Here is a 144,179-nt window from a genome sequence, read left to right on the forward strand (position 1 = left end):
GGGAATTAATCAATAAAAATGTCAATGACATTAGAGACTAAATTGATTCAATTCAATTATATTTATATAACGCCAGTTTACAACAACGGTCACCTCAAGGCACTTTATCATCACACCAATGGCAAATTGTTGTCAGACAGCATTGCTGTGCAAAGTCTTAATTTTGATCTTAGTTGATCTTAAATAATGTACACTACAGATCTAAGAAACAGCAGCAGGAAAGTTGGATAAAGAAATGTCTGTGGAATATTATGTCTTCTAGGTGTGTTCACCTGACACAAAAAGGAGAGCTGTTGTGCAGTTTTATAGAGAATGTTAGGAATGATTTCCTGAAGTGATTGCCTTCTGTGGTCCCCCAGTATTACTACCACATCAGACAGGGTGTTCCATAGCCATACAAACTGAAGCTTCTCTTAAAGGTAGTCAGCAATCAATGAGACCGTAGGACTGGTAGCGCCCATCCTGAGCAGCTTCTCTCGCAGCAGAAGGGTGGTATTAAACACACCCAGAAAAACAAAAAACAAAACATGATTCTCACAATGCCATCAGTATCATCCAGGTGAGCATGAACACACTGCAGGTAAATAACAGTCTCATCCACCCATTCATGAGGCTGGCAAGGAAACTGAAAAAGGGTCAAGCGCGTGTTTCATTTGTGAGCTAAACCTGATGAGAACCCTCCTTTCCACTACCTTCATGACATGTAAGGTCAAGGCAACAGGTCTGAAGTCATTAAGTGGTAAAGAGGTGATTTCTTTGTTACTGACACCAAACATGATGTCTCCCAGAGCACTGGTACCTCTTTCTGCAGCAGACTCAGGTTGAAGAGCTGCAGGATGCCAGACAGCTGGGGAACACAGGACTTCAGGACCCTGCTTTGTCGACCTCCACACTTTTTTAATGTTGTTCAGTTTGGTCTCCAGCATCTCTCTGCTTGTGTCTTTACACTTTCTCAGCCCTGCCTTCAGTTCATGCTCTATCCTCCTCAACTCATCCTTGTCTCCAGGCCTGAAGACCCTCTTCTTGTCCAATCTATTATGCAAATGAATGACAGTACTGGGATGAGGGGATTTTGGAGACTGAATCAACAATTCACTTTTATTTATGTAGCATCAAATCACATCAGTCACCTCAAGATTGTTTTTACCTTACAATATAAAAGATGCTTTATATTGTAAGGTAAAGACAATAATGCAGAGAAAACAATCAAAATGCCCCCCTATGAGCAAGCAGTGGGAAGGGAAAACTCCCTTTCAACAGGAAGAAACCTCTGGCAGAACCAGGCTCAAGGAGAGAGAGCCATCTGCTGTGACTGATGGGGGGTGGGGGGAGGGAGACAGGACAAAAGAGAAAGTGAAAGACAGTAATATATTAATATAATAACTAATGATTTAAAGCAGAGTGGTGTATAAACACAGAGGAACACCATCTTCTTTTTTGGTGTCCCTTAAACTGTTCCTGAAAAGTTTTAACAATGTAGCACGGTGCATTGTGGGGTGGCTGTAGCTCAGGAGGTAGAGCCTACTAATTGAAAGATTTGTGGTTCGATCCCTGGCTGCTCCAGTCTGTATGCCAAAGTATCCTTGGGCAAGATACTGAACCCCAAGTTCTTCTCTGATACAACTGTCAGGCACAGAAAGAAGTGCTTGTATGAATATGGGTGAATGTTGTATGTTGCTTTGAGTGCTCAGAGTAGAAAAGTGCTATATAAGAACCAGTCAAGTATTTACGTTTCTCAGTTAGAATATGAATTGTGTTTGGAAGTATCTAATATAGGGGAATTAGGCGAAGTGGAGTGTTTTTAACTGTTCAGAGGATCCCTTTGATCTGGCTGATTTGATGAAGCTCCCACTGTTGTTGTAAGATATACTTTTGTCCAGTGGAGGGCAGTGCTACGAAATAGAACATGAAGAAGAAGAAACAGCAGCGGAACCTTTACCGACGATTAAGAAGAAGAAGCGGGCGACAACAGTGTGTATCATGCTTTTCTCCTCTAAAACTCCAAGTGTTTATTCACTGATCTGTCGGCTTGTGAACACAAAGTTCAACATGGTGACACGGGAGAGAAACAAGGAGCTCTCGAACCAGGTACTGTGCTAAGTCTGTTATGAGTTGATCATACATTATGATGCTATATTGATATTATGCTAATGTTAGCTAAGACTGACACTGACAGTTAAATCCCGTATTAACTTCATTTAACATTCTAGTTCCGGAGATTGTCTGGCCTCCCGTGGGTTCGTCCATTCATTAAACATACGCTGCAACCTGTCTGTCATCCTTCAAAGCAAGTAAGGTCAGCCTTTTCTCTTTTTATTTTTATTTTTTAAATGCAAGAGCAAATATGAATCCTTGCACACACACACACCCCCACCTCAAATACTATGTAAGTTTTACGAGTAGGAGGATCTCGAAGTACATCGGGTACATCGGGGTTCGACCAAAATTTGCTGTTTGGTCATTCCACCTCAAATCATCGTGGACCTTCAACTGGACCATCTGCAATCTGACTGCAGTTTTTATTGTCCAGAGTTTCATATATAAAATTGCTGTACGCAATTAAGCGTCCTATATCGAATACTTTTCAAGATTTCTTTTGTTTTAAAAATTGTCCGTCAACCCACATCCTGCATGTTTTTTTCTAATCTTAAAATCTAAACTATATAAATAAAATTTATTCGAATCTGTTTGAACAAGAATACCTCAAAAACGATTAATGATAAAGGCCTGAAACTTTAGCTGGCATTTCTAATGTTGGACACATACAGTGTCTGCGTATTGATAGTTCTTACCATAATAATGTTTTAAAGTGACAGTAGTTTATTTATATTTATATATATATATATATATATATATATATATATATAATATATATATATATTATATATATATATGATTTTAGCTGAGATGGGCCTGAAAAGGATCGGCAGAAGAAGATGGATTATTTTAGTAATTCTTATTCCTGGTTCTTATTTAGCTCTTTGCTTTTGAATTGATGTGGTTAATAAGCCACTAGGGCTCATACGGATGCTGAAAATCCTTGGAAATGCTTGGATTTTAATATTGTGTTTTCGGTGTTTGAAAAGTGCTTGAAACTGCTTGATTTTTTTTTTTTTTTTTTTTTTTTTTAATAATAATTAAAAAAAAATCTATCTGGTTGAATAGGTCACTTATGAGATGGAGAAAGAAAATGAGTTGGAAATTCAAAAATGAAAATTTCTCGACCTCGGCCTGGCCTGCATGTCTGCATGCGACCTGTCAGTCTGTTTGTGCAAATAATGTCATTCCGCGAGCGCAGGTATTTATTCCTCGTGACCAAATTCAACGTGCGCGCACACGTGTGTCTGCTGTGCGCACGCTGCTGCAGGTTCACGTTCTCGTGAGGAAACTTTATGCACGCTGAGCTGAATTACGCCTGTGAAGAAACTTGACTTTTGCCATGCTGCCAGGGTCATGCCCTTTGGTGAAAACTTAATTTTCAAAATAATGTAACACCAAGGCCTGTAGTTTAGACCGACCAAATATGAAGTTCATCACATTAAAATCCTAGGAGTTCGAAAAAATGCGAGTGCTAAGAAATTGAGTTTCTGTTGGGTGTAGGGCATCGCTCCATGAGGATTTTTTTGTGCATGTTACATTTGTATACCAAATTTAATACATGTACATGAAACACGGTGGTGGGGCTCCTCTTTTGCAATTGAATAGGTGGGACTATAGAGCAATTTTGGAAGGCCCGTGCCCGAAACCAATAAAATATCATGAGTTTTTGAGCATGTTTAGGCCCGCAAAAAAGCAATTAATTTGCCGAAGTAATTAAAAAAAAAAAGAAATGGATACAATAGGACCTTTACAATTTCAGTGCTTGGGCCCTAATAATAAACGGAGCAGTTACAATAGGGTCATCACAGGTTTGGTGCGTGGGCCTAATTAATTAAAAAAAGTAAAGGAAATGAAAGGCTAACAACATCCCATAGAGAGTTTATAGGTCTTGCATCAGAAAAGCAAATGTGTTTGGTATAACAGTGCATTCAGATCATGATTCAGATTGCAAAATGTGTCCTACAGTACAAGTAATTTAAAAAAGAAAAATATGACTGCACACTACAAATTACTGACATTGGGCCTAAATGAAAATGTTGGTTAAACAAGTAACTTAGATTAAACAACCAGTCTGTCTGGTGCCGATTTCTGATATTTGCAATGATTATTCTTATAGTCAATTAATCGCACACATTCCTACTATAAAGAGTGCAATTTAGTACCATACAAAGTAAAAAAATACCACCATGTTATTGGGAGCATGAGTTGATGTTGTAAATTGGTCAACACACCTTAAATGTCATTATGAGCTGTTAATTTAATTCAATTTATTTCTATAGCACCAAATCACAACAGTTGCCTAAAGAACATAAAATATAATACCAAAATGCAACATTGTTGTTGCAACTATGGCAAGGCAGCAATGCTGGCAGAAAATAATCTTGTAAATTTATAAGTTAACATGTTTTATAGCTTGGTAGTGCTGTTCTTTTCAAATGTGACAGTTACACATTTGAGCTCTGAAACTTTAACTAAATATTAAAGCTTACCTGATATATTTAGTTCTGACACTGTCTCATAATCTAATGAAGGAGGCGTGGAAATCTGATGTAAGATCAAAGTGAAATTAATTTTACTGACTGAATATTCTTGTGATGAATGTAATCTATTACACACTTAAAGGATAATGAAGAATCAAGTGAAATGTGAAGTTTACAACCAATTTTAAACCAAACTTCTGAACATAACCTGATTTATGTGTCAGCATTAGTTGCCATCATGATCTGGGCAGGTTAAAAGAGCCACCTTTATGACACTGACAATTCTGACTTTAGATTGTGGCATCAGAATCATACACTCCCAACTGTGGACCGATGAGACAAAAGTTGAACCTTTTTTGAACGGTTTGCATGATGTAACATCTGGTGTACAGGTAACAGCATTTCACAAAAAAGAACATCAGCAGCTTTGCTGCTTCAGGACAACTTGCGATAATTGATGGAAGCATGAATTTTGCTATTTGCAAGAAAATCCTGAAGGAAACTGTCTTATCATCAGTTTGTGCCTTGAAGTTCAAACACACAAGACTAGCAAGTCTTTAGCAAAAAAAAAAAAATGCTGTTATATTACTGGTGTCATAACTGTTCTTGTGTTGTGTAGGTATCCTCCTGAGACCTGGCCCTTTGACTTTTGTAGTGTATATTACATTTTTATGCACATCTTTTGAGTTTTTCAAGAAACTCAATTAAATCCTGTTGTACTCTAAAGAAGACATCCTGGGCTTTCTGGGAATATGTCATGTGACAGGTTGGCATGTTGGGAACTTTATTTTGTTTTCAATCCAAAATGGCTGGCATTGCAGGAAGCACATTTTATGGAAAGAGGAAAAGTAACTTAAATCTTTTTACTTTTTTGTTGTTTCATCATGGTTATCAGATATGATTTTGTTTGTAAAGGTTCCAGGAAGTGTTTCCCATTTTAAAAGCAGTTAAATAATTTGTTTTGAAATAATGGTCTTTGAATAAATATCAATTGTAATGGATGTCAGGACCATCTTTATGTACTTTGATACTAAATCTTTGTAGGCAACAGGACTGAGACAGAAAGGATTCTCTACAAGATAGTACAAAAGTGCTATGCACCATCCACTAGGGCTGCCTGCTCATACTGCAGGGGACTGTTTGCCTCCTGGTGTACAGTCCATCAGATTGACCCCTATGAGGCAACAGCAAGACCATCCTGGCAATTTCTGAAGTCCCAGCTGGAGGCGGGCAAATCTGCAGTTACCCTGTGTCATATGGTGGCAGTGATTCAGTTAACGTTGGTCACTCAGTAGAGATGAATCATCTCTGATCTCCCAGTTTCTTAAAGGTGTCTGGAGCCTTACAGTTCTCAAGTGTGGAACCTCACAGGCCTTGATGCTCTTCTCTATTTCCCCTTTGATGCTGATTTTAAATCGCTTTCCCTCAAAACAGCTTTTCTGGCGTAACATCTGCCAGGAGCATTAGCACGCACTTGTCAGTTCACAGGGATTGCTGCATGTTTTTGATGGAATGATCGCAGGTTATCCTTCAGCCTAACTCTGCATTTCTGCTGCCTATCCCAGCTGTCATAGAGCAAGAGGCAGGGTACACCCTGTACAGGTCGCCAGCCTGTCACAGGGCTAACAGAGGGATAGACAGCCATTCACACTCACACTTAAACTTATGGGCAATTTAGAATCACCAGTTAACTTAACCCCACGGTTAGCCTTTTGGATGAGAGGTGAAACATCTTCAAGAAACAAAAGTCCAGTTGCCCTGTTTTTAAGCTCCAGAGACTTTTAATGACCTGAGTGACTGAGAACCTACACAGACATACTACACAGACAAGATGCATGTCAGGAAGAATATAAAGGATCCAAAGTGGACATGATACATAATTTAATGTACTTAATTTTATTCCAAACTTTTCTTCTTTCAGTTGTTTTGGGAGCAGAATTAATGGTGGTAGGTGGAGCAAAAACATCTACCTGACATCAACAAATCAGGAAAAAGACACCCTTGTACAGATAAGGTAACCAAAGTTGTTGTTTTTTTATGCATTAGTTAAGCTGTGAATACTTTAACTCATTTGTAACTTTCTGTCATTCTTTAAAAGTGAGTTGTCTGAAGCAGCATACGAGAGGCTGGCTGATGAGACTTTGGATGCTCTGGCTGATTACTTTGAAGACCTGACAGATGAAGCTTTCACTGGAGTAGACTATGATGTCGTCTTCTCTGTAAGTCAAACTATGGATGTGATGACAAGTTTTACTTGGGAAGGTTGCTAACTAAGGCAAGTGAACTGGAAGTGGTAGCAATAATAAGCAATCGCTGAATTATCTAAATGCTAAAAAAAATGCTTCACTGACTTCTTTATTATCTCATTTACCGTAACACCCTGTAACTGACTTTTTATATATATATAAAAACTCAGCTGTATTCCTTGATGTTGAAATGTGTTATGCTTGTTTTAACAGCTTATTTTGAATTAAAGACTTAACATTAAACCACAAAAAGGAGAAAAAGTTCGTTCTCCGTTTAACCAGCTGCTTTTTCACAGCTGTGCGTCACACTCATGCTTGCTGGCGACGTGAGCTACAGAGGTGAGGGCAGGCGACGCTGATATAAAGGCTAGCCGCTCACTTCCAATCTTTGCGCTCTTCGTGGGCTGCGAAGGACCCGGTCTATGTGGGCCGGGTCCTTCAAAGAATGTGGCCCCTGAATTTGGACATTGTGCGTCGATATAATCTGTATGCCTGGAACTCGTGCAATGAGAAACGTTCCACAGTGCGATTAAAATGCATTAACATTTTTAATTAGTTAATTTCCCCGTAATTAATCGAATATATACTGAGCTATAAATAAAAAGTTTCATACAATAATCTCATATGCTTTGGTAGACATGTTAGTTAAACCCGCAGGTGAATTATGAACGTATTGCAGCTGGAATAAAGTAAGTGTGTGTGTGTGTGCGTGTGTGTTTTTAAGAAATAAAGTAAAAATTTCCCACCCACCCTGCAGCCACTCTTAGAAGTAGCCAGAGGGTCCTGCACAGTATCTTAGCTGGACTAGACCTTGGATGTTGTTCCTGGTAACTGGTGGAACTACTCTCCCAGTCTGGGGGTCACTGTCTGCTGTATTTAGTTGGTTATCCATCACTAGTTTGTCTGTTTCCGGAGGTGCCACAGGTTCTTAGCTCTGTCATTCTCAACCACCCTTGAGGGTGTATCACATTTTGACCTCGGGACTTCAGGCCATACTCTGCACAGATGTTCCTGTATATGGAATGTAATTAGCTCCTTTAGCCAGTAGGTGTGGCTCATGTCAGGCCCTGGTGTTGTCCAGCTCTTCATATTTGAGACTCTTTGTTGGATGTCTACCACTGTGATGGTTACTGGATCCTGTTCTGTGAGCCTGCTGTGGTCTGCGCTTAGATCCACTAGACACTGAGCATGGTTTTTGTGTGAGTGGAGTGGTTATGTGTGAAGGATGTGGGAGAAGATGTTGAGGGAGACCTGCACAGGTGAGCTGACAGTAGATCACTGCATGACACACCAGTGTCTCCTGAAAATGGGACTGTAACACAGATGGTGAACTTTATAAGAGGCAAAGGTTTTAATCACCAGCAGTTTCAGTCTGTTCTGGAGGAAATACCTTCTGAATTTGGTGACATGTTTTATCACACAGAGGTGCGATGGGCTGCCTGAGGAAATTTATCAGTTCATGGAATAAGAGAGAAACTAAATAGCTTGTTGTTTCTAGTTTCTGGCCATTTTGCTGATATCACCTCATAGTTTTTATCTAGGAAAAACATGCAAATTTTCATCAGGTTGAAATATTCTCATTTTTCCTGATGCTATTTTTGAAGAAAAATATAGTTTTATATTATTTTTAATATGTTGAGGAAAAAGTTGCTGTATTCCTGCCCTTCAAATTCATATTGCTGATTAAAATATTTTAAATTTTAGACTGTTCAATAAATGTTAATCCAGTTTGGCCCGCAACTTAGACTATTTTCAATTTTGGCCTGTTCTGTGATTGAGTTTGACACCCCTGCTGTAGATCCTAGTAGTGTAGATAGTAAATCAATGTCTCGTTCACTTCTGCCATACAGCTATGTCATCCATGTAGAGGAGGTGGCTGATGTTGCTCCATTCCATAGTTGGTATCCGTGGCCAGTCTTGTTAATGAACTTGCTGAGGGAGTTCGGGCCTATGCAGAACAGCAGTGGGGGCAGAGCAGCTCCTTGGTCGGTACCACAGTTGATTGTGACTTGTGCAACTGGCTTGAAGTTGGCCTCTAGTGTTGTTCTCCACATCCCCATTGAATTTCTGTTGAAGTCTCTTAGGTTCCTGGTGATCCTGTATAGTTCTAGGCATTCCAGGATCTGTGTGTGTGTATATATATATAAATAGAAATAAATAAAGATCCCAGCTTGCCCTGGTGGCATTCTTTGTCGTCCAAACTTGGTTCCTCTATCAGAGACCTGGGTGCTTGAAGGTCCTGTGCAATATCTTAGCTGTTCCCAGGACTGCACTCTTCTTGACAGAGATCTCGGATGTCGTTGCTGGAATATGCTGGAGCCATTCTCCCAGTTTGTGCATCACTGCACCGAGGTTCCGATTACCGATTTTTTTTTTTTTTTTTTTGCATGTTGGCCACAGCGGCTTTTTGTGACAGTGGAGAGAGACAGGAAATGGGGGAAAGATACAGGGGAAGACATGTGAGCAAATTGGCGACGGGCCGGGACGCGAACCCGGGCTGCCCGCCATGCAACGCAGCATGTGTATGTGGTCGCCGGCTTCACCACTAAGCCACCCCGGTGCCCCCACTTTTTTTTTTTCCCACTTAATTTTTATTTGTAGTTTTTATTTGAACTACAAATAAAAATTTTATAAAAAATTTTTATAATGGGCCAGACAACCCATACTTCCACAGCGCCTCCCACACGATATTCCGAGGGATGCAATTGAAAGCGTAAAAGTGAAGCTGTCAATTTAGAATAGAATAGAATAGCTTTTATTGTCACTGAGAAAACAATGTTAAGAACAATGTTAAAACAGTGAAATGCAGTTTAGTATCCTCACTAGTAAACTGTTAAAAAAGCAAAAGCTGTCCAAAAACAACAATAAATAAATTAAAATATTTTAGCACTAAAAAATATGCACAAGCTTGAGATTATTTAAAGTGATGTGTGCAATCGGGGAGGGGCTTTCAATGATTGTCCATCAGGATAGATAATTGTCCATTTATTTCCTCTGATTGTTCATCAAGATACCTAATTTGAAGAATTTAAAATATAAAACACATTCTGGTTTGTTTAACACTCTCAATCACTAAATAATTCCATATGTGTTTCTTCATAGTTTGGACAACTTAAGTATAAATCTACAATGCAGAAAATTTGGTATTGATCCAAAGTCAACATAGTCTTCTACCAGGAGATTTTAGAACACTTCATGTTTCAATCTACTGACACGCTTTCTTCAGTAAAACCTCATCAGTGCCAGAAGCTGATCACATCTATGCCGGTCCACACTGATGCAGTAATATGTAATCATCAAAATCAAACAAAAAAGGCTTGAAGAAATTTGCTTTCTGTGTAATGAATATATAATATATTGAATTAAAATTTTTAATTTTGTAAAAAAAGGTAAAGTTAATTTTTTTTTTCCTTTTCTCCTCTTCATTTGTGTATGTGGTCAAAATTGTATTGATGACTAGATTAAAGAAATAACATATAGTATCTATTGTTTTTTGGTTAACAGAGTGGTGTTCTGACGGTGAAGGTGGGTGGGGACCATGGTACCTATGTCATCAACAAACAGACACCAAACAGACAATCTGGCTTTCTTCTCCTAGCAGGTAAGAGTAGAGCTTTGTATCACACCTAGTTAATGAGTAGGTGGAACCCAAAAAACGTGTCTAGTTTGACATTCAAAGATGAATACGAGACACAAGCTAAACTTCTCAGCGTTGATTCCAGGTATTTATGTCTGGATCTGGTACACAGTTCAGAAAATAGCGTCTGAACTCACCCATTTTTTTTTGTGAGCAAAAGTCTTGGAACATGTGACTGAAAGATGTGTTTTGTTGCCTTGGTGTGTCCTGTTAAATTGATTATTAAAAACAATAAATAGTGCTGAATGTATACACTTAGTTTGTGCAGACTGTGCATATATAGTTAGAGTAGTAAGCAGCATCAATCCAAGAGACCTGTGTATAGGTGAAAAACAAGCAATTGTGAAGCTAAGAAATAAAAATGGAAAAATCAATCAGAGTCATTGGACAAACATTAGCCATAACCAGTATAACCATCTGGAATGTCCTGAAGAAGTTGTCACTGGTGTACTAAGCAACAGATGTTGAACAGGTAGACCAGGGATACTCAACTTGATCTAGTCGAGGGCCACATTTGGAAATGAGAAGTGGCCGAGGGCCAGCCATTAAACTACATTCATATAAAATGAGCAAACTTTAAAAAGGACTGATAGCTTGTGCTCATATTTTGATGCATTTTATTAGCTCCACTGCAATTCAGCAAGATATATTTTGAACCATCTTGAACAGCATAGCTGGAACGTTTCCTATTATGCAGGCAAATATTGGACAAATTCAAAAATGAAAATGATTATTAACAGTTCTTAGGCATAGAATGAACATATTTCAGCTCTTTTGGTGTGAAAGCTGTTTATAAAATATATTAAAACACATAACTGCACAGTGCAAGCCACCAAATTTTGGAATATTTCAGAAATACAATTTAAAAAAAAAAAAAAAAAAACTGCTTTACTATATTTCAGTTATTTTAAAGTTTGGAACAGACAGCACAGGTATGTAATCAGATGTTTATGTTTTAACCTCTTCATGCATCACATACTATTAGTTACTGACTACATGCTTAATGTGAGGTAACACATCTCATTTCCTTTGAGAGCTTACTGAAGTTTGGTTTCTGAGAGGTCAAGGCAATATGCAAGCACTGGTTGAGATGTGAGTCGGTGAGTCTATTGCGCTTTTGTCCTTAATTAGATTCATCACTGAAAACCCCGACTCGCATATGTAAGTGGATCCGAACATTGTCAAAATGTATATAGCGAGTCTTTTAGAGTTCGGATACTGATGAACAGAGTGTGCCCAAAATTCACACAGTCTCTCCTCTCTGAACTTGGCTTTTAGGACATCATTAGCCTGCATCTGGACCAGTTCCAGCTGGAAAGCGCCCTCACTGATAGCAGGCACAGCATTTTTTGCCTCTGCTGGGCAGCTCCCGGTGACAGCAACGGCGAACGGGTTGCGCACAAACAGTAGCAGTTGCTGTGGGATTTTGAAGTTGTGAAACCGCGATCTGAAGTTCTCTGACAGATTTTTTAACAGTGCTACCATTCGTGACAGCACAATCCCATTTGTAGGAACATCACGCAGGGTAGGGAAGTGAAGTTTTTTCCCCTCTATGTCCGTCACGAATACGCCCAAGGTTGTCTGAAAAGCGCTCACTTTTTCAAAGAGCTCTCCCACATTCGAATCCCCACCTTGGAGCTGCAGGTTAAGATGGTTCAAGTGATTAGTGATATCACACAGAAATGCAACCAGAGCCACAGATTCCTGATCTTGCATAAACTGAGAGAACTCATCTGCTTTCTTTGTTTTTTGACCGGAAAGAAATTCTGTGATTTCTTGCGCAGTGCAAAGAAGCGCTGTAGGACTCGCCCCCTGCTCAGCCATCTGACATCATTGTGCTGTAGTAGGTCTGAATATTGAGTTTCTTGCTCCTGTAGTAGCATTTTGAAAAGCCGGTGCTGTAAACTTGAAGTTGAGCGAATGTGATTTACAATTTTGATCACTGTGTCCATCACTCCTTTCATTTCACCAGACAGTTTGGCACACAACAACCGTCTGGTGAATGATGCAGTGTAGTGAACTAACTGTGGGGTGGTCCGCTATGAGACGTGATGCTAAGCCCCTCTCTCGTCCTATCATAGATGGCCCACCGTCAGTTACAAGGAGGTTGATTTTATCCAGCTCCAGAGAATTCTTATCAAAGAAACTTTCATAGAATTGTACATGGCCTCACCTGTTGCATTGCTCTTGATGGGCAAAAGGCACAGCAGCTCCTCTTTGAAAAGCTCCCCGTTAAAATATCTCACAAACACGGACAGCTGTGCAGTGTCTGTTGCATCTGTAGACTCGTCCATAGCTATTGACATGTAATCCACACACTTCAGTTCAGCAAGTAAAGTAGAAAACTGTCCTCATACAAAGTTTCTAGTCTCCGTGCCGCCGTTGAATCCGAAAGCTGAACCTGCTTCATCTTTGTGTTTGTCACCCGGCAAAACAACTCCTCCACGATTCCCAAAGTGCACACTTTCACAAGCTCAGCGGCCACAAATGGCTTGCCCTTTTAGCCAGCTCCCAGGTTACACGCAGTGAAGCAGCGGTGGCTTTTTCAGCAGCAGTAGTGGAAGTCGTCAAGATTGTTGATGTGGTAGCATAAGACAACTTTAAGGCCTCAGTCTTGTCTTTTCGTGCAATGCTACCAACCGGGAAAGCTGCACTGAAGCTAGCATGTTTTGACTCGTAATGCCGCTTAATGTTAGCAACTTTGCATACAGCAACTGTCTTTTGGCAAATTAAACACAACGGTTTTGCGTTGGCATGAGGTGGCAAAATGAATGCAAAATCATCTGTCCATTTGTTATTAAACTGTCTGTTTTCGACGTCAACTTTTCTCCGCTTACTAACCTCACTCATTTTTGCCAAGATATTCATTTAAGGACACGTCCTTTCCTCGCAGATCAGCAGTGATTCTTGACCTGCGCAAACTGTTCACTACCCAAATCATTAGGACCTAAAGGGCCGTGTACAAACTAATGATTCTGTCTTACAGACAGTTCACTTTGTGAACACAAGGGGGAATTATTCAGCATTTGTTACACAATAAAAGGGAAAATTATTTTAATTTTGAGCAATTACAAGAAATGGCCGCGGGCCGGTCCACCAGCCAATCACGGGCCGGATTTGGCCCGCGGGCCGTGAGATGAGTATGACTGAGGTAGACCATGCGGAACAACAGCAGTTCATGACAAAAACATTAAGTGCTATAAAGAAAGACCTTAAAACAGTGCTTCTCAATTGGTTTTTGCCCCCGCTGAGCCGATGCGCTGAGCCAGAGCATCGGCCAAGCTAAGCACTTAGCATGGGCCCTGCTAAGGGAAACTGGAGTGGTGGTCAGCTGTTCCTGTATCGCCCGATTAGGGAAATCATGTAGTGATGCAGCAACTATTCTGTGGAAGGTATATCACTTATCTGGATATCAGAATGTTCAGATCACTGAAACAGAAACACTGGACTGGCCGAAGACTGTGCATGTCTCTCGGGGACACATGCAGCTGTCATCTTGCAAACTGCTACGTGTTTACATGTGGAAGCCACGCATTGTTAAAGCTTTGTGTAGGCTGTATGTTGTAGTGTCACACTAATAATGTAATAAAAATAAGAGGCTGTACATTAAAGGAAAACTTAAAACATGAGGAAAAAAATACAGTAATAGTATGCACAACTGGGTAGTATAATTTTGGGGGAAAAGAAAAAATTTACAGAATAAAATAATTTGGAAAAATGTGCAAACTCATGTAGTGACAACCGACAACAGCACAAGCTGAACCTGAGCTCATGTTCCAACTAATAAAGCCGCCTGTTACAGCACAAAGTAACAGAATTTTGTTATTAACTCTGGCTCTGACTTTGGGTAACCGGAAGTATAAAACCGTACACCGGAAGTAGCAGTCTGTCACGGCAGCCTATGTACGCTCTTACAGAAAACTGTGGATAGAGCATGCATTTTACCTGTTAAAGAGCCCCCCCCAAAAAAACAAACAAACAAACAAACAAACAAAAAAAAAAAACAGCAAATAACTGAGAGGCTGCGGTGAAAAACTGGGAAGGCATCACAGAAGAAGAATGCAAAAGTTTAGTGATTCAGTGGGTCACATGCTTGATGCAGTTGTTGCAAACAAAGATTTGCAACTATTAAGTCTTATTGATTTTTATCTATTTTAAGTTAATCTGTTCCAAGACTTGTGCTCACAAGAAAAATGGTTGGGTTCAGACAAAAGGGGCTATATCTTCTGAACTTTGTATCGAATCTAAATGTAAATACCTGGAAATAAAAGCGGAGATGTTGACATTTGGTCTCATAGTAATCTTTTTTTTTTTAATGTCATACCCAAATGTTTTCAGTCTACAGCAAAAATAAAAGGATTGGCCTCACTGTTAAAATACTTTTGATTCAGCATTCTTAAGTATTCTTAATCTATATTTTGCCAATGATACATACATCCACAAATTTCAAATGCTCTTAGACTAAACAGTTATGATCTGGATTTTTAACTTAACACGGTATTCCATAGTATTTGGAATCTGGCCCAGGTTTAATTTGACAGCCAATTCAGTGCATACACGTAAGAAAAAGACAGTTCAATAGACCAAGAGCAGGGTTGTTGGTGCTTTTTTTTTTTTTCTTTAAATAATTGATTAAATAGGTTTAGTGAATTAGTGATACTAGGATTTTTTAAAATTTTGTTTATAGCTAGATGGGTGAGAAAACTGCTGTGGAGAATAACTCTGTTCACTTTTGGTTTTATTATTGATAGCATGCCATTATTCCTTTGTTGATCTCAAACTGTCAGCAAATAAAGCAAGCAAATAAAATGTTATAATAAATCAGTATAGATTCACGTTACTTGAATCTTCCTTTCTTCTCTTGTTTTTACAGTGGACCCAAGCGCTATGACTGGAATGGTGGATGCTGGGTGTATACTCATGATGGAATTAGCCTCCACCAGCTGCTTTCTAAGGAGTTTTCCATTATCTTTAATAAAAACATTGACCTGTCTGACTTGCCCCATTCCTAAAACTTGACTGACTGACTGACTAATTTATATACAATATACATAGTACATGTCTAACATTTGGACACATCTACTATTATAAGGAAAATGGAAACGTTTAAACTACTGTTTGATAGCAGCTTCGCACACTCTTTACGCTCTCAGTAGAAGAAAACTGCTGTTTTTCTGTCACTCTGTGACCCTCCTCCCACATCGAAGTCAAGCTTTTGCCATAGAGTTGCACAATGCAGTCTGTTTCCATGATGTGAAGTGGCTGCTCTCCAGAGCTATCATTACAAAGATCTTATTATTAATAAACAAAATATGAAAAAAGTCACACTGCACTGATTTTTCTTGTGATTTCTAGTCAGAAGAAAACTACAAAAGTGATATTAGTCATCAGACGTCCCTGTCAGAAAGATGGGAAAGGAAAAATAGGAAACTGTCGTGGTGTTGGGTGAGGACAACTTTCAAAATGTTCTTGGCACTTAACCTTAACCAATGTGTTTGATGCATTTAGTCAACAAAAAAAACCTTACACATACTGTTGGTTGTAAGCAGTAAATAAAATGCTGTGCTTGCAATTGATGTGTGCAATGACTTTATGTGTAATTTTGAGTACTCAAAAATGCTAATAAAACATTAAATTCTTTTAAATGAAATTTTTTACATTTTGGTCAAGTTTCAGAAAGGAGGATTATTGAGACGATGCTCATTGGGGAACAACGTCATTGCAAGTATGCAAGCAACAGCTAAGATTTTTAAAAAGTATATGATTGTGTAAGTTTGAGTTTTCAAAAATGCCTTTTTCAATTTACACATAAATACAAACCAGGTGTATTTATGTGTAAAGGTGTTTCACAAATGCATACATACAAAAAACCTGATCATTTGCACACATTTTTAGGTACAACTTCACAAGCCTCAGTTCTTTCAAAAGGTTTGGGTACTTTTTGTTTGTTTTTCTTTTTCTAATTTTGTATTGTGTGACAGAGTACATGTTTCCAAACATTCAGTGTCACTACCCAGAATGCATTGATGCCTAAGCAACAGTTCCCTACAGATGAAAGGATTTTTTTCTTCAAAACACTAAAACATCTAGCTTTTTTAAATCAGTAAAGTCATGGTAATGGTAAAGTTATGGTAAGCTATGCAAGTCTTCATTCTTTTAAGAACTGCAGAAATTCCGCTGACTCAGGTTTGACAAGGCACACTTGTTAATTGCAATTCTAATGACCGACCTAAGATATTACCAGTACTGTGCAAAGTCCTTTTTTTTCTTTTATTAACCTTCTCTTAATTCATAGTTAAATTATTAGACATGATAGCGAAAGAGTAAATTCAAAAACCAAATACTGAATAAATCATTTGAATTCTTGTAAGATTTGTCCACTGTGGACAATTCAGTAAATTTATCAATAAAACTATGTAAATGCTTTTCCTGTAATGTCTCAATATCTGGGAATATGTCTTTGTAGCTTCTCAATCATCCAGGTCATGGTGGCCTAAAGCACTTGACTTAAAGGCAACTGGATTTCTTTTTAGGTTCATGATGATGTTCCACCTGACATTTCAGAGACTTCTTCAGAACTGCAGAATAAATCGATGTGGTTAGTCTGCAGGATTTCAGTTCCCTAATTTGAACAGCTTTCATTTGGATGTTGTTAACGACATTCCAGACGTTGCGTCATGTTTTTCTTCATTAGTCCGTGCTTTTGGTGTGACCTCATTAGAGGCGAAAGTCAAATTTTTGGACTGTAACACTGTACTCTTCATTGTCAAGAATCTTATGCTGTACTTATGTTAAATTTTATGTGATGTTATGGACTGATGATCCACTAATTATATAATAACCACAAAGTGTAAGTTGTTTTTCAGAAAATGGAGAATGATGATCTATATTGTAAAATAACCACTTTAGCCACATAATGTCAGTTGTCTTTCAGGAAATGGAAGAACATTCATAATAAAAGAACATACTTTTTTATTATTTAATAAACAACTTGAAAATAGCCTGCACTTACTGAAAAGATATAGTGTTGTAAATAGTGTTGTAAATATGTGCAAAATAGAGATGTGATTGTTACCTGTTTCAATTAAACAGTCCCAAAAAGTTTATATTTAGGCCCTAGCCTCCCGAAGGGATCGGCAAGGAGTCTATTGTAATCGCTCGCGCGAAAAACGAGGGTCTTTTGCCATAGAGTTGGCAACGTTGAGTGCTCAACTGCACTCAACTTTGACAATGGACCCTCAAACAAGGTACGGCAGGTCGAACGCTTCTCGAAAACGTATATATGGGGGGTGAATGGAACAGCCCATAATTGAAATCGTTAGCGTCATGAGTTAGCTTGTACTGTGCAGAACCTTCAAGCTCCCAGACCAGTGGTCAAGCTTGAAGGACAAACAAGATTGATTTGAAGACAGAGTGGCCTTGGACTTAATCCATGTTATCATGATTACAAACATACAACACAAAATGTATTTGAAGGACAACTTAACTATGTGACTTTTCATTATAGCAGTGGTTCCCAAAGTGTGGGCTGCGACCCACCAGAAATTCAGTTTGAAAGTATGTATACATATTTATATAAATGTATTTATTTATATAAAAAGTAAATATAAACTGGTAATAGGTGATATTACTCATTACTCTGACCTAAATTTACTGCTCATGTACTGAAGTTTGTGTCCCAGTGGCAAGTGGCTATTGGCATTAGCACTTAACATATGACTGGGTAGTATTAGCAATTAATAGGTGTTTTTGAATAAAATTTTCAAGTAGATACATACTTTCTCTTGCATTTTGATAAGAGTGAAGACAGGATTCTGGCCAGGAAAATTTCACAGACCAGTATGGCATGGGGAGGGGGGCCCATGGGATTTTCTGGTTTTTAAGTGGGCACTCTTGACTTTAGGAACCACTGCATTACAGCATAACAATCTTGATGATCTATTTCCCACTCTTATAAAATTTCTCTCCTTTACAATCTTTCAATGATCATGATGAATATATTTAATTTTCAGGAACATGAAAAAAGCCACAAAAGAGTAATAAACAAAATGTGTCTTCTATTGTTAAAACATGTTAAAAGTTGAGTGGAAGGCCTTTGGTGATCTCTGTAAACATCTCTGGCAACAGTAACATTTATGTAATCAACCGAAAAAAAAAAATGTCTTGCCAAAATAAAGTATTGATATTAAATGTTTGAAGGTGTTTCTAGACTTGTCCGGTCAAATGCTGAGGTTAACGTTAGAGTTCTTCAGACAAGCCAACTCTCGCACATCACATTTTTGTTAGCAGTGATTGTTTCCTTATCGACTCAGCTTTTAATTTGTTATCTATGAAATCAAACATCCTGTGTCATATTGAGCATATTCTTATTATATTCTCCAACTCTTGCCATTTTCACTTGCTGTGGTTTCATTTACTGTCAGTGACACATAACATTTAGCATTTTTGTGTTCAAGGAAGCAACTGCTTCATTCACAAGAATCCTTAAAGCATCTGCAAGAAGTGTTTCACTCACCAAAAAGCAACAGAGACTAGATATATTTATTCATATTTATATGTTGAATTAAAAACATAAGGAACTTCAGAGTGTGTAGGTGCTTTGGAAGCCTACTGTTAACAATTCATGACACACATGCCTCAGCTATCGCTTGAGAATTTACAGCAGTAGTAGTAGTAGTAGTATATTTGAACTTTATTGTTTTTGTACAAGCAATGTATAGTGTACAATCTTTAGGCAGTGCCCTCAAAACCAAAAACAGACAATACAATTGTATGTCATGCTGTATGATGCTTTGTACATTCATATACATGGCATGATGCAGTCATATTTTTTAGCTATATTATACAGACATCTTTGTACATTGCTGAATGTTTTACATAAAAGGCAAATAAAATGTACTGTGTTTTTCTTTATTTTTGTTTATTCAAGGGTAAGAGTAGGGACTTATGTCTACAGATATTACAAGCCTACGTCAAGACAGATGTAGACTCATATTTAATATGCAATGTAAAGTGTTTGCATAAAAACATCTTATGCAAACATTTTGCCATTGTTGATTTAATGAAACATAGTCCCATGTTATCTTTTTTTTTTTGGACACACTGGTTTGACGTCGCTCTGTAGGTATTACAGTTGTAGTCAAAGGTTTGGCAGTGGCACCATAAGTCTGGATGTTGCACCACTGTCAAAATTAAATTCTGATTAATGTTTGCAAATAAAAGTCATTGTATGTGATTGTTCTTCACCAGAGAAACATGTAAAAGAAAACAAACAAAAAACTTACACAAAAATTGATGCGGCAAAGCGGATAAAACACAAAATATGTGCCACTGCCAAAACCTTTGGCTGCAACTGTAATTTACATGATGACTGGAGCTACTAATGGTCCAAAGTATACAATACAAACACAAAACTTAAACAACTGACTGTTAACAAACAACTACCAATAGTCAGCTACAGCGTGTTGAAAAGTCTTCCTTTTGGAAAGTGCAAAGCTTACAGTAATGCTAAAAGAAAGTACACATTCTTTCAGTTCAAAGGTTTTACATATCAGGACATAATAAACGTTATCCAGTTCCAGGTTTTAAATTAAGTAAGTATAACCTCAGATGAACGACACATGATAAATTACACTGCGTCATTATTTATTTAACAAAAACTAAACCAAAATGCAGAAGCACTGTATAAAAAATTAACTACACTCCAGGATTGAATGTAGAACCACAGAAGGAATTTTGACCCACTCTTCTTTACAACGTTGCTTCAGTTCATTTAGTTCACATTTGTTTATGAACTGCTGGCTTAAGGTCCCACAACAGCACTTCGACCAAGTTGGGGTCTGGACTGGGCCATTGTAACACCTTGATTCTTTTTCACCCATTCTGTTGTAAATTTGCCAATGTGCTTCAGATCATTTTCCTTTGCATGACCCAATTTTAGCCAAGCTTTAGCTGTTGGACAGACGCTCTCACATCTTACTCTAGAACACTTTGTATACAAAGGAGTTAATGGTTGACTCGGTGACTGCAGGGTGCCCAGGTCTGCTGCTGCAGAACAAGCCCAAACCATCAGCCTTCCACCACCATGCTTGACAGCTGGTATGAGGTGTTTGTGCTGTGTTTGGTTTTTGCCAAGGGTTAAAGTGAGCCAGAACGATCTTTAACAGTGCTATGGCATCTTCAGCTAATGAGCAGTTACATTTAATAGGCAGGTTAATACATACTGTTTAATGAGTTAATTTTTCATGTGCTTCCATGGAGATACTTGCTCAGTAACAAGAAAATGATGACAATGCATGGCTACCTTACACCTTAAACGCATCTTTTTTTCCCTTCTCATCCCTATGATATGTTTAAGATGCAGATGTAAAGTTTCAATTGCAGTACCTCAGCATTTAGCTTGTACAGAGCAATGTTTCTTAATGGCAAGTAAATAAAGAGAAGAAAAAAACGAGATACAGATAGATGTAAGAAAGAGAGGACAGGAGAGGAAAATGACAAATTATTTTAAAAACTGCAAGTAAAATTTTATAAGCTGGAAATTACATTTTTATCCCATCCCATCCTAATTGATTTTAGACCTTGGATGGGTTTGGTGTAGTTGAATCAAGTTTTTGTGAAACATTCATTCAGCACCTAGAGGCGCTATATAAATAGTACCTTGAAGCAACTGTTGTTGTGATTTGATGCTATATAAATAAAATTGAACTGAACAGAAATATTTTGCAAAACTAACTGACTTGTATTAATTTTATGCTATTCAAAGGTTGCATAAAAATATGTACTAGGCAGTTTAGTGCAGTGTAGTGAAGGCTAAACTGGTTAGTTTTCAGTATTGTTGTGCAGTGTACAGTGATGCACTATGTTGGACTGGTACAGGGCAGGCTGTGGTGTTCATTTAGGTTACATCAAGGGCAGCAGACATCAATTTAAATTCACTATCATGATGCTGATTAGATTCACTCACCAAATTCTACCTTTTATCTTTTTTAACCTACCTTCGTAAATTGCCAATATGTCATATGTAAAGTGCTAATGCCAATATGTGACCCACTTGCCACTGGGACACAAACTTCAATACAAGAGCAGTAAATTTAGCTCAGAGTAATGAGCAATATCACAAACTAACCACCTCCTATTACCAGTTTTAATTCACTTTTATATCAATAAATACACTAACATAAACATGTAACTATACATACTTGTGAGTAATTTCAAACTGAATTTCTGTTATTTCTGCGGCCCACTGGAACCACTGGTGTAGTTAACACATTCACTTAGCAAGCAAAAGATTGCTGGTTTAGTTCCAGCTGGAGACACAAATTTTTTATACATTTATAAATTTATACATACTTGTGAGTAATTTCGGACTGAATTTCTGTTATTACAGTGCCCCCCCTGCAGTACCTTCACAGCCATGGCCCACACTTTTAGAGGGTTGGAAATCAGTCAGTCTCTCTGTTTATATCTTATTGAAATCAGTTGGCTAAATCCATGAAGAACAGTGAATACTGGAATACTGTAGCAGCACAGGTCAGCTAATCACAGCCTGTACACAAACAAAAACCTACTACAACTCACAAATCAAATTATTATGTGACTTATTTCTAAGTAAATCTTTTCCCCATGTTGCACCGCTACACCCAATAGCAGGGTTCCCCCAAATCCTATTTTAACCTCTGTTTTTTGACACTCATGGTAATGTGCATTACAGCCAAACATCTCCACTTTGGTCTTGTCTGTCCAAAAGATATTATTCCAGAAGTCTTGTGGTTTTAGTTCAGATGCAATTTTGCACACCTAAGCTAAAATGCTGTTCTTTTTAGAGAGAAGAGGCTTTTTACTGGCAACCCTTCCAAACAAACCGTACTTGTGCAACGTTTTTCTAACTGTATTAAACTAAATTTTAACATTTAATGCACTAACTGAGGTCTGTGGAGTCTGAGTGTAGCTCTTGGGGTTTTTTAAAAGAATTTTTCTGAGCATTACAAGGTCTGAAATTAGAGGGAATTTGCTGGGACATCCACTCCTGAGAAGATTGACAACTGCCTTAAATGTTATCCACTTATGAACAATCTTTCTCACTGCAGAGTGATGGACTTCAAATTGGATGGAAATGTGCTTATATAGCCCTTGACAGACTTATGGGTATGCTTTTCCAGAGGTGGTCAAATTTGCTAATGATCAATTAATCAAGTGCCTTTGATGATCAGCTCATGCACCCATTTACCCTTTTAACTCATATATGGAAGCAGTAAGAGTATACTTAATTTTTCACACACTGTGTACTTTCTATTCACCATGATTGTAGCGCCACAACAGTGCAGCAGTAAATGTATGGAATATGATGACCATTAATCTTGGTAAAAAATGAGAGTAATCTACACTATATACTGTAATATTCTGAGTGGATTACAGTAAAATGACAGAGAGCTGAGAATAGAAACAAGATTGGTCCCATATGTAGTGAAATAAGGTCACAAGATAATAATTTAATTCTACATACAGTACCAGTCAAAGGTTTGGACAAACCTCCAAACCTGGTGTCCAAACCTTTGACTGGTACATGGGCATGGTGGAGAAAATATAACTAGGCACAGGCAGCGTCCTGCTGGTGAAATAGCAAAATGGGAGTAGTACAGTATACAGTTGCGGTCAGAAGGTTACACACACTCATTATGGGCATGAATATCATGGTAATTTGGGGTTTTGAATGATTTCTTTGAACCGTTCTTTTTCCAGGGTGGAATGATTGTACAGTGTACATCTTTGATGACTTTAAAAAACAAGAATTAGGTACACAAGTTTGAATTTTGGGGGGATTTTCTTTCATCCACACTTGGCCATAAGCATACATATAGCATAAATCTTTTAATAAGTGGTGCTGAAGATTCTACACTCCACTCTACCAATTCTGCCAAGAAGTGAGGTCAAATATCCAGCCAGTATTATACCAGAGGCCAATGGCTACCAAAGCAGATGCTTTGGTCAAGGTGCAATTTGCAAAGGGACATTTATCCAAATATTAGTGGGGCAGAATGTATATATTTGAACCTGTATGTATACTTTTGACCCTGTATGGATTAGAGAAACTCCAAAATAAATTCAAATTTGTGCACACAATTCTTGTTTTGTAAAGTCATTAAAGATGTATGCTGTACAATCACTCCACTCCGGTAAAAGAACAGTTCAAAGACAATTAGAGTCTAAAATTACATATTAATTCCTATATTGTATGACGTTCTCTTCCTGCTCTTGTCGGAGACGGTCGCACTATCTCTCTCTCCCTGCCCTCCCCATCTCTCCGCTTGCTGCTTGCTGTGAGAGCGTCTTTTACACACTGTCCGAATAAGAACAAGATTGAACCATGGATCTGGCAAACTGGGCATTCTCCATCATTGATCGAATTTTTTCCACTATGAGATCCGGGACAGGGGAGCCTGGGTGTCCCAGTGGAACAGACCCGGTTGGATACGTCATCGACTCTTGGAGCTCGTGGAGACCTGTGTGCTTCTCGGCCCTTGGAGTGGAAGACGTGGAAGACGCCTACATATTCGGCTTTTTGGTAGCAGTATCTTCTCTGTTTGGGCTCGGTGGATACCTGCTTTACTGGCAAATTAAGAAAATCTGGACGGCGGTTCGACATCTGCAGAGGCTGCCGATCCAGGTGGAAGGGCTGAGCAGAGCCGCACAAACTCAGACTCAAAGCCTGGTGGACCTGAGCCGCAAGATTAGCGAGCTCGCAGGCGAGAGGGGTTAGATCAGGAGATATAGTTCGGTTCTGCACAGTGAGGACGGCAATCAACTAATTTGGAATATTGGATTTTTGAATGGTTTCCCAGTAAGACTGAAGGCTGTTGGAAAAACAAGCAGCCTGTTCCAAAACAACTTCTGTTATCAGGAATTCGGCTCCCCTGCCGGCCTTGGGTTGGCAACCATATCTCTCTCCAGGGCACTGTGTGCGGCTGCTCTCCCCCCCACTCCGCGTTGTGATTTGTGAAGCTGGGTCTGGTGTATCACGGCCGCTGATGAAATTCCACCACTATCAGCAAACTGTTTTGGCTGGAACCTGGCATCTGGCTCCACAATGCCCCCACCTCTCGTCTCCTTCTGCATCCCCTCCTGCCCTGACCTCACCTACCGCCGCTGTCCTTGCTTTACATGTGCAATTGCTTTGCTAAGGTGGTTTTTTTGGACCCTGGTATAGTGCTCTTTTTGAGCACTGTACCAGATGACTTTTTTTTTTAACCTAACTTCCCCATGATGTGTTGTTTTCTCCTCCTGCCAAAGGTAGCGCTGCAAGTCGGCTGCATGACCCGAGGACACATATCCCCCTATGTGTGTTGTGTTTGTGTATTTGGATGGTGTTCTGTAACTGCAATTTCCAATGTGTGAACTTGTTCACCCACATGGCAATAAAACTTCATTCATTCATTCATTGATGCCCATAGTGAGTATAAATGTCTGACCACTGCTGTAACGTGTGCTGGATGTGCATGGAAAGCCCACGGAAATAGCATTTCTACTGTGCAACAAATTTATCTTATTCAACAATGAGGAAACTATTTTAGTTTCATGAAGTAACTGTAATTCACATTAGAATTTCATAAGGACTCAAGTATTTTACTCAGTATATTACATTTCAAAACATCGACGGTAAACCACCGAGGATTCTGGGGCACTACTAGGTACTGGAAATGCATCAGGTGTGAACATTGTTTAACTGATTTATCTTTATTAAGAATAAAAGTCTTTTAGTGAATACATATGGATGATATTGGTATTTGAGTTGCCAAAAGATGAGTCTGAGCTACAGAACACTCTTAACAACTTACTACAATCCATCAGCTGTACAAGATGAGATCTGGGCTGGGTTGGGTTGTAGGAGTTGACTGGGGGTGGGAGTTGATTTGTGAGGTCAGTTTATGTGTTAAATGTAAACTGGCTGCTCCTGGGCGGTCAGCAGGCGGTACATAGCTGCAGGCATGGTCTTCATGTGAATCTAAGACAGACACAACAGAACAAAGCAATCATCATGGAATTCTGATATAAATGTATTTATATTATTACATACAATTGTAGCAGCACTCAGTACTACCTACCCTGATACCTGACACTACATCAGCTGCTATATTGTATGCCAGCTCTAAACAAATTAAGTAGATCAGATGAACAAAGATGTTTCCACTGGCATATGGGAGAAATTTTTTAAACTGACCCAAATTCTCAAGTTCTACTGGGCCTACTAGAGGCTGCCATGGTGACATGGCTACTGACAGTCATAAATAGTGACAACACACAGCTATGCCTAATCTGTCCATATGAAGGTTTCATTCATAAATTGGGGATTACTAAATGTCTTACTTGAATTTCTCAATATACAAATAGAAACATAGTTTTAATAAATATCTCTATTATTATCACTCTTACCAATCTATTGCCCTTGAAGGAGAGTTCAGAGGTCAAATGTTAAATCTTTATATGGTACTTTCTATATTGTTGACAAATTCTGACAATTGGTTGTAAGAATCAGTTTTTAAGTTATAAGTCGTCTTGTCAATTTTCAGCTGATAAATCATTAAGTTTATTGACATACTTTTGGTGGAGGTAAAAACAACTTTTTCACAATATTTACATTTTTTGTGATGCACTAGGAAATTAAAGTAAAGTATTAAACCTAAATCTTTATAAATGGCTCAAGATCTTAATCTCTTTTTTCTTGCTTTAGTAAAACTGGGTTCTTTTCATGTTTATTGCTCATTGGAGACTCATGAAACAGAATTTATTACATTTGTGTAGCTAAATTGAAATGTGTTTCCCCTTAGCTCCTTCGGGGTTGATAGGTGGCAGAATTGTACAGACTGGCTTTTAATATAAAGCTTTTCTAGTCTTAGTGACCACTCAAAATGCTCTACACTACAAGCCACATCACCTTTTTCTGTGGAAAACCAATAAAGCACTGTTATCCTTTACATGTGTTGTGTCCGCCTTGCATTCAGACCTATGGCCAATTATGCATGAGCAGTTTACCTTACATGTATGTCTTTGGAACCATGAGAGGAAGCAGGAGTATCCAGAGGGGACCCACACACACACACATTGAGAACACAACCACAGTGAAAACACCACACAGAAAGTCCTGGAGACTAGAAGCTTGAAACCAGAAGGTCTAACTACTGTACCAATGTGCTGTTTTACTTGCATATATTAATTTTAGGGCAGCACGGTGGCGTGGTGGTTAGTACTACTGCCTCACAGTTACAATGACATCTAGAAGGTCTGGGTTCAATTCCACCTTAGCCCGGGCCTATCTGGAGTTTGCATGTTCTTCCCGTGTCTGTGTGGGTTTCCCCCCACAGTCCAAAGACATGCAGTTATTGGGGTTAGGTTAATTGGTCACTCTAAATTGCATGTGAGTGTGAATGGTTGTCTAGCTCTCTGTGTGGGCCCTGCAACAGGCTGGCGACCTGTACAGGGTGTACCCTGCCTCTCACCCTATGTTAGCTGGGATAAGCTCCCACGACCCTGAACAGGATAAGAGGATGGATGGATATTAATTTTAATTACTGTATGTAAGCATCAAAAGATCCAGATGACAGTCTTATGTACAGTGTACCATAATGTCTTACCTCTCCCACAGCATTGGACAGGATCTGGACAATTTTTTCATGGGGTGTGGCCACAACACTTTGACTGTTGATCTCAATGATGCGGTGACCCACTCTGACCCCGCCCCGTTCAGCGATGCCCCCACGCATAAGGCTGCAAATCTGTTGAACATACATCAGAGACAAAGAAATTTAACAAAATTGCAATCATCATTTAACATAGAGAAAAATCACAGCACTACTCACAATGCCATTCTGGACACTGAAGCCCAGCTGGTAGCGGAGGTCTGGCCTTCTGATGAGTACTGTAGTCACTGGGGGACATCTCACAATATTCAGCTTTATCTGAGACTGGTTCTTCAGACCCTACATAAGAAGAGAGTTTGGAAAGAGATAGTTGGAATGAAATTAGTTCAGCAGTGAATTATATACAATAATATACAGACACACACATAAATCTAAGAAACTTGAAAGTCAATATTTGGTATGACCGCCTCCCACACTGCTTCAATAATGTTGAGGTCCAGGCTCTGGAGAGGCCAATCCATGACTAATAGTGTTCCAGTCCAATACAATCCAATTCTATTCTATTCTATTTATGTAGCACCAAATCACAACAGTCACCTCAAGGTGCTTTGTAATGTAAGGTAAAGACCATACAGTAATACAGAGGAAAACCCCAACAATCAAACGACCACTGTGAGCAAGCACGTGGCAAAAGTGGGAAGGAAAAACTCCCCTTTAACAGGAAGAAACCTATGGCAGAACCAGGCTCAGGGAGAGGAAGCCATGTGCTGTGACCAATTGGGGTGACGGGAGGGAGACAGGACAAAAGACACACTGTGGAAGAGAGCCAGATAATAATAACTAATGATTAAATTCAGAACGTTGTATAAACAGATAGAGAGTGGCAAGAGGTGAGTAAAGAAGAAATATTCAGTGCATCGTGGGAATCCTCCCAGCAGTCTGGGTCGTGCAACTAAGGGTCACCTGATTCAACTTAATAAGCGTGATCAAAATAAAAGTAAGCCTAATAAAAATAAATAAAATAAGCCTAATCTTAAAAGTAGAAAGCATGTCTCTCTTCAAAATCCAAACTGGGGCCTGAAAGGTCAATGCTGTGCCTCCCATTCTACTTTTAAATACCCTAATAACTGTAAGTAATCCTGCAGTCCAAGAGTGAAGTGCTCTATTGGAGTGATAAGATACAATGAGGTCTTTAAGATAAGATGGGGCCTGATTATTCAAGACCTTGTACATGAAAAGAAGGATTTTAAATTAAATTCTAGATTTAACAGGGAGCCAATGAAGAGAAGCCAATATGTGAGAAATATGCTCTCTCTTTCTAGTCCCTGTCAATATTCTTGCTGTAGCATTTTGGATCAGCTGAAGGCTTTTCAGGAAGTTTTACAACTTGATTGCAAGGATTTACAATGGTCCAGCCTAAAAGTGATTAATGCATTAATCAGTTTTTCTGCATCACTCTGAGACAAGATGTTTCTAATTTTAGAACACAACTCAACATTATTTATAGTGTACTTTAAAAGCAACGCCAAAGTGCTGTCCACATATACAAACAAGTTTAAAATACATATAACAATAAAATATAAACTGCAGATAAAACAGTAAAAAAAAAACCCAAAACAATAAAAGCCAACATCTCAAAAGCCAAAGAGAAGAAATGTTTGTGTATGCCATGTAGGAGAGGATTTAAAAGCAGAAAGAGAGTCAGCCTGCCTAATGTGCAAGGGGAAATCATTCCACAGGTTTGGGCCATGACTGAAAAAGAATGGCCACCTCTCAGCTTCCTCTTTGTCTTTGAGATGGCTAACAGTGACAGATCAGATGACCTGAGTGAGCATAAGGGGGCATACGGGTGGAGTAGGTCAGACAGATATGGTAAGGTAGGATTTTGTACCATCTGTAGTCTGGTATTGAGCAAATACAAGAAAGCAGCCCTACATAATATGTGCACTGAAGGACATATTTTGATCAAAAATTACTCCAAGATCCCTCACAGTTACTGGAAGTAATGCCATCCATAGTGAGTATCTGTTTCTATGCTATGCAGGGCTGAGTACAATACCTTCAGTTTTATCTGCAAGCAGAAAATTAGATGCCATCCAGGTCTGTATGTCTTTAGGTCTGTATGCCTTTAAGACATTCCTACAGTTTAAGTAACTGGTTTGTGTCATCTGGTTTCATGGGTAGATAAAGCTGGTTATTATCTGCATAGCAGTGAAAATGTATGCCATGCCTTCTAATGATACTGTCAGAGGGAAGCATGTAAATGGACTAGTTCTTATATAGCGCTTTTCTACTCTGTCTGAGCACTCAAAGTGCTTATACAACATGTTTACATTCACCCATTCACATTCATACAAGCACTTCCATGTGTAACTAAGCTTTTATTGTCTAACATTCACACACATTCATACTCCAACGCTTGCGTCGGAGAGCAACTTATTGTTCAGTATCTTGCCCAAGGATACTTGGATGAATGATGTTCAATACATCCATATCAAAGTGTGACCATAAACTCCACTTGCTGGCTGGGGGGCACTTAAATCCACTGATGACGAACTACTCTGCAGGGATTATCATTCATCACTGACTGAAGAAAATAAAAACAACCCAGGTTTCTTTTCAGCACATCAACATTTCTATTGGACCCCATTCCTACAAGACTGCTCAAATAAGTCCTACCATTAATTAATGTTTCGAATGTGATCAGTCTGTCTTTATTAGTTGGCTATTGACCACAGGCTTTTTAAGGTGGCAGTAATTAAACCATTACTTATAAAGCCATTACTTGACCCAGCTGTCTTAGCTAATTATAGGTCAATCTCCAACTTTGCTTTTATCTCAAAAATTCTTCAGTTAACTGATCATCTGTGCAACTTTGAATACTGTTGACCACTATATTTTATTACATTAGAGCATGCCATAGGTATTAAAGGTACTGCACTGCAGTGGTTTGAATCATAATTATCTAATAGGCTCCAATTTGTTCATATAAATGGGGAGTCTTCTTCACACACGAAGGTTAATTATGGTGTTCCACAGGGTTCTGTGCTAGGACCAATTCTATTTATACATGCTTCTCTTGGGCAGTATTATATGCATTGCATATATTTTCATTGTTATGCAGATGATACCCAACTTTATCTTATCCATGAAGCCAGATGGCACACACTAATTAGTTAAAATGCAGGAATGTCTTAAATTCTAGAACATGTGCTACAACTGGTAGCAGCAAAGTCAAGTACTGATGGATACAGTACTTGACAGTGTCAGGCGGTCATGCCACTCCCATCATCATGAAGAAATCCAGTTTGAAAATAAATTCAGCATCCTGGATGTCCATGAATTCTCCCCACTAGCCCATCGGTCCCTTGCACCCAAGCCATTTTTACATTGGCACCCAGAGTTGGAAACAGGTTCCTCTCTGTCGCCTCCACACCTAATGTCAGGTAGCTGTAAAGCAATCCTCCGTGAGAAGGAAGTTATCCCACCACCTGCCCCTTAACATCAGAAATGGCATGCTACTGTAGCGGACACAGACTCCAACAGCAGCTCAAGGGGTGCCGCTCCAATGCAAACTATGAGAGTGTTGATGCCAGCAATCCCCAAAGTCCTGAAACAGCTGATACTGAACACTGGGCTACTGCTACTTCTGGTATGTTATCACAGCATCCTCCAAAGAGTCCAGTTCCCCCCATTCATCTCTGAAAATGCTAATTGAGGATTCAGCAATAAGGAATATCCATGCAAAATCAGTAAGAACCTATTGTTTTCCAGGAGCAACAGTCAGCAACAAATCCCAAGTCTGCTGGATGAACATCCAACAATCAAAAAGTGTTTGATACATGTTGGCACAAATGACATTAAACGTAAGCAATCAGAGCTACTGAAACAGGCTTTTACAATTCTCCACAGCTTAATCAAAACTTACAGAAGAAACATTTTGTTATCTCCGGTCCAATTCGAATGTTGGGTCACAGTGTTGGTCGGTTCTCTAGACTTCTAAATTTGCACACTTCGCTCAGAGAACATTCTCTGACTGAGGGATTTAATTTCATAGATAATTTTAATCTGTTTTGGGATTGCACTACATTCTTTGCAGCAAACGGACTACACCCAAATCATCGAGGCTCAGAAATGTTAAAGGAGGACATTTTTCATGTAGTTTCAGTTTCCTGACAGGCATGACTGTCTTCTCATGACACCTGTGTTAAATGACAGCCTGATTTGGTTACACTCACCCATCTACAGGTATGGACACTTGACATCATGCAACAATATTGCTTCAACAAATAGTAACAGTGCCACGTCTCCAAGAAATGGAGGGGTGGCATTTGAGTTTTCCTCTCATATACAAATTTTTCTAGTAGTATTTTCTAGTAGGTATGTGTGCTGATATAATACACATACACTGTATACAGAAACATAAAATTGTTAATAATAGGCCATTTGCTCGCCTGCCTGGTTTGTCTGCAGTCATGCTACAAAGCGAAGACTCTCAGGGACTGATTTGAATGCACAGATTTGAATGCGCTGCTGGAAACAGATGAGACCAGTATGGGCACTGACAGACAGGTTGATTGCTTTACTGAATACATCAACTTCTGTAGAGACACAGCCATACCTATAAAAACTGTTGGCTGGTTGCACAATAACAAACCCTGGATTACAAGTGTCATAAAGGCAACCCTCCACCAGAAAAGGGTAGCTTTCTGGGATGGTGAGACAGAACGGCTCGAACAGGTGCAACATGAGCTGAAGAAAAGAATGAAAATGGCAAAAGTGGAGTACAAAAAGAAGTCAGAAAGGAATCTACAAAACAGCAGGTGAGGTGTGGAAAGGAATCAATACCATGTCAGCCACTTATTAGTGTTGTGGAAAGAGCTGATGAACTCAATCAGTTCTTCAATAGATTTGACTTCCACTATTGCTCTTCAGTTGTCTTCTTCTTCTTCTCCTCAATATGTGGGCATCTTCTCTGCTACTCAGTCTTCTCCTCCACAATGTGCTTCTCCACCACAGCTATCCCATCTCCTTGCATAGCTAATGTGGCAGCTGCTTGCCTCCTCACACCTGTTCCTCCACCCTTGTCTATCACAGAGACGGGGTGAAATCGGAGCTAAAAAGACTATGCTCTGGGATGGCTGCTGGCCCTGATGGTGTCTGTCCAAGGATGCTTAAGGACTTTGATGCCCAACTGTGTCAGTCTCTCCACAGGATTTTTTACCCGAGTCTACAGCTGGGGCAGGTGCCAGCACTGTGGAAGACATCCTTTATTGTACCGGTACCAAAAATAAAGTGCCCAGCTTAACGAAATGACTACAGACCAGTGGCCCTTACATCACACATCATTCAAACCTTGGTACGGCTGATTCTACACCTACTAAGACTTGAGGTCAAAGTCAAATTTGATCCTCTTCAGTTTGCATACAAACAACACATTGGAGTAAGTGATGCTGCCCTCTTCAAATCACACATAATATTTTTTCCCAGTTCATTAACTGAATGTTCTATTTATTGTAAGGGTTGAGTCTTTGCCGTCCACTGGGAGCCACAATAATGGAGTAGCAACTCTATCTCTACCTGTTAGTCCAGAGATGGGTTTGATTATTTACATTCTTAATTTCAGAGACCAAAGATTCCCATCAGCTTTCCTCTGTACCATTAGAGTGAGCCAGTAGAACAGGGGGTCCCTAAACCTGGCAGAGCCCAGTCTAATATAGACAGCTCTCCTGTCCACTAGGGGGCACTGAGTCCAAGTAGAGCTCCAATAAACTATCCTTTTCACCTCACACCATTCTTTCAAGTGACACAAATCAGTATACATGAATTCTGTCATGGCTTTTGAGCAATACTTCTCTCCACAACATGCTTGTCCTTGTACCAGTTTATTTTACCAGAGAAGAGGTGTCCATCTTTGTTTGCACAACAGAGCTTAGTGGGGTTTGATACACTTACAGTAACCTGATATCTGGGAGGCCATAATGAATTATCTCACTCTCATCCTTTAAATTTTGGGAAGCCAGCCAGAGACACAAAAAACAAAACAAAAAAAAGCTTGTTTCTCTGGGTCACGCCCCCACCTGGATTCATGAATTCACTCTGTGTATTAAAGGGTTAAGCACATTTTGAAACAGAAGACACACAAAATGCTTGTCAATATACTGTAAAACTGTATTATAACAACAATCTCATCAACATTAAAATGTCCTTAAAAAAGTACAATAAATAAGCACCAAAATTAATAAAGAAACCCAAAGTTTAAAAAGCCTGTTCCCAGGAATGCAAACAAACCAGTATTTCAGTTCAGTTCTAATTAGTTCAACCCAGTTCAATTTCATTTGTTACAGTTGAGTTCAAAAGGTGTAAACCTCCTCCTTCAACCAATATTCCAGGTACCCAGATTTCCCCAGAGTGAATCCTCTCCCCTTAACAAAATACTAGAGGATCTTTGACATTCATAGTACAGTGTAGTAAATCCTTTTCCCAAAACAAACCAGTAGAGATTCTTTCTTGGAGATTCTGTTGGAGTTACCTCCAGCCCTGGCATTTGAGGGTGCAAGTCCCACAGGAGAGATGGCTGACGACTGCTCCTGGTGTTTACCAGCATCCAAGGAGGTTTGAAGCCTGTCCAGCAAGGAAAGCATTTCCCTACATATATTGCAGCCAAAGACTACCCACAGGGCCAAGGATAGGCACTAGGCTAATGGTCACAGAGCACAGGGAAATTCTGCCACTTCTCCATATAAGGCTGCCATCTTGCCTGTTTGCCATTCCACTTTCGAAAGAGGGAAGTAGCACTCAGGAATCTCATTGGCTGACATGAGATAAACAACTATTTGACATAAAAAAAAACAAAAAAACATTAATGACAGATTACCACAATACTAAAATGTTTATGTTGTAGTAACTAATAATTCTTTTATTTTTTATATTATAAAAATAAAAGCTGATGATAATATCCCTACTTCCAACATTTGAACAACTCTAGGGGTTCAGGAAGTACAGCAAGTTATGTAGTAATCATTCAGTGGTTCAACTCCTGGCTATTCCAGTCTGTGTGTAGAAGTATCCTTGCTCAAAAATATTGAACACCCAAAGTGCCCCTGATACATCCATGAAATGAGTGTGTGTGTGTGTATGCGTGTGTGTGTGCGCGCGCGCGCGCGTGTGTGTGTGTGTGTGTGTGTGTGTGTGTGTGTGTGTGTGTGAGAGGTAGGTTAAAAAAAGAAAGAAAGAAAGAAAGCACATTGGCCTCTAAAGTGCTGTGTGAATGTTTCTTGTAGTGTAAAAGTGCTTTGAGTGTTCAGTATAAATAGAAAAGCACTATATAAGTAATAGTCCACTTACCATTTCTCTGTCAAGACAGTTGCACATAATTCTGCACAATTCTTCATGGTTCTGTAGCTACAGCTCAGGTGAATATGTAAGTTAACTGTTTAAAATCACATAATTTAAAATAATTCAGGACTACCTAACACAATAGAGCAACACAGCCAACTGACTTAACTTTTGCATTTCTGTATTTGACCTTCAGCTCATATTACAGCCAACTGCAGTGCAGTCAGATGAAAATTAACACCTCCAAGTCTGAGGTCATGCTTCTCAGCTAGCAAAGGTTGGAGAACCCACTCAAGGTAGTGGATGTGTTACTGTATCTCAGGGAATTATTCACCAGTGGAGGAAATGAGGAGCAGGAGGTGGTGACTGAATGGAGCACAGAGTGCTGAGTACAATGGTAAATTTGATTCACCTATCTACGTTCCATCTCAGCTATGGCCATAAACTGTGGGTATTAAACAAAAGAAAAAAACAAAACAAAACACAGATACAACTGCTAGAAATGAGCCTCCACCAAAGGGTGCACATACCTTTATAATGCTTTGGCAGGTAGACAGGGGCAGTCCTACCAGACTGGTTCCATTGATTGACATAATCTGGTCTCCTATGTTTAGTCTACCAGACCGCTCAGCTGGCCCAGCATGCATCATGTTGGCAATGATGACTGTAGGTAGGATGGAGCCCCATCCACTCTCCACAATGACCACACCCAGAATCTCCCCCTTAGCTTTCTCTACAAAAACCTGAGGTCACAACAGGCAACCAACAAGCAAAGAGAAACAACACCAAATCATTTTAAATTACATTTCATGTGAATCCATTTTTGTTATAATGTCTACAACATTTACCAGTACAGATTTATGTAAACATGCCCAACTGTGGAAAGAAAGCAGAACATTTTAAATTCTGGAAAAGACCACTGTAGTAGTGGCAAAGAAAATTATCTTAAAGTAAAAAAATACTGTTGGGAAACCAGTACAGAAATAGTTGAATATACAGTGTTCTTACATCTTTGCAGTTCTCAGACTTGGAGAAGTGTATGAGGTCATCATTGTACATGTCCTGAGTGTTCAGCAGGTCACTGTATTCCTTCTGGCTAAGGTCCTCAGGGTTAATACCATTGGCCCGTAAGAATTCTTGATAAGCCACACTAAAGGCCTGTCCAATGGACTGGGCAATCAACTGGGCCTAGAGGACACGGCAGACTTAGAATCTCTTCAAAAACGGGTAATTTTTTAAAATTATCTAATGATCACACAAAACATGTGCTTGGACTCACATCCTCAGACTCAAACACATGACATATCATCTTGTACTGGCGCTTGCTATCTTGACTTGATTCTGAGGCTTCCACGTTCTCCTGTGAGTCACTGCGAGGCATCCTGCGCCGGGCCATCAGAACCACTATGTTGCCAATGTCAGCAATGTAGGAGATTGTCCGCAAAGGGTGGTCCATCAGAGTTTCCTTGAAATCATAGAGACATTTATAGTCATTGTATTAGTTATATCTGTGTTTAGAAACCAAACTAAGTAAATGGCCACAGTAAATTCAAAACTACATTAGTAATATTTGATATTAGTGCTTTGAGTGCTCAGCTAGAGTAGAAACGCACTATATAAGAACTAGTCAATTTACCATTAATACTGAGCAATTGATTTTTTTCCCCACTATCTACTCAAGTGTTATCTTTGTAAAAGGGTAGCAATCTTGATCTTCCTTCATCAGTACTTTTCATTAAGCACTTCGTAGCCTTTTTTACAAATCAAAACAGATTGATATACAAAAATTATACATTTATGCGTACAAGATGCTGAAGATACACTGCATTTGCTGTAAGTACCTCAGAATCTAATAATACATGTTAGAAATATGCATTTAAACCCTAAAAATAGTAGGTGTAAGGAAAGTGAAATGAGGTCTAGAAACAGTCCACCGCATAAATGTGGAAAAGTTCTGAAGAAGTAATAAACATGTAAACATATCATCCATCCATTTTCTTCCACTTATGCGGGGCCAAGTCACAGGAGCAGCAGCCGAGGCAGAGAAGCCCAGACCTTCTTATCCCCAGCCACCTCCTCCAGCCCATCTGGGGGGACCCCAAGGCGTTCCCAGGCCACCTGAGAGATATAATCTCTCCAGCATGTCCTGGGTCTGCCCCAGGGCCTCCTCCAAGTAGGACATGCCCGAACACCTCACCCAAGAGCATTCAGGTGGCATCCTAATCAGTTGCCCAAACCACCTGAGCTAGCTCCTTTTGATGTAGAGGAGCAGTGGCTCTACTTTGAACCCCTGCAGAATAGCTGCACTCCTCACCTTATCTCTAAGGGAGAGGCCAGCCACCCCTTGGAGGAAGCTCATTTCTGCAGCTTGTATTTGGGATCTCATTCTTTTGGTCACTACCCAAAGCACACGACCATAGGTGAGGGTAAGGATGTAGACTGACTGGTAAATTGACAGCTTCACTTTCACACTCAGGTCCCTCTTCCCTGCATCTGCATCACTGAAGATGCAGCCCCAATACGTCTGTCAATCTCCCGCTCCCTTCTCCCATCACTCGTGAACAAGACCCCGAGATACTTAAACTCTCCCACCTGGGGCAGCAACTCGTACTGGAGCTGAAGTGGGCCCTTTTCCAGTTGAGGACCATGGCCTCAGACTTAGAGATGCTGATTCTCATGCCAGCTGCTTCACACTTGGCTGCAAACTATTTCACTGCAAGCTCAAGGCCACCAACAGATGAAGCCAAGAGGACTGCATCATCTGCAAAAAGCAGAGATAATATTCTGAGTCCACCAAGGTGGAAGCCTTCTGCCACTTGGCTACGCAGAGAAATTCTGTCCATAAAAATTATGAACAGTATTGTTGACAAAGGGTAGCCCTGACAAAGTCCAACACCCACAGGAAACAAGTCCGACTTATTGCTGGCAATACGGACCGAGCTCTCACTGCAGTTGTACAGGGCATGAATGGTCTGGGCAGCACCCCTCATAGGATACCCCAAGGGATGCAGTCGAATGCCTTCTCCAAGTCCACAAAACACATGTAGACATCCCACGTGTGCTTGAATATCCTTGGGAGGATGAAGAATCGGTTCCTACGACCAGGAAGAAAACTGCATTGTTCCTCTTGAATCAGAGGTTTGACTAATGTAGCACCCTTGCATAGACCTTACCGGGAAGGGTGAGAAGTGTGACCCCCCCCCCCCCCCCCCCCCCCCCCCCCCACACACACACACACACACCCCACCCCCATAGTTGGAACACACCCTCTGGTCTCCCTTCTTAAAGACGAGGACCACCAACCTGGTCTGCCAGTCCAGTAGCACTGCCGCAGATCTCCATGCAATGTTGCAGAGGCATGTCAACCTAGACAGCCCTACAATCCAGAGCCTTCAGGAACATGGGGCCCCCAAAAGGTTGTTGAACCACCTCAATGACCTCACCCCCAGTGATAGATGAGTCATCCCCCTCATCCCCAGATTCTACTATCACTACAGGAGGCATGTCAGTGGGATTAAGGAGGTCCTTGAAGTATTTCTTCCACCACCTGACAATAGCCTCAGTTGAAGTCAACAGTGCCCCACCCGCACCATGTGAGTAGAGCGCCGCTTTCCCCTCTTGAGTTGCCTGACCATTTGCCAGAATCGCTTCGAGGCAATCCAAAAGTCTTTTTCCATGGCTTCACCAAACTCCTCCCACACCCAAATTTTTGCTTTGGCCACTGCCCAAGCTGCATTCCACTTGGCGTTGAAGTCTCCCAGTAGGACAATGGAGTCACCGGATGGAGCACCCTTGAGCACCCTGCCCAGCGACTCCAAGAAGGGTGGGTACTCTGAACTGTCATTTGCCACATAAGAACAAAGAACAGTCAGAACTAGGGTTTAATCCCGGTACCCAGGATTCCCGGGAAATGCGATCAGAACCATTTCCCGTTTCCCAGGAAACGTTAAGACGGGAAACCGGGAAAAAAGTCGCGCGCGTCGATTTGACTTTCAGAAAGAAAAGAAAGCTTCAGAATGTTAAATTTAAGGAAATATTGAGAGAAGGGTTCGTTTAATGCGAAAAGCATTACTCTTCATTTCAGGCACGTTCAGCCTCCGTTTAAGGCTTCAGCCTTCATCTCAAGCGTTTTAATAGAGGTATTAAACAGTTGTACTTTTTTCCTCTTTAATTTGTTGAAATCGTAGGCAATGTGTTTAGCTTAAGGTATTTTGTATTATATAATTTTATATTATTATATATTGTTATATTGCATTATATAGCCTATAAAATATGCCTGCCCTGAACAATAAAGAAATATCTGTTTAACTTTGAGTGTTTCTTTTCCTCGTTTGCAGCCACTTACTAACAATCATGAATTAGGATATGGGCCTAATGTGTGAAGAAAGTATCATGAAATAGATTACTTTAACATATTTCGCTTTTAAAATGGAGTTGAGTAAAATGTATATTTTTTAGGCTATAAGGATTGGCCAGTTTTTCAAAAGACAATTCACAACGAACCTACTTTAACTCTTAGACACGGCGTTATAAATTTGGCAATGACCAAGTCATAGTGCATTACTCAAGGCCCTGTGTTATGTCATATTATAGTGTAGTACGGTAGTTAACTTTTCAATGACTATTACAGCGTTCCATTGGTGGAGATATAGTGCAACAGATGTCGCCACGACAGCGTGGCTGAGCCTTTATCAATGCTGTGGACATGAACCGTATTGTTTTGCACCAGCAATTGTAAAATAGCTTGGTATAATTCCATGTACAATGGAGGAATATTCGAATTATATTTGTTAAGGGAGTGTTGAGGAATGATACAACACCGCATAGCTCGAGCACTCGAATGCCGAGATGTAGATTTTATTGCATTAATCAAGCCGACGTTACCCCCTACTGGGCATAACAGGACATAGCTGGAAAGCTACCTCTACAATATCAGAATAGGTTAAGCCCGACACAGGCTACAGAAGGCCTAATTAAAATAAAAAAATTAAAAAAACTTTTTCCCGGGATTCCTGGGAAATGGCTCGTCTTTTCCCGGGATTTGATTCATGTCATTTTCGGGAAAAATATTAAACCCTAGTCAGAACAGCCTCTCTGTTTTTAAGATAAGGCTTAAAACTTTCCTTTTTGTTAAAGCTTATGATGTTGATTTTTCAGTGTATCGACCATATTTTTACTGTGTATTTTAATTTCAATCTAGTGTTTCAACTGACTGTTCTCAAAATACATTTCAGAGATCTGTTGTGTGGCTGGCTTTATTTCCCTATGACGGTGCCTTTACACTAATATATAGCAGAACCCCATGTTAACACAGATATTACCAGAACACTACTCAACCTGTGAAATATGTAAAAATGAAAGGGCTATTTAGATGAAAGGGAAACATGATAAAAGACTGAATGGGTACCTGAGAGTCAGCGTTGAGCACTTTTATTCTCTGGGTGGAGATGAAGAGATCCACCTCTGTCATCGGCTGAAGCTCACCCTCAGGTGCCTACACACATGCACAAACATGGTCAGAAAGCAGGATTAGAAACGGGCTCTTACAACATAGAGATATGTTTCAAAACCTCCACCATTCAGGGGTTAAAGTGAATGGTGGTGAATTTAAAGTGACATTGATTTTTAGTTTCACTCTGCTACACTGGAAATTAGGGTTCTTCCACTTGCTATACATATGCCGAGGCTGCTGGGGGTATTTTCATTTATCTTTTTTCACTCTATTTATAGACCACTCTGCATTTAATCATTAGTTATTATTAAGCTCTGACTCTCTTCCACAGCATATTTTTTGTACCATCTTCCTCCCCAACCCCCAACCGATCGTGGCAGATGACTGCCCTTCCCTGAGCCTTGTTCTGACTGAGGTTTCTTTCTGTTAAAAGGGAGTTCTTCCTTCCCCCTGTTGCTTGCTCATAGGGGGATGTTTTGCTTGATGGGTTTTCTCTAATTATTTCATGGACTTTACTTTGCAATAATTACATTATTGTGATTTGGTGCTATATAAATTAAATTAAATTCAATTGAATCCTTGAGATGCTTGGCTATAACATAAACAGACCATAAATATTATGAGCAGAATTGGTGACAAGGGGCAGCCCTGGCGAAGTCCAACACACACGGGAAATGATTCTGACTTATTGCTGGCAATACAGACCAAACTCTCACTGTGGTTGCACAGGGATTGAATAGCCAGACATACCATACTCCCACCTCCCACAGGATACCCCGAGGGGCGCGGTTGAATGCTTTCTCACAGTCCACCCAGGGCAAATCTCGTCCACCCCAGGGGCCCTGCCGAAAAGGAGCTGTTTAACGACCTCAGTAACCTAACCCCCAGCGATGGGCGAGTCATCCCCCTCATCCCCAGATTCTGCTTCCACTACAGAAGGTTGGTCAGTGGGATTAAGGAGGTCCTCAAAGTATTTCTTCCACCACCTGACTATAGCCTCAGTTGAAGTCAGCAGCGCCCCACCTGTGCTATAGACCATGTGCGAAGAGCACCGCTTTCCTCTTCTGAGTCACCTGACTGTTTCCCGAAATTGTTTGAGGCCATCCTAAAGACTTTTCCCATGGCCTCACTCCGACACCTGAGTTTTTGCTTCGGCTGCTGCCTGAGCCACGTTCCGCTTGGCCTGCTGGTACCGTCAGCTGCCTCAGGAGTCCCACAGGCTAACCAAGCCCAATAGCAACAACCACCTTGCATCCACAAATCTGATCAGCAGCCTCAACAATGGTTGAGTCCGAATGGTCCACTGGTCCATTCGGACTCAGTGGACCATGACTCAATGCTGTCAAAAGTTCTGCTGGAGGTGGGAGTTGAAGCTCTCATGGACTGGGGCCTCAGCCAGTTCCCAGCGCACCCTCACAATTCGTTTAGGTGCATCTGTCTAGCATGCTCCACCGCCACCTGATCCAACTCACCACCAGGTGGTGACAGCTCAGCTGCTCTCTTCACCCGAGTGTCCAGAACATACGGCCGCAGATCTGATGATATGATTACAAAATCGATCATCAACCTGTAACCTACAGTGTCCTGGTGCCACGTGTACTTAAGTACATGGTGTTCTTTATGGACAAACTGTGGTTTACACACACGTCCAATAAGAAAACACCATTCAAGTTTAGATCAGGCAAGCCGTTCCTACCAATCACGCCCCTCCAGGTCTCACTGTCATTGCCTACGTTAGCCTTGCACAGTCACTCCAAGAAGAGTGGGTACTCTGAACTGTCATTCGGCGCATAAGCGCAAATAACAGTCAGGACCCATTCTCTTCTACTGGTGAAAACTTTCACGTACAGGCAGCAAGCCGAAGGGATACAAGAATACCCACCCCAGCTCACCGCCTCTCACTGAGGGCAACTCCAGACTGGAACAGAGTCTAGCCCCTCTCCAGGAGACTGGTTCCAGAGCCCAGGCCATGCATTGAGGTGAGTCGGACTATATCTAGCTGGTATTGCTCTAGTCTCACGCACTAGTTCAAACTCCTTCCCTACCTTCCCCAATAGCCAGTCTTGAAGCCGGGGATCGGTTCGCCAGGGCCTCCACCCTTGGCCACCGCCCGACACACATTTCACTTGACCCCTACGATGCCTCCTTCCCCTCCAGGGAATGTCTGGCCATCAGTTTATGCAGTTGAGTTATGCAGCAGGGCAATGATCCAAAGCCAATCAGCAAGTCCACCTATGAATTGCTCAGTAAATAAACAAAGATTTTGGATCTGCCTAGTCAAAGTCTAGACTTAAATTCGATTGAGATGCTTTTGTATGACCTTAAACAGGTCACTCAGACTTGAAAACCCTCAGTGCATATTATTTAAAACAATTCTGCAAAGAAGAGTGGGCTGCAATCCCTCCACAGCGATGTGAAAGACTCATTACAAACACTTGATTACAGTTCTTGTTGCCAAGGGTGGCACAACCACTTACTTTTTCCACATAGGGCCAGGTAGGATTTTTCCCCTTAATAAATCAAATCGTCATTCATTAGGGTTATGTTTGTCTAATGTTAAGTGTCATTTTGTCAGTGCTGTCCCATGAAAAGATATACTTAAATATCTGCAGTAATGTAAGGGGTGTACTCACTTTTGTGATACACTGTATATATGCACATATCTGTGCATTTGTAAACAAATCATACTTCAAATGCAAGGCAAGAGTTTCTGAAAGCAAAGAAATGGGATATTCTTTTATTGCCAAGTCAGTCACCTCATCTCAACCTAGTAAAGCAGGCTTTAGAGTGACTGAAACTGAAAGCAGAGACAACCATAAAGAAGCAGTAGACAGCTGCAGTAAAGGCCTTATAGCATTTCAAGGGATGACACACCATATTTAGTGATGCTGGTGGGTTCAAGCCTTCGATAGTTATTGACTGCAAAGGACTTGAAAAACAATTCTTACTTTTGTTTAACGCCTTGAAATAAAATTGAAAGTCTGCACTTCTTGAAAGTTTGACTTAAAATTCACTGTGGTGGTGAGGTAAATCACAAAAATTATGTAATTGTCCATATTGGGAAGTTCTGTTTGAAAGAAGGGCACTGTGAAATGACTGAAGATGAATTCAATATTTTTTAAATATAATTGCTGCTCTCCCAGAGTCTAATGATAAGGTTTATGTCAAGTATACTATTCTGTGCACAACAAAGACTGGGAACATATGTTAAATTATAATGTCTTTAATTATTCATTACTTAGTTCAGCTGTTGTGTGACCTCATGTATTCAGTTTGATGTTTTCTTGTGACCAGATAAGATCCCTAACATCAAATGTCATAAATCCTACTAACCATGATGAACCCTTAATATATGACGCATGTGTTTTCATGAGCATATGTGACAGATGTGAAAGGGTCTGGAGAAGCCGTGGCAAAGATTATGCTACATGTAACATCATTCAATTTGGTGGTGGATCAGTGATGGTCTGGGGAGGCATATCTATGGAAGGACACACAGACATGTACAAGATAGGCAACGGCACCCTGACTGGCATTAGGTATTGGGATGAAATTCCACTTTTCAGACCCTATGCTTGTGAACTGCGCACTGGGTTCCTCCTGGTGCACAACAATTTCTGGCCTTTTGTGGCAAAAGTATGTAGGTAGCTCCTGGAGGATGAAGGAATTGATACCTCCACACTCACCTGACCTAAATCCAATAGAATACCTCTGGGACATAATGTTTTGATTCATCCGACACTGCCAGGTTGCAGCTCAGACTGTCCAGGAGCTCAGTAATGGCCTGGTCCAGACCCACAGGACACCATCCATCGTTTCATTACCCTGATGCCTTGCCATTGTCAGGCAACAATTCAAGCACATGGGCGCTATACAAACTACTGAGTATCATCTTAAGTTGCTGCAATGAAATTCTGGCAAAACAGATGTTGGAAAAATAAGCTCTGTACTAGTATGCTAACCATTCTTTATAATAATTATGCTTATGTATATAATGCTCATCCAAACGGCTGTATTAGAGATGGACCTTTGTATGACCTCTCTAAACCTTATATGCTTTATTTGTAGAAGTGTGAAGACAAACGTTAACCACAGTCTTAATGTCACTTTGATCTTTATCGAAGTGCTTTATCTTAGTTACCGAGAAAGTTGACAGAGGTGAAGGGTTATACTATGTCAGTTTGTAGATCATGTCAAAGTGAAATTTTGTCAAATGTTGTGGTTTTTACTACCTCTCTCATCTGTGTACTTACTTCCAAATAAGGTCATATGTCGTGGTGCTGAGGCAGGGGTTTGAGAGGCACTTGCAGGCTGTCAAAACAACTGTCTCTTTATTGAAAGAAAATTAAAGATACAGTTGTTTTGACAGCTGTATCTTTAATTTGGAAATTGATTGACTGGCCTTGGTTTTTGATAAGTTTTTGAATTTATCCAACACTGAAATAGCCTGCTGCATCATTTTTCCAGTTTGAGTTTTGAGGTATTTTTGAATTCCGCCATCTGTAGGTTGATCATTTTCATTTCCACCAAATGATGTAGCATCCTTTTGTTCCTAAAACAGTCCATATCAGTATAGACATCAAGCATGATTTTTTTTCCTCCATTAATATCTGATGTGTTTTCAAAGTGTCCCTTTAATTTTTTTTCTGAGCACTGTATTATCATTGTCATTGAAAACTAACACTACAATCTCGCTTAGCTCCATAATAACAAAATCAGCAGTGTGGCTAGACTCTTATTTTCACATTTCTAGATAACCTTCTGTGCAACTAGTACAGAAATTTGAGAAATTTTGCATTTTGTCATCTGACTCCTAAAAAGAAAAATTTAGAGTTTGAGCAGCCATGAAAACAATAAAATCAAAAGAAAAAAAAAATCAACCTGAGAGAAACAGCACATTGACCACAACAACAAATATCCCCCCCAGCCCTCCAAAAAAACAAAACAGCACTGTAAGAAATATTCTATTACCTGCACCCAACAATAAATGGATTCCTTACATGCCCACTTTTCTATTCTAACAAGAAGGAGGTTTTCCAAATTATGAAGATGGCAAAAATATCTGAAATAAAACAACCAAAATCCCCAATGCAAAGTTCCATCCATCTTCTGCCTATCTCAGCTGTCATAGGCCGAGACTTGTACACCCTGTACAAGTCGCCAGCCTATTGCAGGACTAACACAGACATACAGACAACCATTCATACCTATGGGCAGTTTAGAATCACCAATTAACCTAACCCCAGTAACAGCCTGTCTTTGGACTGTGGGAAGAAACCGGAGGACCTGGAGAAAACCCACACAAACACAGGGAGAACATGAAAATGCCACACATTCAAACCCAGACCTTCTAGCTGTGAGGCAACAGTGCTAACCACCAGGCCACCGTGCTGCCAAATGTAAAGTTGTGTTAGATTCAGGAAATCTAACAGATTCATCAAAATGACAGTACACTTAAAAATAATCAAATCACAAGATAGTCAGAAAAACACTGAAATGGACAGAGTAAATCACATGAAAAGCTATACTCAGCAATGTGAAGGACAAGACAGTAATGTAGGTACTGCACCTTCTTCTTGTTGTGGGCCAATTTCTGAGCCGTCTGCCAAGCATGGAATAAAGCAGACAGGAGAATCTTGGGTTAGGGCAGTAAAACAGTCTAGATCAAAGACAGGAAAAAAATTCTATTCTGTGTAGTTCAGGTACACTAATCTCTAATGCCACTATAATGGTCTTTGTTATTTTGTTAACACTGAGTAACTGTGCTCATGTATAACTGGCTTTGTGAATTAAATAACTGTCACAGGTACAAATTACTATAAATGACACCCCAAAGGCTGATGCTCCAGCCTTTCAACAAGCTAATTGTATTGTATTGTTTTTAAATCAGCAATACAGCTAATCTGATATAAACAAGCAGCATTTTAACATGACAAACAAAAACAATTAACAAACAAATCATTTTTAAGTAACCCAAACTTATGAGCAGTACAGTAAAACTGATTTAATCAAGATTTTACTGTTTTAATGGGAATGATAAATGATGTATAAATCCCTGTATACAGTTGATAACACACATTATGTAGTTTACATAGATTACATAATAAATATATTACACAATATATTACATTCTCTGCATTTTGAATTTTACTATTGGCTATCAGCACAATTTCTAGAGGTGACTTTATTTCAATAACCTAAAAGCCCAAAATAGTCTTTATTCAGACTTGTACATAAATGATGCCCCACTTTTCACCACATATGCTATAGGAGTCACTTCAGCTGGCCTGAAGTGACTCCCATACCATATGCATAAAACGAGAACTGCCACTTTCCGCACAAAAGTTGGAACTTATAAAAATAAAAGTGATGGGAGTGCAAGAGATGAAATCCTAGGCAGATGGCAGAAGTGGCAGGTGGCAGCATTTTGGAACGTCTGGTTGAATTGCCTTCATACTAAGTCTGAACATTCTCCTTTTCAGCACATCAACAAGAATAAGAGATAAAATTCAATACTTTGATAGTTCACACTCATAAAAAGTTACATTTTTACAATGATATGGTGGGGTAATAATACCAATGTCAGTTTGCTATAAACATACATGAAGTGATACTCATGTGTACCATGGCTGCACAATCACCACCAGAGGACTACTGGAAGAAGACTAATTTCATAGACATTTAATGTTAATGGTTGGATCATTCTGTTTAGAGGGTGGAAAATGATGCTGAGCCACATACACACATTTCCAGATACACTGTAATTAATAAAGTATACATGCAATCGATACATGCGTGTGTAAGTAACATTTTTCTGCATGTTAACTTACTTATTGTTATATTAAAATGTTAAGCAGCTATGTTATGAAGTTTATGCATAAGCTTAATAAGGACCCCAGAATACAGGACTCAAATAAACAGGGCTAGACGGGCACCAGAACTAAACAAAACTAAAGGGAAAGGTGACACACAGCATGGTACACACTGATGATAACATGACAAGGAACAGACACAAACTGAGAACTTAACTACACACTCTAGGTAATCATGGAATATGCAAAAGGTGAGGGGCACACCTGAACATAATAAATGAGACAAGGGGAAGCAAAACTAAACACAAAGCACATGAGACAAGGGAAAGTCAAAGTAAAACAGGAAACAACTAGACAGAGACATAAACACAGACTTGACACACCGCATAGGAAATAAACAACACAATAAAACACATCAGACCAGAGACATGACAAAGGGACAGGACAGACATTAGAACACAGTGATGCAGGTAAGACAGGAACAAAGGGAACTAGGAAATCAATACGTCACAATAAATAATAAGAGGAAGTAAATAATGATGGATAAGCAAAACCAAAACAAACTGGGAACATAACAGAAACTCAATGAAAACAGAACTAAAAGAATAAAACACAAAATGCTGGGCACACGGCCCAGGACCATGACAGTATTAGTTAGTCATGAAACGTTCTCTCATGCATATCTCTATGGTTTTCAGGTATTCATGGAGTTCAACATGATTGTGGACAAGAACATCAAGCAGGAATTCTATGTCAGTCAGCACAGTCCTCGTCTTATTGGGATATATTAATCTCAGAAAGAGAATTCTGGGCAGCAGTTGACACAGCTTTCACAGCAGATCAAGGTTGGTCTATATCTACAGTATGGAGATAAATGTGCTGCCATTGGGGGCCATTGCGGTTGCACTGTGTGAATCTATGTCGAGATCTTTTTTAAAAAAATGCCTCTTGAAAAGTAGATGCATAGATAAACTGGTTGTGCTTTACGTAAGTAAAGACTTTCAAATGTACTCTTGATTTGTCTATTGTATTCTGTGTTAATACAAATTAATATATTTAGTTTGACATTGAGTAAAAACTTAAATGGTTTAAGGCAATGGGTTCCCACACAATTTTCTAGTAAAGTCAACTAAGTCAGGCTAAGAGTGCACCTTACCCACATCACTCAGTGCACCATCAAAGCGCCATCCATCTTTTTCTTCACCAACACCAGCATCTAGACTGTGTGTGTGTGTGTGTGTGTGTGTGTGTGTGTGTGTGTGTGTGTGTGTGTGTCCTGCCTTAATTCTTATCACTGCTGAGACTCCATTCTGCCATCAGAGTTTAATGGTCTATTAATGATCTCTCCTTACTGAAATCCTTTTACTTGAAGTTTCCATGTTTGGTTCCATTCTGTTGGAGTGCAAACTGGTCGGTGAGGAACAAGAAGGTTGTGCATCTCTCTCAATTGAATATATTTTAATTTTGTATATGACAAAGTTAAAAATGCCATTCTCAGAGTGTATGAGTTAGTACCTGAAGCCTATAGACAACGTGAGAAAAACCTCTTCGCAAGCATTTGTTGAGTTTGCAAGAGAAAAAGGAATTCTTTTTGACAGATGGTGTCTAGCAAGAAAAGCTGACTTTAACTCACTGTGTGAGTTAGTTACCAGGTTAAAATCTTCTCCTATTGATGTCAGAGTGATCGGAAAGTGAAAACCAACAATGCAATACAAAAATTTGTGAAAGAAACATTTAAAAACATTTGTGAAAGAATGGGAAACTCTCAGGAACTCGGTGAATTCCAGAGTGGTAGCATAATAGGATGACACTGGCCGGGTGGTCTATGCTGGCTATACCCGGCGAGAACGCTTTTTTGTGCTGCTCCCTGTTGATGTCATGATGTTCATATGTGTCCTTAGTATTACACACATTTAGCACATATTGCTTGTGAACAGTTGGTTGTTGAATACAATTTTCTAATGGTATATTTTGTTGAGTTCTTATTACACAATAGTTACCCTTGCACCTTGAAAATGAAAACAAAAACTAAAACTAAAATAAACAAAATAAAAACTAATGAAAATGAGCAAAATCACTCTAAAAACTAATTAAACTAACTGAATTAGAGAAAAAAGTTACAACGAAAATAAAACTAAAACTATACTGTAAACTCAACTATTATAACCGTGGGTCTTATCATAAAAGTATCCTGATTGAACTATTAACAATTTCTTTTGAAACAGAACCTTTGATTGATGATTGACTGATGATTCTCCAGCATTCTGAATTGGCCTTTCCCTTCTGATTTCTATTTTCAGGTACAGAATGATTTAAATCAGCAATGTCTTCCTCTGAATGCTCATATTTTATCTTTCAGGACTGATTTGACTGAGTTAGGCCTGAATTATGCTTCCGCGTCAGTCCTACATAGGTAACTGGAAATCCCTTCTAAACCCTATGTCATGATCCTGGGCCGGTGGCCCAGTGTTTTGAGTTCTTTTGTGAAGTTCTGTTTTGTTCTATTTCTATTTCTAGTTTTGACTATAGTTTAGTATTCAGATTGTAGTTTGCCTTTTTTTAGTTTTCCATGTTAGTCCTGGTCTTCTCTGTGTTCCTGTGTGTGCTGTCTTAGTCTTGGCCCTTTTGTATTTAGGTTCCCTTTCCCTTAGCTCTGGTTTAGTTCTCCCTGTGTTTCTCTTAGTGTGTCTCTCCCTTGTCTCATGTCTTGTGTTTAGTTGGTCAAGTTCTCATTCCCTCTGTGTGTCACTTCCTGTTTTATTTTGACGATTTTGTGTTCCTTGTGCTTTGTGTTTAAGGTTTTTAAGGTAAGTAAACTTCCCCTTGTCTCGTTAGTGTATTTTGTATTTTGTTCACCTGAGTTGTCACCTGTTTCCTTTTCCCTCGTTATCCCTTTGTGTATTTAAGGTCTCTGTATTGTTTAGTTCCTTGTCGCGTCATCGTTGATTTTTCCCTGCTGTGTGCTTTATGCCACGTTCATGTTTATACCACGTTCATGTTTATGCCACGTTCATGTTCATGTTTATACCACGTTCATGTTAATGTTCATGTTTATACCACGTTCATGTTTATGCCACGTTCATGTTCATGTTTATACCACGTTCATGTTCATGTTCATGTTTATACCACGTTCATGTTTATGCCACGTTCATGTTCATGTTTTTGCTACGTTCATGTTTATGCTACGTTATAGTATTTTTTTGGATTAAAGCGTTAAGTTATTGTTACCTCCTCGTATGAGTCCTGCATTGGGGTCCTCTCCCATAAGCTATGTCCTAACCTTAGGTGCACGTCTCAAGAACTGTAACTACACATCAGGTCAACACAGCCTGCAAGGACTGTGATTACTGCCTAGGGTTCAGATGGGATTTCTGGTTACATACAGTGTATCACAAAAGTGAATACACCCCTCACATTTCTGCAGATATTTACATTTTGGAGGGGAAATGACAAGCAGTGCTTAATTTGGACATTTACGGGTGTAGTCTTTTAGGGGTGTGCTGTTGCTGCTAGTTTAGACATTAATGGCTGTATATTGAGTTATTCTGAGGGAAGAATAAATTTACACTGTTATATAAGCTGCACAAAGACTACTTTTCATTGTGTAAAAGTGTCATTTTGTCAGTGTTGTCCCATGAAAAGATATACTTAAATATCTGCAGAAATGTGAGGGGTGTACTCACTTTTGTGATACACTGTACGTAGGTCCTGGAAAGACCCGATGCAGAAGTCTAAATCAGGCCTTATGATCTGCAAAGAGCTTTATTTATTTTACTCAAATTCACCAACTCATTTAAAACACATTGGGCTCATACATGATACAGTTTTTCCTTTCTTGTTGCTGAATTCCACTTTCTATACACACAAAATCCTTTAATTTCACAGTGTTAAAGAATAGTTAAATAATGTGGAGAATCTCGATATTGAATGGAACCTAGGACATAGAAATGTCATCAGTTTCTTTCAGAAAAATCACCTTTATTAATGTCATACATCTATGTTTTGCAGCATGCAGTTCACTGGTGTTGCTCTTATTCAGGGCCTGTCTCATCTATGCATACTACCTAAGTAAGGTATATTCAACTTCAACTTTGCTTCAGATGATTATTTTTTCAAATGTTGACTGAACAGGATCTGCATAACATCTGGAATCTATCTAATTTCTTTCCTTCTTCTTTTCACTTGCAAAATATGAATTATGAGTTAACTATGCAGTGCTAACACTCTGTGTTGTGGTATCATGTGCACATGCTGGTGGATGACCATGGGGGAGCCAGAAGGAAAAAGGAGAATAAAGTTAGTTGTAAGCCATATAGGTCACCATCTTTTTAAATTTATAGGTATTGTTGATAATGTGCTAACTACTCTTCAGAAAGAGTGGCAAGTCCTCCTTGTCTTAAGTCAGCATCAACAACATGCAGGGTTTTTTCTGCTAAGAGATGAAGCATGATTGGTCTGCCACTAGTTGTAACAGTGAGTCTGTGTTACCTTGCTTGTGTCTGTGTATTTTGCTGTTCTTTTTGGCCATTTGACATAAAAAATGTTATTGTATGCGTCAGTAAATTAATCACCACTTAAATAAATCTGGGTAAAATATTTTTTTTATGACAATTTTCCTTTGATTGGAGACTGAAACCTATGTGGGGTTGGTGGATGTTTTTTGAAAGCAGGAATAACTCTGATACAGCAGAAAGCTTTTAAAATGTATAAATAAAAGCAGCCAGGTATCAGTCCAAATCAAAGCAGCCCATTTTACTGTGAATCTTACATGTCTGACAAGCACAAAAAAGGTAAAGAGTGTTGCTGATTCAGCACATTTATGTTATTTATCTGAGGAAAATTAAGAATAATTGGAAGTAATACAGAATCATTAAGAACCTCGCTGCATTATTTTTTTCCTATACTCATATGTTTATTGTTGGCTTGTGTTTTTCATTTATTTAGCTAGCCATAGTTAAAATCCTGAAATACCAGTGCTTGGTAATGTCATCAAAAGGAACATATTTCTCCTGATATTTCTCCACTATAGATTTCTTCCCTGGCCGACATTCTGACTCCCCTTTCTTTGATGATGTTTAAGAAAGATGAATTAGAAGGAGAAAAATGTGGGGGAAAAAAATCTGCTAGCTACATCGAAGACATTATTCCTGTGTAAGTCATGTTTACAACAGTTTAAAGCCACATTGCAATGCTGTGATCAAACATTTACATGACATATAAACTGACTACATTAAAGAAAGGAGTTGTGCTAATTAATTTGATTGAGTCCACTACACTGGGTTCCAAAAAACTTAAAAGTTGAATCAGATTCAAGTTTTTTTTACCAAGCAACATAACATCCTCCAGCATAGCTTTAAGTTAGTCCTGATATATGCATGTGCATGTTCACGTGCACTATGACTTTATTTTTACACTATACTTATTATGGGAGTAAAAAAAGCTTTTTACTGTGACAGCTCAGTTTTCACAGGAGCCCATAATAACCCAGTGTTAAAGTGTTAAGCAGCTATGTTATGAAGCTTATGCATATGTTCAATAAGGAAGATCTGTAGTCACTCATCTGCTTTCCTCAGTGTTCGACTGCAAGTTTCTTCTTTACATCGCTTCTATTTCCACATGCTGTCAAACTTAAAACTGACATCACTGCTTTAGTACAATCATCTTTCTGCCAGCTTTTTTAAGCTAATCAGCCTCAACTCTGTGTAATTTAAATCTCACTGCTTACCTGTCATTCGCCCTCAAGACTCATCCGTGCAACCCACCTCCTCCAAGTTACTCAGTGCTCCATCCAAGCCTCCATCTTTGTCGTCACCACTGCCAGCGTACAGAGTCTGGAGGGTCCTGTCCTATTTCCTATTACTGCTGGGATTCCATTCTGCCATGATGGGCTATCAGCTTAACTGCTGGAGGGAGTCTGTGTCTTGTCTGGTTTCCCCATGATAAAACACTCAAAACTCTTGGCAATATAAGTTTTCAAACTGTCCAGATCTTCGTCAGATCATTGTCACTGTCTTCCAGAGTGCTCAAGTTAAAGAAAATATAGCTAATATATATTTTTATTACCTTTAAGGCTGTCAAGAAATAAACTGGTGGAGAAAACTAATAATTGAAATGTTTGTAATCAGTGGCACACTGCCATGTTAAATATACCAAGATTTTCATTGAAGTCTCATGTCTCTACAGCATAGTATCTGCTCCAAAGACTATCACTGCATCTGAGACTGTATGCAGATACACTTGAGATCACGACTTTGGATCAGTGTGTCAGTGTGAGTATGTGTGGTTTTACCTTAATCCGGCTGAGAGCCTCTTGTGCCTGCATCATACGGATGTTCTTGGATGGCGTCTTATCTGTCAACAGTTGAGTGGAGCCCAGGTAGTTGGCCGCAAAGATGATCCCATCAATTAGGTCATCTGGGTCACAGGGGCCTGGCACTAGAGTGATAAGACTACTTCAGACTCACTAGATGACACAATGTTTACTCACACTTTTGGGATTAATATAGAAAGCTTCACAAATATTATTAATTTGGGAGAATTATCTGTAATGTCCAAAAAACAAGATTAAGGCCAGTTATATTATTAATTTAAAAATTCTTCAAGAAAATTTTGTTGCAACAATAAATGCTAGTATACATCAAATCTATGATATTTTTGTGTTTATATATGTAAACATGGCTGAACATCCTATATTTTTATATATTATTCTTTAGCATTCTCTAGCAAAGCAGCAGCTACATCTCAGACTGCAGGCATTAGTTACCATGTTAAATCTTACAGTTCATGACAGCACAGTTAGAAAAAGACTGAACAAGTATAGCTTGTTTGAAAGGGTTGTGGCAGAAAGCTTCTTCTGTTTAAAAAGAACAGTGAAGCATGGCTTATGTTTGAAAAGTTAGATCTGAAAAAAAACACGAGACTTCCCGAAGATTCATTGGACAAACAAGACCAAAAGTGGAACTGTTTGGTCATAATGCACAGCCCCACATTTTTTTTCCTGGTACTGACTAACTGTGTAAGATGTAAGTTAGGTCCAGCTAATCTCACTCACATGTTTCTAACTTGCCCTTCCTTATCCACATTTTGGAATTCAGTTTTTGATTCACTTTAAGCTATTATGTATGTTAGAATTCCATACTCCCCTCTGACTGCTCTGTTTGGGATCATCCCTGATGCACATTCTTTACTCTCCCACTTTGAAGAAGAAGAGCCATTCTTAGCCATTGGAAGGATCCACACCCACCCACTCACTCACGTTGAATAAAAGATGCCCTTTTCTTTATGTAATTGGAGAAAATAAAATATTGTCTAAGAGGCTCTGACAATAAATTTTTTAAACTCTGGCTGCCCTTTCAGAATCACATTATGTTACTGACCCTGTAACTGCAAGGTATTTCCCTCACAATCTTTCCCTTTCTCCTCCCCTCTTCTCTCCTGGTCCTGTAATATCCTGTATACCTCACCTTAATACAGTGTACCCACAGATTATCCATAAATAATCATTACAGAAGCACCCCCCCACCCCCACCTTTTCTCTTTTCTTTTTTTTTTTCTATAAATGGCCCTTTTAATACACACACACACACACACACACACACACACACACACACACACACACACACACACACACACACACACACACACCAGGGTAGTATGATGATACCTGCTGAAGTTAAAATAAATGTACTCGACTGCCCTGGCGTTTTATGTTGTTGGTCTTCAATGTTCTTTTTCCTACTTGTAAAAATTAATAAACAAATCATATTTTAAAAGAAATCTTAGCAGTGCAGATAAACTGGTATGCCAGAGATACAGAATGAACCATCTAAGGTTGAAATGAAATGAAATGAAAACAGCACCCCATCAAGGTCCCAGGCACACTCCATATGCACCTGGCAACACCAATGAATGAGCTGCTAAAGGACAAGACACAATAACTCACCTCAGCACAACATGGAACTCCTGTCAGGCATCATAGCAGCTAAGATGCCTGGCAAGGCTCAACACATGAGCAGGGCCTAGAAAGGTGTTGGCAGAGATACCAGGGGAGCAAAACACCAACCTTAGTCACTCAAGACTGTAAGACCAGACTGACCAACCTGTGCACCACCTGGATTGATTACAAGAAAGCCTATGACTCAATGCTGCACACGTGGATCCTAGAATGCCTAGAACTGCACGAGATCAACAGGACCCTAAGAGCCTTCACCTGGAACTCAATGGGGATGTGGAGAACAGCAATAGAGGCCAACTTCAAGCCAATTGCACAAGTCGCCATCAAGTGTGGGATTTATCAAGGAGATGCTCTGCCCCACTGCTGTTCTGCATAGGCCTGAACCCACTCAGCCAGATAATTAATAAGACTGGCTATAGATATCAACTACACAATGGAGCCACCTCCTCTACATGGATGACATCAAGCTGTATGCCAGGAAGGAACGAGACATCAATTCACTAATCCACACCACTAGAATCTACAGCAATGTCATTGGAAGTGTAGTCGGATGGTAACAAAGAGAGGGAAGGTAGTCAGAACTGAGGTGACTGCACTTACCAGAAGGCAGACACTGAGGATAGCTACAAGTACCTTGGAATCCTACAGGCAAATGGGAACCATGAAGAGGCCACTAGGAAAGCTGCAACTGCCAAGTACCTGCAAAGAGTAAGGCAAGTCTTGAAGAGTCAGCTGAATGGGAAGAACAAGATCCGCGCTATCAACACCTACGCCCTGCCAGTTGTCAATAATCAGTTAGCCAAGGGAGGCGATAGAAACCACTGATGTCAAGACAAGAAAGCTCCTTACCATGCATGGAGGGTTTCACCCCAAATCCAGCACTCTGACACTGTACGCTAAGCAGAAGGAGGCCGAAGACTAGTAAGTGTCAGAATCACTGTCCTAGATGACACAATAAAGATCCATGAATACATCAGAAGGATTGCCACAAAGTATCATGTGATTACTGAATAACTCAGGCAGCAGAAACCCGAGGAAGAAGAGGAGCAAGAACAGGAACCATCATACACGGCATGTTCCACTGGCAGATAGAATAAGTGGCTGATATTGAAAAATCCAACAAATGGCCAGACAAAGCTGGACTGAAAGGCAGCACTAAGGTACTATTCATGGCAGCACATGAACAAGCTCTAAGAACAAGATCGATAGAGGCTGGGGTCTACCACACCAGGCAAGACCCAGGTGCAAACTGTGCAGGGATGGCCCTGAAACAATCCAAGATCAAGACTGAGATTCTTTATTCATCTCCCTTGGGAGAAATTTGGCTCAGTTTAAAGAGAAAAAAAGTACCACTGCACAGTTAAACAGAGCAACAACACCACAAAAAACCAATAAATACAGTAAGACAACACAATAAAATTTACATGGACAATAAATATAGTAAAAACAATATACAATTTATAAAAACAATGTAAAATCAGCCATATCGTTAGCCTAATAGCATAATTGCCTAAGTCATATTTTGGCCAAAATTGAGATATCTATCTAAATGAATCTACACTGTTAGCAGAGTAGAATTAGGTAGGTATCTCAAAATATGCCAAAATATGACTTAGGCAATTATGCTATTAGGCTAACGATATGTAATTTTCATGTTTGCTCATTGATCATCTTAATTGACAAATGTACAAATGAGTGTTTGTACTGTACCTGTTATATTTACAGAGAGGAGAACTATACCTCGTTCCTCATACCTCAACAACACATACTCCATGTGCAAAACATGGGAACTATTAGTTAAAATGTTATTTGCCTGTGCAGTGACTGCTCAGTCAAAGAGCTCCTGAAGGTAGAAGGGACTATGACCCATAATCTTACCTGCTCCTTTTATTAAATTGTGGATTTAAGTTTTTGATTTAATTATTACATTCCCAAACCAGCTAGTAAGCCCATACTGGAGAATGGACTCAATTGTTGCTCTATAAAAGATTGGCATTATATTTTTGCAAACGCTGAATAACTGGAGTCTACACAGGAAATTAAGATGCTGACAGACACTGTGGCAACCTGTGTCTGCCAGCTCAAGTTACTGTCAATGTGAACACCAAGGTATATGTATAAGGTCACCTGTTTAATGGCATTACTGTGTATGGTCATGGAGCTCCGGTCACTAGCTGAGATTAGAAGCTGTTAGAAAAATAAGCTCTGTCCTATTATGATAACCATTTTTCATTATGCTTATGTACTGTATATATTGCTTATTGAAATTACTGTATTAGTGATGAACAGAGATGTCTACGTGAAGCTTTGTACGAACTCTTCAGGAACCTTTTGTATAGAATGTGTTGAAATAACAAGAAGTGTAAAGACAGAGACTGACTGTTAGGTTCGGACCACCGTTAAATAAAGAAAGACACAGAAACCCGTAGTTGGTCTTTTTACCTGCAGGGAGAGTCTCAGTCAGCTAACACTCACGTGCCTCTGAAAGAGAGTCTGACTTCCTTCTTCCTGCCGGTGCTTTTATTTTAGCGTCACGTAAGTGTGTGGGGGGTGTGTGTATGTGTGTGTGACGTCAGGAAACAGGCGTTACCTGCTTTCCTCACCTGGAGGGTCCGGGTGTATGAGAGTATGTTTTGTGCTTACAATCTGATGGTCATGTGCATGTTTATGATGAACACATTGTGATACATAGAAAAACAGTTACATGTTTATCTATTCTAACACTGACCGTAGTCTGGAAACCTTCCTTTGACCTGTCTAAGTTTCATATTTGTGTACTTTGTTACTGAGAAAGTTGATAGAAGTGAAAGGTTATATTAATGTTGTGTTTATTTTAGCTACAGCAAAGGGCAAATGACTGTTCTTTTTCCATTTGAGACGAGACCTGCAGGGGCTGCATGTACCAAACTTGAACCTTGTAAACGTGAAAGTGTTTCTGTTACTTCCTCTCTCACCTACACTCCTTCCTGTTTCACCATGCGCTATTACGTATAAAATGGCACTGAGAGAGTTGTTCGAAGAGCACATGCTGATATTCTCCACTCCATTTTCTTGCAAGAAAATAAACATTTTTGCCTGAGACTGATCATGTGAGCCTAGGCCTTGATAAGTTTTTGAATTTATCCAACACCAACCAACCAAACATAGTAGTGGTGGACAAACAGAGGAAGAAAGCTGTAGGCATGGCAATGGAAAGATCAAGAAGAAGGAGCACAAGAAGCTCAATAAATACCATCTGTTTGTCCGCCACTATGCCTGGTTGGTTAGCCATCACCAGTTTGTCTGTCTGTATCTGGAAGTCCCACAAGATCTTAGCTTGGCCATTCTCAATGGCCCTTGGGGATGTATCCCATTTTGACAGGACTTCCAGGCCTTATTTGGCACAGATGTTCCTGTATACTATGCCAGCCACATGGGTGCCTGCTAGCATCTCGCACCTTGCTGTTATGTGATTGTCATAGGAACATCTCTGCAGATAGAGAGATTTTTTGTTTTTTGGTATAGCTGTTTGTGCTATCTTTCCTAGAGTCCCACCTTTATTTTTCTATGTTAAATTGGAGTCTTTTTCTCTGCATTTAGTTACTTCCTGTATTATTTTGGTAGTCTTTTGTCTCTTGTATTTTAGCCTGCATTTTACTTACTTTTTGTCATTAACCCTGATTTGTCTCATCGTCCCTTATCATCCAGCTACCTCTAGTCCCTTTGATTTGTCTCAGTGTGTGTATAAATGCTCAGTCTTTCTTTCATCCTCTGTGGTGTCATCTGTGTCGTTATCCCATGTTTCCCTGTGCTTTGGATTTAGTTTCTTTATTCTGCATGTTATATTGCTGTACTGTTTCCCTTTGACTTTTGTGATTTCTTGGACTTTGCATTTTCAATCAGCACTGAAAGCTTGCTTTATGTTTAAAGTGCTGCCTTTACTTTTGGTCCTCTCACTCTCACACTACCATTAACATAACAATATTAATTAAAATTTTAATTAAATTTGCTTTTCTATTAAAAATATTTTTAATAGAAAAGCAAAAAAATGAATGTTATTTTGGTATCAAAAATGGTTTTGAGTATCAAATATTTTCCTAGGTATCAGTACAGAATTTGAAATTCTAATATTCTGACAACCCTACTATTATGTTACATTTCACTTAACAGTATTTGACAAAATAAAAACTTTCACTACATAAAAGAAAACAGCATCCATGAACTGCATGTCACAGCCAATAAACCAAGTGAATTCATAGTCAAATTGCAATAAAAAACATCCTATTTTTATCAGCCTGCACCTATCCCTTTCACTTCTCTCATCATCTCCCTCTTTACCATCTATTCAACTCTTTAAACCCAAGTGGAGAAACCTCTACACTCACCTTCTACATAAGTGGGAAAGGATGCAAGGCTTCTCCTGGACTACGAATGAAAAAAGAGAAACGTCTTAATATATTTTCAAGCTTATGCAGTGACTATATAATGTGTAATCAAATGTTGACCACACCTCTTTACTGGTGGGAGAAGATTCAAAGCTGTCATCCTGCAACAGATGCTGACTGGACGACTCTGCTCCTGGAGGAGAGGGTGACCCTGAACCGGGAGACTGCAGGAAACGAATGAGGAGTAGAGAAAAAAGCACAACAACAAACACATTTTAATGGACTTGGAACCTTTGTGATGAGGCACATTGATCCAGATTATCATCCTATTCAATTCGCATTTATTTATATGGAATCAATTCACAACAACAGTCACCTCAAGACATTGGAAGGTAAAGACCCTACAATATTAGAACGAAACCCGAACAATCGCACAAGCCCCTATGAGCAAGCACTTGGCAACAGTGGGAAGGAAAAACTCCACCTGGATAGTTATAGGATCATTTTCAACAGTGCAGAGCCTGGTCTCCATAGTTAAAAACAAGCCAGATTTATTACAGATACCATTAGCGCTAAATTGAACTAAACATTTGACAGACTGAGCAGGGGAATAGTGGTGAGACAGTTAGAGAACTACAGGCCATACTTCTAGTGACACAATATGTGAATACTAAGAATATAACTTGCAAGGGATTCAAAATAAAGTGAAAACACAATCAATCAATCAATCAATCAATATACTTTATTATCCCCATGGGGCAATTTATTTTGCAGCCAACAGCAAAATAAATAAATAAATAAATCAACAAATCAGCCAACAATCAAACATACAACCAGGGACACAGAATCACTTAAAGAAAAACACAGAATTTTCTAAAAGAACACAGAATCACCTAAAAGAGTTCAAAAAGTTAATAGTGGTGGGAATAAATGAGAATTTAAATCTGTTTGCTCTGCAATGTGGCAGAGAGTACCTCCATCCTGAAGGCAATAGCTGATACTTTGAAGACAGGGGGTGAGTGATATCACCCTGAATCCTCTCTGCCTTTTGGGTGGCTCTAACCCTGTACAGGAGTTTCACAATGTTCTCTAACCTCCTTTTGTTATTGAGGCTCAAAGATCCGAACCAACAGATTAAAGAAAAAGTTAAACAGACTCAATCAAACAAGAATAAAACATTTTCACAAAAATATTATCCACGTTAAAACCCCTAGGTTTCCGATACAAATACATACGCTGATGAACCTTTGCACAAATGGCATCTGTATTTGCATTAAATGACAGTTTGTTGTCCAATATAGTTCCCAAATATTTGTATTTCTCCACTATCTCCATTTCCTGGCCATGAATATGAACAGCAGGTAAGGATGAAGTTTTCCAACCAAAGTCTATGATCATTTCCTTTGTTTCTGATGCCTTTATGTCCAGAAAGGAATGCCCACACCATGCTACAAAATCATCAACCGGCCATGGCCATGAAGCAGAGAGCTAATCACCGAGTTGTCTGCGTACTTAATTTTATATCTGTTCTGATAGTGGCTCTGACACTCATTTCTGTAGAGATAAAATAAAAGTGGAGAGAAGACACATCCCTGAGGGGAACCAGTTGAGGATAAATCTGTTAAAAAAAATCCATGAGCCAAGAAACCAGACCAGAATCAAGATTATATGTACTGGTAAGACATCTCACTAAAATATGGGCCTGAATGCAATTAAAAGCAGATGAAAAATGTATAAAAACCAAACGGGAAAAATTGCATGCACCATCCAGATGCTCCAAAACCTTGTGGAGCAAAGTGCACACAACATCCTCCACACCCTTACCTGTTCTATAGGCAAATTGGAGAGGGTCTAATTTTGCCTGGGTGGCACAAAAAATTTCATTTCTCACAAGTTTCTTAAATATTTTCATCACAATAGAAGTTAAACCAACAGGTCGATAATCATTTAAGTATTTAGGTGCTTTAACTTTGGGTACCGGTACTATACGATACGAGGGACTTTATGAAACTCAAGAGACTTTGAGAAAAGAAATGAAAAAATTCCAGCCAATTGCTCTGCACAGTTTTTAAGGAGATGACGGACGTGTGCGTAGATGGCTGGTCGACCCACCACTGGCTATGTGCTCCGGTCAGAGAACAGCTGCGACTTCAGGTGATATTGAGAGATTTATTGACAGGCAAGCATCAAAGTTGGATTCTTCATTGAACGGTTGCATACACATTCAATGTATGGTGAATAAAGATCCAAGTGTTGGTGCCAGAATACAGGTGTGTGTGTGTGTGTGTGGTCTCTGTGAAGTAAAAGTATACAGAAAGGTAATTTGAAACTATACAACCACGTTCTACATTATGCTAAATTATGCAGAATATACACATTGAGTCACATTACACGGTATACATAATAATACAGTTGCACCCAGTAACATTAATGTGACAGAGAAACTAAATTACTGCAAGTGGCAAGTAATGGCAGAACAATATAGGTGACGACTAGGCACCCGTAGAGCAATTCAAGCACAATACACTTGGTGACCAAAAGGTGGCGCTTTTTTAATTTTAATAACTGCTGACTGGCGACTCTGTCATACTTGTGCTTTTGGATCTCACAGCAACTTTTGACACAGTAGATTACAATATTTTAATTTCTCCCCTAAAACATCAGTTCTAGTTAAGCCATTTATAGCTTTTCGAGATTTAGAGAGTCTTGTATGCCCTTGTGACCACTTGCCTTAATTATTGTAATGCACTTTATGTTGGTATTGGCCAGGCCACTAGCGGAACAAATCAGAGCCGGGCCGGGGCAAATGATCAGGACCTTTATACCCAAATAATAAAGCTCATCATCATTTTACAACATACACATGCCCACAACAGCAGGAATGTGTATGTTATGAAGTGCCACTCATGTTAGCTTAAAGGCCTTTACACACCGGACGCGTAAATTTCATGCGAATGCTTCGTGCGTTAAACATTTTTCGGACTCTCCTGTTCTTAATGCAGCCTTTCATACAACCGCGTCATTTCACAGGACGAATTTGCAGCATTTATTTTTTCGGATCCCAAGTCTGCCAACAAGAGCTCAAACTGTCCACTGACATCCTGAAGTATACGCGAAAGCGGCCGTGGTGCAGCTTCAACTCCTGGATCAAACCATAAAACTCTCCCTGCTGCCACTTTCTTATGAGTTGAATGAACCCAGAATCTCTGTTTCTTCCTTCTCTTCTTCTTCTCTCTTCTTCTCTTGTTTAGAAACATCACAACCTCATTACATCGTTTGATGTCGACTTCCTTTCTTTCACAGTGCGTTTTATGAGGACGATTTATTCGCAAAAACGCAACGTGTCCGGTTACACAACAAGTTCGACAAGTTTGCATCCGAAAGGTTTCGAATTTCACATCGTTTTTACCCAACGCAACTGGTGTGAAATGGCCTTTAGTCTACAATCTGTTGCCAAGTGACTGATGATGACGTTGGTGGATGGTTGGTGATGAGTTTTACCCGCAATACACTTCAAGAAAATATCGGAGATCCGCTTGAAAATTTGCGTGTCATAAAGTTAAATGTAAGAGTGAAAATAAAGCCAGTCATGCAGTACAACATCTTATTCAATATTTTACACCTACTACATCACTAAGGTCTTGTAAAGTTTTGAGCAACCATGACTCAGTCCTGTCTGTGGCAACCTCTTAAACCCCATGTAAAACATGAATGATGGGTGATGTATCGTGGGCTGTGTACTGTGCACATTGGGCCATACACCATGCATATCGCAATACAATCAGAAGAGGGCCCGCCTTCTCCACCGCTCCTCGGGCGTGACAGAGGCCTGGCTACCGGAAATCTTATTCTTCTCTCCTCTCTCCCATCCGGGCCCCCTGTAGGCCCGTGCCAGGGGCATGCCGCCCTCCCAGCCCCCCCAGAAGCTCCGCCCCTGGGCCAGGCTTCACTGTTGCACTTACAAATGGTCCAGAATGATGCTGCTCCTCTGCTGACAGGGACATGTAAACATGAGCACATTACTCCCTTTCTTGCTTCCTTACACTGGTTGCATATTTTAGAATGAATTTTAAAATTTTATTGTTTGTTTTTAAAGTTTTGAGTGACCTGGCTCCCTCATACCTTGCAGACCATTTAAACATACAGGGGTTGGACAATAAAACTGAAATACCTATCATTTTAGTGGGGGAGGTTTCATGGCTAAATTGGACCAGCCTGGTGGCCAATCTTCATTAATTGCACATTGCACCAGTAAGAGCAGAGTGTGAAGGTTCAATTAGCAGGGTAAGAGCACAGTTTTGCTCAAAATATTGCAATGCACACAACATTATGGGTGACATACCAGAGTTCAAAAGAGGACAAATTGTTGGTCCACGTCTTGCTGGCGTATCTGTGACCAAGACAGCAAGTCTTTGTGATGTGTCAAGAGCCACGGTATCCAGGGTAATGTCAGCATACCACCAAGAAGGACGAACCACATCCAACAGGATTAACTGTGGACGCAAGAGGAAGCTGTCTGAAAGGGATGTTCGGGTGCTAACCCGGATTGTATCCAAAAAACATAAAACCACGGCTGCCCAAATCACGGCAGAATTAAATGTGCACCTCATCTCTCCTGTTTCCACCAAAACTGTCCGTCGGGAGCTCCACAGGGTCAATATACACGGCCGGGTTGCTATAGCCAAACCTTTGGTCACTCGTGCCAATGCCAAACATTGGTTTCAATGGTGCAAGGAGCGCAAATCTTGGGCTGTGGACAATGTAAAACATGTATTGTTCTCTGATGAGTCCACCTTTACTGTTTTCCCACATCCGTGAGAGTTACGGTGTGGAGAAGCCCCAAAGAAGCGTACCACCCAGACTGTTGCATGCCCAGAGTGAAGCATGGGGGTGGATCAGTGATGGTTTGGGCTGCCATATCATGGCATTCCCTTGGCTCAATACTTGTGCTAGATGGGCGCGTCACTGCCAAGGACTACCGGACCATTCTGGAGGACCATCCAATGGTTCAAACATTGTATCCTGAAGGCGGTGCCATGTATCAGGATGACAATGCACCAATACACACAGCAAGACTGGTGAAAGATTGGTTTGATGAACATGAAAGTGAAGTTGAACATCTCCCATGGCCTGCACAGTCACCAGATCTAAGTATTATTGAGCCACTTTGGGGTGTTTTGTAGGAGCGAGTCAGGAGACGTTTTCCTCCACCAGCATCACGTCGTGACCTGGCCACTATCCTGCAAGAAGAATGGCTTAAAATCCCTCTGACCACTGTGCAGGACTTGTATATGTCATTCCCAAGACGGATTGATGCTGTATTGGCCGCAAAAGGAGGCCCTACACCATACTAATAAATTATTATGGTTTCAGTTTCATTGTCCAACCCCTGTATATATATACACACCCCTCAAAGGTCTCTCAGATTGGCTGACCAATTACTTTTTGCTGTCCCCATGTTGAGATTGAAACAATGGGGCGACCGAGCTTTTGCTGCTGTGGCCCCTTAAACTAAGCTTTCATCACAACTGAGATGTGCGCCAAATTTCATTACTTGTTTTAGCTTTCCAAGCCCCTCAACAAGGTTTTCCTGTTTCATGGTGAATTGGCATCCCACCACAGTGCGCTATTAAATGAAAACAATTTTCGTACTGAATCATCATCAAGGTCTGACGTTTTTTCAGACCACTTTGAAGTGGATGGTGTAAAACTGGCAGGAGCAGTGCAACAAAGTATAACACATGGCATTTTTTTCTTGCCACTAGGTGGTGCTCTAACTATTATAGATTATATGCATATTAAATGTATAATGCCAGGCAATCACTGTTGAAGTACCCGTTACCTGTCCCTAAAAGCGGTGAACAGCTGGTTAAGACCGAGCATATTGCCGCTGAGCCGGCTGATCAAAGGACCTTTGAATTACCGTAATTCCCCGACCGTTTGTCCTAAATTGCGCTTTACACCCAACATAGGCTTATTACGGTGATTGTTGCTGCAAGTCTGCGAACAGCAACACTTCTGAAGTACACCGTGTTGCCGGCATTATAGGGTTAATGTGCTCATTAATAGTTTGGTCAGGACTGGACAATGTGGCTTTAAGTTACAGCAATTTTGTGCTTTACAGTGAAACACATAAATTACTCACAGTTTTCAAAATAAAGTAACACCAACTCTTAAGGCTTTTCTGACCAAATTTGGGATGGGTCTGCTCAACCAGCTTAAGGTTGTACCCCAAAGTGTAAAACAGGACATCTCCCACTAGATGGTGCAGTGACTATTGTTAAATATGGCCATACTGTAGATTTCAGGGGGAGACCTTTAATACACTTGAGAGGTTTGGGTTACAGATTGGTTAATGTATGTGTGAATAAAAGCCAAATGAAAATTCATGGCAAATGATCAAAATTCACCATGGCGCCACGACCACCCCCTTCAAGATAACTCAAAAACTTTGCAATTTAGGTTTACCCAGGATTGTCGGTCAGACTGACCAAATATGAAGTTGATCCCATGAAAACCCTAGGAGGAATTTGAAAAAGTATGAGGGTTGCAAATCACAAAAACAGGGCCAAAATTGCCTAATTACTTCCTGTTGTGTATAAGGCATCGCTCCAAAAGGATTTTCTGGTGCGTTTTGAGGTTACATACATGTACCAAATTTTATACATGTACAAAATTGGAGCGATGCTACTAGGGATATGCATGACTAGTCAACTAGACGACTAATCGTTGCTGTTGTCACTAGTTGGTACCAGACGTACTAGTCGGTAAGCCTAAATATTAAGGTTTTAATTGATGCCAGGTGCTGTAAATGTTTGTCCTAAATGTTATACGGTCATCTGCCAACAGATGGAGCTACAGCCCTGACATCATTACAGAAAAATGCTATAACTGTTAATCTTGGCCTGATACTTTTATTAGGACTAGTATTATTAGTTATTTTTGAAGTTTCACAATGTAACCTGAAGCGCATGTCCAGAGAAACATCCTTCCTTCAGTGCATTTCCAGCTACTTCCCCCAAAGTTTGTACAAAGAAGCAAAAAACCTAGAGGGACAAATGTGTTTGTACCTTTAAAAAAAAAAAAAAAAAAACTCCCGGCATTTTATGATTCTGTCTGCCACCACCGCATCTAAAACACTGGGACATGACCGACCAATAATTAACACACGCAATGCGCCTGCGCAACGAAAAACACTGGCAACAACATCGTCCACTTATGTAGGTTACATTGTAGCAGCTGAAGTCTGAATCTGGGGTAAGCTGGAGGAGGAGGCTGGAGGAGAGGGAGGTCTGAGTTTCACTGCTCAGGATGAAACCCGGCCTGGCGGAAGAAAATGAATGGATGTTTGTATTGTGTTGTTTTGATGTGTCATAAATTGTAGAGTGATGAGCATCATTCATAATGCACAGCTGCCCGGTATGTCTGTATTTTGGTTAAATAATTAAATAGTTAAAGATTAAGGCATGGTGGCACAGTGGTTAGCACAGTGCGTGGTGTTTAGCATTGGGTGGTGTGGGTTCAAATCCACTTTGGGCCTTTCTATGTGGAGTTTGCATGTTCGCTCTGTGTTTGCGTGGGTTTGCGTGGGTTTCCGGGTGGTCTGGTTTCCTCCCACAGTCTAAAGACATGTGGTTACTGGGGTTAGGTTAATTGGTGATTCTAAATTACCCATAGGTGTAAATGTGTGTGTGAATCGTTGTCTGTCTCTCAGTGTTAGCCGTGCAACATGCTGGTGACCTGTACAGGGTGTACCCTACCTTTTGTCCTATGACCCCCCCCCCAAAAAAAAGGATAAGCAGAAGATTAAGTCACATTTTAAGGCTATTACAAAGACTTGATTACAGCCTAATCTATCTTCCATGTAGCAATTTTCTGTTGATTAGAGGTCTGAAGACTAAAGTCAGATCAAATTTGATTCAAAACTGACTCTACAAAGTTTTGGAGATATCTGCATCACCCCTAGGTGTTGTTACAAAAGTGAAAACATATGGTTGTTTTTTGAGCTATAATTTTCAAATTAGTCTTGTTTCACTTAATTTTTAAAAGGTTTTGTTAAGTTGTTGTTGGCTTTTGGTTTTTAAAATTGTATAATGGATAAGTATTTGTCAGGATCAAACTTAAGAAACTCAGACATTACAGTATGAGCACAAGACTATGTAAAGGCAATTGACTTGCAGTCAATGTACCAATGTCTTGCCATAGCTGTTCTGTTGGTAAATTTGACCAAATTCTCAAACAGTTCTAAATCATTTTTAATACATTTCAGTTTGTTTTAAAATCACACAGTATTGTTTAGTGACTTTTAGATAATTATTTAATCTATAGTTATTTAGTGTTTTAGAATTTTTTCACAAATAACACTGAAGAGAAACCATCAATACACAATGTATTAAAAAAATGCTAACTTAAAACCATTCACACCTCATCTGGATCATGCTGGTTACTCTGACGCTTCTCCTTGGCTTGGTCCTCCTCAAATTTTTCTGCCTGATACATCCAAAAGTTTTCCATGTCTTTCAGTAAATTAACAAACGCAGGTGAAGTTCCACAGATGAAAGAGCATGTAGAGTGCCGGTGTGTGGGTAAATGCAACAGCTGAGAGTCAGGTGCTCAGGTGACACTGGGATATCAGAATTCACCATGGAATCAATTTTCTGAGTGTATCAACCTCGGTCAGTTTGTGACATCATGGTAGCGCTAGTCAATGAATACATTTATTGTGGAAACTCTTCAAATGAAATCTAAAAGTTAAATTTTAAATATAAGTGCAATCAAACAGAACAGCTCACAGGAATGGTCTCATTGTGTTAATGTAAAAAGTAAAACACCTGTGGTCATTCTGCAACTGGATCCCTACTAAATTATTTAACCGGTCTAATCCATTATCTTTCTCATTCTAACCATTAGTAAATAAGTAATTTGGAGGTCTAAGTGACAAAAAGAGGTGTATAAGGAATGAATATTATGACTGTGACTGGTATTTTTATTTAGGATAAGAATAATGCTTATGAACATTAGCAATACTGCTGCATCATCTTCTTCATTTGGCTGCTTTGTTTAAATGTCAGTGCAGCTGATCATCAACCTCCATCTCACTCTATTCTCCTCTGTCACACCCAACTCTGCAAGTCTTCATTCACTACATCCATGAAACTCCTGAGGTAGTCCTCTTTTCCTCCTTGGTTAAATCATTTTTTTCAGCACAATCTCGTGTGTGACTGTAGAGGTAGTCTTTCATTTCGGTTAACACTTTAGACCCCAAAATCAGAACAGAAAAAATTAATTTTTTTTACTGTGAAAACCACAAATATGTTTAACACACTATTTTTACAATCTGCTCATTGCTCTCTGGACTCGTGCCCTTTGGCCGTGGGGGCTCCGTCTGGTGTCTCCCTCCTTCCTCCTCTGGGGTGTGCACGTGGTTGCCATCAGGATGTGTGGCCTCGGGTCTTCTGAGCTCCTAGTGGGTCGTGGATGGCCCAGGTCCCCTGGGTCCTTCCCTGTTTGCCTCTGGATCATGGGGGGCGTGGTTGCAGTTTCTTGCCCTCATTATTGAGTACAGTCCATGACAGAGGCACATACACACAGCAAGATTGCGTCTATGTGTGTATATGTATATGCATGTGTATAGATATGTGAATATGTAGGTATATCTACCTTTCTTCGATTATTTTTTTCTCTGCTTTGTTTTTCTTTCTTTCTCTCTTTCTCTTTATCCCTCTTTTTCTTACCCCTTCCTTCCTGATTGTCAGGCCTGGCATAAATAAATAAATAAAAATTAAAATACAAACAATAACAAGAGTAGCCTATAGAAAACTTATAGAGCTGCTCTTGTAAAAGCAAATGTTTGGTACACCAGTGCATTCGGATCATCATTCCGATTGCGAAAACTGCCAGACATGACAGGCTTAAAAAAAAATAGTTATTGATCATAACTCTGGTTTTACTTGGCTTAGCAACACAATTTAAAAACTGGTACATAGTTTGAAGTCTGCACTTTCGCACTAAACTCAGAAAGGCAGCATTTCTACTTCATCTTAAATCAGCTATGTCATTTGGATGCACCGGCGCATCCATCAGCCCCAGAGGGTTAAAGATGGGGACCACTACCACAGTCTACCAATCCAGAGGCACTGCCCAAATCTCCATACAATGTTGCAAAGGTGTGTCAACCAAGCCAGCCCTACAACATGCAGAGACTTTGGGAACTGTGTGACTCATCTAGTTCAGGGGCCCTGCCACCAAGGAGTTGTTTAACTGCCTCAGTGACCTCACCCCTACCGTGGACAAGTCGTCCCCCTTGTCCTCAGACTTTGCTTTCTCTACAGAAGGCGTGTTAGTGGGATTAAGGAGGCCCTTGAAGTATTACTTTCACTGCCTGACTATATCTTCAGTTGAAGTCAGCAGTGCACCAGCCCCATATACCAAGTGGGTAGCGCACTGCTTTCCCCTTCTGACTCAAAATCACTTCAAGGTGGTCCAATAAGTCTTTTTCCATGGCCACACCGAATTTTTCCCACACCTGAATTTTTGCTTCAACCACCACCCAAGGCAACAGGCTAAATAAGACAGATAGGACTCCTTCTGTTTGAAGACTCCCTTCATCGCCAGTGTCCACCATCTGATTCAGGGATTACCACCACAGGCAATCAAGCACCTCCTGCAGCCTCCGCAATGGAGATGCAGAACATGGTCCATGTCCTCAGCCTCCCTGGCCCACATAAGCATTGAAGTCTTTCTACAGGACAATGGAGTCACCGGATGGAGCACCTCAAGCACTACACCCAGCAACTCCAAGAAGGCTGGGTACTCTGAGCTGTCATTTGGTACATAAGTACCAGTCAGGACCTGTCCCCTGGGTGAAGGCATAGGGAAACAACCCTCTCCTCCACCAGTGAAAACTCAGACATCCCGGCAGCAAGCCAGGAATACAAGGATACCCAACCAAGCTCACCGCCTCTCACCAAGTCCAGCGCCTCTCCAGGAGTCTGGTTCCACAGCCCAGGCTGTGCATTGAGGTGAGCCAGACTATATCTAACTGGTATCGCTCAACTTCACGCACTAGCTCGCTCCTTCCCCACCAGAGAGGTGACAGAAGGTCACAGCAGTTAATATGTTTTTGATGTTTATTAGATAAAATGTTTGCTAATATGCCAAACATAAACATGAGAGTGTGTACTAAAAGAAAAAAGCAAATCATCCCCAGATGTTTGTGATGCTGAATTTAATATGTTTCATTCAATTTATTAATTCAACGTCTAATTCCTGAAAGACTCTGCAAGACATCATTTCTGTTAAAAAGAAATTCTTTTGAATCTGGTTCCATCAGAGATTTCTTCCTGTCAAGGAGGGATGTGCGTGACTAGTCGACTAATCATTGCTATTTTCACTAGTTGGTACCAGACGTACTAGTCAGTTAGCCTAATTGTTAAGATTTTAATTGATGCCCAGTGCTGTAAATGATTCTCCTAAATGTTATGCAGCAATCTGCCACAAAATGGAGCTACAGCCCTGTTAACATTATAGAAAAATGCCATAGCTCTGCTAATCCTGGCCTGATATTTTTATTAGGTATAATATTGTTAGTTATTTTTGAAGTTTTACAACAAACCTAAAGCACACCTCTCGAAAAACAGTCATTTCCTTGCATGCATTTCCGCCTACTTCCCCACACGTTTGTACAAAGAAGTGAACTGCCCACAGCAAAAAGCAGGACCCAGGAGGGACAAAGTGCCAGCATTTTATGTTTCTGTTGGCCAGCACCGCAGGTAAAACACTGGGACATGATCAAAATGTAAGTAACAAACGCAATGCACCCGCACAAGCATAAACGCTGGCAACATCAGCCACTTACTTACGTTTTGTCGTAGCTCTACAAAGACCCAGCGCTGAAGTCTGGTCTGAATCAGGGGTAAGCTGGAGCAGACGGCTGGGGGAGAGGGAGGTCTGGGCTTCACTGCTCAGGCTGCAGCCCACAACCCGGTCCCAGATAAGCAGGTAGAACAACAAGCATTGTTCATAATTCGCGGCACAATGCGCCACACTTTTAAATCGCAATTTATTCATTTTTCAGATGTTATTTTCTCATAATTTAATGATGTGTAAACATCATTTACAGTACCGCGTTTTAATACATTTAACATTATTTTTTTTTCCTCATCGTTTGGAGTAGAGTGTGCAGTGTTCATAAAGCACGATGCGCAGTGCCACATAGTTAAACCGCATTTAAGGTGTGACTCATTATTGAAGAACGCAATTAATGATTTCAAATGTCTTTGTTTAGCCCGTTTTTGACATTGTCCCTTAAACAGTCCAAAAATGTAACTTGATATCTCAGTGTTTCTCAGTTTTATACTAGTCGATTAGTCTAATTTTTTTCCTTGTTTAGTCAACTAACAAATTAGTCGCAAGCAAAAGTTTTTCCTTCTCACTTCCACCCTACTACTATAAGACTTATACTGTAAGGTGTGATGCAAAGAGCCCAAAAACTGGAAATAACATTTGATGCTGGCAATGTGTTATGTTGTTGAAATAGAAAGCTGACTTTAAGTCTTAACAAGTGGCACCACTAGAACAGTAATTACCAAAGTGTGGGCCGTGGCCCACCAGGGGGCCACAAAGGTACTGCAGGGAGGCCGCAGTAATAACAGAAATTCAGTTTGATATTACAAGTATGCATAGTTACATATTTATATAAATGTACTTATTTATATTAGAGGTGAATTAAAACTGGTAATAGGAGGTGGTTAGTTTGTGATATTGCTAATTACTTTGAGCTAAATTTACTGCTCTTGTATTGAAGTTTGTGTCCCAGTGACAAGTGGGACACATATTGGCATTAGCACTTTACATATGACTGGGTAGGAATTAGCAATTTATAGCCAACAACATGTGTTGTTTATGTTTTTGAATCAAATTTTCAAGGAAAAACATCACGTTCTCTTGTATTTTGATTAGAGTGAACACAGGCTTCTAGCCAGCTAAAATTTCACAGGCCGGCACTATCGAAAGAGGCCCGTGGGATTTTCTGATTTTTAAGTGGGCCACGGCACTCTTGACTTTGGGAACCACTGTACTAGAGGCATTCTAGACATAACCACTAGTACAGTAAACCAAAAGATTCATATCCAAAGAACAGTCAATATTAGACAACATAATTTGATGAATAATAAAGCTTTTGTACTTACATCACCTCCAAGTGATGGTTGTAGGTCACATTCAGCAGTGGGGCTTAAATCCTGCCTCATTACCCAGATGGGTTCCTTTGGCTCATCAGGTGTGTAAGGAGATCTCACTGTTCTGTTCTTAACCTCCTCTATGGCCTCCTTAATGTCTTTGATGGCTAGAGATATAGCATCCCTCTTCTGCTGACTGCTCCTCACAATTACTGGTTCCTTTGAAGGACTGGCAGCCTGCTGTCTGGCTGACTTCCTTTGATTGGCAGTTTTGTTGCTTTTGTTAGAGTATTTGTCTTTTTTGTGTTTTTCTTCTTGCTGCAGTATCTCATTTTCTTCCTGTATGGAATCTTTTGCAGCAGGATCAAGACTTTGAGAGCTTAGGCTTTTTTTAGCTACAGAAACAATGCTATCAATGTCCTCCTCCTGGTCACAGCTGTCAACACGTGGGTATGGAGCAAACTCTGCCTCCTTTTCTGGAGTGTCTGACTCACCATCTGAGCGTTCATCATAGTGACGCAAACGGGAGCCCACTGCCTCCTGTTGATAGCAATCTCCTCCTCCTGCCCCACCCTGCAATAGCTTTAAGCCAGTCCTCCTCTGTTGAATAGACTTGCTATCTTTTGCCACAGTTGCAGAAGGTGGCATTAAGTTTGGAGCATCACATATTTCCTCATACACATGCTCTGAGAGTGAGAAAATGTCATACGGCTCAGAGTAAGCTTCAAGTGCAGCATCTAAATCTTCCAAGCTTTGACTGGGTGAGACACTAGTTCTTCCCTCAGAGTGGTTGTGGGACTGGGTATTGACACAATTAGAGTAGCCCACATTTAGTGTCTCCTCCACTTCATCTTCTCTTTTGGGATTCTGGATATCACGTGGCAGCAGTGGGAGCTGAAGAGGATAGTTAGAATGTGAATGGAGATGTTGCTGTTCAGCCTCTGCGCTTTCAGTGTACCCTTCTGCCTCAGGCCGTAGTTGGAGCCTGTAGTTGTCCTCATCATCCTCCGCCTCTCGCTGACCCTCAGCCTCTAGAGACATCATAACCAGACTGTCGTCGCCCTCTGCACGATCATTATGGGTGTGAAAGCCGCTCTCAGTGCTTGCTGAACGAGCCAGCACGGAATCGTCCCTCTCACATTCATCTTCCTTGGTCATCTTAGCTGTTTGCTGCCTTTCCTGCTGTGCTCTCTCTGCCTCCCTCTGCTGCCTCATTCTGTGCCTCTGCTGTTGGGTTCTTTTCCGGGCCTCACTGTCACCCTGTCTGCGATAACGTATCACAGCAGGTCGGAGAATCTCTTGGGGCAGAGAAGACTGTTCTCTATGTTGCAGCTCCATGTCTTGTTCCTCCTGTGGCCTGTGCTGCTGTGGCAACCCGACTCTCCTGCCAGAACTTCCTCCACCCGGCATTTCCACTGTGACACTAGCTGAGGTCTCACAGCCTCTGCAGCGCTTTTCCTGGCTGCTATGATTACAGGACCGGCCGTTGGGGTTGTGATGCTGATGGTGAGGAGGGGCATCAGTCAACCCCATCATATCCTGACCAAACTCTGTCTCTTGAGGGTTCATGGCAGTATGGTTCTGATTGGTAAAGTGGTGTCAGAGAATGGTTTAAGAGTCCATCATCAACAGAGCCAAGGCTGCTGGAAGTGACTGCAAATGGTAGACAGAAAGGAAGAAAATGTGAGCAAACAAAAATGAAAGAATATGACAGAATTCTAGTCACACTAGAATGTGGAACAATCCTATGTTCTTGCTGGAAGTTGGGTGATGCAGCAAGGACTTGCAGGGTTAATAAGCAAAAATGGTAAATGGCAAACTAATCATTCTCACTCCAGCTAGTCCAGCACATGAGGTCTTCTCAAGAGACAGTTTGTCACTTTTGTCTCTTGAATCTATGCTGACCCATGACTTATGTGTGAAGGAAGTTGTATCTGGAAGAGAAGGATTATATAAACAACCCATCGAATGGGTAAAGATAGCTTACTCTGTTTGGGACTCTCTACTTTGGGTGTTTCTACCCAAGTACCTGGAACTTTTAGCCACTGAAACAGTCTGAAGAAACTAAAGGGAACTCAAGGTTATCTTCAAGACCATTTGAATTGTGCAAAATTAGACAAATTACTTCACAGATACATAACATTTTGCATGGGACTCTCATACTTTTGCATTACCCTCACATACTTCGCTGTCATTTCTGACTTCTTCATATACAGAACCACAAGTTCTCTCTTGGCAACCCATTATTTGCTTTCTCTAGATCCACAAAGACAAAGTGCAACTCCTTCTGACCTTCTCTATGCATGTGCGTCAACACCCTCAAAACAAACACTGAATCTATAGTGCTCTTTTTCTGCTCACTGATTGTCACCTCTGTTCTTAACCTTAGCAGAGGGTTCAAGGCAGCAGTTGATTGCCCAGCGCTGGGCCATGCTGAAGTTGTCTTGCACCGGGCTGAGGATTTTGTCAGCTCCCTATCAGAACTCTTCTATCACTGTAAATAGCAAGCACACGTGCACCCCGTGCATTCCGCCCCATCGCAAATATCAGACTCAGATTTTTTTTTCTCTGGCTAGATCACTGCATTATAGTATTATTTCACTGCAATTTGCAATCTATAACCAGGCACGGCCAGTTTTGTTGTTTGTATTGTTTTGATGTGTGTCATGAATTGTAGAGCAATGAGCATCGTTGATAATGCGCGGCACAACGCACCACACTTAAGTCACAATTTATTTGTTTTTAGGATGTTATTTTCTCATATTCAATGATGCGTGAACATAATTTGCAGCAACCTGCTTTTGGTTTTATGTTTTTATTCTTCATTGTTTGGAGTATAACGTGCAGTGTTCATAAAGCGCGATGTTTGGTGCTGCACAGTTAAGCAGCATATAAAATATGATTCATCATAGAAGAATACGATTAATGGTTTCAAATGCCTTTGTTTAGACAGCTTTTGACATTGTCCATTAAACAGGCATAAAATGGAATTTGATATCTGACTGTTTCTTAGTTTTAGACTAGTAGTCTAATTTTTTTCCCTTGTTTAGTCGGCTATGAAATTAGTCGCCAGGAACATCCCTATTTCCGGTTACCCGCAAAGACCCGAGACAGAAGCATAATTCAGGCCTAACTGTTCACCATCACTCAATTAGCAAGTGAGCATGGAATTTAGTGTTTAAAATTAGCAATCTAATGCTAAACCCCCGCTAAATGCGCTGGGCTGAAATTTTATTCTGGGTACAACCCTGCTAGCATCAACAACTACAACTACTACTACAATTCTGCACAAGCAGAATTCTTTCCTCAGGCATGCTCCAAAACTGTGTTAAACAGTCTGGACAAAATGTCCACTGCCCTCTCTCCTAGACACCCCCATACCTCCACAGATATGTCATCTGGATAAACCACCTTTGCAGTCTTCATAGCTGCCCTCACGTCTGCCTTACTAATCCCCTGCCCTGTCGAATTCACTGTCCTTCATCTATCCTCCTCTCTCTCCCATTTTCTACATTCATCAGCTCCTCAAAATACTCCTTAGATCTTCTCAACACACTCTCTTCACTTGTTAACACACTGTCTTTAATTACCTTAACCTGCTGCAAAATCTTTCCAGCTTGATCTCTCTGGCTAGCCAATCACTACAAGTAGGTACCGGCAAGACCAGGTTAATGCCACTGGAAAACAATGCCCACGCAGTGGAGTGGGTAAAATTGGGCAAACTTCAGGTAGTTTAATATAAAAATCCTGGACCCATAAAATACATTATTAAATGCATTTAAAGAGTGTTCAATTCTCTTTCCAGTGGTATAAAATCATGTGAGTTGGTGTATTCTTTGATTTTCAAATAAATACATGAATAGACAGTCTTCACTCACTTTCTCTTGATTGTGCCATACCTAATCTGATTTAGTGCTCAGTTCAGATAAAATAATTACAGTGGGTGATTTTAACATCCATGTAGATGCTGAGAATGACAGCCTCAACACTGCATTTAATCTATTGTTAGATTCAATTGGCTTCTCTCAAAATGTAAAGGAGCCCACCCACCACTTTAATCATACTCTGGATCTTGTCCTGATATATGGCATAGAAACTGAAGACTTAACAGTATTCCCTGAAAGCCCCCTCCTGTCTGATCATTTCTTAGTAACATTTACATTTACTTTAATGGATTACACAGCAGTGGGGAATAAGTTTTATTACAGTAGAAGTCTTTCTGAAAGTGCTGTAACTAAGTTTAAGGATCTAATTCCTTCATTGTTATGCTCTTCAGTGCCATGTGCCAACACAGTGCAGAGCAGCTACCTAAACTCTGCTCCCAGTGAGGTTGATTATCTCGTCAATAGTTTTACATCCTCACTGCGTATAACTTTGGATACTGTGGCTCCTCTGAAAAGGAAAGCCTCAAATCAGAAGTGCCTGACTCCGTGGTATAATTCACAAACGCACAGCTTAAAGCAGATAACCCGAAAGCTGGAGAGGGAATGGCGTCTCACTAAATTAGAAGATGCTCATTTAGCCTGGAAAAAGAGTTTGTTGCTCTATAAAAAAGCCCTCTAGGACATCTTACTATTCATCATTAATTGAAGAAAATAAGAATAACCCCAGGTTTCTTTTCAGCACCGTAGCCAGGCTGACAAAGAGTCAGAGCTCTGTAGAGCCGAGTATTCCTTTCACGTTAACTAGTAGTGACTTCATGGATTTCTTTACAAATAAAATTTTAGACATTAGAGAAAAAATTATTCATAACCATCTCAAAGATTATTCTTCATGTTCGGCTGCTTTCAGCACTGCTGGTATTTGTTTAGACTCTTTCGCTCCAGTTGATCTTTCTGAGTTAACTTCAATAGTTACTTCCTCCAAACCAGCAACATGTTTGTTAGATCCCATTCCTACTAGACTGTTCAAAGAAGTCTTTCCAATTATTGATGCTTCAATCTTAAAAATGATCAATCAGTCTTTATTAGTTGGCTATGTACCACAGACCTTCAAGGTGGCTGTAATTAAACCTCTACTTAAAAAGCCATCACTGACCCAGCTGTCTTAGCTAATTATAGGCCAATCTGAATTTTCATTTTCTCTCAAAGATTCTTGAAAGAGTAGTTGTAAAACAGCTAACTGATCATCTGCAGAGGAACGGTTTATTTGAAGAGTTTCAGTCAGCTTTCAGAATTCATCACAGTACAGAAACAGCATTAGTGAAGGTTACAAATGATCTTCTTAGAGCCTCTGACAGTGGACTCATCTCTGTACTTGTCCTGTTGGACCTCAGTGCAGCTTTTGATACTGTTGACAATAACATTTTATTACAGAGATTAGAGCTTGCTATAGGTATTAAAGGTACTGCACTGCAGTGGTTTGAATCATATTTATCTCATAGACTCCAATTTGTTCATGTAAATGGGGAGTCTTCTTCAGACAGTAAGGTTAATTATGGAGTTCCACAGGGTTCTGTGCTAGGACCAATTTTATTTACATTATACATGCTTCCCTTAGGCAGTATTATTAGAAAGCACTGCATCAATTTTCATTGTTATGCAGATGATACTCAACTTTATCTATCAATGAAGCCAGATGACACACATCAATTAGTTAAACTGCAGGAATGTCTTAAAGATATTAAGGCCTGGATGACCTCTAATTTCCTGCTTCTAAATTCAGATAAAACTGAAATTCTTGTTCTCAGCCCCACAAATCTTACAAACATGGTGTCTAACCAGATACTTACTCTGGATGGCATTACTTTGGCCTCCAGTAACACTGTGAGAAATCTTGGAGTCATTTTTGACCAGGATATGTCCTTCAATGCACATATTAAACAAATATGTAGGACCGCTTTTTTGCATTTGCGCAATATTTCTAAAATTAGAAACATCCTTTCTCAGAGTGATGCTGAAAAGCTCATTCATGCATTTATTAGTTCTAGGCTGGATTATTGTAATTCATTATTATCAGGCTGTCCTAAAAGCTTTCTGAAAAGCCTTCAGCTGATCCAAAATGCTGCAGCTAGAGTACTGACAGGGACTAGAAAGAGAGAGCAGATTTCTCCCATATTGGCTTCTCTTCATTGGCTCCCTGTTAAATCTAGAATAGAATTTAAAATTCTTCTCCTCACATACAAAGTCTTGAATAATCAGGCACCATCTTATCTCAAAGACCTCATAGTACCATATCACCCCAATAGAGCACTTCGCTCTCAGACTGCTGGCTTACTTGTGGTTCCTAGGATACTTAAGAGTAGAATGGGAGGCAGAGCCTTCAGCTTTCAGGCGCCTCTTCTGTGGAACCAGCTTCCAGCTTGGATTCAGGAGACAGACACCCTCTCTATTTTTAAGATTAGGCTTAAAACTTTCCTTTATGATCAAGCTTATAGTTAGGGCTGGATCAGGTGACCCTGAACCATCCCTTAGTTATGCTGCAATAGGCCTAGTCTGCTGGGGGTTCACATAATGCACTGTTTCTTCTCATTCACCTTATTTACTTTGTTTATACTCCACTCTGCATTTAATCATTAATTGATATTAATCTCTGGCTCTCTTCCACAGCATGTCTTTCTCTCCCCTCAGCCCAACCGGTCGCGGCAGATGACTGCCCCTCCCTGAGCCTGGTTCTGCTGGAGGTTTCTTCCTGTTAAAAGGGAGTTTTTCCTTTCCACTGTCGCCAAGTGCTTGCTCATAGGGGGTCGTTTTGACTGTTGGGTTTTCTCTGTATTATTGTAGGGTCTTTACCCACAATACAAAGCGCCTTGAGGCGACAGTTTGTTGTGATTTGGCGCTATATAAATAAAATTGAATTGAATTGAATTGAATCAGGCCAGAGGACAGACCCCCTTCAAAACTCCTTCTGCGCTCAGTCGCCATTGACCTTAGGCAATGTTTACAAATTTCATATTCATTCCCAGAACACCAGCTCTCAATACATACCGCGTTTGCATAGGGTAAAATTATAGGAAGAAGTCACAAATTTCAATCAAAGTTACGGTAGATTTCTGTCATCAAAATACGGTATGAACAATTAAAAAACCCACTTAAATCTGATACCAAAATAAAGTGCAATAACAGGTTTTTTAAAAAGTCGAGTATTAATAACATTAAATCAACTGCGACAGAGTGCCATTGTTTTTAACCAATCATGGTTTGGAGGAAGTAACTATTAAAGTTAACTCAGAAAGATCAATCAGAGAGAAAGATTCTAAACCAGTGGTTCCCAAAGTGTGGGCTGTGTGTGGGCCCCTCACAAGTATGCACAGTTACATATTTATATTAATGTATTTATATACAAAGTGAATTACAACAGGTAACAGGAGGTGGTTAGTTTGTGATATTGCTCATTACTCTGACCTAAATTTACTGTTCTTGTATTGACATTTGTCTGTGTCCCAGTGGCAAGTGGGTCACACACTGGCATTAGCACTTTACATATGACTGGGTAGTAATTTATAGCCAACAGCTTGTGCTGAATATGTTTTTTGAATCAAATCTTCAAGGAAATGCATCAGTTTCTGTTTTTTTTTGTTAAGAGTGATGATGGGGTTCTTCTTATTTTCTTCACTTAGTGATGAATAGTAAAATGTCCTAGGTTTACAAAGGTTTTTTTTTTCTTTTTAAATAGAGTAAGAAACTCTTTTTCGAGACTAAATGAAGATCTTCTGAAATAGTGAGACACCATTTCCTTTCAAGTTTACGTGTTATCTGCTTTAAGCTGTGCATTTGAGTTATACCACGGAGTCGGGCACTTCTGATTTGAGGCTTTCCTTTTCAGAGGAGCCACAGTATCCACTGTTGTATGCAGTACGGATGTAAAACTATAATCTACGTCTCTTGGAGTAAAGTTTAGGTAGCTATTCTGCACTGTGTTGCCACATGGCATGGCATTCCATCCATCCATCCATTCTCTTCCGCTTATCCGGGGCCGGGTCGCGGGGGCAGGAGCCTAAGCAGAGAAGCCCAGGCTTCCCTCTCCCCAGCCACCTCCTCCAGCTCATCCAGAAAGACCCCAAGGCGTTCCCAGGCCAGCCGAGAGATATAATCTCCCCAGCGTGTCCTGGGTCTACCACGGGGCCTCCTCCCAGTCGGACATGCCCGGAACACCTCACCCAAGAGGCGGCCAGGAGGCATCCTTATCAGATGCCCGAGGCACCTCAACTGGCTCCTTTCGATGTGGAGGAGCAGCGGCTCTACTCTGAGACCCTCCTGGATGGCTGCACTCCTCACCTTATCTCTAAGGGAGAGGCCAGCCACCCTTCGAAGGAAACTCATTTCTGCCGCTTGTATTCGCGATCTTATTCTTTCGGTCACTACCCAAAGCTCGTGACCATAGGTGTGACAGGAATGTTGTATTTTGCTCAAAATGACTTAAAATGACTTTATTAATGACTTGATATCTTTATAAGTGATACGTTTGATATATATTTCACAGATTGTCAGCCAAAAACTCATTTACAACAGTTTAAATACAGCCAATCATTTTTAGAAAACCAGCAATCACTTTTTGGCAGATGATCACTTTTTGGCACAACACCCACTCTTTCCAGCTATCTGGAGACACATATCTGACCTGCTGAAAAAAGTTATTGCAACAAGACTGGGGGGAAAATAAACATGAGGTGGTGATAATAAGGTGATATGTAGATACTAGGGATGTTCCTGGTGACTAATTTCGTAGTTGACTAAACAAGCAAAAAAAAAAATTAGACTAATCGACTAGTCTAAATCTAAGAAACACTCAGATATCAAGTTAAATTTTTGTCAAAAATTGTCCAAATAAATGCATTTGAAACCATTAATCACATTCTTCAATAATGAATCGCACTTTAAATACTGCTTAACTGTGTGGCACTGTGCATTATGAACACTGCAGGTTATACTACAAACAGACAACAAAGAAAAGAACTTATAATAATTTGATGTTAAATTATGACAATACATTACTGCAAACAATGTTTATGCAGCATTGAAATATGAGAAAATAACGTTCAAAAAAATGAATAAATTGCAATTTAAAAGTGTGGCCCATTGCACCGCAAATTATGAACGATGCTCATTGTTCTACTATTCATGATACACATCAAAACAATACAACACAAACATCGAGCCATACATTTTCTTCCGCTTATCCGGGTTGCAGGGGCTGCAGCCTGAGCAGTGAAGCCCAGACCTCCCTCTCTCCCAGCAACTTCCTCCAGCTTGCCCCTGATTCAGACTTAAGCACTGGCTCTTTGTAAAACTATGACTTGACCTATGTAAGTTGCCGATGTTGCCAGTATTTACGCTTGACAAGGTGTGTTGCATGTGTTAATAACCGGTCGTGTCCCGCACCATTTCTCAATACTCAGGTACAAAAGTTCATATTTGTGTACTTGCTAGTACGTAATTGACTAATTTGTACTTGTCTACTTGACAAGTACGTACTTCCCAAGTATGGGAGGACGCAGTGCAATCATTTTTCAACTGGAACAATAGCATACGTAATGACATCACAGCTTAGCTCCAGTGTTTCTACCGCCTTCCAGCTTAAATTTACTGTGATTAACACTGACAGTGCTCAGATTTTAAAAGTCATCTCTCTGAATAAAAACATTATACATTTTTACACAGCTCACGCTGGTGACTGAATAAAGACAAACAGGTCAGATGTTAAAATGATGTTATTTTAATTCCAGAAGACTCCAAACACAACAGATGGTTTAGAATAGAGTTGGATGAATAAATAAATAAAACATATAATTTGATCATTTCTGGAGCAAGCTTGGTATCAGTCTTCAAGATCTCCACAAGCAGCATCAACAGTTGTCTCTGTGAAAAGGCTCTCGCTTCCCTCCTTGAGTAAAATATTTTTAATGTCAGCTTTAATTCGAAATAAGCTGTTAAAACAAGTGTAGCACATTTGTACATCAGGGGAAAAAAGATGAGCGAATGATTCATTTCCAAATATACTGACAGCTCTCCAGTAAGCCATTAAAATTAAAAACAACTATCCAGTTATGAAGCTTAACTTTAATCTCAGCCGAACCAATTTGCTGAGAAACAAAACACTGAAATAAGTGAAAAATCTGAGTGAATTATATCTGTGTATAACTTCGACTCAGCGGCAAAAACCAGCAGGAGTTTGAAAACGATGTGCCAGGAGTCAGGCATTCTCTCTGGGTATAGTAAGTCTCGCTGCTCCAACAGAGCAGACAACTGAGAGCAGCAGAAATGGACATCTCCTTAAACTTTTGCAATTAAGCGATATCTTGATAAACTCAGCAGATATTTGAAGTTTACGCATTTACATTCTTGCCTGAAAACATTGTAAAGTTTCTTTTGTGTCACAAAAGCAGTAATGTTCAAAATTTTACAGTTTCGGCCACTCTCCTCCACCATTGCCACTTTTGACTTTCGTTTGAAATGCATTCTGGGATAATTGGCTGTACCAAGTACACACAAGTCACTACCCGATGCATCCTCGATAGAAGGGGTGGAGCAAGAACACATCCAGGAATTTTCAGCATACTTGCCTTGATGCCTACTTAGAATTGGAACAATGCTTGGGCTGAGACTGAGGACGTTTCACAAGTACAAAAGTATGCACAAGAGCACATATTGAGAAATGGCCCCGGTGGTGCCAGCTGACAGAAACATAAAATGTTAGGACTTTTTCCCTCCTGGGTCCTACTCCTTGCTATGGTCAGTTTTTTTATGGTGCAAACATTTGTCGCTCTAGTTCTAGATGCACTGGGCATCAATTACAATCTTAACAATTAGGCTAACCGACTAGCACATCTGGTACCACTAGTGACTCTATCAACAATTAGTTGTCTATTGACTAGTCGTGCACATCCCTAGTAGATACTGATTCATTACTGATTCAATCTCATCAAAAGAGGATTATTTTGTCAGCTTTATTTTCTGAGGAATGTCATGTTACATTGAGTTTTAGTAGTGAAGCAATAACAGACACTGTTCAATTGATTATCGTTTTTTTTTTTTACTCAATTTTCATCTGTTTTCTAGTCAAATGTTATGTTCATTGAAAGTTATCTTTGTTATTGTTTGAAAGGAATAAAGATGTTGTAAGTAATTTGCTTGTTTTAGTAAATAAATAATCATTTGATGCAGAACTAACTATTTCTTATATGCAAATGACCCGAACCAAAAATTATTTTTTCTCTCTTTCTTTTTACGTTTTACTACCAAAAACACGGCAGTAATCTACAATGAAAACATGGCTTTCATATGTTTGAAAGAAGTCTCTTTCAGTTGGACTACAAACCATTTTTTCCCATTTTTTTAAACTCACTACATAACCAGAAACTATCCAGCATCATTCCTGTCTACTACAATCGCTACTTCTGCAAAGCATCTGTTTGAGTTTGGCTCCTGCATCATGTCAGTTTACTGAAGCCAAGTTGAAGTCCCCGTTTGAACGAAGCACACTATAAGAAGCATCGAGAAACTATTTAACCATCCCAGAGCACTGAATGGACTCTGGTTAGCTCTGGCGTAGCGCTGTACCTGGCAACAACAGGGCCTCTATGAGCCGATTTATTCATGTCAGCTCAGTAAAACCTGTCTCGCTTAGGAACACAAAGCCTCTTACACTACCATTTTTGAGTTTCCTTTTAAATGAATGGCATTTCGTCTTAAGAGCGCCGTTTTCCACTAACCATTCCTCAGTCAACAAACCACGCAGCTAGCATAATAATAACCCAGATGTTTCTAGCGTTTCATTATCGTTTTTGCTTTGTGTTTTAGCGAACAGTCTGATACTGAACATAGCACGAACTCACCTTTTCAGGAGTGATGTTGCGACAGGATGTAAGTCGTCACCGTCGCTGCTACACCGTCCTCCATCTTCCCTGTAGAGGGTGTTGCCTGGGTGAGCCTGAGCGTCTGTGTGTGTGTGTGTTTCCCCAGCCTTTCAGCCCCTCCTTCCTCTCACGACCTCCATCATATTACCATAAATATAACAAATGAAATTTTAAACATGTAAGATTTTTAATTCGTGTCAGGGTGATAAAGCTTTAGCAAGAGTCACAACAGCAATTATGAAAAATTATGGATAAACATTCAAGTCAATTTTTAAGCAACAAATCAAAACTGATGATTATACATTAATTTATTTTCTGCTTCATTTCCTTAATTTTTGAGTGTGCCTCCCTGCTTAGGACTATTACAGTTACTAAGTGTAACTGCTTACAGCTAATTTTATTAGTTTATTTTAAATTATATTTATGATTTGGCTGACACCACAACATTTGATTTTATGTAAATCAAAAATATTTTCAAATACAAAATTTTACATTAACACAAAGTACATTTATTTAAGATAAGATACACACCCCACACACACCCACACACACTTTGCTACATTTTTATTATTATTTAAAACAAAGTAATACTTACAATTAGACACAAGTAGACTTTTTACTTTATGTTTAGCAATCAACATGCTGTAATCCTGTTACAAGCAATTTTATTAAGTTTACTTAAGCTAAATTTCTCAGTCAGTACAAATTTCTAATTAGAAATGAATCATGTTTTATTTAGGTACAAATAAAACAAAAATTTTCCATAAAAAAAAGTTGAATAGAAATGAATTCACTTCACAAAGATACAAAATAAAAATGATTATTTACTTTAATACTTTATTTTGCAATTAACATCACCTTCCATTTCCCTGGAAGAAATGCGAATATAAGCTACAGAATAGAAAAAGTGTTTTAAATGTGTTTTCTGCACTGTGTCAAAGCTTGGCCAGCTCAAGTTCAGAAAATAGATGAGACAAAATACAACTGCTATCAAAGTATTCAGGACTTTCAAGTCTTCAGAAAAAATGCTGGTTTCATGTGATGGCTGTAGATTCACTTCCATGATGCCACTGTACCTTTCAAGTTCAGTTCCAACCTTCTCCTTTTGAACAACCTGATAAAACAAAGTATATCATAAACTGTAAAAAAAAAAATAATAATAATAAATGAATTAAAAAAAAAGAAACTCAGTTGAATTTACGGTAAAATACTGGCAGCTGTGGTTGACAGAACTTGCCATAAACCTCTTTACGGTAATGTCTTTTAAAGTGCGTTGAACCTCTCAAGGCCCGCGGGCCAGATCCGGCCCGCGATATAATTTTATATGGCCCGCAAGTAAATAGCGCTCCCACCACGTATACTACAAATCCCACAATGCACCGCGACAGATGCCTCGCAGGCCAAGACCTAACCCTAACATGTTGCCAATGACACACACTGATCAGTGATCAGAGGATTAAAAACATCGGTCAGCATTTTTCACTGTAACATTTCAGCTAGTCTGATCCATACCTGTCAAGTTTTGTATTTAAAAATACGGGAAATTTTCCGCTTCTAAAAATAGAGGTCACTATATGACGTCATCGCCTAATTTGCATAATTGTTCATTTGGATGTACTGTAGTTGCAATCGAGGCTGCAGGAGAGAGGAAAAACATCTTCGGAGAGACAAAAAGTGAAAAAACACACCATAAATATGTTTAGAACTACAAATAAACTTTATGAAATAACTTAATAACTTTAATGCTTTGCCGAGACCCACATTACATAGATCAATGTTGTCCCATATTGTTTAATGTTAGAATATCAAATTTAATGAAAACACTGTGGGGTAAGACTGCTAGATACATTCAACCCTCCTCCTTTATCTAAGCCACTGTTGCCAACTTGTGTAAGAAAACTCGCTGTCGTCTGTCTCAAAGGTTGATAAAGGCCAAAGTGAGGACGGGATGGGAGCGGAGGGAGCAGGTGGGCAAGTGCATGGGCAGGCTCTGTGTTTAAGTGAGGTTCGGGGGTTCGGGGGGTTCAAGGGTTCGAGGGTGGAGACAAAAGTGAGGTCTGGGCGATGCCAAAGCGTACAAAGGGACACAGTAAGACCCCCAAAATGGCCAAATTAAAAGTGGAAACAGGGATTTTCCACACAGGTGGGAGGCAGAGGACCTGATCGCTGACATCGGAGGTTAACCATTTGTCTCTTTCCCCCGCCTGCGATGTGCGGGGAAAAGAGTGGATTGGTGGGACAGATACGGGAAAAGATGCAGAGGGAGACCTGCACAGGTGAGCTGACAGTGCATCACTATGTCACACAGCAGGAAACGCTGGGCAGCAGAGTCCTGAATACACAACACGCCATGAGCACCATAACACAGTGAACTTTATAAGAGGCAAAGGTTTAAGTCACCGGCAGTTTCAGTCTTTCTGGAGGAAATAGCTTCTGACTTCTGAATTTGGTGACGTGCCTTATCACACAAGTGCGATTAGCTGCCTGAGGAAATCTGTCAAGTTCATGAAAAGTAAAAGAAAAGTCTCAGCAGGGCTCAGCAGGTGGCTGTGGTAGTCGGCCTTTCTCTGCAACATAATGAAGCATCTTAATGCGTTAAACCTGCAGCTTCAGGGACGGACCACGTGATTACACGCATGTATGATGCAATGAAAGCTTTTCAAGTCAAGTTGCACTTGCGAGAGGCGCAGGTGCAAAAAGGGGATTTATGCCACTTTACATGTTGCCAAAAAAAAAAAAAAAATCAGAACAGGTCTCCACCGCTGTGTTTGCAGCTGGACACACTGCACAGGTTACCCAGCGTTTTTCTGACTTTGACGCACAGAAATTCACGTCACAGTTTTTACCTGAAAAAAAATGCAAATTTTCATCAGCTTGAAATGTTCTAATTTTGCCTGATGTTATTTTGACACCCCTGACCTAAGGTAAAAGAACTTCACCATATAATGGTGACAATGTAAACCTATTTACAGTAAACAATTTTAAATACAAAATTTATATTTAAACCTAATTACAGTTCTTGATGAAAACACAATACAACTATATGATATAGTACAGTATCTTAGTGTAAAAATCAACATTATGGTAAAATAGTGGTAGCTGTTGTTGCCAGAACTTCACTGGAAAAATTATGAAACAACACTGGCTAAGATTTTACAACCAACACCTGCTTATGGTTAATTACAAAGACACATTGCTAAAACCTTAAAAACACATTTTCCATTTCGACATTCTTTGTGAAAAAAAATTGTATTGTCACCTGTTCTGCTTGAGGATCCTCATTAGTCATCAGGTGTTTGCTGTGGTGCTATCAAAACTTGCTATTGGGACATGGAATGTCACCTCTCTGGTGGGGAAAGAGCCTGAGCTAGTGCGTGAGGTTGAGAGGTACCGGCTAAATATAGTTGGGCTCACCTCAACGCATGGCCTGGGCTCTGGAACCAGTCTCCTGGAGAAGGGCTGGACCCTGTTCCAGTCTCGAGTTGCCCTCGGTGAGAGGCGGCGAGCTGGGGTGGGTATTCTTGTATCCCCCCCGGCTTGCTGCCTGTACGTCGGAGTTTTCACCGGTGGACGAGAGGGTAGTTTCCCTGTGCCTTCGGGCTGGGGAAGGGGTCCTGACTGTTGTTTGCGCTTATGAATGACAGTTCAGAGTACCCACCCTTTTTGGAGTCGCTGGGCGGGGTGCTGGAGAGTGCTCCATCTGGTGACTCCATAGTCTTGCTGGGAGACTTTAACGCTCACATGGGCAATGACAGTGAGACCTGGAGTGGCGTGATTGGGAGGAACGGCCTGCCCGATCTGAACCCGAATGGTGCTTTGTTATTGGACTTCTGTGCAAACCACAGTTTGTCCATAATGAACACCATGTTCGAACATAAGGATGTCCATAAGTGCACATGGCACCAGGACACCCTAGGTCGCAGGTCGATGATTGATTTTGTAATCGTATCATCAGATCTGCGGCCGTATGTTCTGGACACTCGGGTGAAGAGAGGAGCTGAGCTGTCAACCTGGTGGTGAGTTGGATCAGATGGCGGGGGAAGATGCTGGACAGACCTGGCGCACCTAAACGTATTGTGAGGGTGCGCTGGGAATGCCTGGCAGAAGCCCCGGTCCGGGAGATCTTCAACTCCCACCTCCGGCAGAACTTTGACAGCATTCCGAGGGAGGCTGAGGACATTGAGTCCGAATGGACCATGTTCCGCACCTCCATTGTTGAGGTTGCTGCTCAGAGCTGTGGCTGCAAGGTGGTTGGTGCCTGTCGTGGTGGTAACCCCCGAACCAGATGGTGGTCACCGGAGGTGAAGGGAGCCATCAAGCTGAAGAAAGAGTCCTATCGGGCTTGGTTAGCCTGTGGGACTCTGGAGGCAGCTGACAGGTATCGGCAGGCCAAGCGGAATGCAGCTCGGGTAGTGGCCGAAGCAAAAACTCGGGTGTGGGAGGAGTTCGGTGAGGCTATGGAAAAAGACTTTCGGACGGCATCGAAGCGATTCTGGCAAACTGTCAGGCGACTAAGGAGGGGAAAGCAGTGCTCCACTCACACGATTTATAGTGCGGGTGGGGTGCTGCTGACTTCAACTGAGGCTATAGCACCATCGAGAGCATCATGCGTGGGAGCATCACCACCTGGATGGGAAACTGCACCAAGCAGGACTTCATGGCCCTAAAAAGGGTGGTTCGTTCAGCTGAACGGACCATCAGAACCACCCTCCCCAACCTGCAGGACATTTACACCAAGCAGTGCAGGCTGAGGGCCATGAAGATCCTAAAACAGCCCAGCCACCCCGGACACTCTCTCTTCTCCCTGCTCCCATCAGGCCGGCGTTACCGCTGCCTGAGGTCTAAGACTGAAAGGTTGAAGAAGAGTTTTTACCCACAAGCCATCCGTCTGCTCAACTCTGAGCCCTAACTGGACCATTATTGCACAGTGTAAATATTATAATTTAAAAAGTGTGTATAGTGTATAGTATATAGAGTATAGTGTATAGTGTGAATTACTTTTTTTTATTTTTATTCTTCTTATTTATATGTGTGTGTATATAAGGTTGCAGGTACAAAATACATTTCACTGTGCATTGTACTGTGTATAACTGTGCATGTGACAAATAAACACTATCTTATCTTATCTTATCTAGTCGGACGGTGGAAGCAATACTTCGAGGACCTCCTGAATCCAACTGACACGCCTTCTGTGGTGGAAGCAGACTCTGGGGACCAGGGAGATGACTTGACCATCACTGGGGGTGAGGTCACTGAGGCAGTTAAACAACTCCTTGGTGGCAAGGCCTCTGGGGTGGACAAGATTCACCCTGAGTTTCTGAAGGCTCTGGATGTTGTAGCGCTGTCTTTGTTGACACGCCTCGGCAACATCGCGTGGAGATCTGGGGCAGTGCCATTGGATTGGCAGACCGGGGTGGTGGTCCCCATCTTTAAGAAGGGAGACCGGAGGGTGTGCTCCAACTTTCGGGGGATCACACTCCTCAGCCTCCCCGGTAAGGTCTATGCCAGGGTGCTGGAAAGGAGGGTCCGTCCGTTAGTCGAACCTCGGACCCAGGAGGAACAATGCGGTTTCGTCTTTGTCGCAGAATGCTAGACCAGCTGTTTATCCTCTCAAGGATGTTCGAATGTGCGTGGGAGTTTGCCCAACCAGTCTACATGTGCTTTGTGGATTTGGAGAAGGCATTCGACCGTGTCCCTCGAGGTATCCTTTGGGAGGTCCTGCGGGAGTATGGGGTGTCTGGCCTGTTGTTGTGGGCCATTCAGTCTCTGTACAACCGCAGTGAGAACTTGGTCCGTATAGCCAGTAATAAGGCGGATTCGTTTCCTGTGGGCGTTGGACTCCGTCAGGGCTGCCCTTTGTCACCGATTCTGTTTATAATTTTTTATGGACAGAATTTCTAGGCGTAGCCAGGTGGCCGAAGACTTCTTCCTTGGTGGCCTCAGAGTCTCATCTCTGCTCTTTGCAGATGATGCAGTCCTGTTGGCTTCATCAGGGGGTGGCCTCCAGCTCACAGTGGAACGGTTCGCAGCCGAGTGTGAAGTGGCCGGCATGAGAATCAGCACCTCTAAGTCTGAGGCCATGGTCCTCAGCCGGAAAAGGGTGGAGTGCCCTGTCCGGCTCAGGAACGAGTTCTTGTCCCAAGTGGAGGAGTTCAAGTATCTCGGGGTCTTGTTCACGAGTGATGGGAGAAGGGAGCGGGAGATCGACAGACGGATTGGGGCTGCTTCTGCAGTGATGCAGATGCTGCACCGGTCTGTCGTGGTGAAGAGGGAGCTTAGTGTAAAAGCGAAGCTCTCGATTTACCGGTCAATCTACGTTCCTACCCTCACCTATGGTCATGAGCTTTGGGTAGTGACTGAAAGAATAAGATCGCGAATACAAGCGGCAGAAATGAGTTTCCTTCGAAGGGTGGCTGGCCTCTCCCTTAGAGATAAGGTGAGGAGTGCGGCCATCCGGGAGGGTCTCAGAGTAGAGCCGCTGCTCCTCCACATCGAAAGGAGCCAGGAGCCTCATTGCTTTGGAAGACCCAGGACACGCTGGAGAGATTATATCTCTCGGCTGGCCTGGGAACGCCTTGGGGTCCCTCCGGATGAGCTGGAGGAGGTGGCTGGGGAGAGGGAAGCCTGGGCTTCTCTGCTTAGGCTCCTGCTCCCGCGACCCGGCCTCGGATAAGCAGAAGAGAATGGATGGATGGATGGATGGATGGATGGATGTTTGCTGTGGACTGGCATGATCCTCTCTGCAGCCAGAATAATTAAATAAAATAGGCAGTAATAGAAAATAAGATGTCTATTACACAATTGAAAAGTGCATTTTACAGCAAAGAAAAAACAAAAATAATACCAACTGAGTAAGCCAGCAGTCTGAGAGTGAAGTGCTCTATTGGGGTGATATGGTACTATAAGGTCTTTAAGATAAGATGGGGCCTGATTATTCAAGACCTTGTATGTGAGGAGAAGGATTTTAAATTATATTCTAGTGTGTGTGTGTGTGTGTGTGTGTGTGTGTGTGTATGTGTGTGTATGTATTTTAATTACTGGTCTTTGCAGTAATTTTTGTAACTTTTGAAGTAATTTTGTGTCTCATTTCTCAAAGACCTTATAGTACCATATCACCCCAATAGAGCACTTCACTCTCAGACTGCTGGCTTACTTGTGGTTCCTCGGATACTTAAGAGTAGAATGGGAGGCAGAGCCTTCAGCTTTCAGGCCCCTCTTCTGTGGAACCAGCTCCCAGCTTGGATTCAGGAGACAGACACCCTCTCTATTTTTAAGATTAGGCTTAAAACTTTCCTTTTTCATCATGCTTATAGTTAGGGCTGGATCAGGTGACCCTGAACCATCCCTTAGTTATGCTGCAATAGGCCTAGGCTGCTGGGGGGTTCACATAATGCACTGTTTCTTTTCATTCCCCTTATTTACTTTGTTTATGCATTTAATGCATTTAATTCATGCATTTAATCATTAATTGTTATTAATCTCTGGCTCTCTTCCACAGCATGTCTTTTCTCTCCCCTCTGCCCAACCAGTCGCGTCAGATGACTGCCCCTCCCTGAGCCTGGTTCTGCTGGAGGTTTCTTCCTGTTAAAAGGGAGTTTTTCCTTCCCACTGTCACCAAGTGCTGCTCATAGGGGGTCGTTTTTGACTGTTGGGTTTTCTTTGTATTATTGTAGGGTCTTTACCCACAATACAAAGCCCCTTGAGGCGACTGTTTGTTGTGATTTGGCGCTATATAAATAAAATTGAATTGAATTGAAATGACAGTGTTAAGTGTCTTGGCCTGTTTTGTTTCTAATTGTCATCATCTTTTGTGGTGCTGTTCTCGTTTTTCTGCCATTTTCACCACGCATCAGTTTTACGCTCTTTGCATTTCTTTTCATCCATCTCTCTCTCACCCTTTTTTCATTTTTTAGCTTTGTTGTTTTTCATGGTAAGTTTATATCTCTTAAGCGCTGTTTTTATCTCTTTGCTGTTAAATAATTTTTTTCAATAAATAATGCACTACTCCACAAAGAAGCTCAAGGAAGAAAGTTACAGTACATGGAGATCTGGCTGACATGTCTTTAAATGTGAATAAATCTGTGGATGGAATAACAGACCCATTTGCAGACCACTGGACCAGATTCTGTAAAGCAGACTCAGAACATCAAGAGATGTTAGAATTCTTTCAAAGGGCTTCCTCTATAATACTGAATGCATCAAAGTGAGTCATGTTTGACTGACATACAGTATGTGGATGATACATCACACATGCATCTCTTTGTACTGTACTATATCCCCAGTTCCGCCACTCAGTCTTGTGGCCCAGGCAGATCAGATTAAAGCAGTGGTTTGTCACCATGCTGCTAAATATACAGTATATTGCTGTAAATGAGTGTCTGAATGCATTTCATTGCTGTTTATTTTGAGCTGTTCTCCATCTGCTGATGCAGCCTCCAGGCTCAAACACAGTCAAGCTGCTCTATTGGCTATTTCTTGGTGATGGACGGTCTTGTACTCAAGCAGGTGGCACCCTGCTGCACTGGAAAGTAACAGTTTCAAGCAGTTTGTTTACGTCAGCCTTATCATAGAGCATTTATTTTTGGACTGTTTATTATTATATTTTGATTTAATTTGTCCTTTACATCTGCAAGAAACTTTTCAAGCACATATTTTAAAGGTTTTTATTTAGCACCCACCAGCTGGTTGCAATAATTCTTCATATCTGCCAACTCAAGTTTTTGCATATTCAGCATCTGATCTGAGTGTTTTCCAAAACAGTGGCTTTGATTTTGGATGGACGTTTTAAAGAAGCAGGAAGTAGTTTTCTCCCTGGGAGTATGAGGAAACACACACAGCAGCCACTTCACTGGTAAAGTGTGTTAACAAGCAGCTTTTTCAGTTGCTTGTTAACACAATTGTCCTCTGTGTTGGCTCGCTCTTTTCTCTCTGCTTCTTCTTGCTTTCTCTCTCTCTCTCTCTCTCTCTCTCTCTTTCTGTCTCTGTCTCTGTCTCTCTCTCATAGTGCGTTGTGTGGGTGCATCTCACTTTTGTTTATGTTTGTGCAGAGGCGGTCTCTCCTGGTTGCGCCGCCCATTTGTCAAGTACTCACCTGAAGCAGATGACTCATTACTGATTACTCACCTGTTCCTCATGTATGCTGATCAAGATGGGCTATTTCAGGCTGAAGGAGCCTCTCACTTGTCACTGGATTCTTGTGTCAGAGTAAGGTATGGCTGGTGGCTCCAGTAATGGCTGTTTCCTTCCTTGTGGCAGAAGCTCTCTTCTCTGTGCAGACCTCGCCTGCCTTGGACCGTTTAGATCAATTGGTGTCAGTTTGTGTGAGTCCATGGACACATCAGCATCCCTCATCCTGCTAACAATTCCCATGCATTTCTTCACTGAACAAACCAAGGTCAGTTGTGACTAAAAGCTGGTTCTGTGTCTGATCCATTATTCAACAGTTTTTGTTCTTGGAAAAGTCCACCACAAGCATGTTGAGAAATATTCTCAAAGGGAATATAAGGTTACAGTTGGATAGTTATAGAATGGTTTAAGACATGTATGTCTGTTCCTGGTCACTTTTCCTTGCCTTTGGCAGAAACTAAAGCTCAGAGCTCAAAGAAAGTGGACTTCAGAGCTGTCAATTTAATTCAGTTTTACTGATAATAACACTGAATCACAACTGTGTTGCTCAAAGAATGTGACTAAACTCACAAGTGTGCTTAATAATATGATGGTGGATGTTGTGGATCTGCAGGATGTTCAGAAGTTGAACTACAAAACATGCATCTTTGTGGCTGTTGACACTTTTCCAGGTATGTTCTCACTTTTCTGTGTTCTGTAGTCCTGTGTGGACCTTGACAACCCAATTAAAAATAACACGGTACTAAGAGAGAACACTACCAAGGTTTAAAAGAAAAAGCCTATTCACATGGTGAAATAAAATGGGTGAAATGCTCCTTATGATACTGCACATAAGCTGTGTAACAGAGTTAGACTGCAACCTTCACGTCATACTGATCATTTCAATAAAGCTAATCATCTTCATATGCAGAGCACTTTTTTTTTTTTTTTTTTTTTTTTTAATTTTAATCCAATGTTACCAAGTCCTTCATAAAAATTAACTTAACAAGCAGCTTTTAAAATATCAGTGTAACATTCAGAGGTCGGCTGTGGGTTTAACATAACTGCTTAAAACATGTTTTATTATGTTATGGCATATTTACTCATCACAGGACTGCATGATCTTTCCTTTAATAAGGATGCTCCAGAGTATACTATGCAAAAGCAGGTAATAAAGGAAGCACTGGATCGCCTTTCCCTAATATTGGGTGAATTTGACCAGCTTTGATTATGACTTGTTGTATGCTGACTGTGAGACCTTTTTAAATACAGGAGTTTGTGCAGTGAAGGTGGACAGACCATCTGTTGCTGGTGCGCCAGCTATCGCTGGAAACCTGGACTCTGTGGCCAGCTGTAGTGACACACAAACAGGTGGTCAAACTTTCTGCTAAAGCAGTTGCTGATACAAGGTTTAATGCAAAGTGGGATGTTTTCAGAGGTACAAAAATCTCTTGATGGGTTTATTTTTTTTTTTTTTTGTGTGATGAAATAAGGTGTATGCATGACTTAATTTTATTACTGCATAAGGAAAAGATATGAAACCTGGTTTAAAGCAAAAATGATATTCAGTGATGAATTTATTGAAAGTGGGTCAAATCCAAACATGTCTGAAAATGAAGGTACTATTAAATGTTGATGATCAGGGTGGTGGTTGATATTGATCCTAATGATAGTGTTTCCAATGTGGGTAAACATTCACCAGTAAAAGGTCAAGTAAAGTTTCCTCTGCACAAATTAAAGCAGCAGCTGAAAGAGCTGCACTTGTTGCTCGAATAGCAGCTTTAAAGGAACAACTGATAAACCTGAAAAAGGAGCATCTCATGTTAGAAACTGAGCTAGCAGCATCTACTGCTAAGTTGGTTCACTGATGGACAGTGTTTCTCTCTGGCACCCACAGATGCCATGGACTGTAGGAAATGACATCAATCAATGCTCTTAATCCCATGGCAAACGAATGGAAGCCAGTAGCCTGTAAAGTAATACAGCAAAAGGACATGCCACTACAAAAACTGCACATGATGGATGTGGATGGATGGATGTCAATGGATTCCAGGACATGGCTGTGGAGGGTAGGATTACCCATCCCTACCGCTCCCCACTGATTGCTGCCTCCCCTGGGATGGGGGTGCCTGTGGGTCCTGGGATGTGTGGCCAGGTGTCTTGGTGTGGTGGTTGCCCCGCTTCCATGGGGGTTGTTGCCTTGGGCCTCTTTGGTGTCTTGGGGGGGGCCCTGCTGGCTGTTGGTCTGTTCTTGGGCGCCTGGGGCTCCAGGGCCATGCTCTTGGCTCACGTTGGGTGGGGCAGGCTCCTCATTGCCTCTGGCTCTCTGGGGCGCCTGCCCTTTGGCTGTCAGAGCACCATCTAGGGTCTCTTTCCTTTCTCCTCTGGGCTGTGCACGCAGTTATCATCAGGATGTGTGGCCGCAGGTCTTCTGAGCTCCTTGCAGGCTGCAGATGACCCAGGTCCCCTGGATCTTTCCCCATTTGCCTCTAGATTCCAAGGGGTGTTGTTGTGGCTGCTCGCCCTCATTGAGTACATTTCATGAGAAACACCCACACACATACATTGCAACATAACACTGGTGTGTGTGTGTGTGTGTGTGTGTGTGAGCTCATATTTTTGTTTTTATTTATTTATTTATTTATTTGTTGCTCTTTCTTTCTCTCACAAGAGTAGCCTCTAGAGAACCTATAGAGCTCTTTTTGTAAATCATATGTTTGGTACAACAATGCATTCGGATCATGATTCCGTTTGCGAAAACTGCCAGACATGACAGGCTTTAAAATAAAAAGTTTTATTTAATGCTGTCAAAGAAAATATACAAAACAGGTTGTCTTCGTGCAGCTAACCAGTCAGTGTTTAAAAACCGAAGCCCTGCTGGTCTAAGATCAGTATCACTTTCCCTTTTTAATCCCTTTTGACTTTTTTGTTTCTTAGTAAAACAGCTGCAGGTTTCACTGTGCTCATTATATACCGTATTTTCCGGACTATAGAGCGCACCATACTATAAGCCGCACCTACAAATTTTTTGGAAAAAACTGGAAACGTACATATATAAGCCGCACCGGGCTATAAGCCGCTGGTATCTCCGCCGCTCTCGGTTTTCCACAATTACTCGGCACTCAGCAGAGGGGGACAGACAACCCCAAATTTGAGTTATAACAAGTCAATTCACCATTGATTCGTTCACGCCGAGCTTACGTGCAGCGGCTCTATTTCCCTCCTGTAGTGCCAGGTCGATAGCCCTCAACTTAAAAGCGGCATCATAGGAAGTTCTTTTTGTGGTTTCCATGATGAGGGAGTTTGAAAAAAATCTCTTTTGTGCCTGCTGCTAGCACTTGTTGGCGCTTTCTTCTTTGATTTCCAACTTTGACGTCCCATGATTCATATCCTGCTAAAGAGCCCCCTGGTGGTTAAAGAAAAATCCACAGAAACGCCGCACCGGGCTATAAGCCGCATGGTTCAAAACGTGGGAAAAAAGTAGCGGCTTATAGTCCGAAAAATACGGTAGTAGTTTAGCCTCTGTACAGGCAGATTCAGAATCATAAATAATAATTCAGACTGCTCCGTAATCTGGATATTTGAAACAAACACTCAATAACAAAGCTGACTGTCTTAAAAGGCTTGTGCTGGAAAAAGAACTCAACATAAATTTTTACTTAATAGTTTGCCAAACAGCGTCATTTGGTTTCAGCTCATAAATATTAGGCTTTCTTCTCCTCCTTGCTTGTCAGTAAGAGCAGCAACATTCACAGTATAAACACAAGATTCCACTGGAAAACTCACATGAATTATATTTTAACATCAAATGGCTTAAGATGAAGTACTGCCCACATTTAAACAAAGAAAGGAGGGACTGGTTTGTCTGCATTTACAACACAGAAAGTAGTTTTAATGTTCATTACAAACTGAAAGAATCAGCTGGGCCTCACACATGGCTTCGGTTAACTTGGTGGCCATGAGCTGTGTATTTCAGCCCAATTTCAGTGAAGTAACAACAGCAAATATGAATATCAGCCAGAAACTAGTGAAGTGATATAACCAACAGTTTGTGAATGTCAGCCAGTAATACTGTGAGATAGTGTTCAGTCTTCTTAGCAATTCATCTTTGGTTAATATTGCTTTACCATCATCACCACCACTGGGGTATCCCAGCTGCCATAGGGCAAGAGGCAGGGTAATTCAGTTCAATTTTACTTGTATAGTGCCAAATCACAGTAGCCTGTGAAAGTCCCCACAATATTGACCCAACAGTCAAAACGACCCCCTATGAGTAAGCATTTGGCGACAGTGGGAAGGAAAAACTCCTTTTTAACAGGAAGAAACCTCCGGCAGAACCAGGCTCAGGGAGAAGCAGTGATCTGCCATGCCCGGTTGGGGCTGAAGGGAGAGAGACAGGACAAAAGACATGGTGTGGAAGAGAAACAGAGATTGTTTTTACTTCACTCTGCATTTAATCAGCTAAAAAAATAAAGGGAATACTCAAATAACACATCCTAGATCTGAATGAATGAAATATTCTCAGTGAATACTTGGTTCTGTACAAAGTTGAATGTGCTGACAACAAAATCACACAAAAATCATCAATGGAAATCAAATTTATTAACCAATGGAGGCCTGGATTTGAGGTCACACAAAATTAAAGTGGAAAAACACACTACAGGCTGATCCAACTTTGATGTAATGTCCTTAAAACAAGTCAAAATGAGGCTCAGTATTGTGTGTGTGTGTGTGGCCTCCACGTGCCTGTATGACCTCCTGAGGGATCTCCTCCCAGACCTGGACTAAAGCATCCGCCAACTCCTGGACAGTCTGTGGTGCAATGTGACGTTGGTGGATGGAGCGAGACATGATGTCCCAGATGTGCTCAATCGGATTCAGGTCTGGGGAATGGGTGGGCCAGTCCACAGCTTCAATGCCTTCATCTTGCAGGAACTGCTGACACACTCCAGCCACATGAGGTCTAGCATTGTCCTGCATTAGGAGGAACCCAGGGCCAACCGCACCAGCATATGGTCTCACAAGGGGTCTGAGGATCTCATCTCGGTACCTAATGGCAGTCATGCTACCTCTGGCGAGCACATGGAGGGCTGTGCGGCCCTCCAAAGAAATGCCACCCCACACCATTACTGACCCACTGCCAAACCGGTCATGCTGAAGGATGTTGCAGGCAGCAGATCGCTCTCCACTGTGTCTCCAGACTCTGTCACGTCTGTCACATGTGCTCAGTGTGAACCTGCTTTCATCTGTGAAGAGCACAGGGCGCCAGTGGTGAATTTGCCAATCCTTTTGTTCTCTGGCAAACGCCAAGCGTCCTGCACGGTGTTGGGCTGTGAGCACAACCCCCATCTGTGGATGTCGGGCCTTCATGCCATCCTCATGGAGTCGGTTTCTAACTGTTTGTGCAGACACATGCACATTTGTGGCCTGCTGGATGTCATTTTGCAGGGCTTTGGCAGTGCTCCTCCTGTTCCTCCTTGCACAAAGGCGGAGGTAGCGGTCCTGCTGCTGGGTTGTTGCCTTCCTACGGCCTCCTCCACATCTCCTGGTGTACTGGTCCAGAGGCTGGAGGCGCTACCAGGAGACATTCTGGTAGCGCCTCCAGCCTCTGGACACTACGCTGACAGACACAGCAAACCTTCTTGCCACAGCTCGCATTGATGTGCCATCCTGGATGAGCTGCACTACCTTAGCCACTCGTGTGGGTTGTAGAGTCCATCTCATGCTACCACGAGTGTGAAAGCACCACCAACATTCAAAAGTGACCAAAACATCAGCCAGAAAGCATAGGTAGGTTGGAGATTGGCCTATAATAAGCCAAGACAACTGGCTCAACTGTTGGCTGTTAAACCGCTATTTAAAAAATAGCGGTTTAATTACAGCCACCTTGAAGGCCTGTGGTACATAGCTAACTAATAAAGACAGATTAATCATTTTTAGGATTGAAGCATCAATAAATGGATATACTAGTAGGAATGGGATCTAATAAACATGTTGCTGGTTTGGAGGAAGTAAATATTGAAGTTAACTCCGAAAGCTCGACTGGACCAAGAGACAAATACCAGCAGTGCTGAAAGCAGCCGAACATGAAGATATGTCTTTGAGATGGTTATGAATAATTTGTTCTGTCTAAAATTTTATTTGTAAAGAAATTAATGAAGCCACTACTAGTTAAAGTGAAAGGAATACTTGACTTTACAGAGCTCTTACTCTTTGTCAGCCTGGCTACAGTGCTGAAAAGAAACCTGGGGTTGTTCTTATTTTCTTCAATTAATGATGAATAGTAAGATGTCCTAGCTTCATGGAGGGCTTTTTTTAATAGAGCAAAAAACTCTTTTTCCAGGCTAAAAGAGCATCTTCTAAATTAGTGAGTCGCCGTTGCCTCTCCAGCTTACGGGTTATCTGATTTAAGCTGCGCGTTTGTGAATTATACCACAGAGTCAGGCACTTCTGGCTTTCCTTTTCAATGCCTCCCAGTCAAAATACCTCTCAAACTTTTTCAAGAATGGGACAGATTAATTTCAAGATATGTGGCAAGGGAAAAGAGCTAGGATCAAGCATAAAACACTGCACTTGAAGAAAGAAAAAGGGGGAATGGGCCTTCCATGCCTACAGGACTATTAATATGCCGCTCAGCTGAGACTGCTAGTTTGTATATGTTCAACATCCTACAAATCAGGTTGGAAAGAAATGGAGGGGTACCAGTGTGAAAGGTATTCCAATTATGGCTCTCCTGGCTGATGGTAAACTTCAGAGTGAGTTGGCGGTTTCAGAGGACCCCCTATTAGACTGTATATTTAATCCCTTGAAAAGAGTAATTAGAAATTGTAAATTAGACCCATTCAAAATGTTGAGATGGTGTGCCTACGATTCTGACTTTGTCATCATTTTTGTCGGGTTCAGACTTAAAAACTGGTCCCTTAAAATGATGTCTGACTTGAAAGTATCTGTATAAGTCAGCTTTTTTGAAACCATGCTCACCTTGTCAAGCCTCAAAACGTCTAAATGCATGTAAGGCCCTTAGCCAAAATCTGAAAAACGCCTGGAGTGGATGCAATGTGGGATTTTTGGAGGGCTTCCTGTCATTAATGAAACCAGAACACTGTAATAAAGTGGTTTCCACACTATACAATGGAATTCAGCTCTCAAAACAAGGGAATACTGACTACATAAGGAAGAAGAGGGAGGCTGATCTAAACAAACTGATCCCAACAGAAACCTGGGAAAAAGTGTGCCAACTTCAATGGACTTTCACAGCATCGAATCCATGGCGGGAGTTCTGTTGGAAGAACATTGAGAGGTTTTTCATTACATCGATTCAGAAAAGACATCTAGGCAGTGGAGATTCCTGTTGGAGACTGTGTGGGACTAGGGGAGCCACCCATGAGCATACACTACTCACAAAAAGTTAGGGATATTTGGCTTTTGGGTGAAATTTCTGGACGAGCCTAAAATGCATTCAAACCTTTACAGGTGAACTTAATGTGACCTTCTCTAAGCTTTTGAATGCACATGTCCAACTGTTAAATGTTTCAGAACTTTTTGCGCAAGTTGCTGTTCTCTAACGAGGAGCTTAACGGCAAGATTCACAACAGGTGTTTGATCCTCAAATTGACCAATAAATGTCCTGGTTCAGTTAGAGCTGGTGTTTAAACAGTTGATGCTTGTTGCATGATGCTAAGCTTGTTGAATATGTTTCTTGGAGTAGGGCCCTGAAGTCTACCACCATCTCCTTCATTTTACTGATGTTCAGTGCTAGATTGTTTTTCACACACCATTTGGACAATTCTGTGACCTCATCTCTATACAGAGAATCATCTCCTCCAGTAATCTACCCAATCACTGTAGTGTCATCTGCAAATTTGTTGATAGTACTGGAAGGGGCTGATCTTGACTGATTGTGGGCAGCCTCTTAGAAGAGAAGAGAAGTCTCTTACCCAGGAGCAGATGGATGGGAAGAAGCCCAGGTAATGTAACTTATCTACTAGTGAACCAGGGGATGATGGTACTGAAGGTTGAACTCTAATCAATTGAACAACATTCTTACTTAGGTCCCTAGGTTCTCTTGGTGGCACTGAGCAGTATGGACGGCTATCTAATGGCATCTTCTGTGGCTCCATTTTACCTGTAGGCAAACTGATGAGGATCAAAGCTTGGAGGAAAGGATGCTTTGATGTGCTGAGCTACAAGCTTCTCAAAGCATTGCAGCAGATAAACTTACTCTCTAAATTGGAAACGATGAATTTCAAGAGCAAGTTTGATTTTTAAAAAATAAATAAAAAATCTCAGACTAAATGCCGTTCTTAACTTACAGTCTCATAAATGAACAACTTGAATAAACTTTTAAAATTCTCTTTAGTTTGGAACTTATCTTGTACTAAACAGCTAATGCTATTTCATATTTCCAGTTTATGATGTGTTCACTTAAACGACAGGTGTGTAGGGTCTGATATTTCTGGAAGTTTTAATCTTTACAGCTGTTTTCCATACAAATTGTACACTATAAGAGTAAATAAATATAATCAAAAGGGTGGAATTATATGGAAAATATGTTTCATCTGATTTAATGTTTTGTAACAACTTACTTGTATGACAAACGTGTGCAAAGACAGAAAGCAACTAATTGTAAGATGTGTTTGAGGTTGTGAGATACTGTGAGCGTCTTTGTTATCAGGCAGGTGCCTACATGACAGTGAGAAGAAAACCCCCCATAGCCAGAATAGGCAAAGATTTTATCCAGTCGAGTATAAATGAGCTGTTATTTTTTCTTTTCAGTATCAATGCTGGTGCAAAGACTATTCAGCCTGTACTGATCCCATTACAAAGCTTTCTTTCAATAAATCACAGATAAAATACACCCCACCGCACTGTATTGACAATGTTTGTTGTCAACCAGTCATTGAATGGACACCATTTTTCCTATTTGATCTTGGCCCATATATAATTCCAACCTTGCTTTGGTCATAAGCTATCTACCCATGAAGTTTGCTAAGTGTAGGCTGAACGGTTTTCAAGCTATTGAGTGGATACTTCCATGCATTCCTCCCGGATGCCTGCCAGCCTGCCTTGGGTTATTACATAATACGTCATCTTTCGATGGGCATATAAAAATCAGTTTGGTTTCAATGCTCAATTTCCTTTTTCCATAACAGACTTCAGTTACATAACTATAATAATAGTTGTGCAAAGAATGATTAAACTATAACACCTCCAACCTCAATACAATTGACCAATGAGAGCTTTAATTGAGTATGAATAGATGAGCTTTATTTTCTTGTTTAGCAGACGACAAAAACACTGGAAGTTAAAATACTTTCACTCTTGAAATAAATAGAAAATTATTGAGATGACAGGGATTATTCATTAGGGAAACACCCTCCACAGAAGTCAATTAAATAATAAATTAGAAAAAAAAAAGTTACTTAGAAAAAAACCAAAAGCTTGTTGAACCTTTTAGAAAAAATGTTTCTGCATAGATAGTCTTGTATTCAAAGCTTGTTTTCTTGGTCAGCAAATTCCACCATCATACACTTCTGATATGCACCTATTCTTGATGAAGAAACTAAAAGAAATACATGGCTCAAAAACTAGAATCAAGATCATCTATGATCATGTACACAATGTTTTTTGAGAGAGAGAGAGACTGTGTGTATATACATGGTGCTCTCTATATAGAGCACCATTGTAAAGGTGACACTATTACATTAACTATATGGAAGCACAAGCCAGCCAGCCTGTGTACAACTCAGCCACAGAGACCAAATGCAGCATATTGTTTTTCCTTTTCAACCTAGTATGTGGGTCTTCAACAATGTGCCAATGCAAAGAATCCTTTGAAACTGCTATACACAGATAGCACCAAAGCCTCAATATGCTAAGGACACACTTAGATGTGAAAAGGGATCCATGTGCCCTTACAAAAAGGTGTAGTGAAGAATGAGTCCATGGGTACAGTTATGAAGCAACATTCTGTGACAATGTTATTTGGTCATTTGTGTGTCAGTATTTTCATTTAATAGGACAATAACCTATGACATTCTTGAACAACAACAAAAAAAGAAGAAAAAAAGATGATCAAACTACAAACTAAACTTTGAACTTTCTTATGTTTTTATGTATCTGCCTAGGTGCTGTTTAGAGCCCCTATTAAGCAAGCGTTTTCTAAAGCATTACCAAGAATTAGTGCATACACCAAAAGTTTCCACTGACAGCTGTCTGGCACGGAAAATAATGACTATATGTTATAGTAACGATAATTGTTATATATTAAAAATACATCACAAAACAAGGGATTTAATGTACAAAAAGAAATGTTATACTTGGTCAACATATCAACACAACTTGTAAAGAGTCTATAGATTTTAACTTGTTGCCCATTGAAGCAATGTTATCAGGTAGATGTTTAAGAAACGAAACTTCCATAAATTTAGCTGCTGGTTGAGGCAGATCATATTCTTAAGCTCAGATTGAAATGAGAAAGGAAGAAGTTCATTTAGATGTTAAGAAAATGAAAATCAGATCAAATGTGAATGTCATACTGTCAGAATTTTTGTTACAGACATGCTGCACCCGAGCCTATATATTCATAAATAATCTTAGTTAATATGAAACATTACCAACAGCTGGAAGTTCAGCTGGAAGAGATGAACAGATGAGAAGACAGAGTGGGAGGTGATGACAGAAACCAACTGCACAACTGCTGAATTAATTTGTGTATATGGTAATTTAGCTATACGTTCTTGCTTTTTAATTTGTTTCATATTAAAAGTTCAAACACTAACAAACAAAATCAATGCTATATACCACGTAATTCTGCTGGCTTGGTTCTGCCTTAATATGGGCTAGCCTCCTGCTAGTGACAGTACACAAGTGATACCTTATGTTTCCAGTTGCTTCATCATGTGTCATAATGATTTTGGGAAAGACCTTAAAAATGAAAAAAAGCTTTTAAGACCATATAAGCCTTAAAACTCTTTTGGAAAATGAGGCACTGGTGCAAAATAACAATGGAGGAAAAAAAAAAGAAAAAGAAAACAAAAAGACGATACTAATAATATTTTAGCCTAGAGAAATTACAACCTCTAAACAATACTGCACTAAATAATTCAAAGTGCTGTTTAGTTTCTAATCAGTTGCAGAACTTACACCTGTAACAAATTAAGTAGTTGTATAACCAGCAGCAGGTAGCACCAGTGAATATCTTACTACACAGATAGCACAAACTTCCAAAGTGAAACATCAGTACCGTTAAATTTGTTTTGTGCATTACTGCTTCAGTTTGGAGGAAAGTCTTAAGAAGGCTTGCAAGTTTGCAATGACCCACAAACTCATCAGAGAGCAACCAGCTTTTTGGGTTGGCATTTAGCTACAAACGATAGCTACTGACTACATTTAGTGAATTAGAGGTTAGATATCAACCAAGAGTAGCAACAAATATTTAATAAGTGTTACCACCTTCAGAATGGAAATCCAAAAATATCTTTAAAACAATCATGGAGTGCCTGTGCTTTAAACCTATTATTACAAGTGAAGGTCAACTGAATTACAAAAAATTGCAATTTGTTTATTTAAAAAAAAAAAAAAAAAAAAAAAAAAGTGAATGGGAAGCTGCAAAAACTCTTTTAATCACGTTAGAAAAACATTTAATAGATTCTACTCCCAACAGATCAATTAGCTTCAAAAAAGTCAATTTTAAACCACTTAAAGTATTGGTTCTTTGTTATATGGATTTAAAATATTTTGTTATTGAGTAAAAAAAATGTTATGGAGTTATATTTTTCTTGCATTATATTATTTCTAAAATGTTAAGCATTAATGCTTGACAAAAAGTTGATATAAAGTAGAGCTACATAATGAGAGAAATAACAGTGTTAGAATAAAAATAAGGGTGATGAAACATGCAATTATTAACAATGTTTTAACAATTTATTAAACCTGCAGTAGGCAGCAATCTACAAAAGGCAAAAAATAACAGATTTTGAAACTATATAGCCCTGCTGCAGCTCATCGGCAGAGGCACAGTCATCCGCCTTATACTTGCTAAAGCCATCGCTGACTGTTTACTTCAAACAAGTCTATGTTAACTGTATCTCTCAAAAGCCACGTCACCAGAATGTATTACGACTTATGTAGACATTTATTTTTAATTTTATACTCAAGCCATTTTATAAAGGCTAAAAGCAGAACACAAACAAGGTAAAGGAGTCTAGTTCACTCTCAGCCCACTTGAATTACAATATGCTGAAATTTTGAACTCCTGCAATGCCACAAACATCTTGACTACACAGCTTTAAATCAGGTCTTATTCACACTGAATTTTACCCATACTTGCTGTGCCAAAAGTGCCAAAGCTGTCATTTGCATCATATTATAGATGGAGGTAAATATAACTGGTAGAAGTGTCTGCATAACAGATTTCATCCCTTAATTAGAGAAGAATTGAATTTCTATTTTACTATATATCCATTTTCTTCCACTTATCCTTTTCAGGGTTGAGTGGGGGCTGGACGCATATCCTAGCTGTCATTGGGAGAGAGGCAGGGTACACCCTGGATAGGTGGCCAACCTGTCACAGGGCTAACACAGAGACAGACACCCTCCTACAACTAATTTAGAATCTCCAATTAACCTAACCCCACTAGCAGCACTGTGGGAGGAAACCAGAGTACCTGGAGAAAACAAACACAAACACAGAACATGCAAACTTCACACAGAAAGGTCCTGGTGCTGACCTTCTTGCTGTGAAACAACAGTGCTAACCACTGGGTGACTGTGCTGCCCCCATTTTATTATATATTGTGTAATCCATTTATATGATATTGGACATTTTTTCTATTCCAAAAGTTGGCTGAAAAACAAACAAACACACATACAAACAAACAGTGGAAATTTGACCTGAGGTATTGAGACATGTGACGATAACAAGAGAATCCAGAGAAACAGGATTAGAGTGAGCCAACAGGCTCTGTGTGAGCTGATTTCCATTCTGAAGGGATACTGGCTCAGACAAAGCTGAAGAGAGTCCAGATGTTTTTGAGGAAGCACATCCAGCCCTCTCTTTGTAATTGTTAGGAAAACAGGATTGCAAGCAGGCTGCCCAATGACTGGTTTCTAAATTAATCACTGCATTTGAAGTACTAGTAATTTAAGTCAGCACTGTAGGCAGGCAAACTGATCCTAAATCTTTGTTTATCGGCTGCTTCAGTGTTGAGAAAGAACAGGGCTATCTTTTCTCTCTCTCTCAAGACTGCAGGCCAATGACCGTATCTAACCACTTCTTGTATGCCACGGCAAAGCATCTCTGCTCGGTGTTACAGCAGCTGTCCAGAACACTGCTTACAAAGCTGAGCTCCGTTGACAGGGTGGGTGGACAAGGCAGCAGGATGCCTCTCTTCAGCCGCTTACTGTCATGTGGGTCTGGCAAGAATACTCCATCTACTTCCATAGGCTCACTAGTATGCTTCTGTCCATTCACATCGTTGCTCTGGCTTGCACAGCTTTGAGAGCTCATCTCTGGCACATCTGGATGTATGTCAGTGAGATGGATTAATTTACAGTCTGATCTTCTGCTGCAGTGATGCTGGTGCTGGTGCTCCCTCCTCCATTGGTGCCACAAGTAAAAGACATGCCGCCTGGGAGGGGTGTAAACATTTAACATTATTATTGAGCTATAGTACACAAAAGGACAATATCAGTATAATATGCAAAGTGTATGCATACACTTTTGAAGAAGTTATGAATAAACTTTTATATGGACTGGGCTAAACATCCTAAAAATCTGTAAACATATTAATTAAAAAAAAAAAAACATTTCAAATTGTTTAACCAGATTGGAAACAGGCTGGAATTTCTCACAGTAAAAGTGGATTTCTTTTTTCTTAAATTGGTTCTCACAAATAATGTTTGTTTGCAATCAACAATGCACTGTACTTGAGAATCAAATCTTAAAGAGATTAATTTAACCAGCCACAGACTGTCTGGGAGTGTTAGTTTAGAGCTTTAGGGAGTGGGAAAGTGCACCATAATATAATAAAGACAAGATGAGAGAACCACTATAAAATGAATGCAAATGAAATAACTGTTTTACCTTGATTATCTTGTTTTCACACTTGTTGGAAGCTGCTGTAACTGAATCCTCATAGGTATACTTATTACTTAAACATACATAGTTTTACACTGAAAAATCTTTGCTTTCTATAGATGGCCACAGATCAGCTTTACAGAAATCAGTAACATATATCTTACAAAGCAAAAAAAGAGGAGCAACAAGTAAGAACTCTTTGGCAGCAGGAGATTTTTTTTTTTTTTAAAGTGTGACGGTTGTTTGTGTTTTGGAGAGAAGCTTTGTAATAAAGTCACTGTAAAAGGACCATTTTGCTGATGTCTTTGACCTCACCTGTGACTCCAGAGTGTTTCATGCCCAGGGAAGGACTCAATCAGATCCGAGCAAAGTTCCATCTCCTGGTGGAAGAGCTGAAGGACTGTAGAGAAGTTTAGTTGTCCCTCTTCCTCACCATCTGTCTCTTGTCCTAAAGGCTCTCCATCATTTTCAGTGTGGCTGTGATGGCAGGGACTGCTCTTGGGGACTGTGTTGGTGCCATGCTGAGATGAACCGCTGGTGGTGGTGTGAGCAGGAGCCTGGCAGATCTCACTGATTAGCTCCTTGAGCAGGAACTGGCGGTAGTGGAAGCCACTGTGGTCAGACACATGCATTGACACCCACAGGCGCATAGACGACAGCTCATCATGGAAAACCTGCCAGGAATCATGGCAACAAAAATGCTTGTGGAGGAGCAGAAACCTAATATTGACAAACTACCATACATGAGAGGTTATAATTTTTACCAAACCCAAATCAAGTTTTGTTTGGGTTATTATTATTTTTTTTTTTGGCCTTTCTGCCTTTATTGGACAGTGTGACAGTGAAGAGTAGACAGAAAAGTAGACGGAGGGGGAAGATATACAGCAAAGGGCCACAGGCCACTGTCAGCCCTAAGGCACATGGCTGCCTGCTCACACCGTGAGCTAACCTGGCACCCACAAGTTCTTATTTTTGACATTGATTTATGGTCAAAATGTCACAAATGCAGTCAAAGTTAGGAACTATAATTATTCTCTTTCTTTCTTTCTTTCTTTCACGTAAATGTATATCTTTCACATCAGAATTAGGAGAGGAACAAACTTATTTATAGAGTACAGAATATGAAGAATACGAACAGAATAATTGTGTTTCAGATTTTAAATGTATTATTTAGGGTAAACACCTTCAGATGCATCATCTTATGTTCAAGGTGAGGAAGACTGATGAAAGATCAAAGGGGTGCTGTTGAGAAGCTAACCTGAACGTGGGGAGCCTTGAATGATTGTTCTATAGCTCTGTCTCAACAACAACTACTTAATATTTTAAATATGACAATGACACCAAACATTCATGCAAGGTTGTGTAATTTCTTCTTTGCTTTTTTTTTTTTTTTTTTTTAAATGACTGTCAGTGAATTTAAAAAAAAATAATCATACTGTAAAAAAAATCACTGACTACAATGCCTGTGTTATGCATTATGGGGTCATTAATAACCCCGTAATGCATAATACAGGAACACCTTAATGACCAACTGAGAATTAATTTAAATACAGATCAAAAATTGTGTTTATACTGTGGTGTTAAAACACATCACCCCACCTGTTTGTAAAGAACCACAAACTCTCTAAGTTGTATAGTTATACAAAGGAAGTGGCTTGGAATTTTTGAGTTTTTTTATATCCTGATCTTGGCATTTTGCAACTTGAACTGTACAATGGACAAATTTGCCTGTCCAGGTAAATTAAAGGTTTTCCATTTACTGGTGTCATTTAATGAATATGTCAATTGGTGGATTTCAAGCAGAAGCACTATTTGAAATTCACTGTGAAAATTCTGAGTAATTTCATTTTCTAATCCAAGTAGGTAAGCCAGTAATTAGTACATTTCATATTCTGTTTAACATTGGTTGGGACAACTTATGTACATTATCTCACCTTCATATCACTTTCATACCACCAGACACCAAAACAGGCAGAATAGGCATTATTAGGCAAGAAATTTTTGAGTCTTTTATAATTTCATACTATTCAAGGTCTCTGGAGCTTGAAAAAAGGCCAACTGGACTTCTTTTTGTTTTTTGAAGACGTTTCACCTCTAATCCAAAAGGCTTCTTTAGTTCTCAAATGGTGGAGAGACCCAGGTATTTAAACCCCAGTGGGTGTAGTCTCCTGAAGGTGGTTGCGACCCACTATTGCTCATGTGCATAATCACATGCGCCAAGGTGTGAAAGGAGGCGTCGGTCATTACAATCAGTGGGGGGTGGGGGTTGAGGCGCCTGGGGACAGCATTGTAAGCGGGGAAAAGTTGGTGACAATGCTTACAATGCTGTCCTAAGCTCCCTCCCTAAGGTTTGAGAACTGAAGAAGACTTTCAGACGAGAGGAGAAATGTCTCCATGAAGCAAAAAGAAGTCCAGCCGCCCTTTGTTCAACCTCCAGAGACTACTATGACCTGGATGACTGAGAACCTACACAGACATTACTATTCAAGAAAATCATACTTAAAGACACTGAATAACTTAAATGCTACCTTGATATTGCCCTTGGCCATGAGCTGCAGCACCCAGATGCGGTGTGACCAGGCATTGTAGTTGCTGGGATAGCGGCCCGCCGCATCAGAACACACCTTCATCTCTTGGTGGAGTGTCCTGGCCAAGTGGTCACTAAGCTGTTGGTTCCTCTCCAGATCACCTTGCACTGCTTCAGCCTGTTGGTGCTGATTCTTATTGTGGTCCAAAGTAGGGAACTGATTGACAACCTGCTGCAGCACCCAGCGTCTGTAGGAAGACGCTGACTGCTAAGTTACACATGTTCATTAACCCTGTACACAGTTCCTGTTTTATATGAGGAAAATACTTAGAAGAACAGCATCCCATGTCATCATCAATGCTTGTTATGAGCCTTCAAACATTGTTGTTTCTTATGGAAAATATTGATCTAAAAAATGTTTTTCCATCCATGAATGATTTCAGAAATCCAGTGACTCCACTGTTTACATTAACAGGGTCTGAATTTAGTTTCCCCTCAGCTCCTGGAACCAAAATAGTCCCTCTGGTGGTCTACACAGGGACTAGTATGGAAGAGTTTAACTGAATGGTGAAAGACAAAACTCTCGACTATCATGACCAATTTGCGATTTCATTCATAAAATAAAGTTTTGGACAAAGAATCAAAAATTGAGTGATTGAGTGGGCTTTTCAAAATAAACCACTTTTTGAACAAACCATGTGAATATCTTTGCGTTATCTGGCTTCACTAACATCGACAATCAGGCTAAGCAAACAGTGGAAGCTGGTTATCAATTTGTGTTATCAACGTATCCTGAAGTTTATCAATCTAGTTACAGATCAAAGGGAGGCAGCATCTGACCAATCACATACATGGATAAGTCTACCAGCAAAAAAAGGACAAAATTACAATATGAGACAAAAAAAAAGATACACAGAACACAGTCCTGCAGATAAATCAAGCATATAAGTGTCTGTAACAGGAAAATACTATATATTAACATAGTATTAAAAGTGCTGTATCAGTGTGTGCATGTTTTAAGTGCTTTGGTCAGTTTAGTAACACTGGAAAAGTCTTGCTATAGTAATTAAATTGAGCTTATTTAAAGCCAGGAAGGAAAGCTGGAAAAAACGCTGACTCTGTAAGTTAACAGACTTCTTAGTATCACAGCTCTATGATAAAAGGCACAGAAAAATTATAATTGCAGCCCTGTAAAGAATAAATATTAAAAATTCCAGTGTAGCTTTAGTCTATGTGAAAAATGTATCCTAAGTACCACAAGTACAATTAGCTGTGTTTTAGGATCACATATCCACACTTATAAAACAATAAAATTGTTCTAAAATTGTTTGCAGCAAACAGGGGGGAAATAAATAAATAAAGTTGTCTCTAAGAATATATGTAAATGATGGTCACCTGGGAAAGTGTTTTTTTCCTCTTAAACTTTAAGCAATCTTAAATCTGTCCACTGAGGTCTAAGGGATCATCCAGGAATGGTGACATAATCAGTAGGCAATGATTTCAGGTGGCACTATGAGTTGTTTTCCTAATGCTGAAAAGCCAGGGTTAACTCTGAAGTTACCTCCATAAGCCCCAATCCTTTTTTGTATTACAGGGTTCTGGCAGGCATATGGTTACAGCACCTTGATTCAAGATGGTACCCCGAATTACATCTAATAGTCATTTTCTACCTGTGTTTCTGAGTGAGGGGATTGTGCATTGGTGAACTGATCACAAATTGCAATGTTCTCAGAAAAAAAAAAATAGAAAAAAAGAGAGGCTAAATGAGTTGCCAAACATAACTGGGTAAGTGTTTGAATGACTAGGCAGCCCACCCAAATAAAGTCTATGTGTGGGGAAACAGGAAAATTCTGGGGGAAAAAAATCCCGAACAAGGAATTCCATTACTCTTAAAACAAATTGTTTCACAAAAAGCAGGTTAGAACATAGTCCTTACAGAAGCAATTTGGCCTTACCGATGTATCCATGTCTCTGGGCTTTTGGGGAATTTGGTTAGGGCTAGCTTGCCTAGGTAGAGGTCCTTCTCTGGGTTAAGAACTCCACACTGCAGTAACTCCTTCCTGTAATAACAATGACCCATGCTGAGCTGTAATCGTACACATGTCCACAGTAGTGGTGGCCGATTTGGCCTAAAAAATTATGAAGAATCACTCTTCTCCCCACAGATTTAACTTGACACAAACTATGTATGTATGCATACATAAGAATGAATGAATGACACAAAGATACTAATCAACAGACCCCTTTACAGTCTGTGAACATTGATAATGTAGGTAAGAATGAGCACACATTTTGAAGACGGAAGTATGGCAGTATGGCTTGTCAAGCTACATGAAGGAAGATCGCAAAGACTATCTGCGCAAATTAAATTTGATGACCAGCAACCAACTTCCCAGTGCCATTACCACAGGGTGAGTGGAAGATGTTAGTAAGTGGCCCTATATCCATTGGCCAGATATATACACGTATGTTGTTGGGGTTTTATTTTTTACCCAATGAATAAAATGACAAATGTTTAAATGTAAACTCCAGGAAATTCATTAATAAGTAGTGGCTAAAGCAAATAATAGACAATTTAATAAATCAATAAATACATTAGAAAGTGCCAGACTAACTTCCAAGTCTCAGTTTATCTTATCCTTGAAGGTCTTGCCACAGTATGTACAATTAAAAGTCACCATGTCCTGTTATTAAGCTGAATAAAATTGTCATGCAATGATTGGGGAAACATCAGGGGAAGATGTACTTTTTTTACAGGGCTTTATCGCTGATGGGAACCAGCAACTGGACGTATATGTATTGGTATTATTTTTAACCAATATTTTATTAAATTTGGATCACCTTTACTAATTGCCATTATTACCACAGTAAATTGGTAATTGGACTAGTACTTATATAGTACCTCAGTTGAACACTAAGCACTTTCTACTACAAGTCTCATTCACCCAATTATACACACTTTCATATACAGCAGTTACCTATCCCTAAGTGCTTGCTAACATCGAAACACATGGAAGCATGGGACAACTTGGGGTTCAGCAAGGAGACTTCGGCATGGAGACCAGAAGAGTCGGGGATAGATTCATTGACCTCCCGACTGTTAGAGGACCCGCTCTTCCACCCAAGCCACAGCCAGGTGGTACAACTGTGTAACTAATGCCGCTTTTCCACTAGTCCCTACTCAGCACAGCTCGATTCAACTCAGCACAGTTTGTAGGCTTTTCCATTAGGTCCTGTTACCAGGTAATTTTTTTGTGCCCACTCAGCTGGTGTTCCAAGCGATCTGAAAATGTGACGTTGAAGAACAGTATGTCACTGATTGGCCAGGGAGTGTCTTCACTAGCTGAGTCATGAGAGCGACGGTTTGCAGCGGTAGTTTTGCAACAAGAGAGCCATCTGAAACGTGTACACTGCATACATATTTTAATACTTAACAATGATAACCTTCATCCATTAAAACATTGTACGGGGGACTTTATGCACAATGATGATAGTAAACTGGCATTAGCTACCGTTAGCTTGCCTCTATCTCATCTACTGTTGTGTTGGGTTTTGAGTCCCATGCAAATTACATGAAGAGTCTACTGCCTGCGTTGTTATATCGACTTCACCTGCATTAATGTGGTACTCAATTGTAATAAAAACAAAACAAGACTGTGGCAAGTCGTGTCGAGTCGACCCGCGCCGAGGAGGTACTAGTGGAAACACCGCAAATGATCTTACTGAGCTTGTAATAATACCAGTAAACACAATTAAACTTCCTGAGAACAGCAACAGATGAAGCTAGTGATGCGAGTGAAAAAGAGCAGCACAACAAGTAGCCACCAAAGAGGACTCAGGGTCTGGAAAACATTTGCTGAATGTCTCCTGAACTGTCACTTTTACCAAAAGCAAATGTTCCCCTGATGTCAAGAAAACGATCCTAGATCCATGGTTGGGGAATGTCCTCTGAAAGGGTGCAGTGAATGTTCCCTTGTTTGCTGGAAAAGCACAAGTCTCACTATAATGCATTTTGTCTATTTCAGTAAAAAGATATCAAACTTTCAGATGACATTTATAAAAGCAAAAATTATTGTTCTTGTGTTACAGCATTCCTATACCTGACATTCCATGCGGTCGTGAAGTCTGGGTTAAGCAGCAATAGAGTGCAGGTAATATCCACTAAAGCTGGGGGGGGGGAAACACAAACAGAATTTTAGCTTCACTTAGTTTTTTACTTATGACAATAATATAACTATATGTAGATTTTCAGTCATTCAGGTCATGACAGTCTCAAGAGCTTGAAATTGCCCCCCTCCCCTTTTTAAAGAAGTGCAGTTGCCTTTTTTCAAGCTCTTGAGTCAATATAACCATATACCGTATTTTCCGGACTATAAGTCGCACTTTTTTTCATAGTTTGGCTGGGGGTGCGACCTATACTCCGGAGCGACTTATATGTGAAATTTATAACACATGAACCAAAATACTCCAGCCACTTGACATCTCCGTGAACTGCAGCTTTAAGGCAGTCTTGCGTAACCTGTGAGCGCAGTGGATGATGGATGGAGAGCACAGCTTAACGGCAACTGGGAGAATGCACCACCCAACTTTCCTGGAAGTCATTGGATGGATCAAGAAAACATGGGCTTCAGTGACAACTGAAACCATCCTGTTGGGATTCAGAAAGGCCGGAATAATTGGAATTGCAGCTGACGACGAGTCTAACGAAAGCGACACAGAAGAGGAAGCGGCGCTTCGTCTACCTACGGAGTGTGCGGAGTTGTTTAGAAGTGACACAGAGGATGAAGAATTCAATGGATTGATGGTTTGGTTAACTTGTTAGTATGTTCCTTATGCTATGGTTATCTGAATAACTGTTAATGTTACGTTAACATACCAAACACATACTCTGTTCGTTGTGCGTAATGTAGCTGAATGTGTTACGTTAGCATAACGTAGGCGTAACCGTGTTCGTCCTGTTCTTTAATCCATTATTATTTTAAATTGCCTTTCAAGATGGAATTTCTGCTCTGGGTCTCGGATTCTAGCAAATACCCCCCCCCCCCACCCAAAAAAATGTGACTTATAGTCCAGTGCGACTTATATATGTTTTTTTCTTCTTTATTATGCATTTTTTGGCTGGTGCGACTTATACTCCGGAGCGACTTATAGTCCGAAAAATACGGTAATGGTCAAAGAAGTATGGAGAGTAGGGTGTACAAAAAATGGTTAATTCATATTTACTGTCACGGTGAGGCTTCTGTGTGCATTTATATGTGCAACAGTTACTGTACACTGTACAAACGTATACCAGGTGACATGTAGAGTGGGGATGAAGGAAAACGAGTAGACAGAAAGCACTTGCATCCTAGCCCTTCTTTCATATGGTCTGCATTTATCATGCTTCAGATACATAGTTAAATAATTTGTTAAAGTCCAAAAACAGACTGCAAAATATATTTACTCATCCAGCAGGATTGATTTTATTTGAAAGAAATACTGAGTTACCTTCTCTGTCTAGCCAGTGTTTGCGTTGGCGGTATAGCAGCAGCTTGTTGTGGACATATGGCAGCAGGAATTTAACACACCAGCTTTCAACACCAAGTTTGTTCTCCACCAGCACAATGGGACTGCGGTTGTAGCGGGGCTCTGGACACGGAATCACACCAATCTCATCACTGAAGGAGCAGAGAGTGACAATGAAAGTGAAAACATGCAGTTTACTTTGTGTTATAATCATATTCTCTGAAACATTTTGAATTTGATCAAAAGCTGAGGCCATTTTAACTAGGTATGGGCCTTGTAAGTGTTAGAAGTCATTTAAAAAGAAAAATATGTTTAAAAAAAAAAAAAAAGGTCAAGCATTAAAATCAAGCACAATGTAATGGAGATAAAACAGTGACCTATAAATATTGCATATGTATTTAAGAGCCATTAATCCCATTCTTCAACAACAAAATAGTAAAAACTGAAACAAGTGCAGTTTTGCAGCTTGCATAAATGACTGCAGAGTATGGCTAAGGTTAGCAGTGGGACCAGCAGTCTTCTTCCCTTGCAGATTAATGTCCATGTACCTGTGTGGAGTATTGTTATGCACTACTTTGATAAGAGTGCAAGTTTTGTCTGAAACAGCATAAAAACAACTGCTCATTTTCTAGATCAAAGTACTGCAGAAACATGCTGAACTGCATGACTATCATCTGTCTTACTTCTACATCTTACTTATTATCAATGTCCCGCCATTCAGAGAGAGTTAACTTTAGTTTAACTGACCCAATATTTCTGGTGCAGATGAATGATCGCAGCAATATTTAGCTGTCTAGCTCCTTATCTACCTTGCATTCACACTTATAGCTATCAATCACCACCCCTTAGAATTACAAGTTAACCTAACAACCATGCCTTTGGTCTGCTGAAGGAAGCTGGAGAACCCAGAGGAAACCCACACAGGAACAGTGAAAACACAAATCACAAACGGCCAAGATGAAGAGATTCAAATAACCATAAAAATAAAGATAAAAAGCAAATAGCCCATAGTTTTCAGAGGAATGTTTTTTTGTTTGTTACACCACTTAATACTGAACTATTAATCATTCAAACATAACCACCTAACCAAAAGAATGAACCAGTGTTATGTCTAAACAGACAACTTAGCAAAGACCCAAATTAGCAGCCTGTTGCATAAATACATTTTTTCCCATTTCTTCAGTTGAACGTATAAAAAATAGCAAAAATAACAGTTTAACAAGTACAGACCAACAAGGTGATTCACAAAGTGCTCTTAGCTGAAAACTTTGCATATCTCAGCATGGAGTGCAGTGCGTCTTTACAAAAAAATTTTTGAGGAAACTGGAGAAGTGAATAGCGAAAGAAGTAGTAGAAGGCCTATAAGAAATATCTACAGGGCGGCTCAGGGCATGAGCAGGCGATCATGTTTAGTGTTGACAGCGCTGGTTCGAGTCCCAGCTGGTCGCTATCTACCGCGTCTTCCCCATCTCTCCTCCCGGTTTCTTGTCTCTCTTCACTACAAACTGTTGAAAAAAGCCATGAAAAGGCCAAAATAAATAAATAAATCTCCACAGCAGATGAATAATATCTGAAGTCCTATCCTTAAGAAATAAGGAAAAAAAATGCAGCATAGACCTCACACTGGATGACATTTGCCCCTTCAGTTGATGCATCTATTCACCAAAGCCTTGTGATCACAAGAAGCTATTGTTAAGAAATGGAAACACAGAGTAAAAACTGAAGTATGCAAAATTACACAAAAACTGGGCTGAAAATGAGTGACATAAAGTCTTATGGAATGATGAACCACATTTGAAAATGTTGGTTCAAACTGTCAGTATGTCAGAAGCTCAGGAGAAGTACAGCAGTGAGTTTCTACAACTATCTGTAAAACACGGTGGAAGCTCTGTCACGGTTTGGGGCTGCATTTCAGCCAGTGCTATTGGGGATCTTGTCTACATTAAGCGAACTACGAATGCAGAAAAGTACTGTCAGATTTTGGTCCACCATGCAATGCCATCTGGAAAGCGTCTAATTGGCAATGGCTTCCTTTTTCCCTATGACAAGGACTCCAAACACACTGCCAATGTAGTAAAGCCATACCTGACAGAAAACACACAATGTAACACTATCAGTCATGGACCAGCCTTTCCAGAGCCGGGACCTTGACAGAAAGTGGAACAAAAGGCAGCCAACATCCAAAGAGGAGTTTTGGGCTGTCCTTCAGAGAGAACTATTCCTGAAGACTACTTAAAGAGATCAGAAGAAGGTTTGTCAAAGAGAATTCAGACTGTGTTGAAGAATAAAGGTGTTCATACCAAATATTGACAAACTCTGTTTTTGCCTTCCATACTGTATTTCCATGCATGCACACACACATTTCAATAAATTGCTGCACCCATTTCCCACTCTAGCAAAATACAAAGAATTGAGGGGTGACTCAAGACTTCTGCACAGTACTGTAAAATGCTGTGCTCAGCATTCACAGCATGTCTGCTTCCTAAACATATATTGTTTACACATATTTTAATATGAAAACTGCTATATCATGAGCTAGGGCTAGCATGTGACTAACAGATATACTGTATATAGGGGACTGTAGTTAGATAACAGATGACTAATTAATGCAGGGCAGAATAGGTTGGTGATGGGACACTGAACGAGGGCTGAGTCTATGTTTGGATGCATGGAGAACTGGGCAGGTTGCTGGCTGCGCAGAGCAGGCTGCAGATCCTGGTGAAGAGGAGGAAGATGAGGACAAGATGAAAAACTGTCACTCTTCTACTTTTACAGTAATTATTTTGTTGCAGCAAATTGTGTGGTCAATTTTAAAATCTAGGCAATGACCTGTTTAATCTGTTTCACAGTGATCGCTGTTTTTTATACCTTCTTTATTTTAGTGTAACTAATAACGTTATCCAAAATTCATTTTTATCTTTTCTATAATGTTCATCTTCTGCAATAGATATTTAGATGTGATTGTAAATGGACTGGTACTTATACAGCACTATTCTACTCATTTAAGTACTCACAGCACTCTCTACAACAAGTCTCAGTCACCTAATTACACACAGATTTATACAGCAATTTAATCAATGCCTAAACTACTTTCTAACACTCCACACATACTCACACTTCAATGGAGGCATCAGGGGCAAAGATACCTCGACATGCAGACTGGAGGAGTCAGGGACCAATCTACTGACCTTCTACTTGGTAGATGACACACCTCTGTTTACTGGTGGATTATAAACTATATATTATTGTTCTGAAATAATATAAATCACTTGTGAAAAGGAAAAAACACTGAAACTGATCTTGAATACTTATTTTGTCAAATCTTACTTATATTAGTAGAAAAATTAGATGACAATTAACTTTAAGAAATTACTTCTTTGCCATTGCAGCTAATGTTGTATGTTGGGGGTCAAAATCACCCTCCCGACAGATCTCGTGTTAAGACTAGGTCAATACTGATGTTGCGACAGTGTGTCAAGCTTATGAAGCGCAGCTGCTTCGAGAAACTGCTCTGAAGTATGGTTCAAAACATCCACGTCACGCGATCATGGCTAATTTAGGTTTTGGTGTGTTTCATCCCATTTTCAACAGCTGATTCAGAGGTAGGCAAGGCACCAGGATTCACATTTTTTATGAGCCAGAATCATTTGGTCTGGGCCTTGTAACAACTGAATTAATGTTTCTGATACTCCTGCTTCTCTTTATTACAAGCTGGTACATGTGCATGTATAAACTAAGAAAACAAACAGTACCTGATCAACTACTATCATTTTAGCTGTGGATGTGAAGACCAATACAGACTATCCATTCACTTAAACACAGAGATACAAAGTGTAATTAAATACTTACAATTTTATTCAAATAATTATTGTCATACAGATGTGAGAGAAAGAAAGACTGTTGGGTGGGCTCCACTGACTCATTTCAACACAGAACAGCACACTTTCTTCCCTGCATTTCTGGCTACTTCCCACAAGTTTGTATAAAGAAGCAAAAAAAAACTTTAAAAAACAACATAAAAAAAAACTGACCACAGCAAAGAGTAGGAACCAGGAGGGGAAAAAGTGCCAGCATTTTATGTTTCTGTCGGCCGGCACCACATGTAAAACACCTGGACACGACCGAAAGGTAATTAACACACACAATGCACCTGCACAAGCATAAATGCAGCAACAACATCGGCCACCTATGTAGGTTACATCGTAGCTCTACACAGACTCGGCGTTTAAGTCTGAACCCGGGGTAAACTGGAGGAGGAGGCTGGGGGAGAGGGAGGTCTGGGCTCCACTGCTCAGGATGTGACCCTGTGACCTGGCCCCCGGTTAAGTGGAAGAAAATGGATGGTTGTTTGTATTGTATTGTTTTGATGCATGTCATGAATTGTAGAATATTGTTCATAATGCTTGACACTTTTAAGCCGCAATTTATTCATTTTTCCGATGTTATTTTCTCATATTGACACACGGTTTCATTTCTGCTCTTCTTCGTGGCTGCCTGATGGACAAACACCAGCACAAGCAAGAGTTGTCCACATACAGGTTCTACCACATATTAACATAATTTCCAGTAACGCATTTTCATATATTTAACATGAATTTATTTTATGTTTTTAATCTTCGTTGTTTGGAGTGTAACATGCAGTGTTAATAATGCGTGATATGCTGTGCCACATAGTTCGGCACCATTTAAAGTGTGATTCATATTAGAAGAATGCAAAAAATGGTGTCAAATGCCTTTGTTTAGCCAGTTTTTGACATTGTCCATTAAACAGGCATAACATTGAATTTGATATCTGAGTGTTTCTTAGTTTTCGACTAGTTGGTTAGTCTAATTTTTTTCCTTGTTTAGTTGACTATGAAATAAGTCGGCAGGAACATCCCTAGTGTATAGTGTTTTTTTTCTCATTGATAGCTGTATTTTATTTTACTTTGTTTTGTTTTATTTATTTTATCCTTAACTACTACTCTCATTCTGTTCTTCTCTGTACTTGCAAATTTCCCTGTCGTGGGATCATTAAAGTTTACTGTATCTTCTTGTTATTGTTTTTGATTTGCTTTTATATTAAAGTTGTATTATGTTGATTTGCTTTTATTTTGGATTTTGCCTTTATGGCATTTTGTTTTCTTTGAACCGTTTTCTCAGTTTTCCTCTGTGCTGTAAAACACTTTGTATCAACTGTCTAATGGGTTATTTATTATGTTTACTAAAGGGTATGCATGCCACGTAATACAATGTCACCAATCTTTTGTGCCCTGCATGTTTTGTATGAGCTAGTTTGTAGACTTGGGCCCCTTAATTAAAACTGTGAGAGTTTAGGCGACATCTTTCAAAAGGCTCCGTTGGGGTCTTTGCTTTCTAAGACAGTTACACTTAATAAACAGTATAAAGGTAAAAGGTTTATTTACCTAATCACGTGCATCGCATAACATGGAAACACAGGGTACCAGCATATAACAACATTTTAAGCATACCAGTTAATTAAACGGCGAATTAACTAACTACTGGAAATGCATTTCGCAGCTCGCAAAGGCAACCTTCGCGAAATAACTCGCCGTTTTGGTTATTTAAGTCTAAGTAAACAGTAATCCCCAAGAAATCTCTAAGAAAGTCTTACCTCTGTATTGCACGGAACAAACAAACAGCTAATCTAGGTGGCTAAAATGTAAACTTCCTCGAGATAGTTCCGTTTCCAGGTAATAGTCCACGCCCACAGTTTAAAATCCTGATTCAAGCTATCGCCGGATAGCGACAACTGGATGGAAGGGAAGCTGCCGTAATCAATCTAGTTTGTTCACAGTCAGCTATACTTACATGCTGGGGTTCTTCTTGAATGCATTAGTGATGTCTTTGACAACTCTCTGGACCAAGACGTCTACCTCCTCCTCCGATTCCGCCATTTTTAGGGCACCGACTTTCCTTCGTTTTCTTCTTCTTCCTCCTCTTCTTGTTAATTTATTTCGGCGGTTGGCAAGCAGCAAAATTATCGCCACCTACTGGTGGGGACTCAACACCCCCCCCCCCCCAAAAAAAAAAAAAAAACAAAAAAAACAAAAAACAAATCTCAAATCCTACCAAACACATTAGTTTGTCTTAAAAAAATGAATATGACCTGATGGCTTTACTTCTTGAATACTTTTGAAATAAATCATTAAATCATCAAAGTCCAGTTTCATTTTCATGTTACAAAGGTTTTGGATCAGTTGCCTTCTCTCAGCCTCATAGCATGTTCTAAGGTTTATATATATATATATATATATATATATATATATATATATATATATATATATATATATATATATATATATATATATATATATATATATATATATATATATATATATATACACAATTTAATTTCAGTTAAATTTATCATATAGATGAGAATTTCAGAAGTTTTGAGAAGTTAAACGAAGTTTATAGGAGAGGAATTGTTCCCACTTTCTTCAAAACTGCAGCTGTAGCTGTCTCCCCATTTCTGAAAAAGCCTGGTTCTAATCCAGACAAGTACAATAATCTTCACCCCATCTCTAACCTTCCTTTCATTTCCAAAATAAAAAAACATTGCTATTCAGCTTCACACCTATTCAAATCAGAACAGTCTGTATGAACAATTCCAGTCTGGTTTCTGCCCCCACTATAGCACAGAAACTGCTCTTCTCAAAATCACAAATGACCTTTTCATGGCAGCTGATTCTGGCCTACTGTCCCTCCTCATCCTCCTTTATCTGAGTGCGGCCTTTGACACTATCTCCCACAACATCCTCCTCAATAGATTATCTTCTACTGGCATCACCCACACCCCTCTTGACTGGTTCCGCTCTCATCTCACAGACTACACACAGCTGTGGAACTGTCTTCCACCAGAAATTCACAATATTATCTCACTTCCTGTCTTCAAATCACGACTCAAAACTTACCTGTTCAAGATAGTGTACTTGCTTTAGTTCCTTTGGCCATTTAGTTTCTAGTTTTGTACTTTTATGTGATTTGTTTTGTTTTTATCCCCCTGTAAAATGTCCTTGGGTATCATAAAAGCACTTACAAATAAAATGTATTATTATTGTATTACTAAGTCATAATCAAATAAAATGTTTTCTTGCTTACTATACAAAGTAGAATGACACAAAAGACTTAATGTAGTGGTTTAATATTGAACATATGCTGTATGTTTGAATAGAGCTACAAGCCAGGCAACAAGCAGCAGCACGGCAACTGACCTTAAGCTCGCCTCGGGCACCTGTGATGCAGAATGACCATGAGCGGCAAGGTTTTAATCATTGCAGGCAGAGACTTGATTTACTATAGTCCACATTTGGTCATTTTATTTATCAAGGCTCAATATACAACAATTGACTCAGCTGTCTTGTGCCACAAGTGTGGCCCATTCCAACAACCCTGACAAAGTAAAGAGGCAAAGCCAACAGACTGGTTAATTAGCAGCCCCTATTATACCCAGCTGCTGATGAGCCACACCTTGCTAAAAATCTGACAGGAGTGTCACACACTTTCCTAAAAAGCAATTAAAATACACAATCAGTTATAAATTAGCATTTATAATTAAAACAATCACCCAACAATATCCATAAACCCCATATCTACTGTAAAACCATACCCATACAAAACCCTCCAAAACACTTTCCAAAGTGTTTTGTGTTAGTGATAGTGTTCAGACCCCCAGGTACACATTTGCCTGAACAAACCTTGGAAAGACAGAAGAAGAAACAGGTGAGTGATTGCTACATCACAAACCAACTTGCACTTCATCAGCACCCAATCTTGCAAGACTCCTCTAAACAAGTACAATAGAATTGTACACTGCTGTGAAAAAGAATTTCCCCCTTCCTGATTTTGTAGTTTTTTGTATTTGTATATTTTTCACACTTAATGTTTCAGATTATCAAACAAATTGTAATGTTAGACAAAGATAGCTCAAGCAAATATAAAATGTATTTGTTTAGTGATGATTTCATTTATTAAGGGACAAAAGCCATTCGGCAGGCGCAGAATTTGGAGGACTCCACGGGAGCACATCTGCAGTGAGTGAACGCCCATGTGCGCAATAAATTGCGCTTGAACGGAATTTATGGTTAAGCGAGGGTGGTGCGTTCGCTGTCTGTTCCAGTCCGGATTTAGCCCATTTACCTGCAGAGAGTTCTGTTGTCAGATGGAGGCAGTGTACAAAATATGTGGTAGAACCTGTATGTGGACAACTCTTGCTTGTGCTGGTGTTAGTCCGTCAGGCAGCCACGAAGAAGAGCAGAAACGAAACCGTGTGTCATATACAATGAAAAGTGTGTGCGGTTTTCATGCTGAATTTTTTTTATTTTTTGTTTTTAATCTTTCATAACTTTATCGCGCTTCTCCCGTCCCTGGTGAAGTTAGGATTTAGGAGGACAGCCCCTCTCCCACCGCATTCCACCACCAGCACCACCAAACAGATCTGGGTCAAGCCCTAGCTCATTAGTCTCATAGAGGATAGACGGAGAAGGAGGCGGAGAGCTTCTGTGATATGGTCCGCTTCTTCTCTCCCGCCGTTCATCTGGATAAACACTTCACCTCTCCAGCTGACATTGTGACAGCATGTGAAAGACAACAAGTGGCTTTAAAGATCGGCTTGCACTGTTGTTCTTCAGGAAATTTACGGAATACAAACCAGCAAAAGAGGAGTCTTCAGCGTTATGGTGGATACAATGAGCAGATTCTGCCTCGCTGTCCATGGTAGATATAATTCATTTCATTATGTAGAATGTTGCGCCTACATTCCGTGATGAGCTCTTATAGCATGTATATTGGTTAGCTGGTTTAGTTGAAGCAAACACAGAAGTTAAAAACGGCCATAAATGTTCATATGACTTGTGCATAAATGCTGGTCTCTTCTCTTGCAGTGCTTCTGCTGTGCGCATTTCTCCAGGCTCAGCAGCTGTTGCTGCCCGGGTCCTGCAACTTTGAACTGGGCACCTGTGGCTACATATCAGACCCAGTTTATTCCAAGTGGCGAATGAATGAAGAAGGTAATCAGGATTCTTGCTTACTGACAAAACAAACATACATACAGTGCTGCCTGCTGCCGCTCAGTCTACTGCGATAAATGAACCTTTGTAAAAGAGATTTTTTTTTTTTGGCAGAACCAAAGAACATTATGTGTCCTCAAACAATGTTTGAGAAGAAAGGCAGTGAAGTGAGTTTTAGATGCTTTTAATGGTATTGTAAGTGATAGTAAAGTGGTGAAATAGCCACAAGCCAGCAGTAGTTGGAATTAGTAAACATCATGTAATTAACGGATATTTTAGCAGTGGAAATTGTTTGTTGATGTTTAACCCTCTGATGACCCCGACCCTAACCATAACTCAAACCCTAGAAAATCAGAATAAGTAATATTTGTTGTTATTAAGTTGTTCTCCCAAGTCTTGTTAATCAATGAACAAAGAAAATAATCAGCCCAACTGATAACTGGTTAAAAACTAGTTACATCCTTAAAAGGGCCCTCTATCTTTGTGAAGGCAATAGTTGTGTTTCTGGGTTGGGGGTGGGGCAACAAGCTCTGCCAGTGAGTCATTTTTACTACCAAAACCATTAATTATGATTCTGAAAATATTACTTTCATTTTTAGGTAGAGCTCCAGTAATCATATGACTAATAACAACTCCCATTGTTTTGTGTAACCTCTTAAAAATCAGCAGTTTAATGAAATGAGAACTGACTTCACAATTTCCATCCATCAACATTCAGCTGTGCAAAACTATCACATACAAGAGATACAGGTAGTAGCATCAGAAGTGGAGACACAAACAAGCTCAACAAACTGATTAGGAAGGGCTCAGTCCTGGGCTGCTCTCTGGGCAGTTTTGAGGTGACGGTAGAAAGGAGGACACTTAGCAAACTTATGACTATCCTGGACAACACTTCACACCCCTTCCATAATCTACTGGTCAGACAGCAGAGCACGTTTAGCAACAGGCTCATTCAGCTCAGCTGTAGTAAGGAACGGTACAGGAGATCATTTGTACCAACTGTGATCACACTATACAACTCTTCTTCTCTGTCGGGTCATTACTGTGTACTAGATAATTATAAACATCCACTATCATATGAATACCACTACCTGTATTGTCTATTAAACTCACCATTTATACATATAAAGCATGTATACATATTCTTACTGAATTTTACATTGCATTACAAGGGATGCAGTGTTCTAGCCAGCGGGTGATCTTCTGGTGCTGTGCCAGGCTGAGAATTTCACCGGTTTGTTATTGGAACTGTTTGCTATTACCACAATTAGCAAGCGGGCGACAGCAACACAAGCAAGAGTTGTCCACAAACTGACTGTACCACATATTTTGGATATGGTAAATGGACTGTTTCTTAGATAGCACCTTTCTACTCTACTTTGAGCATTCAAAGCACTTTATACAACATGCTTCAAACACCCACATGTGCAGGCTAGCTTTTATTTAATTTTAACTATTTATATAATTTTAGTGATACATTTTACTCTGTATTGTAAAGCACTTTGTGAACTTTGTTCTTGTAAAGTGCTATATAAATAAACTTTACTTACTTACTTACCCATTCACACACATTCATACAAGCACTTCTTTCTATGGCTAAGTGCATTCTATCTAATATTCACACATATTCGTACTCTGATGATTGCAATGGAGAGCCCTTTGGGGTTCAGCATCTTGCCCAGGGATACTTTGGCATGAAACTGGGTCAGCCAGGGATCAAACCACCAATCTTCTGATTAGTAGGTGTATTAGTAGATCTACCTCCGGAGCTACAGCCACCCCATATATACACCGCCTCCTTCTACCAGTGTTCAGTGTAACACATTCCAAAGTAGCATGTTACTTACATTATATTTTTTCAGTAAAACATGCAATACATTATTTAGTAATCACATTAGTTATTTTAATTGCACAAAAGAACAAAAGTGCAATGGTAAAGTGTAAACTGCAGGAACAACTGCATTATGCTGCTAACACAACTTTGCAAGCATCTGCACAGACACCATGCTAACACAAAGCTAGCAAAGAATCTAGAGTGATTGCGTAGCTGAGTATATGCCAACCCCAGCCTAGGAGCCAGAACACGATCTTAAACAGGTGACAAAGACAGTGATGAGCAGTATGGCTTGTAGTAGTGTAGCCTCCATTTCTCTCTGTACATGTTTCTACAGTACAGATAGAGGGTGACAGCAATGGCTTTAATGGGCCCTTAACTTCTTTTTGCATAACTGTTCAAGGAACATTGTTGAAAGTCATGAAAAGTCTTTTGTGAATCAGTTTCTTCTCGCTGGTCTCCTACTTGCCACCTGTATTGGTTGGCTGGCTGTTCCTTTCCTTTCAAAAAGACATCTGCAAACCACATATTAAAAGTAATAACTAGCGCTATATAAGAACTAGCTAGACTGGAGAGGGACACTGACTAAAAGGTATAAGTTCCAGGCTGAATTTCTCCGCCTGCTATCAGACTATGTCCTGTGATACAAAATTTAATTGGATTTTCATTGGAGAATTCCAATGAAAAGATACCAACATAACATGTTGTCATGTTATAGAAGCTTCTTTTTTATTTTTTATTTTAAGGAAGTCTTAAGTTGGCAAAGCTAGCACTGCAAGCGCATGGACTTGCCATTCAGAGATGCAAATGCAAAAAATGCAATTCTTTTAATATTCAATTCAATTAAATTTTATTTATATATTTATATATTATTTTGGGGGGGTTTTCAACCTGGCTGGCTTCATTTGCGTCTATGTAGACCTCATGTTGAGAAGTGAAAAGATACCAATTGCAAAGTAAACATTTGGAAAGAACTCCAGATCCAGATCATTTTTTCTGCTTGATTTGTCATGGAATACAGAGGAACGGGCCACACTTTGCTATGAAACTGGCTGTCAGTCAGATGCCCACTTCCTTTTGAGCTCTGAAAACAGAGGACTATGTATTAAAATGTCTGTATTTCCCAAATAACTAATGCAGTACTTTTGTTAAACCCTCTCAATTAAAGATGAAAGTCTGCACTTTGGTCACATTTTGGGTGATTTAAAATCCACTGTAGTGGTGTACAGAGGTAAATTTAAAACAACTGTCATTATTAAAAAACTATGACCCTTACCCTATACTAGACTCTTTAATACATTCAGCCATATTACTAAATATGAGAGCTTCCCTATCTAGAGTGTGAAGGATGTCATGTTTTCTGTTCAGTTGAGTTTTCCCCAGAATTTTTTCCTAATTGTGTAGCATACATCATTGGCTAGATGCTTGAAAGCCAGTGGTTACAGAATGAAATGTAGCAGTATGCATCATTGTTTGTCAAGTGATGCGTAAGTGTAGTAGAAACTAGAGTGGACGTTGTAAATTTGCATAATTCAACACTGACTTCAGGTACCTCCGACAACTACAATCTTGCCTTTATAAAAACATTCTTCCATATTTATTCTTACCCTTAACTATCAATTTGAAATATGATTTGGCTTTGACCACTAGGCTATGTTTGACCTCAGTCCTTGGTGTCTCAGAGTTTGTCATTATGGAGTTGCCAGTTACCAGAGTCAGCTTTTCCATGGTTGTGTCACTGGGTTGTGGAAATTAGTTTGAATTGTGAACTGTGTACCACCTTGTGGTCTGTTTTCCACTGATTGGATTAATCTTTTCAATATGCCAAGCTTTGCCTACAGCAACAAAATTTAGTACTAGTACTAAATTACTTTAGAAATGTAGTTAAAATATCATTAATAAACAAGCTAAGAGATAAGCTAGCAGCAGAAAAGCGCAGTGCATTGCAACATGAAGTGACCTAGTACACCAGTACAATATTTATCAAAGCACCAAGTGAGCAAATATATTTTGTAAAGATAGGTGAGGAACAGATGGACAGTACAGTGAGATGTATATAATTTATTTGTTCATAAATTAGCAATAAAAGTGGCCTGCCCTGACACTCACAAATGCTGAGTTTTACCTGAGTTGGTTACAAGATAAGTTGATTACATTTATTTTTAAATTTTACATTGAGATGTGGTTAATTTGTCTACTAGGTTCAATTGATTCCCCCCATTTTGTCCAGCTTTGCATTGGCTGTTCTGCTGTTTGCAGAGGTAACTCTGTTTACAACAATCTTGTCACCACAGTTTATGTTCCCCTTGTTAAGATAAGTGGTGGTACTGTAAATTTTGTGTGTGTGTGTGTGTGCCATTTATCTTTGAATGAAGCCTAAGCTTTCATTACTCAGCTGGTATGCTGTGCATTCCCTCTAACACTGAAAACAGAGCTCTACACCAAACATAAGCTTTAGCATAAATCCAGCATTTTTTCACTAAACCCCTAACCAAAACCAAACTGAGATGGAATAGACCACGAAGTCTGCCTTGGAGATGGTGTTAGACTACACCCACTGTGGCAATAAATAGGCTTATAAAAAAGAATAGGGGACTATTGTGTTTACTGTTTAGTTTCCATGGCAATGTGGGTTGCACTAAGAGGGCTGCACCCAAAACAGAGTTCAAGGGAGGCTGTGGTTAAAACCAGTATGAGACATCACAGATGATGTCAACAGGCTTTACTGGAATAGGATAATCAAAAAGACAGAGATGGAGATGGAAATTGTCAGGATGTTACTACTGTATAACAAATACTGGTTTCTGTCTCTCTGGACTGCTTCTTTTGGTCAGTTTCTGGCATTTTGTGTTGACAAATTAATATAAAATTTCTACTAATATTATTATCAGTCTATACAATAATAAACTTTGATAATAAACTCCTTTGATTACTGCATGACCCAATATTCTGGGCAGTTAATAAAAGAGCAGTAGAAGCACCTCTTTTTTCTGTGGCATTTTAGATAGAAAAACTGAGTTACTGGAAAATAGACTCTTGGACTCCTGCACTTGTAGGACTGGCTGTCAATCTCAGTCCAATTTAAAATGCTATAATCTGCATAAAGCCACAGACTCCTGTCCTTTTTCTCACTCAAAAAGTGAGGCATATGGAGGGTGTGTCGCTAAATTTTCCTGCCAACTGAAAGTCAACATCTCTCTAAAAGAGATACACTATATTTTTGGATGATGTGCTTTTACATTAGATAAATTTGAATTGAGGTGTGATTTGCAACATAGAATTTTTCCTTTCCTGTATTTACATTGGCATAATCATTCAGCACAGATCAATAAACATCAGGGGTATTAGTGTTCCTAAGCCAGGAAAAGTGGCTCTAACAGTTGGACCTAAATGTTCTTTGCTGTCTTCTTTAAGGTTATCAGAAGTCATTGTGTCCAAAGTTTTCATTAATAGACTCTAATTGTTTTTTAATTACATGAAGGTGACAAGTAAGTTTTTTTTTCTTTATAATGATCAATATTTTTGAATGAAGGACTCATAAATATATGAGTCTTTCTTCTTCCAAAACTGTAAAAAGTTCATCAAAAGTTTATCAAACCACTGAACAATAATTTTACTAATAACCACAGATCTTGCTGCTTTGTATCAGTTCATAACGGATAAAAGGACACAAAGTGTGTACTTGTTGTCTTGCTTGTAATCTGTCTGTGTATACCTTGTGCCGCACACAGATGCTGCAGTAGTTTTGCTTGAATCGTAAAATATGTTCTCAGCACAAGAAATAGAGTTTGCAAAAGGGGAGCGTGCTCGCCCATGTTTGTGCCCTTTGGCTTCCGTTTCCAGATGAGGACCCACCCACACAAATATGTAAAGGATCAGCTTACAAAGAGCAGTGGAAACGCAACCCCATTCTTAAGCAGTTCGCTGGTTAATTAGAACCAGCGCCAGCACTGGCACGAGCGCTGGCACCTCGTCAGTCAAAATGTATGTGTTGCCTGCTCTGGCCGCTGGAAGACAATCAACTATGGTTGCTGGTGTCGCTAACTTCACATTTCTCAAAACAAAGTCACCAATAACTAGAGTTTCTTCCTTGGCAGGTGTGTCAACTCATGGGAAAAACCAATTAGAGATTTGAATGGGTTGGTGGTGTACTGGGGGCTTCTGTTTAGGATTACGCTTCCTCCTCACAGACACCCAGCCAGCCTGATATTTCGGCTGCTTGCGGGAATGCTATCGGTAGCCAAGCTGCCTTGGTCTGCACCACTACAGGGGCATGTCTAGCTACAGGATTTTCCAGGTGTGGAGTTGGGTCTCCAATTCAATTAGCCTGACCTTCAAGGCTACAGACAGGCTAAATTTATTAAAAGTACTGTTATTACTAAAGGAGGCAGACAAGTAACTAAACATTTGAAAGAAAGAGCAGGAACGTGTGGGAGGGACAGGTGAAGAAGCTGATGCTGTTAGTGACTGTTAGTGAGAGCTAAGCTAATAAAAAAAATAAAACCCAACACTATCCTAAGCTACTGCATCCTTAAAGACACACTAAGTGAATATTATGAATATAATTTATAGGTGGTTCAGAGAGTTTGTTTTGGAAAACAGCATTTGAAGATTACACTATGAAATACAGTGATCCCTCACCTATCGCGGGGATTACGCTCCAGACACCCCCGTGATAGATGAAAATCTGCGAAGTAGCAGCGTTGTATTTATTATACATTAATTTTTATTATTAATATATATTTTAAGGCTTTATAAACCCTTCCCATATGGTAAATGGTAAATGGACTAGTTCTTATATAGCGCTTTTCTACTCAGTATGAGCACTCAAAGCGCTTATACAACCTGTTTACATTCACCCATGCACTCCCATTCATACAAGCACTTCCATTTTTATGAAGCTAAGTGCTTTTTAATTAACTAACATTCACTCACATTCATACTCCGACAGAACGGTCGGAGAGCAACTTGGGGTTAAGTATCTTGCCCAAGGATACATTGGCATGTAGCCCGGAGTAGCCAGGATTCGAACTGCTGACCTTCCGATCAGTAGGTGACCTGCTCTACCTACTGAGCTACAGCCACCCTCCTCCTACTCCTATAATCCTTTCCCACTCTCTTATTACAACTTGAATGATGAAGATGATGAATTATGTAGCTGTGCAGTACTGATGGCAATGAAGGTGGTGCAGCATCTTCGCCCTTAGCCATTACTTCTGCTAAAGGCGTAGACATAACTTATCTCTTTATTCGAGTGATGAACATAGTTATGGGGTGTTAAATAAATACTGCTAAATCCTGCAATACAGTGAAAACTCAGTGAAACAGAATTAGATATATTCCTTAAAAAAAATCTACAATACAGTGAAGCCCCAATAAGTGAACCGCAATACAGCGAGGGACGACTGTAAGTTGTTATCTAGAGATTTTGAGTTAATCGAGTGACACAAAACACCACTGTGTGCTGTAAAAGGAAGGACTCGGATCAGAGAAATGAACTACTTAACACTGTCACATTGTGTTGTAAAAAGACAGCGTGTTACATCCTCTTCTCCTGTCCACTCCACAGACTGCCTGTTCACAGAACCTGTAATATTATCTGCTGAAATGAGCCAGATGTGCACTGCTGTGTTTCACTGAATAACCATCTGGCAGAAACATACAGATGTTTTATTTGTTCACATTTTGTACATTTCAGTTTATTTTGTTGACTACAAAAACTATTTTTCCTTTTTCTTAGAAATGTGTACTCCTCGTTATGATGATTTTTTAAATCATAAAAGGCATGTGATGCTGTACAACAGGGACAGGAGTGCAGAGACTTGTCTTTGAATCCTATGACTTTAAAGATTTATTCAGCATTAAAATAATCCAGTGACGGTGCCACTATTTCCACCGCTACAAATACAACAACTGACTGTTAATTTGACAAACTTTATTTTCCAAATTGTAAACAAATACTGTTTAAAACAGCTCTTGGGTTCTGCCACGGGGTAACTTGGTTTAACCCAGTAACCTGAAATGTCCATCAAAGTGGCATTACTTACTCTGTCTGCACTGTGCATAATGTTCTTTCCTAGCTCACCAGTCAAACACTTCTCTTGCTACTAGGATTCTGGATGAACTTCATTTGACCAAATAAGGGCTTGCAGATACTATTCCCCATACCCTCCCCTGCCCATTCCAGTATTAAAACTGAGGGTGTTTAAACCATCTCTGCATAAACCATGTTTATATCCACTTAACTGCCTATGTATTCTGAAAAAAAAAAAAACTAAAACGACAGTGTGAGTGAGAAAGAAGAGTCTTTGCTCTGATGTAAAGTCCCCCACAGGGTTTCTGTTTTGTGGTGTGTTGTAGGAAAATATATATGTATAAAGTCTCATTACAACCACAAACATAAATATATTTCACTGGAATTTAATGTGGAAGACCAACACAAATTGGTATACAATTGTGAAGTGTAAAGAAAATTATACATGATTCAAAACATTTTTTACAAATAAAAAACTGAAAAGTGCGGTGTGCAAAAGTATTCAGCCCCCTTTTCTCTGAGTGCAACCAGTTGCATTCAGAAGTTGCCTGATGACTGCAAATGACTAAAAGAGTCCACCTGTGTGTAATCTAATCTCAGTACAAATACAGCTGCTCCATGACAGCCTCTGAGGTTTGTTAAGAGAATATTGGGGAGTAAACAGCATCATGAAGTCCAAAGAACACACCAGACAGGTCAGGAATAAGGTTGTGGAGAAGTTTACAGCAGGCTTAGGCTATAAAAAGATTTCCCAAGCTTTGAACATCTCACAGAGCACTGTTCAATCCATTGTCCAGAAATGGAAAGAGTATGGCACAAGGAGAGCACTCATCAGATATGCAGCCAAGAGGCCCATGGTGACTCTAGACGAAATGCAGAGATCCACAGCTCAGATGGGGGAATCTGTCCACGGGACAACTATTAGTCGTGCACTGCACAAATGTGGTCTTTATGGAAGAGTGGCAAGAAGAAAGCCATTGTTAAAAGAAAACCATAAAAAGTCCCATTTGCAGTTTGCCAGAAGCCATGTTGGAGACACAGCAAACATGTGGAACAAGGTGCTTTGGTCAGATGAGACCAAAATTGAACTTTTTGGCCAAAATGCAAAATGCTATGTGTGGCGGAGAATTAACAATGCACATCACTCTGAACACACCATCCCCACTGTCAAATATGGTGGTGGCAGCATCATGTTCTGGGGCTGCTTCTCTTCAGCAGGGACAGGGAAGTTGGTCAGAGTTGATGGGAAGATGGATGGAGCCAAATACAGGGCAATCTTGGAAGAAAACCTGTTAGAGTCTGCAAAAGACTCGAGACTGGGGCGGAGGTTCGCCTTCCAGCAGGACAACAACCCTAAACATAAAGCCAGGGCTACAACAGAATGGTTTAAAACAAAACATATTCACGTGTTAGAATGGCCCAGTCAAAGTCCAGACCTAAACCCAATCGAGAATTTGTGGCAAGATCCGAAAACTGCTGTTCACAAACGCTCTCCATCTAATCTGACTGAGCTTGAGCTGTTTTGCAAAGAAGAATGGGCAAAAAATTCAGTCACTAGATGTGCAAAGCTGGTGGAGACACACCCTAAAAGACTTGCAGCTGTAATTGCAGCAAAAGGTGGTTCCACAAAGTATTGACTCAGGGGGGCTGAATACTTTTGCACACCGCACTTTTCAGTTTCTTGTTTGTAAAAAAATGTTTTGAATCATGTATAATTTTCGTTCTACTTCACAATTGCTTACCAATTTGTGTTGGTCTTTCACATTAAATCCCAGTGAAATATAGTTATATTTGTGGTTGTAATGTGAGAAAATATGGAAAAGTTCAAGGGGTATGAATACTTTTGCAAGCCACTGTATGTATATTTATCTAGAATATGGCCAAGATCAAAGAGATGGTCTGTCTTCAGGTAGACCAAGACTAAGTAAAACACTATTCTCGGAATGGAGGTGCCAGTGGGAGGGGGGGATTCTTTGGAGTCTACCCTGATAACAGGGCCACCGAGCAATAGAAGAAGGTGGCCTGGTCTGATGAATCATGTTTTCTCTCACAAAATGTAGATGACCAAGTGTGTGCGTGTTGCTTACCTAGGGATCGCTTACCTAGATCGCTGCACTGCAATGTTTTTGTGGTGTACGATTTTTATGTGATTTCTGCAAACCCATTAGTGGAAGGAAACAGTGCTCTGGGACATGTTGAAGAACCAGAAGAGTTACATGAGTGTAAGTCTTGTGGTTTATATGCAAGAAGAATTATTGCGCTATCAATCTAATAAGGCCTGAACTAGAGTTCTGCGTCGGTTCTACGTACATAACTGGGAAATCCCCTCTGAACCTTACGCTGTAACATATGCCGTAACCTGACATGCACCTCTTGCGAAATGTAATTATTGGCGGATTTCCATTAGTATCTACTCAGTGCGGGTTGACTCGACTTAGCACGACTTACCCTATACCACAGAACATGTCATGGTCGACTCAATGTACTTCAAAAGTGCCGCTGTTCGCATACTTCTGGCAACAATTACCATAATAACCCTATATTGGTTGTAAAGTGCAGTTTCTCAGCTTTCAGAAATTGAATTTTTCCAATGGGACAAACGGTCACATAATTAGGTAATTCAAAGTTACTTTGATCAGCCGTGTTAACCAGCTGTTCACGGCTATTAGGGGCAGGTAATGGTGCTTCAGCAGCAATCGCCTGGCAGTCTAGGGTCTAATATGTATGCTGTTTGCACGTTTCAGATTGCTCTCTTGTTGCAAAACTACCGCTGCAAACTGTCAGTCTAGGCCAGCGGTCGGCAACCCGCAGCTCCGGACCTGCATGCGGCTCATTCAGGCTTAATCTGCGGCTCTGTGTGGCTCGCGGAAGTAAATTATAAGTATCTAATTGAAGTGCATTTTATTTTTGTCAGTTCGGTTTTTGTTGTAGTTGTAGTTTTAAATTGGAACATTATTGTGATCTTAAAATATTAAAATAAAATAATTTTATTTATCTATTTATTTATTTTCGTTTCTCAATGTATGCGTCACCCGCGGTAGGGCTACCAGCTTCCACTAGTATTTGCGGCACTCACTGTTTTGTTTTCCGTGGAAACCGGGTTCAAATGGCTCTTTCCGGATTACAGGTTGCCGACCCCTGGTCTAGGCATTCAGCCAGTGCTTTTCATGTCTTCATTTTTTTTGCTGTTGGGTTTTAAAAATGGCACGGTTGATTCTGGTAAAGGAGTTGCTCTCATGACTCAACGAGTGATGACACTCCCTGACCAATCAGTGGCATGCTATTCTTCCGTGTCACGTTTTCGGATCACGTCGGCTCACTTGGAACACTGATTGAGTGAGTACTAAAAAAGTACCTGTTACCTGGTACTAATTGAAACACCTTCAAACTGCGCAGAGTCGAGTCAAGTTGCGCTGAGTAGATAGTAATTGAAATGCGAAATAGGCTTCAGAGGTGATTTCTGGTTACGTGCGTAGGCCCTGCAAAGACCTAAGGCAAAAGTCTAATCCACGCCTAGCTGTTTACCACCACTCAATTAGCAAGCGAGTGTGAGATTTAGTGTTTAACATTAGCAAGCTAATTGGCATTTGCAAACTAATTAGCACCCCCACCTGAAAAAAGTACCGGGCTGAAAATTTTTTCTGACTAGAGCCCACACTAATTAACCAATTAGTTACACTGCAGGGATGTTAAATACCTAAAGGTCAGGCTGACCTCTAGTTTCCTGATTCTAAATTCAGGCAAAACAGGTTATTGTACTCATTCTACAAACCTTAGAATCATGGTGTCTAACCAGATACTTACTCTGAATGGCATTACCATGGCCTCCAGGAACACTGTGAGAAATCTTGGAGTCATTTTTGTCCTTCAAAGTGCATATTAAACAGATGTGTACTGCTTTCTTGCATTTGCGCAATAGTCTAAAATTAGAAACATATTGTTCCAAAGTGATGCTGAAAAGCTAGTTCATACATTTATTACTTGTAGACTGGACTACTGTAATTCATTACTATCAGGTTGTCCTTAAAGCTCCCTCAAAAGCCGTCAGCTAATCCAAAAATCCTACAGCGAGAGTACTGACAGGAACTAGAGAAATAGAAAATATTTCTTTCATTTTGGTGTTTCTTCATTTTCTCCCTGTTAAATCCAGAATTGAATTTAAAATCGTTCTCCCTTCTTGAATAATGAGGCCCCATTTTATCTTAAAGACCTCATAGAACCATATCACCCAATAGAGGACTTTACACATGGACTGTAGGCTTACTTGTGATTCCTAGGGTATTTAAAAGTAGAACAACAAGGGACAAGGGTTGGAAATTAGCAGTAGTTATAAATTCTGTGTTCTATTGGAATTATGCTGTCCCTTTTAAATAAATTAATTGAATTGAATGAGAGACAGAGATTTTAGCTTTCAGGCCCCTTTTCTGTGGAACCAGCTCCCAGTTTGATTTGGGAGACAGACACCCTCTCTATTTTTAAGATCAGGCTTAAAACTTTACTTTTTGATAAAGCTTACAGTTAGGGCTGGATCAGGTGACCCTGAACCCTACGTTGGTTACACTGTAATAGGCCTAGGCTGCTGGGGACTGTCCATGATGCACTAAGTGTATCTTCTTCCTCGCCACTCTGCATTTAATCATTAGTTATTATTAATCTTTGGATCTCTGCCACAGTGTCTTTTGTCTTGTCTCACCCCCAACCAGTCAGGGCCGATGGTTGCCCCTCCCTGAGCCTGTTCCTGCCAGAGATTTTTTCCTGTTAAAAGGGAGTTTTTCCTTCCCACTGTTGCCAAGTGCTTGTTCATGGGGGTGGGGGTGGGGTGTGGGAGGTGTGTGTATGGGGGGGTGTGGGGGGGTGTCATCTAATTGTCTGGATTTTCTCTCTATTATTGTAGGGTCTTTACAATATAAAGTGCCTTGAGATGAGTATTGTTGAGATTTGGTGCTATATAAATGAAATTGAACTGAATTGAATTCAAATGAATGTATCAATCTATCCAGCACCACTGCAAAAAAAAAAAAAGAATCCTTGATGTAATTCCACTTTATGCTGTTGTCACAGGGCATTTGATAACAGTGGACTCAGCCTTCTTAGATGACCAGGAAAAAGCAGTTCTTGTTAGTCCATCTTTGGACCAACAGGACTGGAGCTGTGTGAGGCTGGTGTACCAGATCACTGGACAAGGTTCCCTGCAGCTTCACTTCAGACCACACAGTGATAACTTTGACTACTGTCTCTGGACTGCCAACAAAACCTCTGACAGTTGGCTCATCGCTAGTGTGGACCTGCCAAACACCACCATCCCCTACCAGGTAGGAATAGATACACAGGTCATGTCACAGGGGTGTCTGTTATATTTCTTCAGTGGCATAGGGCTCACTCCTTGCTTTTAATATGTATTGCAAAGGTACTTTTAACTCACCCTCTTTACTATTGAAATCAGGCTATTCAGGCTAACCATCCATTATAGAGGCAGAAAATTTAAAATATTTGACTAGTATAAAAAAGGTTCTAGTTTTCTGGAAAAAATAAACCATTCTGCCCTTTATAATAACAAAGCTATGAATGCAGTTTTCCTTCATCTAACCCTTATGTCACAACACAATGTTGTGTGGAGTGTTGAGATGATAAGGACCCAAAATGCAGAATGTAGGAGGCAACTCCAAAAAAAAGAAAACCTTTAATAGCTAATAGTGAAGGTGAAAGGTACATAGTCTAAAAGATGAGATAACACGAGATAACAATATGCAGGAACATAAACAAGGATTCAGAAGATGTATCCAAAATGTAAACAAGGTATCAGAAGGGTACATTCACAGATGACTTGACAAGGACAAAAGAAAAAAAAAAAGAATATGGGGCCCAGACTCGGTGGAGGCATTACCTCAATCACAGGACATAGCAGTGAGGCTGGGATTCTGGGCAGGGATGAACAGGTCCACTTAGAAAAAGACAAGGGGCAGGGCAGGAGACAAAAGACAGCTGGACAGCAATGTCTCAGCTAGACTGGATGGACATTGGTGCATCGGCCGAATTGGACATGTTTAGCAGCGAGACAGAAGGGCTAACCAGTAGCAATGTGCAAAGGCTGTGCAGCTGAAGCAAGCAGCGGAGATGGCAAGAGTGATGGTTCTTCAGTCAGGAAAAGCTGGCTCCTTGTTTCCAACTACAAAGCTTGTGGTTGTTTCATAGTTTAATTCTGACACCTGACCAGCTCAAGTACAGCTGCATTTATTTCTTGCTATTCATCTAATAATGCCATGTTCAAGTTCAGTCTTTGCTCTACGAGTCTGTATTCTGGGGTCCTATCCTGCCAGCCACACAGCTAACCATGACAAAAACTACAGTTTCCAGCAAAATCATGACACCTCCTGATGTTGGTGTAGTTAGTGGCTTGCATTAAAAAGTGATTATAATGTTTTTGTTTTGTTTTTTTACATAATATCTGCAAACCCATTAGTGGAAGGAAACAGTGCCCTGGGACATGTTGAATGCATGATATGATGATGAATGAAACTTTTCTGCAAGAAGAATTATTGCAATTATTGATCTGTTGATCTGCTTACATTGCTGCAACTGGCAAGCAGGTGTGGCATTTAGCATTTAACATTAACAAGCTAATTAGCATTAGATTTGTAACCCCCCCCCCCAAAAAAAAACAAAACAAAAAAAAAAAACAAAAAAAACAACACACTATGCTGAAATTTTTGTCTGGCTAGAACCCTGTAACACTATGAATGATGTATCAATTATATGTTTTTGCTTCTTTTATCCCTTTGTATGTGATAAGCTCAAGTAATTCATATACCAATGGGGTTGTCTTTTATGTGTTACTGTTCCCTGCATTTAAGCTCAAATCTGTTTGATGTTTGAAGACATGCAGTGATGCGAGATAACTCTGCTCAAATAAGTTAAGCCTAAAGTAACGGGCTTGTTTTGAAATACAAGGAGTAGAATATAGAGATATTTGTGTGAAAATGTAGGCAGTAAAAGTAAAGCTTTTTTTAGACAAAAGAAATACTCAAGTACAGATATCTCACAATTCTACTTAAGTACAGTAACAAAGTATTTGTACTTGGTTACTTCCCATCACTGTAGGCCACATTGTCTTACTCGAAGAGGTCACTGCCATCAGAGAACATTGTTGCTATGAAGGGGTTTACATAGACTGCGACAGTATTTATGTGGTACAAGTCACACTAATATCCACATGGATGCCAGGACACAAGGTTTCCCAGCAGAACTTTGCCCAGAGTACTGCTGAGACTCTGCCATTTCATTTTCTTCCCATAGTGCATATTGCTGTCATCTCTTGCATCTTGCATGGGCACCTGGCTTTCCAGATACTGTTAAAGATGATTCATTAAGCCCAACCACTGTCCTCTATTGTTCTATGGTCCAGTACTGATGCTTGCATGCCCATTGTCTGACCTTTTGATATTGGACCGGGGTCAGCATAGGCACTTAGATCAGTTTGAGGATCTGCAGCAAGAAACAATGCACTGTGTTCTCAGACCTTTCTGTCATAGCAAGGATTAAAGTTTTCTCTTCACCAGTGTGTACTTTAGAAGCTCTTGTGTAGCATTGGACCATATGGGACACCCTGCTCTTGTCAAAGTTGCTTGAGATCCTATTCTTGCCTATTCTCCCTGCTTTCAATATTGAGACTTTAAAGATGACTAATATTTGGCGTTATATCTCCCAAACTGTAATATGTGCCATTGGAATGAGAAATCAGTGTAATTTAACTAACATGGCAGTGGTTTGTTGTTGTTGTTTTTTTAATTATAAATGCTGGCAAATAATGCATCATGTAAATGTAGGCTCATATGTGCACTCTGAGATATTAAGTGGGGTAGTGTGATATGACATGACATAATTTAAATAGGCAAGATCATTTGAAAGATTTGAAAATGATTTGTTGAGATACAGAATTCCATTAATAAGCTATTTGGTGATTAAACTTTGATGAAATATTACAGCAGACTTGAGTCCAAGCAATGAAAGGAATAAGGACAGGACCCTCTGGAGTCTAGGCAATAATGGTGGTGAAGATGAAAATGGAGGCTTGGATTGGGCACTGAGTGACCATGGTGATCCAGATCCGGAGGAGGACATTGTGGGAAAAGTGAAGGGATGTAAAGAATAGACCAGCAGCCTTCTTCCTTATCAAACTTAAGCTTCATAACAATTTGACTTCTTTTTAAAAATTATTTTTATTTTTGAGTCCTTTATATAAAAGGTTTGATCAATAAGGAATTGGAATCAGTGAAATCACAATCAAAAGTCATAGCTCATTTAAAATTGGTCAAATTCTCCTTTAAGGTTATATTTTTATTAATTTCTTTATCATGGTACTTGTAGACTGCATCCTGGAATTCCAGTAAGAACCACTTGAACCATGTGTGGTACAGTATCAGTACAGATTTCATCAAACCTCCAGATTTCCTTGTATACAGATTCCTGAATTATGAAGCCTCAATATATTGTAAAGACCTCACAGTAACATACCAATGTTATCTCCAGAGTTCAGGCTTAATTGTGGTTCTCTGAGTTTCTAAAAGTACAATGGGTGTCATAATGGGCTGTGAGGCAGGCAAGATAGGACATTAGTGCAGGACTCACAAGGCAGGACCGAACTCAGGAAACTCAGCTTTATGTGGCTGGTAACTCAAAGGAAACTTAGAGAATATATATACTGGACTGGTCAGGAGCCAGAGCATACAAACTAAGAAACAAAATTCAGAAAACATGAGACACAGGGCCACACAGCATTGACACACTGACGATGACACCACAACGAACAGAAGAAAACTGAGGGTTTAAATACACACAAGGTATTTAGGGAGAATGGAGACAGCAGGGAAGAACAGGTAAACCATATAAGATTAATAACACAAGAGAAGCAAAACTGAACACAAAGCACACAGGACAAGTGGCTCTCAAAATATAACAGGAAGTGACACCAAGACACAAACACAGACTTGACACAACAGTAGGAATAGAACACACAAGAGACAGGGGACAGTGACACAGAGGGACAAACAGACACTGGAACACAGAGATGCAGGGAAGATGAGAAAAACAAACCAAAAAAGAAAGGAAATACAATAACTATAACTAATATCACAATTCAGAAAAGAATTTAAACGGTAAGTAAAGTTAGAAACAGCAGAGATAGCGGCAGCAGAGACAAGAGAACCTCACAAAAAAAAAAAAAACAAAACACTGGGCAAACAGCCCAGGACCACGACAATTGGAGGCAGAGCCTTTTCAGCCTTTTCCCAGGCTACCAGCGCCCAGTTTAGGTAAAGGAGATATGCTCTCCGATTATATGATAAGGTTTAAAACTTACCTTTCAGTTGACACTGGCTGGATCAGGCAACCTTGGACCATTGTTAGTTACAGTCAGGCCCATAAATAATATTTATAAATAAATATTTGGGCAGTGAAGTAATTTTTTGGAATTTTTGTCTCTATACATCATCACAGTTGGTTTTGAATCAGACAATGAAGGTATGATTGAAATGCAGACTGTCAGCTTTAATTCAGCGCAACAAAAGTATTGCATCAACTGTTTTAGGAATTACAGTAATTCAATCTTAAATCAGAACATTTTTTAGAGCATTTTCTGCTTGAACATCTCTGATTTGCATAAATGTTTCTAAAGTTTTGACACATATAATGATTGCTGTGAAATGTTGGCTTCATATGTCAAATGCTTTTCAATATGTATTATATTTATTTAATAATTTTTTTTAGAAAAGTGGCCCATCTATCCCATTTGGGTCTTTATTAATATCAAGATTAATCAGGATCTGTATTTGGGACAGAGACATTAAAAGTGTCTGAATATTGACTAGTTAAATAAGAAAAATACATTCAAGCAGTCCCACAAAGTCCCATATTTGAGCACCCACTTATAAAAAACTTCAAGACAACTAGTGACAGTTTCTCAGTGGTGTATAGTTTCATTTCACAGTATTGCAAAATAAAGCATATAGAAAACAAAAATGAAGAAAAAGCAATTTTCATTCAACTTTCATGCTGGGTTAAGCAAATATGACAAGTTGTGTCACAAAATGAAAAATATCACCACTGATCAAAGAAAAATAGATCAAATAGAAAAAATTCTGGTTTCCATATTTAGTTATCACTGAGAAAATGTTAAATGTTAAATCATTCAATTTATATGCAATTTATAAGGAACATGAGATTACCATCAACACATATGCATTTCATGTGTTGATGGTAATCTCATGTTCCTTCCTGTCAACAGGAAGTATCTTCGATCACATGACCTAATTGTCAGTGGGTGGGCATATAAATTTGTAACATGTGACTATGTGAAGTCTGAGGAAGGGCATTTGCCTGAAACGTAACTCACCTGTTCGAGGTAAATAACATTTTTTGTTAAGACATTTTTGAGGACATGGGTGTGTTAAGTTGTCAGAGTCTACAATCAAGACATGCATCAATGAATATAATGCAGAGGGTTTACAATAAGTGCAAATCAATTATGCTTAAGGACAGGAAGGCCAGATTAAACGGTTCTGGAAAACATTCTTTAGACAGATGAAACCATGATTAACTTGACCAGAATGATGGGAAGGGAAAAAGCATGGAGGCAGGAAAGGAACAGCTCATGAATAAAGCATACCAAATTATATATCAAACATAGTGGAGGCAATGTTATGGCTTATATGTAAAGTGAATATATGACAGTTATGGCTGCCAAAGGAACTGAGCCACTAGTGTTTTATTGATGATGTGACTGCAGATATAAGTAGAGTAGCACAATGAATTCTGAAGTGTACAGGGTTATATTCTCTCAGATCAGACAGTGCTACACAGTGAAATAGTTAATTACCCAAAACATACTTCAAAGGCAAATCAAGAACTTCTAAAGGCAAAGAAATGGGATATTCTTCTATGGCCAAGACAGTCACCTGATCTCACCCAAAAATAACATGCTGCACAAAGCAATTTAAAACAATGATGTTTGCCTAGACCAACACAGTATTTACACATTCACCTGCCCCCACAGATTCACCTCCTTCTAGTATGTTAAGATCCTCAAAATTTTAATTAAGTGGAATGATGCTCAGCACTGGAGGAAATCCAGCATGTGTTCCAGAGACACAATGTGAGGGGACAGGATGGGACTTTGAGTAGCCATTTAGCCATCCTGGATGTTAGACATGAAACTAACCTTTTATCATACCTCATATCTGATGCTATGTGAGTACAACATGATGTGACATTGGTTTGGCATGATAATATTGGTGGCTGCCTTCTGTCTGAGTTTGCTGGTAAATTTCTTTTTTCTTCAGATTTTGCTGGAAGGTCGACCGGAACATGGCTCAGGGAACAGCGTGGCCATCTTTGAAATTCACATTGTTCCTGGTTACTGCATAGGTGGGTCAATTAAGGTATTTCACCAGTGATCTATGTATGGTGTGAAAATGTAACTATTCATACAAAAAAAATGCATGACTGGGAAAATAAAAGTTGTAATTCACTGTTCCTTTTAACAGAATGTAATTTTGAGGAGCATCACATGTGCGGCTACAGCAATAGCTGGAACCCAAATGTTAACTGGTATGTTGGGGGGAGTGTGGTTGGACAGCCAAACCTGCTTGCAAACCACACCACCCACAACCAGAGAGGTATATGTGCAACACACACACACACACACACACACACACACCACACACACACACACACACACACACACACACACTCTTACTTACAGCAATACACACAATGTATAGTACTAGTTATTGTATGTCATTTCCAAAAGAAAATTGTGATTTTTTTTTACAGTAGATCAGACATAACACTCATTATTTAATAGATTAAATTCAAATTTATTTACTGCAAAATCATCTCAGTTAGCATAAAAAATAAGGTATTTACTGCAGTATTATGGTTTTCTACTTTTCTGTCAATAATAATAAATGTACTATTCCAGGTCCTGGTCTTTTAACTATGAGGTTTTCAAACATCAATGCAAGTGATAGCTGCACTGAGGAATCTAAAATATGAAACATATTTTTCCTTATTTCTTTGTATATCTTTTGTCTTACCACAA

The 144,179-nt window shown here is 40.0% G+C and overlaps 5 protein-coding genes across 8 annotated transcripts in view; 3 read left to right on the forward strand and 2 right to left on the reverse strand.

Annotated features, from left to right (window-relative positions):
• LOC115777646 (3-hydroxy-3-methylglutaryl-coenzyme A reductase-like) overlaps nucleotides 1–35 on the forward strand; it is a 29,684-nt gene extending 29,649 nt beyond the window's left edge. The window contains 1 exon segment of the mRNA XM_030725576.1: nucleotides 1–35. This exon segment is cut by the window's left edge and continues 548 nt beyond it. The gene's annotated coding sequence lies outside the window, so the exon portion shown is untranslated.
• A 1,860-nt stretch (nucleotides 36–1,895) lies between these two features.
• Nucleotides 1,896–17,363, forward strand: fxn (frataxin). The gene is given in 7 exon segments (XM_030725599.1): nucleotides 1,896–2,088; nucleotides 2,211–2,296; nucleotides 6,502–6,594; nucleotides 6,679–6,799; nucleotides 10,331–10,403; nucleotides 10,406–10,427; nucleotides 15,337–17,363. Coding segments are annotated over 7 exon segments (642 nt in total). The 5' UTR covers nucleotides 1,896–1,980; the 3' UTR covers nucleotides 15,476–17,363.
• A 7,768-nt stretch (nucleotides 17,364–25,131) lies between these two features.
• Nucleotides 25,132–84,088, reverse strand: apba1a (amyloid beta (A4) precursor protein-binding, family A, member 1a). Its single transcript, XM_030725598.1, has 13 exons — nucleotides 83,969–84,088; nucleotides 72,208–73,848; nucleotides 59,143–59,241; nucleotides 59,018–59,057; nucleotides 52,989–53,134; nucleotides 45,457–45,489; nucleotides 39,843–39,929; nucleotides 35,715–35,900; nucleotides 35,444–35,623; nucleotides 34,966–35,178; nucleotides 27,317–27,436; nucleotides 27,092–27,232; nucleotides 25,132–25,464 (listed from the first exon to the last, which is right to left on the reverse strand). The coding sequence occupies exons 2-13, from the start codon at nucleotides 73,762–73,764 to the stop codon at nucleotides 25,393–25,395; spliced, it is 2,874 nt and encodes a 957-aa protein (XP_030581458.1). The 5' UTR covers nucleotides 73,765–73,848; nucleotides 83,969–84,088; the 3' UTR covers nucleotides 25,132–25,392.
• Nucleotides 84,089–105,770: 21,682 nt separating this feature from the next.
• ptar1 (protein prenyltransferase alpha subunit repeat containing 1) lies at nucleotides 105,771–121,139 on the reverse strand. Of its 2 annotated transcripts, XM_030725591.1 has the most exons (7): nucleotides 121,018–121,139; nucleotides 115,189–115,358; nucleotides 113,802–113,868; nucleotides 111,657–111,761; nucleotides 109,703–109,949; nucleotides 107,490–107,848; nucleotides 105,771–106,725 (listed from the first exon to the last, which is right to left on the reverse strand). In XM_030725591.1, the coding sequence occupies exons 1-7, from the start codon at nucleotides 121,101–121,103 to the stop codon at nucleotides 106,335–106,337; spliced, it is 1,425 nt and encodes a 474-aa protein (XP_030581451.1). In that variant the 5' UTR covers nucleotides 121,104–121,139; the 3' UTR covers nucleotides 105,771–106,334. The 2 variants fall into 2 exon arrangements, with proteins under 2 accessions (XP_030581451.1, XP_030581452.1); XM_030725592.1 differs by lacking the exon at nucleotides 111,657–111,761.
• Nucleotides 121,140–123,453: 2,314 nt separating this feature from the next.
• Nucleotides 123,454–144,179, forward strand: part of mamdc2a (MAM domain containing 2a) — a 47,906-nt gene continuing 27,180 nt past the window's right edge. For 2 of the 3 annotated variants that reach the window (XM_030725594.1, XM_030725595.1), the window contains exons 1-5: nucleotides 123,454–123,924; nucleotides 124,092–124,217; nucleotides 137,147–137,397; nucleotides 143,419–143,503; nucleotides 143,623–143,754. In XM_030725594.1, coding sequence (XP_030581454.1) covers nucleotides 123,885–123,924; nucleotides 124,092–124,217; nucleotides 137,147–137,397; nucleotides 143,419–143,503; nucleotides 143,623–143,754 — 634 coding nt within the window. In that variant the 5' untranslated portion in view covers nucleotides 123,454–123,884. Of the gene's footprint in view, nucleotides 123,925–124,091; nucleotides 124,218–137,146; nucleotides 137,398–143,418; nucleotides 143,504–143,622; nucleotides 143,755–144,179 lie in introns of those variants that run through there. The other variant, XM_030725597.1, reaches the window with a different exon arrangement.

This window comes from Archocentrus centrarchus, unplaced genomic scaffold, assembly GCF_007364275.1.
Source record: "Archocentrus centrarchus isolate MPI-CPG fArcCen1 unplaced genomic scaffold, fArcCen1 scaffold_63_ctg1, whole genome shotgun sequence".
NCBI lineage: Eukaryota > Metazoa > Chordata > Actinopteri > Cichliformes > Cichlidae > Archocentrus > Archocentrus centrarchus.

Coding starts and splice junctions, on each gene's coding strand:
- apba1a (XM_030725598.1), bottom strand. CDS start 73,764: ATGAACCCTCAAGAGACAGAGTTTGGTCAGGATATGATGGGGTTGACT. Junction 35,179..35,443: donor AGTCTGAGAACTGCAAAGAT/GTAAGAACACTG, acceptor TTGTGACCTCAG/GTTTTTGTAGAGAAAGCTAA. Junction 27,233..27,316: donor TCAGTGTCCAGAATGGCATT/GTGAGTAGTGCT, acceptor TATGTTCAACAG/ATTTGCAGCCTTATGCGTGG.
- ptar1 (XM_030725591.1), bottom strand. CDS start 121,103: ATGGCGGAATCGGAGGAGGAGGTAGACGTCTTGGTCCAGAGAGTTGTC. Junction 109,950..111,656: donor CCAGAGACATGGATACATCG/GTAAGGCCAAAT, acceptor GTCTTCCTACAG/ACGCTGGGTGCTGCAGCAGG. Junction 107,849..109,702: donor TGGCCAAGGGCAATATCAAG/GTAGCATTTAAG, acceptor GATTCCTGGCAG/GTTTTCCATGATGAGCTGTC.